At 40.0% G+C, this 106,641-nt stretch overlaps 1 protein-coding gene across 2 annotated transcripts; it reads right to left on the reverse strand.

The window, feature by feature from the left end:
* Positions 1-364: 364 nt before the first annotated feature.
* Positions 365-80,041, reverse strand: MBOAT2 (membrane bound glycerophospholipid O-acyltransferase 2). Of its 2 annotated transcripts, none has more exons than XM_088533524.1 (13): positions 79,915-80,041; positions 63,307-63,452; positions 60,980-61,057; positions 28,004-28,099; positions 24,985-25,040; positions 19,012-19,066; positions 17,865-18,048; positions 12,250-12,442; positions 8,900-9,000; positions 8,508-8,572; positions 3,990-4,122; positions 1,621-1,772; positions 365-979 (listed from the first exon to the last, which is right to left on the reverse strand). In XM_088533524.1, exons 1-13 carry the CDS (start codon positions 79,984-79,986, stop codon positions 757-759), a joined length of 1,554 nt encoding a protein of 517 aa, XP_088389650.1. In that variant the 5' UTR covers positions 79,987-80,041; the 3' UTR covers positions 365-756. The 2 variants fall into 2 exon arrangements, with proteins under 2 accessions (XP_088389650.1, XP_088389649.1); XM_088533523.1 differs by having other exon boundaries at positions 8,900-9,003.
* Between the last annotated feature and the right edge of the window lie 26,600 nt (positions 80,042-106,641).

Consider the following 106,641-nt stretch of genomic DNA (forward strand, 5'->3'; position numbering starts at 1 on the left):
GTGAAACCTACATTGGAGCTATCAAGCTCCGGAAAAGGTGAGCCTTCAGTTTTTTTTTTTTTTTTAATCCATTCAAAAGGACTCTGCAATTAGACTCTTCATCAGAGAAACCTGCATATAATTTGGCATTGGTAATGTTTACAGTTCAGTTCTGTAGTGTACTGCAACAGTTAGAAATACTTTTAAGAAAACCCTCCAAATACTGAGATGCTTATTGCAATTCCCTTTTGAAGATTCCAAAATCTTCTACTGTCTTTCCACATAAAGTTTTTGTCTCCTTTATAACATTTAGCATTATCTATGCATTCCACATTATAATCGAAATGGAAATATACCACTTAGAAACAATATTTCAGTAAATAGAGGGTTTAAGGCAAGTCATTCATCTGGAAAAAAAATATTTTCCGTTTGTTAATCCTAGACTGACACATTTTTTTTTTCCACTCCATCAGTGCCTTGGGATACACAACGTACATTCAGCAAGGGGCACACATATGACCCTATGGACATACGTTGCAAGTCCTGAGTGCCCATTGAAATAATGGTAATATCTTCATATAAGGCGTGACCCACAGGGACATGGCATGGGAGGGGTTAATCTGCTTTGTTTCCAGTCTTGCTATTGTGTGTGATTTTCCTAGGTAATGCATTCTTTTCTTACTAAACATCTTTGCAAACAAATACAAACCCCTTTAAAAGGTGCTAAAAATGGGTTTCTGAAAACATACAAAATATATTCATCATAGTATTTCTCAATCACTGTTTTAGTGCTTGATATCTGCAGGTAATTTCTTGTTTCTGATTGAAACTGTTATTTGTTGTGGAATAACTGTTCTTTTGCAAAACATTTTCTTCTTCTAGTGTTTTGGACCGCACAGGCTGGATGTTTTCATGCTTTTTACTTCCTTTTTGAGTTCTTTTCAATGGAAATACCAACACCACCAAGATGCTGGCAATATGAAGACAGAAATAGCAGGAGCTAAAAAAAAAAAAAAAAAAAAAAAACAAGAATGATAATTCAGTAAAACTTTGACCATTCTTACAGGATGCTTAAGTAAATTGTCAAAACCCACTTGCACTTGACAGATTACACGTAAGAAATTTACATCAATAAAACATTAAATTCTCTTTTAAAATAATAAAAGGGAAATAAAAAAATCTTCCCTCGTGGTATTTAGTGGTGTAACAAAGCAGATAATATATTTCTAGCATCAGTACCAGAAGCAAGTGAAGGGAAACCTGCTTTGAACTATTTAGCTTTTAATGACATCCTAAAAGTAACTCTTATTATCTTGTCTTATAAAACAGGTCAGGGGCACAGAGTAATCTCAAATGTGACACACACCCCCACCCTCCACTCTTTTTTCCTTCAGGCAAATATAAGCCCATTACAGGAGGAAAAAAAGTGCTTTGATTTCTGAAACACAACATGAACTGTGCTCAGGTGTTGCAATAGAAAGACAGTTTAATCAACTAAAACATTGTTATAATCACTAAAATGAAATCTTTTGCAACAAAACATATTTAAAATTTAAACAAATCTGATTATATTTAAAGTAAGATTAAATTAAGCTTTTAAATTAAAGAAGCTATCAAGGAAAATAGGTAAAATGTGCTTACCTGTAAAAGGTGAAAGAGGGTTTTACAGAGAGCAGTACAAATGGCACAACTGTGTAACTTATTGCTAGTTGAGTTGCCATCCACGTTACAATATCATAACATAGTTTAACTGTAGGAGATTCAACAAAGTAGTGTCTGATATTGTTTCTTACCTAAAAAAAAGGCAGGTAAGAAGTTATAGATGCTACAGTTTGGACGAGTACCTTTAACCCACTCCAAAATAAACTGACTTCATTAACAACCAGTTCCAATTTCCTGCCTTCTAGAAGATGATGCTTTGCCCTGCTCAGAAATTGAAGTAAATGACTGTGCCGCAGCCATTCTCACAGTGGACACCTCCGCTATCAACCCTCTGCAGCTCCAGGCCTCTCATCTGAATGTAGCAGACCCCACTTCTATGAAGCAATTATTCTTCAAATATGTATGTCTGTAGTAAATGAAAGCCAAAATGCTCCTGCTAAAAGCTTCTATATGCTAAGTCATTTTCATATACTTGCTAATAAGATACATTTTAAAACAAGTAGGATATAGATCATAATATTGCCCTCACTTAAGTGAAAACTATCTTAATATCCAGTTGTCTGAATTTCCAGTATTTTTCCTGTTGTGTTTTCTCCTTTCTATTTCTAAGCTTGGAAACACATGAAGGTTTTCACAACATCAAGCTCCTTAAGGGATATGTGAAAATGGCCAATCCCCAAGGTCTCTACTCATAGTTCATTTTATTATTTTTAATTTTGTAACTCATTTTACTGATTGGAATTTGTTGACACTGGTACAATTTTTGATAGTCAGAAAGTGTAATTTCTATCAACTTTAGAAGACGGTTACTCATAATACCTATTTTTCTACCATTCCAATCAATCCTCTAATCCCCTGCTCCTTCCTTCCAGTTGAGTCATCCAAGATGTCTCAACTCTTCTGAAGTATGCAAGTATTTTCTTTCTTTTTCCTTCTCTTGGCTCTCACCCTTGTAGACAGAAATCCAATCCAGGCTCTATCCGGTACCTGGGTTTCTGGAACATCCCACTCCTCTTGGGATTGCCTCGACAAAGGAAACCCTCCTCTCTCTATGAATCTTCAAACCAAGCCTTTTCCTTGCAAGAACCCTTCTGAGTACAGCCACAATTACCTATTTCACAGTCTCCCTCTTTTCTACAGAAGAATATGTGGACTTAACCCACACACATACCACCTTTTAGGTCACTCTAGCTCAGCCTAGAGAGACTAACAAAAAAAAAAAAAAAAAAAGTCATTTGGTTCTATCGACACATTAGCTCCTGCCACAAAATACCATAATTTACTCTCAAAACTGTTTTTCCAGTTTTACCAATTTTTCCTAACAAAGAATAATGTCCATGTGATTTTTTTTCCTTCAAAACCCTCCACAAAACTTGTTTCTTAGTTAAGAAAAAAACACTTAACCAGACTGAAAATAAGCTGAAGCTGTCACTTGACACTAAACTAAATCACAGTCTCCCACCTTATTTTTGTCTTCCCTGTTACAGCCACTGATTCTTTGTAGCAAGAACTTTCAATGCAGTTCTGTAAGGCATGTTTACTTATTTTACTTACTTTAATGCATGGAAAGCAAATTCTTTTGAGCTGTTAGAAATTAACCAAATACAACCAAGGAAAAGATATTTAAAATGAAGCTAGAAAAACCGAGAGTAAACCCAAAGTGAAGAATTAGCTCATTGGAACCTGCACTTTCAAATATCCATTATAAAAAAAAAAAAAAAAAAAAAAAAAAACAAAACACAACCACACACATATTTTTTGGTTCTCTTCCTCCTTGAGCTATCCACCTCTGTCTGACTCAGCTTTCTCGTGCAGTATTATAGGAGTTTTGCCAAATTTACTTGGCCAACATACTTCTGAAGGGCAACTGCAATATTTTTTTGATATTAATACATTGGTTCTTGGCCAGAGATGGTTTATCTGCTGGTTGAGGTAGAAAATGTTTTAGCTGACATCTTCTGAACAGTACTGGACAGAAACTAGGGACAGGGGAGGGACTCTATATAGCATGAACCCTCACATTTAAAGTTCCTGGTCATCAGAAAAAGTTCTTTTTTTTTTTTTTTTCCTTCCTCCCCCTCAACAAAATAATCTTAGATGACATCATCCCATAATACCTGATGAGTCAGAAGATAGGAAGAGCTTCCTTAAGAGATAGGTAGTAGAAAGATGCTACAGCCTGTGCAGTGTTGCTCGTTTCTACCTATTAACCCTCTTATCATTAATCATTCCTACCACTCTCATAACTAAAAAACTGAATGACAGTATCAGGGACTGTGTGTCAACTGTAAAACAGCTGTGATCAATTTTTGTTTAAAAAATGCTTAAGACATTCTTTTGATACTTACAGCTCGTGCTGCTAGCGTCATTAGTATTCCTGTTAAAAATGTTATATAATATCCTGGGTATACCCCATGCCAGATGGCAGAAAGAATGAAGGTTTGGATTGTTGGGCTGAAGGTGGCTCGCTCATAGCAGACTCTAGCAAGTCAAAGAAAATTCCATAAAAATTAACATGAAAGACAGATTACCAACACCTTACCCATATATCATTTATATATTTACATTTCTAGCATCCATTATCTATAACATACCAGACCAAGGCAATTATAGTAAACTGCATTAAATACCACCACCAACACAACTTCAAGAAAAAGAGAAACAAAAAACCTTTAAGTTACTTACAATTTCAATTTTGAGTTTCAGTGAAAACCTATGTTCAGTGCCATCATTTATGGTATTTTCTTATAATGAAGTGATACAAAAACATTTAAAGATAGGTGTTGGTGCTAATACAAAATTTCAAACCATCCAATGGTGACTGAAAAGCAACTCTGAAAGGCACAGCCTACGCAGCAAACTCTTGCAATGAGTCAGATATTTATTTCATAAAATGAAAGCAATGTATGGGAGAAGGAAAAAAAAAAAACAGACAACTGTCTTCAAATTCTAATTAATAGAGAGACTATTGTTTAAAATGTTTTCGTGTAGGGCAATTGGGTGAAAATTATCACAATGAAATGATAGTTAATGGCTCTTGGGATGTGAACATAAATCAGGAAAACACTGAAATTGCTCTTTAGAAAATGAGAATCCAAAACAATACGCAAGGTCCTAAAGGAATTCTAGAAGGAAGACAGAGAAAAGGAGTTCAAGAAAGGTGGTAGCTTTCTAAAAGACAAAATTAAATGACACAATGACAAACCATCATGATGTGGAAGAATGATAGGAAGCATGGTAGCGTCCTGACATGGCTTCATCAAGAGCTCTTTAATGATCTGAAAACCAAAAAGCAGTAGAAAATATGGAAACAGGAGCACATGAAAGTAAAAATAAACAGCAAGAACATGCACGAACACGGCTCTAAGGCTAATCCACAAAGAGTTCTAACAGATGCCACAGACATGAATATGCAAAATGTTATGTGTTCATAAAACTAGCAACAGAAAGACAGAGGAGAAAGCAGGTCCACTGTTCAAAGAGGAAGACAAGCTAATGAAACAGAGAACTGAAACATTCAATATACACCTGACTACAACTTCCATATATGCAAAAAATGGTTGAGACCAACTGGCATGGCAAATGTTGAAGAGCAGAAGGTAAAGACAGGATGTGATTAGCAAAAGAACTGGAGTGTATCCTGCTGAAGGGGCTGTATTCCAGTCAGGCAGGCGCTCGGTTTTCTCTCCAGAGCTCCGCTCTGAGGGCGCCTGCAGAGCCTCCTCCCTCCGGCGCGGCCTGGCTGCCGCCTCACGGCGAGCCGGGGCGCGTGCCCAGCACCGCACACTGACCCAGCTCGTGAGGCCCAACGCGGCCACGCGGGGCAGGGAGCCGGGGGGCCCCTCCGGAAAGGCCACAGCCCACGCGGCCTGTCCGTGGACGCGAGGAGCAGGCGAGGGAGCGCAGCCAAGAGCGTGGCTGCGTATTTACCACGCGCACGCGCTGCTAAGGCTCCTCAGGAATCAACACAGAAAGCAGCTTAAAACTTCGGTTATCAAACCTCAATAACTAGGCATTTAAAAATGGTACATGTTGCAGTACTGATATTAAACCAGAATTTATATCTAACTGGAAATCAGTGAACTAAGTCTCATTAATAAATCAGTAAATCAGCTGAGTCCCGATTTGTTCTTTTTTTCCCCCGAAAAGCATTCAGGAACATACAAAAATAACTCAAATTTCAGTTGTATCAACCCAAGTTAGAGAACAAGATATATAGTAGGATAGGAAAACAAAAATGCCAAAAAAATAAAAGCAATTGTTTTTAAACCTTCATGAATTTATCAAGGATAAGTCCTCTTGAAGCATTTCCTTAATACACCTAATAGCAACCCAAGGAAATACAGTCATCACAACAGGCTGAGAAACTCTATCCAAACAGAACTTATCCATGATTTACTCTACAAGTGGGAAGATGCAACTTCCGTTCCAAGCTTGGATGGTAGACATGGAAGCATGTAGCCCTTCTGCTGTCCTCCCTTCCCACCTTCCGTGGGATTGATGGGCTTTTTCCTTGGCAGATACAGGACTAGAAGTCAAAGGAATCTTAAAAGATGGAATGATGTTCCCAAACCCACAAGATGGAACAAAGCCCAAAGTCTAGGACACCTAGGAAGTAACCTCAAATAGAAGATACAAGGCAATGTATGCAATGTTACTGAAAAAGCAAATCCCAGCATGGATGTGAGTCAACCAGATTAAAAACTGAGCATCAGCTGAACCACCAATAGACTGCTAGGCAAAAAGACACATGTAATATTGTGAGGTATTAGCAAATATATATCTAAAGAAAAAATGTAATTAATCTGGTCCAGTCATATACCCAGACCTCAACAAGCCAGGAGGAGCTGGAGATCCTGGGAGAAGTACTCTACATCCACAGATAAAAGCTAAGAAAACCGGACAGATGCCAGAGGAGAGCACAAGAACTACGGAGGTTTGGCCAATATAACCACAGATAAATGGAATTAGTTCTCTGATAGACAGTAACGTTTGGAAAAAAAGAATGAGCAGGGAGGGAACAGAAGAGCTTTTCAATCAGGAAATGTTATCACAATTTTTATACACATACATAATAAAATAGAAAATTATATAGAGAGTATATATAAAATTACATATATAGTTGATACATGCAACTATGTAATATCTATTTTAACTATTTACAGTAATACCTTTGAACTGCTATTTCTGTGATCTACATTAAGTTTTTATTAAATTTCTCTATGATCTATAGCTCAGCTGCTTAAGAGCTGTTGTCAGCTCTATTTATCCCCAATCAGGTTTTGCAAGTCCTGTGATTTGGATGGATCCTTTTTCAAGATCAAGAAGTAATGTTTTGTATGCCTCGCATTTCCATATTTCCTATGAGAAATAACTAAGACTGTGGGTAATTCTACAAATGATACACAGGTATTAAAAGTGATAAAGTAAAACATAAGCTTGTACTATTTGAATTACTGTACCACACAAACTAATCACACGATTGATAACATACACTGTGTGTATGGGCCTCTTAATAATAATGAAAAGTGATCATTTACTCACAGTGAAACTTTAAGAACCACCCTTCTCCCTTACACTGTGGAAGAATAAAGATGCATATAGGTTATCCTCACAAGATTGTTCTTCCTACTCTTAAATATACTCATTAAAGATGCTTTTTGCTAATTTATCTTAGCATCTTCTTTTGGTCACCACACAAACAATTGATTGCTATTTTTCTTTCAGTTCAACAGAAAGTTTTCTTTCAGTTAAGCATTTCGGTAACAGAAATGTTACTTCACTCTCCATTAAACGTTTGCTTTTAAAATCATTTTGTTTAAGAAATTTGAAAATTCATCGAAATTTGACCTTTCTCTACTGTTTCAATACTGATAATCCTCTTTTCTTGTTCTGAACAAAAAAATAATTTTAAATAGCTGCTTTACTAAGTGATGAGCATTTAATTCTTTCTTGCTTACTATCCTAGCAATGGAGTTTGTCTACTGAGCCCAACTAATCACAAAATTCAATTTACTAATCACAAAAATTATGTTTTCCACAGCTAAAAAAAAATAATTAAAAAACAGAAGCTTTCAGAAGCAAAGAGGACAAACTCCGTAAACACATTTGATGGGAGAAAAACCCTGTTCCCAGCCATCCTAAGTCCTCTGAACTGTTCCCAGGTGGGTTTAAGTCCAACTCGCAGCTTTTGGTAGAAGAGCACCTATACAGAGACTGGGAAAAGGGAAATAACACCGGTGGCTCTACTACACTCAAGAAAACTTGGAGTTTTTTTGCCACAGTGAAGTGGTGAAAGCAGAATGAGCCACTTCACAGGGCACTAGGTCTGTTCTCCAGGCTAGGGGGGAAAAACGCATCCGAAGACCATGTTGAGCAGTCTGAATTATTTTGATAGGGCATCCTGGGGCTTCATGTTGGCAGCACAGTCGTTACGGAAGGAGCTAACGAGTTCCCTCTCAGGGCACAAGGAAGTTCCTGAAGCACCATGTGGCTGAAGAAAATCAGGGCATCCCCGGAGGGCACCCAAAGAGGTGGTTTTGCACAATGCTCTCAGCAACATGGGCTGTGTGGGGAGCGAGACCGGGGCCAAGGAGGGAGGCAACAGACCCCTCTATGAATCAGTACTTTTAGGCTCCTTCTGATCAGTGGTAGAGAGTTTCTATCATTACCTGATAGTTTACACTGAAAGGTAAGTGCTAAATTCAGAGGACTTCAAGTATCACACAAGAATAAGGACGTCCCATGCAATTGGCTGCACAGCCACACCGTTCTGAGGATTTTAGTTATAAACGTTACATTATCTTCATAGACATATTTATTTAAAACTTCAGCACAGAAAAAGCTTTCCTTGAAGGAATAAATACCTTTTAAGCCAAAGAGCTGTTTGAATATTCCAGTTATCAAGAAACATCTTGAAACTTGTGGAGAACTGTAAAATGAAAAAAAATATATTTCCATGATTGTAGCATGTCATTAAATATTTCAGAACTCTGTAATATAAATTTTAAGAGGCTTTGTGATAAGGAAACCAAGAATTTACTTAACCATTTATACATATAAAAGATACTAAAAGTTGATCAACAAGTAAAACATAGCCAAAACAGACTGCATTTTCCATCCTTCGCAAGCATAGGAAAACTTCTGCTTAATAACATATTCAATATCTTGAGAAACAAACTGTATAGGAGCAGCTAACCAAATTCCGAGCAAATACCTTGATGAGCATGTATTTTATCTGAAAGAGCCTTGAACAAACCTCTATTTGCTGGATTCTCAGGTTTGATACTAGATCCCAACGTGTAGCTCCATTTTTATCATAACCTCTAAAGCCAAACCCTGCGGCATTATTAATTGCATCTGCTGCAATGAAATAAAAAACACAAATTAATTACAAAACAGCCTATATCACAACTATGCATACCGCATAATACATAGTTTGTTCACAATATTTATCACATCTTGGAAGCTGCATTTTTTTTTAAATAGAGAATCACTGTATTAGACACTTGAACAAACAGGAAACAACCCAAGCAACATGCTGTCTTTCAACTAAACAAATCTTACACTAGAGAAACTAAAAATAACACCATCTCACAGAGGTATCTGCTTTCTCCCATACAGCCCACTTAGTTTTACTTCATGCTCTGCTTCAGATGGGCCTCCTTGAGCAATTGGACAGAAGAACAAAAACCCAAGGAAACGCACAAAGGCTAGGAAGTGCTTCACTATATATTGGTTACAATTACTTGAGGTAGCAGCTCAATATTCAGGTATTCATTAAATAATTATGGTGATATTTAAAGCATAAAAATTACTATCACATGACGCACTTCAGACAGGTGCACATTTATAGCACCACATATAGATCAGTAAAACTGTAACAGGAAAACAATAATTTGGTCAGTACTAAATTAGCCAAACTTCAAAAACAAGCTGCCAGGATTTCCACTGGTGGCCCAAGACTCTTGAAAGTGACACCTTCAAGCCTCAAGTTTTCACAGTGACCATCAGAGATCAGATTCTTTCTTTAGGACTGTCTCGCTCCCTTCAACAAAAGGTCAGCTACTGTCATTTAGACTGCATGGGAAATAAATTTTGCCCTGAGTACCACCTATGAATCTCAGTGATTGCCTTTTCTTCAGCTTTGTTAGCTCAGATGCTGAAGCCTCCTCAAAGTTCTCAAATTTTGATTGCCCAGAAGGGGGAGTTTCTCCCCAAAACACTGCCTCTGCTGAGCCTGGTTGTGGGTGCATGCACCCAAAGACCAAAAGCACAAGGCAGACAGGTTAGTCAAATGACTGTGTGCAAAAGGACACCCGCTCCTCTTCTAACTAAGAAATTCTTCCAATTTCCTAAAGGACTGGAAAGTGAGGTAGACAGAAAGCTCTGAGGTAGCAACGCAGACCAAGTCATGGAATCATTATTGTTGGAAAAGACCTTCAGGATCGAGTCCAACCATCAGCCCTTCAAGACCATCCCTGTTCAGCCATGTCCCTAAGCACCTCATCTGCACATATAGAATCACAGAATTGCTATGGCAATGAGTTACAGAACAGTAACTCTCAGTGTTAGCTCAGAACTCACCTAGAATTAGTGTTACATAGTTATATAGCGTTACTATAATTATATATTTCCATACTTTATAAATACTATTAAATTACAGCTACCCCTATCCTAACATTTGCTCATAAATTTACTTTACACAACAACGACCTGCAATGAAATTCTTCTCTCTTCTCAACAACTTGACACAAGGCACTAGTCCAGTGTATTCGGAATGCAAGAGAAACAAACATCTTCCCTTCTTTTCCAAATACTGTATTTTGAAACTTAAGTTACGTCCACTCTAACAGGCAATTACCTCCTGTTCAGATTCTCTTAATAGAGATGGGGAGAATTTCTATTGGGAGAACTTCTACTGGTCTGCAGGCAAGTTTTCTGACATGTGATTTAAAACAGGATAGTTTATAACATTTTTATTTCCTCTCAAAAACTTAAGTAATTTTAAAAGCAACAAAATTTGTTATTACGCATTTGAGATCATGTATGTCAACTTCAAACATTACTTGATTTTCTGCTCAATCAGAAACAGCTGAAGACATCAAACACTACTTTCTAAGGAATACAGCACAGCTAGAATAAGTACTCATTTTATTATCACTGTAGTAAGTGTTCCGTTAGTAATTCATTCTATTAACAGAATTACTTTAAAGTGCAAAGAATAACAAAGTACAACTCAGAAGTCTAATATTTGGCAAGAACTTAAGGACACTGCACATTCTATTCACACCCTTGAGGTTACTACGAGGTAGACTGGAAGGAGGAAGGCCAAAACAAGGTACTTGGCAAACTCAAGCACAGAGCTGATGCAGTTCATGTTCTTCAGTATTTGCCAAATAAACACTATAAGCACGTATAATCAGACTGCCCAGAGAGCAACTGTGGAGTCTCCTTCTCTGGAGATCTTCAAAACCCGCTTGGATGCAGTCCTGTGCCACGTGCTCTAGGTGACCCTGCGTGTGCAGGGGGGTTGGACTAGAAGACCTCCAGAGGTCCCTTCCAACCTTAAGCATTCTATGATTTTATGATAAACAGAAAACCATCTGAAGAATTACAGGAAAAAAAATGAACATTATTTTTAGCTAACTCCTCCTCTTGACAGGAGATGACAGTGGTGCTCAAGAGGACAATATTCAAAATTATTTCTTTCTGTAATATGCCCGAGAATTACTACGCTCAGAGAAGCTGAAAGCACTTCATTCACTGACCAGGAATGAAACCAGCAGCTGTTATGAGTCATGCTGCTCTGATACACTAAGGCTCTTTATTGCATTGTTTCCCACAGAGTCTCTCAATCCAAAGAATTATGAAACAGATACACAAAACTGGAGGGGAAGAAAACCGATGAAGTCTGTTTGGAGAGGCATTCCCAAGATCCTAACTTGGATAAATAGAACATTTTGGAGTTTTGTTTTTTTTCTCCCTTCTCCTAACAGCATAATGTGGAAGGTAAAACATAATTACAACTAAAACTGTTAAAAGAGTATCAATGCAGTGTCACTCATTAAGATCTGGGAATACTTTTCCAAATGCCAACCACTATTAACAAGCACGATATCTTGTTACAGCAATATATTCACTTTCCCTTTATGCTTGGATGTCATCAAGCAAATTATTGATAAGTAACCACAGAGAAAAGCCTAGCATAGCTTTCACACAGACTTAAACTGAGTCACCAAAACCAGTAGCATATCAGCTTCATTAGCTTTAGTACAATTCTTAAACAGGAGAAAAAAGTCATTGCTCATTAAAAGATGACCTTCCCTCCAAGAGCCCCCAAATTTCATTGAGATTTGATCAGTAGACCCTGACCACATTTGCAGCACTACTGCAACACCGGGCTTAGCTGCGTAAATGTTATTGTTTTGAAAAAATAAACAACGAAACAACCTCCCCCCACACCCAAAACAAGTGTGCTGGGACAGCACCTCATGCTACTTAAAAATAATATTGCAGTCTTCGGGCCTCAAGAGGGCACTGTCACTTCAGCACATGCTTGGTGCCCATCTCAAATATAAAAACAACACATCCACTTTTGTTGCTTACCTAACGTCCATGCAAAATAATACTTGGGTCTGGCAGCCATAAGAGACATATATAGGTAGAAAACCCTTACAGGCCATGATGCTGTAGCTCTGAAGTTATCATCAATGTTGTATTCCACAGGTAAAGTTTTTGTAATAGTCATGTGAAATAATAAGGACAGTCCACAGATTAAGAGTTTCTGTGCCACAGCTATCTGAAAAGTTTAAGACAGGAGATTCGTAAGCATCATTTTTATTGATCTTTTAGAAACAAAGTCAAGTTATAGCCTTCCTTTTCTAAACAGATGTATGTATATACATGTGTGTATATATATTTTATATATGTGTGTGTGTCAATTTTTCAGAAATATATACCATCAACTTAAAAAAAATAGTTGGTAACAGTTTACAGATGCTCAAGAAATAGTCTTGATTAGGCAACAAGCAGCACTTCCCTTGTGGGGAATGCCACAAATCAAACCCAGCTACAGTCTCAGCCCCCGTAGAAAAACCTTTCCATACTGCACACCTCTCTCACAGCTCCACTTTTACAGTTCATTGTAAAATTATCTAAGCCAGCAAATAGTTAAGACACCAAGCACACAAGCCAGAACAGGACAACTGAGCTGAGTGCTGTTACTGCAGGGATTCCAAAGTCACAGCAAAGGTTTAGTTCATGATCAGTAATCTTTGGCACGATTCACGTATTCACTTGCTGCCTGAACACAGCCGTCTCTGCTGGAGTCTTAAAATACATAAATTCCAAAACACTTAAAATACTGAAACAATTAATGTATTTGCAACAACAACAAAAAATTAAGGAGCTCTGTTTTCCAGCTAAAAGGATTCAAACTGTAAGAGATCAAAGAACATGCCCACATATATGTAAAAACATGTTGTTCAGATAGGATTAGGACTCAAGACTTCCTAAAAATTCAGTGTTGCTATGATGGCCACTGAGGAGTGTGTTAAATTCAGACAGATAACATTTCCAAGGTCCCATTACAAAGAGCATCAAGCAATAACGCGAGGAACTTGCTGTTTTAAGTAGCTAGTCTGACCCATGTTCCACAGGCAGGTTATCATGTGCTGTTTCAGCTACACACCAGGTTTGAGCCAGTCACTTAAACCTGCAAGTTCTGATTGTAAATGATCTCAAAAATGACATTCCAGGAAAGCAATAACATGACAGAAATGGTGAGGGTAACTGGCAGCTCTGGGTACTGCAAACATTTCACTGTGATCACTCGCCAGTTATTCAAGAGATTAGGAAAAAAACAGCTAATTAAACTGGCTGGCTAATTCAGGGGGCAACTACCTACCCACAGCTAAAGCCAGTTCCTATTAGTTTCTACTTGCTTTCTAATGACTCCCAGTTTCACGTTTTGCTCTATCACAGGACTTCAAAGAGAAGGTCATTGACTTTCTGAAAGTGTTTTTTGTTTTTCCGGTAACTACTAATCCATTTCTGCCTCTACCAGAGCAGAGGAACAGTTGAGCTGGCATTAACTTGCTGTTTTGGGAAGTTTCATTAGCACGTGTTCAGAAATTCAGCTACTAATGCTAATGAAGCTTTAAGTCTGGTATGCAAATACCCAACACATGCAAAACTTGCACATTTGTAAATACCAAAAGACATCACTAAGTTCCAAGGAGAGCAGTAAGCGTTTAACTTCAAAATCTCAAGCACAATTAAAAGTCACAATCTGTCATGAAAAACAGTATTTACCAGCTCGTAACTATGAACATGCTCATTTTAAATGTTTATGCTGATACTTTAAGTGCTTTTGATCTGAAGTGCTCTACAAAGTCTGAAAATACTATGTAATGTTATCACTGTTTAAAGGGGCCTGTTCCACAGGCCACTGTTTTCCAGTTCTTTTATATATTACCATTAATCAGCCACTTCTACTCAAGCTAAGTTTATTCTCTCTTTGACAAGTTTTAACTAAGTTGTAGAGGTGAAAGCTCTTTAAAAAATTACAGTTTCAATAACATGAAATTCAGTAATTAATTCATACAGGGCTCCCCCTTAAGTTGAATTTTTTTAAAAAGACAAAGAAAACTGCCTGAAGTTTTCAGCTCCAAGTTGTAGAAAAGATACTGTAGCTGGATATTTCTTTATATATATAAAATATTTAAATGAAGTATTCCTACATTTTTAGCAGTAACACTTAAGCATAGCACAAGCCTAATAACATACAGAAAGAGCATGTCTGTCTCTATGTTACCTTTTGGGGTTTTGTTTTTTCTTTTTAATACTACAATTTCATTGCATGATGGTAAATCCCAGACCACTTAGAAGGAGTAGTATTAGGTAAATTAACGTCCTTAGCAAACAAGAGACCACCTTGAGACCATCCTCAAGGCCCCTAGGAGGCTCTGCAGCTGCAGTTCCACAACTGGTTTGTGCACCAGTTTCTGAAAGATGATCTAAACTGCAACGTAAGGAAGCCACGCTGCCTTCTCTCCTCACTGTGGCTGCAAGAATTTGCCCCTTTTTCTTCTAGTGAGCCAGACTAAACAGCTAGTTTTTCACCTCATTTGCTTCCCTAATTTAGGGAGTTTCTGTGTTTCGGGTGTTTTCTTTCTTGTTCTGTTCTGCTTTGTTTTGAATGAGCTTCTTTTTAAGATCAAGCAATCTGAATCAAATCACCATGCAATTAAATGTTAATGCTTAAACATTAACCGTTAATGACATTGTTAGTACAATGTTAACACTGCTATGCCAAACAAAGAACCCAGATCCCGTACTTGCAACTGGTATATTGGACATGAGCTTACGCTTAGCTTCACCTTAAATAGGTTTTTAAGCTACAGTCTGAGGTTTGTTAATTGCACTTAAGGATTATTCTTTCTATGAAGAAATAATAAATCAGTAAATCTGTTCAGACCTTATCTGACACCATAAAAATCTACAGGTAGTTCACTTACATCAATCCATTCATTTAGCATGTCTTAATTGACTAAGTTATTAATGCAGGCTTCTCTGCCAAAGCTTAAATAGGAAGCCACTGGATTTACACTCACAGAATGATTTTTTGTTTGTTTTTAATAAAACTACTAACTTAAAAGTTTTAGATTTGATCTATTCTTTGAAGTTTCATTTAACAGTTTGAAACATTAGCATGTTTATAATAGAATAACTCAAAAACATTTTGCCAAAAGAAACTCCTCTGTGAATGAATTAGAAGAGCATTAGCTGCAGGATATCTTCAACCGCATATGTAGTAATAGGTACATGGAAGACAAAGGAAAAAAGAGAAGAAAACCACAGAGTAAGAAACTTTTGGTGCATCAACTGCTATGCTGATTGAGAAACAGACAGTTAATTTTACAAGGTAAAAAAGTCTGGCTCATTTAGCTCTGAGGAACAAAAGCTGAGTATTCCTGGATAAAAATATCAACATGGTTAACACTGGAGAGTGAAAGAGGTACTAAGCTAAAAGGCAGTGCCAGAGCAAGAACAAATGTGCGTAAATTAGAAGTGCATATAATTAGATGGAAAGCCAGATTCCTAATTGGAGCAAAGGAGTTTGGGAATAGCTCTCTGACAGGCACGACAAACTTAACAACAAAAGTGGAAACCCACAAACCAAACACTCCGCTGAGCTCAGGGATTATGTTAGTCTATTTCTGCATAAACATATTAATGTATATTTATATATTTTGCACAAGTAGATACAGACCCTTTAAACTTATTTGAATGAGTTCTCTTTTTTTCTTGGCTGGTAAGCAATCAATAGAGATCAATTAAGTACTAAACTACTTTAAAACATGATTTTGGGGAGGATGACACCTTCAATTGTGGGTAATTAATCAAGAACTTCACCTTGCAGCAAACATTTGCTAAAGAGACAAAACCCAAGCACCATTCCTGCTGACATGACTCTTGTCATAGGTTTCTCTTTATTCTGGCAACTTTTAAGATAGATATTAATTTTTGAGAGTTGACACCACTTTGAGCACCAATTGTCAGCTTGCAAAAAGACACAATAGGAGGAGTTTTAAAAGTGAGTTTTAATCTTGGCTTGATATATTTAACATGCAATGAAAGCAGCAAAATACTAAATCAAGTTAATATCACGCAGTTAACACACTATAGAGAAGGAAGCTGGCATGAACTTCAGTTATATAAATGATATTTAACAAGAGATAAATATTATTGTAAACTCAGCTTTAGGTTTTTTTTATTATTTAGTATATTACGTTTGCTGATCCGCACTATACTTCTGATCAAGTTGCCTAAAAAATTCTTCTTCTTGAAATGATAATAATCTAGGAACATATTTAATGCATTTTAATGTGAAGTTAATGGCATTTAAATATTATTCTAGAATAGAACACTGAATATTTTAATTGATGGAGCAAACACAGTAAAAAAAGAAAAAAAAGGGAGAAAAACATTCATCATCCATATCTCTCAAAGCACATAATACACTCTGGCATTATAAAACAGTACAAGCACCACCAGCTGGAAAGTATCAATGCCATAGATATGGTATTAACAGCTTTTAATTTTCATGTCAGAAGCTAATATATCATAATATATATCCATATATATCATAAATTGAGGAGGGGGACAGTGTTTACGAACAACTCATTTCAAGGAAAATTGCTTACCTGAAAATCAAGAATCTTTTATGAATTTACATCTATTGACTTTGCTTAGACTGATAGCTACATTATATGGGGTAAAGCTAAGCAGTCTCAGCAGACACCAGCAGATTCAGTTGGTTCCACTTATTCACAGATATTTTATTACACCATGTTTTTTCTCCAGAACAAGATGTTCAATACATAAGATGTGATGCTTCTACCACAGGGAGCCAAAAGGATCTTTAAAAACAGAGTGTCTGCTACTTTGCCACCACAGCGCACGAATATGCGGCCAGGCCACAGGAGCCAGCCAGTCTCACTTGTCTTGCTCGCTTCCCGACTCCTCGCTCAACAGTCTGCTTCTATGTGCCTATCAACTTAGTCAGCACGTGGAGTAGTTCTAAATATCATCACCCTCCAGCTACTAGTTTGCACTCCTGCAGTGCCAGGCGCTACAACCGCAGCAAGAGGCGGTTGTGTGGAGCCTGCAGGCTCCCTCAGCACCCCTCATCCAAGGCGGGAGGGTGGCTGCAGAGGCCGAGCCAAGGGGAAGCGCTCGCACGGCCTGTTCCTCTCGCCAGGCCGTGGGGCTGGTGACCTCCAGCTGGCACCATGGGGCAAGGAGCTATGTGGGGAAATGACAACCTGCTCCAGCAACAGCTGGGGGGCCACGAGATGCAAGGAAAGGCAGGATCTGAAGTGTATCCCTTGGCTCCATGATAGCGGAGGGTGTGGTAAGTTTTTTGGTTTTGATTTTTCCTTTGTGTGTTGTAAAAATCATCTTGGATTGACACAGATTTAAAAGCAGACACTCCTATTTAAGAGAATAGGAATGACAATGTATTATTCAGTTGCCTTAGAAAAAGCAAGCAGTTAACCTCGTGTACAGAGTGTTGGCAGGACTGTTGTTGAATGAACCCCAGATACAGCTCAGAAGTTATGCCTGTAAGTGAAGAGCGCAAGCTAAGGTCGTCATACGACGATTATGCAAGCATTAGTACTGAAAAAAAGGAAAAGAAAAAATGTCATAGATCTTACATTTGGAGAGGGATCTGTTTGTTCGTATTTTGTATCTTCCTTCCCATTTGCTTCAGACTGTTGCAGTTGGTATGATCTTCCTTCAATGAAGGTAATATAGTCTTTGTAAGAGCATAATGGGCCTGCCAGGATACCCATGAAGTTACAGTTGTAACTTAAATACTCCAGTAGGCTTGGCATGCGTCTGTAATTCAAAGATGAGCAGCTTATGAGAATGTAGAACATAATTTTATACATTTCTCTTTGAACTAGAGACCTTCTCCTTGCCCAGAACCAAACAAGTATCTGTTCTTACACATCTTCATTATAAATCATTTAAATACCCTAAAACAAAATAATAGCATGACTGGATGGGGTTTTCCTCATCCATTTGAATAGTTGCAATACATTTCTCATGCAAATCATGAAATTGCCATGTTTGCTAAAGACTTATTGCCATTATAACCTATTGATGCAGGCAAAATTCTTAAATACATCTATAAGCTCTATGAGCAAAAGTAACAGAAAAAACACCACAGAATCCCAACGCTCTGAGCCACCCATCACCTCAAGAGGATTGGGAGGGACCAAGTGTAACTCTGAATGCAAGAGAAGTTGAGACTATGAAAGGGGATGTTTTACAGAAGCTAAGCCAGAGAAGGAAGGAAGGAAGTTATTTCACTAAGCATTTGGTTAACTGTTTGTTTTCTTTCATCCTCTGTCCCCAAAATACCCAAATCAGTTATTGAAAGCTTGATGAAGGTTTCCCAAGCCAAGACTGTGTTGCCCATTATAGCATAGCCTCCTGAATAAAGGAAGACAAGTGTAAGTTAAGTCTTGGAAACAGGAATTACACAAACTCCCTTGCTGATTATTTTACATGTATATTACATATAGTCATTAATATGCCTATAATGCATACAACTTCGGCTTTATACTCAAGAAAAATATTCCATTTCAACAGACATTTCCTGGAAGAATAGATACACATCATTAAATTACAAATACGAAGCACACAGATCTGTTTTAGATCAGTTTGCGAACTCTCCATCTTTAATATGAACTGTAGCAATTTCTCAAAGTATGAATAATAAAAAAGAAAAAACAGCATCTTTTCCTTATCCTCCCCAAAATTAGACCACAGCTATATAGCTCTGTGAAAGCCCACCTTACAGCCAAGCACCTCTGTGATGGAGTCAAATCTTCATTTTTTCGAAACATTCCTAGAGAAGAGGGAAGATTAATCAGAAAAAGAGTTAATACCCCCAACCACTAAGTAGCAATTTCTTTGTTTGGAGTAACTCTCATGCTGCAATGTCATTTCTTATTTGCTCAAATAGTTTCATGTTGCTCACATGATGCAACATTTTATGCTGGAGTTGGGTCAAATAATTCTTACCACTGATAAAGTGAGAACACTTTCATATGGTTCTCAGGTTGTACAATCTTATTCCCAATCCACGATATCAGACAAGCTCCAAACCCTATTCAACACTATACTAACCCAAGGACATCACGCTGCTCAGCACACACTTGCTGTAAGGTATGGGCACAATTCGAGACAGATTTTGGCAATTCAAAGCCCAAGGCAGACCTCACAAAAACCACTTTTGTGCTGCAGCCCTAGAGGAGCTACACAAGGTCCTATGAAACAGCCAGGACAGCAGAGGAGGCTCCAGACTTTTTTTCTGAAGCGCTAACGAGGTGCTCTAAGCCCCGCGAGCAGAAGGGGGCAGGCCAAGACTAAGCTGAGCAGCAGGACTGGCATGACCCTCTCTTCACATAGTTATAACATACTAAAATTCGAGAGCTCCTCTTGAACAGGGTCGGTTTCTCCCTGCCAGCAGGGCTGGCCAAGCGCCAGCTTCAGTCACCTGCACGGGCAGGCAGCAGAGCTCGGCGCTCATGGCCCATCAGGCACATGGGCAAATTCTCCTTGCGAGTGCAAGTGCTAGAAAAATTATTTTCATTAGCCTAGTTTCCTAATGAAAATTAAGCTTATGCAATCCCATTTTAATTAATCCTTCCTTCCTCGCAGTTTCTAAATCCACCAGCCAATTCCCAGCCAGGCTTGATGAAAGAGGCATGAAATTCTAATATGTTTTATGATCATAGGTGAATGTGCAGAAGGAAGAGATCCCACTGGTCACTGCACTCAGGAAAAGGCTGTTTTCAAAGCTCAGAAGGGAACGCTCGTATTTGCTCCAAACATAGGAGTTTGGATGGAAGCCTATTCTTCTAGAATTAAAATAATAAACATAAATAAATAAAAAGTATCAAAACAAATCAAGTTTGAGATAGAAGTCCACAGGGGCCCAGGGCATGGGGAGAAGCTTTATTTGATTCTATGACTCATGGAAATAATAGCTGTCTAAAGCAAAGTTAATCCGTTGTCTTCATGTGACTCCAGGAACTCTGACCTATAGACACTTATGACTTAAAAATTGCACATTTAGTCTTGAAAGCTGAGGCAATAAAGAGGGGCTAAGCAGCAGGATGTCTCTCTTCTGATAGGACCTGCAAAAACACCCTTTGACTTTCCTGAGCCTCCACATGGAAAGTCACCCCCATCCACACACACTCAAGGGCCGGACAAAGTCACTTTCTCTTCTCCATCACAACATTTTCTCATGTGCTCCCTAGTGCTACAGGGAAGACTTTCATGCTGACAACTGGACTGAAAGATGTGCGAGGAGCTTTGTAAAGGTGGCTTTAAACCATAATGCTATAAGATTACAGATCCCTTTTTCTGAAATTAACATAAGCTAAATCAGAAAATAAACACTGAAAAATTCCTACGTACACAGCTTCTATAACACAAATAGCTTAGGGAAGTAGCCTATACAGAACCTGCGAAGTCTTACACCACAAACCAGAGCAGGATCCTGCTAGCTGTGATATTCCACATGAATATTTCCCTTCAGTCAAAGGAAGCAGTGACTTGCCAAGGGGGTCCAAATGAGCCAGCATAAAGCTCAACTAACCACTAAATAGAGCTTAGTTAGTCAAATGAAAGAATCAACTGATACACAGATCTACAATCTACACAAATCAAAGCAGAAATGGAGGAGCCAGTGTACTGAAATGTGGTCTATACTTTTGGAGATTATAGAGAAAATAGGCATATTTCAAATTAATTCAAGCCAAGTGTCTTGCAGCCTAGGTCCCCCTTCCCTCTCCTTTTCTTTTTCATGTCAGCTCAGTGACTTGAATGCCTATTTGTCACCTTGGCATCACAAGGAAGATCTAGGAAACCCTTAACCTCCGCTTGTCTCATTCTTCAAAACATTCAGCCAAAAGCCAACTCCTTTCCAATATCCTTCCCTACAGCCTTCACAAGAGCCCCTTTTCAGCACTGAGCTGCTCTTTCACCACACTTACCGCTGTATCACACTATTACCTCAGCTACGTGGTGGTTCTGCTGGATTATCACCTTTACATTTGCATGAAGATTTGCTCACTAACTCCCTAATAATGTTTAAACATGAGATCATATCATGTGAGTAAAACCTAAACATGGAGACGATAGACTGTTTTATCTGCAGGACATTTTTATTTGAGGTTGTGGAATGGATCGCTGCCTGAACTCAAAATATTTCACTCACAGCTTGCCGCTAAGACCTAAAGACGACGGACAGACGACAACAGTCTCAGCTGTTACTGGCACTGGCAGCAACCAAAGCAAACAGGCACAAATGCCAGCTAAGCATAACTACAAAAAACACTAGAAAAGTGAGAAAAATAAAATAAAGGCTAAAGTTCTGATATTCAGGCAGCAGGGAAAACAAATGCAAGTCCAAGGCAACACTTGAAGATTTAACAGGGGAAAAACGCAATGCAAATCCTTCAACATTAGTGACATGTCCTGTAATCAGAGTAATTCAGTAAGTCATAGTGAGGCAATAATGAACATGCTGTCATTAACACAACAGGGAGTACTTTGAAAAAATATACAAAAATATACAAGTATTAAAAGGAATTCCTAGACTTTAGGAAAAATGATCTAGTTACTCAAAAATAAAAGGAAAATGCAGATTCACTGACTTATTTCAAGCCAAACACAAAGCAACTGAACAGATGAACGAGAAAAGCACATTCTCAGCTGAACAGCTGCAGGTTTTTGCTGCAATACCAGAATTTATAAACTGAGCTGGGTCATGATGACCCACTAAAAATTTTACAAGTACGTAGCTCAACACGCACAAACACACATCCCAGCTCAGGAACTGATCAATTTTCTGTTGCTCAAAGTTTCATAAGAGCAAACATGCAAGCTCACTTAAAAAAAAAAAAAAAAAAGTTAATAAAAGTTATTTAAGCATCAGAAAAGCACATGATTTGTGAAACCTCTACTTTCATAGATATAATTATGCTCTTAAATAAATGATCATCTCTCCTTGAAGCAACAAAAACATCCAAACATTTAATCACAAAAATAAGTCAGCCAAAACACTGCATGCTGTACAACAATCAGTAATCCAGCCTGATGATCCTGTTTTGGATTTGTAGGTATTCAAAATAAATTTGCAATATCACATCTAAAGTACAGAAGCGCATAAGCTGTTCAAAACTTGACTATATTTGTATTTTCACACTTTAAGCAAGAATAGACTGAAGTTGCCTGCAAGCCTTCAGAAAGATTCGGTGCCTTTTGGCTGAGCATGAGAAGCATTTATCCGTGAGAAACTTAGGACTAGTCAAGCTAACCGAAAACAAGGAGGAAATGTTTATAGTGAAAACAAGAAACATTCTTCGAGACTTTTGACAGAGCTGCATTTCTTGGGGACAGCCAATGAAGCCGTCTGTGCCAACACAACAGCACATAGTAGAGCTGGGACAGAACAGTGGATCTGCTGCAAAGCAGTGATAAATTATAATCCTTATAGCCTTCCCCCCGCCAAAAAAAAGAAAAGAAAAAGAAAAAAGAAAAAAGGTATTCTGAGTGTATGGTTTATTACCATGATTCAGTGAGGCAGGTGGCAATACACAGCTTAGATCAGTGCAAATAAAAAGGTGTTTCTGCAAAATTTCTCTAACATAAGGAAGAAGAAGAAGAAAAGAAAAAAAAAGTCATCTCCTTCCTTCCTATTTTTCCATGTTTTTTCTATGCATTAAAATATCCTCCCTCAAGAGCTGTGTGGACTACACTGTCATGACAGGGTGCAGTCATAGGGTCTACTAGCCCCCTTGCAGATCTTAAGCACTTAAGCACAATAACAACATGAGGAAAACCAGAATAAGGCAATTTGGTCACAACCCTAATAGCCTGATACTGTAACAAAGTAAATAAAGAGATTTAACACACTGGTGTAACCTTCTTATATTTGTCAATATATCATCCAAAGGAAAAGGCAGGGGCATACACTCTTCAGAGTACCTGTTCACTACATCATTTCTTTGTTGCAACCTTGTTCTCCCCATAAATTCAATGCCTGAACAGATCAGCATCAATGTCTCATCTGCTGCTTTCCAAAATGCAAAGTGCCATGTACATCAGGAGGAAGGAATTAATACAGAAAAGGAACAGAGTTCCAGGGAAGATCATTTAAAAGTCATGAAGCTAGAGCTGAAACCCAAGGCATGCAGGACAGGAGATAGGGAACACACGGGAACAGCTGAGTACATCTTCTCTGTCAGAAATCATGCAAAATAAGGCTGTGGAAAGCAAGAACCTGCAGCTGGCAGGAGTAAAGAACACAGGGGCTCTGGTTGCTCACTCGTATCTAAACATGCTTTTCTCTGGACCAATCTAACAGGAGAAATACCTTGGAAGAATTACCTTTCTTGGCTAGTAGATGAATATTACACTTAAAATATCTTTTAAAAAACACATGCTTTTAGGTGATATTTAAATTGGAGAAAAAAAATAAAGTGAACTTTGAAGAAAATGGGAAATACCTTCCTCCCCTGTCCGCTTACACATCAAGTCCCATATCAAGTCCCAGTTTTGTTGAATAACTTTCAAAAATATGTCCTAAGCTGCAGAATTTTCACGAGGTATGAATGTAAAAATTTGAAGAGAGTTTATGTTTAGGATTTGGTAAGTATTAGAGCTAAAAAGAAGTTACCAAAGAGCATACAGGTTAGTAAAATTAGAGTTTCATACAGAATAGATGCCCAGAATTGCAGTAAAACAAGCAAGGCTGCATAGATAAGCGGGTTGGCAGCTAAAGAACCACCCAATATCCACCTCATTGCAAGATACAGGAGGAGTTAAGCACTAACAACACAGCTCTTCCCCTCCCCTGCCTGAATGCTTTGGCAACTGTAGTTATTAATTGCCACCATCTTCCAGCCAGGACCACGTTTCTTTCACAAGTCTGGGGGAAAGGTATTTTAGAAGAGAGGAGAAAGAAACAAGAAACTTTCTTCCTCAACTCTGTTATTAGCCTAATGTGCTACATATGTCCAAATCTGGCCATACAGAATGAATATGGTCACAAGCTGCCTCCAATCCAAATAAAAACATCTCTGCCTTTAAGACATACGCATGTGACGCCAAAGATAACCAACAAGAAACACAAAGCAAGTCTTAATAGAGCAGCTATTTGTTTCTAGCAGTGTTAAAATAACAAAAAGGCAAGAAGTAGCAAGGACCTAACAAGCATAATTTCAAAAATCAATCAAAAACCACCAAAGGCAGAGTTAAATTTGTGATCCATGCAGTATCTTGAAGAAAGGTTAGGGATATATACAAGGTTTAAATGATTTCTATACAACCTGCATAGAACAGTTCTGCTTCTAAAGCAGACACACAATGGGTGCAGAAGGTCATAAGAATTATAAGGATAGCCATTCCTTATTTAAGGGATTCTGTACTAGTGCTCAGCTGGGAGTCAAAACATATCTACACTAGGAGCAGACTGACTCATTAATATGGAACATGAGTTGCCTTCATGGTTATATCCAGTTCTGTCCAAGACTTGAAACTTTAACAGTGAAACCAGGCTGAACACAATGAATAAGCTGCCAGAGGAAGGTACAGAGGATTTGCCTTTACCACTAATTCAAAAGCAAATAAATAAATACAAAAAGGACTGAAGTTCCTTAGAGCACCCTGGTGTATTGACTCAAGGCTAGCTTACTTGATTTTGTTTAGAAAATTTAATGGAAAATTAAAGACTGCTGAAAGAAGACTTACCATCATGAATCTCAAACGCCAAACTAGTGATCTTCTGTGTAATGATCATCATTGGACTGTTACAAGAGAGGGGAAAGAAAAAAAAAAAAAAGAGAACAGTTTATAAAGAAGTCTAGGATTTTATTTCATAGACAAGTATTAGGGAAAGTTTACACTAATAAGTTTAAGTGAACAGAACTCTCAATTGACAGTTCCTCAATACAAGTGATGAGTTTTTAGAATTCAAATCATTATTTTTGACACAATTAAAGTAGTTTATTACTTACAGTGCTTGATAAACCATACCCTTTACTGCTGCACTGGGTCCCACAAGCATAGTCAGTGTTCTGCATTTTATTATGTTAAAGTATTTTTTATGTTAGTGGAAAAAATATAGTATGACACGTACTATACAAGGAACTACATGCATTATAAACCATCAACAACAGCAGTAAGTTCAATAGCGACATAATTTATCTAATTACATTGACCATTTCCACTTAAAGACAAAAATACACCTACTCTAACACCTGGTTCTGTATTTAGTTTTTCACTTTGAATTATTATAATGGATTTCATTTTGTACTGAACTTGAGCAGACCTTCAACTGTCACAGAAATACTCCTTAGTGGAGCAGACTTGGCCTTTACCACTGCAGAGGTCAAAATCTTTACCAGAAGACCATTACCATCTTTATGGTGTCTAAGAGTTTTCAACTGAAGTAAATCTGAACATTGGCAACCACTAACAGCAAGGGAGAGGAAATAAAACGCTTCAAGCAGCCTACAAGAATTTAAACTTAACTCTGAAATCATTTTTTAGAAGTATATTGGGAGTGCTTAATTTGCCTAGTAATAATTGATTTAGGGACAAAAACTGACTGTATTATAGGATGGACACTATCTTGCCCAAGTCTTCTCACAGCACTTAGTATTATTAATCATGTTTAAGGTGATTAAGCACCGTCTAGGGAGGTATGAGCCAGTATCTTGAGTACCAAAGAATCTGTTTATGCTTGCTTAAATCCGACAGCTCAAACGTAAAATCAGAACCTGATGGAGGATTCAGAGCATCCACGCAGAGCACAGTGATCTTGTGGCATATGTAGAGCTAGCAGAGATCTGCAAGCCAACACCATAGCAAGAACCACAGGGAGAGCCTGAACCCAGTACATGAGAGCAACAATGCACTTGGAGAGAGTCCAGCGCAGGGCTACAAGGATGATCAGGGGCCTGGAACATCTGCCCTATGAGGAGAGGCTGAGGGAGCTGGGCCTGTTCAGCCTGGAGAAGAGAAGGCTGAGAGGGAACCTGATCAGTGTCTATAAGTACCTCAAGGGAGGCAGTGAGGAGGATGGTGCTGGTCTCTTTTCAGTGGTGGCCACTGACAGAACTAGAGGAAACAGCTGGAAACTGAAGCACCAAAAGTTCCACATGAACTTAAGGAAAAATTTCTTAACAGTGAGGGTGACAGAGCACTGGAACAGGCTGCCCAGAGAGGTTGTGGAGTCTCCTTCTCTGGAGATTTTCAAAAGCCTCTTGGACGCAGTCCTGTGCCACATGCTCTAGGTGACCCTGCATGTGCAGGGGGGTTGGACTAGATGATCTCTAGAGGTCCCTTCGAACCTTAAGCATTCTATGATTCTATGACTAGCACTCAGCTGCAGCACCACCAGTGCAATTCTATTGCTACTAGAAGTAGCTCAGGTTTGGGTCATCCGAAGGTTGTGCACTTTGTCCCTAAAGTGAGCTCTAAGGGCAGCATTTGGATTTCTCACTCGCACAACCATGAGATTCAATTCAGTTCTGCATTCTTGCAGCCAGTGTTAAGCATCTTTATGCACCACATGTACACTATATAGTAAGCTATGTGCTCTTGCGATCAGAGATCTAGTTAGTACAGTGAGTACAAAACACAGAAGTGATCCAGCTCATGCTAACCGAGCAGCTTAGCAGTTGGCCAACTAAAATGCTGTCGAGTTCATCTGCATTGATTGCACCTCCACTGACTATACCCAAAACTTGGGTGTCTGGCTTTTATGTAGAGACCTAGGTGCAGATTCAGATTTGGCTGAGTCCTTCTGAGGCATCTTCCTACCAGGAAGCACATACTTAACTCCTAGGCTTCAATACTTAACCACTAGGCTTCACTTTCTAAATTAATCTGGGTTAGATGCCACAAAGACTGCGACCAAGCTAACTAGAACACACTACTGTACAATACAGGCAACACTAAATTACGAAGACTAATGCCATTCACAGTGTTTTTGAAAAATACTTAATGCATTTTTAAAAACAGACTTGCAACTATCCCCTGCCCCCCTTTCCAAAATACACAATTCCCTTTCAAATCACCAAACTCACCATCAGCAGGCAACTCATTTAAACCAAGTGTTGTGTTTTGCTTCTTACCTTGCGCAGCACAGAGGGAAACGACCATGATGGCTCATTTTTACTTTGCCTATTTTATTATATTTTACTGGCGTACAACTCCCAGTATTAATTTAAGCTAATTACCTGCAGTGACAGTACAGACATAACTTGGTATTTCCAAGGGGTGTTATTCCACTGTATAAGTGGCTGTCTCCTTAGCTTTCCCTTTCTGAAAAATCTAAAAAGATTGAAAAAAGAAAATGCTAAATCCTAAACTCCATAAAACATTCAGATTTTCTTCCAAGAGTGGTATCAGACTGTGGCAGACATACGTCAGATGCAGTTCAGAGTCTGTCACGTTGTCATGGGTGGTAACTGAAATTTCAAGGGAAAAAAAGTCAAAGCTGAAAATCCCAAGGGCCACTGAATCCTTAACACAGGAGAGTAAGGAAGGAGACACTGCGTTGTGCATTTTGACAGACAACTGTTTACAAAATTCTCCATTTACACGTTTTAAGTATGTGAGCATCTATGCGTGCCTAAACCAATAACATACGAAGTCTAGCTTGACCCAAGTTTATAACAGGTTGACACATTTAATTCAGAACAATAATAGACAATATCACTCAGAAAAACAAGGTAAAGAGTGTAAGTTTTTTTATTCTTACCCAGAAAAATCAGCAGAATACTGTCCATAATCAAAGATATAGACTCTAGTGATTTGGCACACAGTGAGGTATCCTAAAGCAAAAACAAAGCAATACCTGAAAGAGAAAAGATTGCTTTTCAATTAAAAACCATTAACTTCTCTCCACTGAGTAAACTGCTTTTTTTTTTTTTTTTTTTTTTCTTATTTCTATTAACTGTTTTATTGTTTGAGTTTGTAAACATACCTTTACCCTGAACCTTGCATTTTAAATGCAGACCTTAGAAATTCTATTATTGATAATATTCACACAAAAATGACAATATTGATAACTTCAAGTGCTACTACAAAAAAAAGTCCTATGAAAAGAAAATTAATCTATTGAACATTTAATACAAAGGTTTTTTTTTTTTTCTTAGTGCACAAATTGGACAAGTTATACATGGAGCGTCTCCTTTACTGAATGTATGGATTCCATACCCTCCAATTTCAGCACTGCAAACCCCACTGCAGCCATTTGTAGGAGAACTGGAAAAGGCAATTAGTTTTCAAATACACACATTAGAACACACATTTCTGAATGAGAAACAAACAGCAGGCCTTTATGCTTCTTAAAGCTCAGCTTCAGCAGACATACAAAAAAAACACAAATAAAAATAATCTCATAGGAATTAGTGTGATTTCATAGATTTTTTTTCCAGTGCTTTTTTTTCCTTCTTAAAGGATAGAATACCAGTGAGAATTAATTTGTCAAAATACCCCCAAAACACAGCTAAATTGTTTGCCGTCAAGAAGATGGTAAATGCCAGAAGGAACTTACATGTTGGTTAAATCTTTAAAACATTCAGAAGCCACAGGAGGAGGGAGGATGAGATGAGAATTGGAGGAGGGAGGATAAGATGAGAATCAGAACTAGAACTTAGTTGAAATAGTGAGCAACACTAAGGGAAGACCTTAGAACACCCTTTGTTTTGCAAAAAGTTAAAAGTATTTGCATAATGAATTTTAAAATGTTAGAAATTATTTTCAAATATGAAAGTGGTAACTGTTCTTGTCACATAGAACACTTGAAGATTAACCTTAAATAATTGAAAACTGTGCTGGATATAAACCACAATGTTTTAAAATGTTTAATCTCGGAACTACAGACCTTGTCATTTTTCATTCTATATAACATATTGATAGCTGTGTTAAACCATTCATTTAAAATGGAATGCTTTAGGCCACCTAATTTAGCAATAAATTGCTTATTTTCTGTTTTCATAAATATAAATAATCCAGAAGCAATACTATATTAGAAGGCTAATTAGTACGTGAATGCTAATAAGACTCCAACAGTGCTAAAAATAATTGTGTCATTGCTGAATTATTTCAGCAGGAAAAGCAAATATTTTAAGACAAATAAGTTACATAGAGTGGGCTACAGATACCAGGAGTATGCTACTACTGGAACGGTGTTCAAGTCTGTAATTACTTCTTTCCTGAGATATTATAAGAAAAACTTGCAAAGAAGCATACATAGGTTTTACACATATCTTCATGTACATATGTAGGTATACGTATCTATACATTCATACACACACGAGACCACAACCATGTATCAGAACTATATTTGAAGAGGGGTTTTTTTCAGATTTTATTGCTTCAGCTCTGCAAGTCTGAACATACCATCCAATTAAATGGTAAAAACTTCAGCAATAGCTTAAAGATCAACATACATGCTCACAAATAAAGAGGCAACGTTTGATGTTGCATTAAGTTAAAGCTACCCTTTCAAAATCATTATTGCTTTAAGCAAGTGAGAAATACGCTTTGCTAAGACAACAACGCTGACACTATCAAGTCAGAGCTTAGTGTTCAAATATAAATCCGATTTTTTTACATTGCCAATCAATGAGTCCATGTCAAGTGGCAGGACAGTATCATGCACTTGGCCAAGAAGTGCTAAACACTAAGGTCTACCTGAAATGGCTTGCAAGAAGTTTCTGGACTAACTCAAAGAGATAGACATAGATGCCTTTTTCTTTTTTTCTTTTCTTCCTTCTCCCTTCTCTCTCCCCTTTTTAAATGACCACACTTGAAAAAACCTGCAGAACTGTTTTCGATTCTCTTTTGCATTTTGAAGATCTCCCTAATCCTACTATATGCAAGTTAGCATCATTTTATAACAGAATTTTACCTGACAATTAACTTCTGATTATTTCTAAAACTATATGTATCGGGCATCTTATCCCACCAGTGAAAAAAACTTTCAGTTTCCAGGTAGCAAAACTATGAGGTTGCCATTTTCCAAAATACTGACAACTTTGTTCATTACTGAGAAATACCAAACTAGGCATTTTTTGATTATAAAGAGCTAAATATATAGATAAAGAAAATTCCTTCATCCCCCCCCAAAATGGGCAAGAGGGTGACAGCAATATTCTCCTCTTCCTACCCCCAAGAAAGAGGGAAAAAAAAAGGGCTATTTGCTACATTTGAATGTAAGCACAGATTTACTTTGGGCTTTCTAAGGGGTCCTATAGGTTACCAGGATGTAAACAGGTTGCTGGAACCATTTACAATGAACTACCTTGTCCTTATGGAAGAAATGGAGCAGACCAGGACCACAAGTTCTCTGAGAACTGGTGCACAGTTATAGAGACATGTAAGGTGGGGCTTCTCCATATAACAGGCCTCATTAACGCATATGTTATTTATATACATGCATAAGGCCTTCAATAGTCAAGGAAGCCACAGGTCTCTGTTCTAGACCTCACAGGCCCAAAACACCCCTGTTTTCCCTCCCCTTCTTTTGCCCGGGCTCAATCTTCATCACACTTATTTCCAAGTTTTTTCGAAGTAAGAGAGGCAATGAAAACAAAGCATGACCTCTCATGAGCAAAACTAAACATAATGTTGAAATTTTGGCAGCAATCCATTCCCCACCTAATGAGAGCAACTGAGAAACAGCGCAGGCCACCAGGGCTTGGCTTTGCAAGCAGGTCAGCACCACCTAGTTAGAGAGAAATAACCCCAGCTGCAGATGAGGCATTTAGGGACATGGTTTAGCAGGTATGGGGCTTAGGGGGTTACGGTTGGGCTTGATGATTCTGAGGGTCTTTTCCACCCATAATGATTCTGTGTGGGTGCAGAGGAGCAGCGGGTACACAGAGGCAGCCCAAAGATGTGTGACACCTAAGGGAGGAGAGGGGTCAGGATTATCCCATCCTTTAGCACCACGCTAGAGGAAATCTCACAGTGAAGAGGCAGAGCTTTCCCAAACAGATTTGGAAGAGAAACAGCATCATGTGCAAGGACCCTGGAGCAGAAGCCAGGCCAGCACCTGTCAGCTTCCACGTGTGCTTCCAGAAGCCCTTTGAATCACACAGAATCACAGGATGGTTAAGCTTGGAAGGGGTCTCTAGAGATCATCTAGTCCAACCCCCCTGCTCCAGCAGGGACACCCAGGAGTTTGGCCCCATCTTCTTTATATTCTCTTGTGTAAGTGGTTAAGATCCCCCCTCTTAATCTTCTCTTCTCCAGACTAAACAGACTCAGCTTGCTTGGTCTTTCCTCTCAAAACAGATGTTTGAATCCCAAATAGATGGTGTTCCTCAAGACCTGCACAGTGACACTTCTTGCAACGTCCACAAGCCGATATGGAAGAGAAAATCCCTCCCAAGAGGCTCTCTGGCAAGGTCCCAGGTTCCACACAACAATTGCTCCAAGAGCACGTGCCCATCACCAGCCCAAGTGTGAGGGCCTGCAGGAAGATGCTTCCATTCACCACTCAGAGGTCCGTCCCCAAGTCTAACTTGCACACATTTTTTTTTTTTTTTTTTTTTTTCTCCTCCCAAAAAGTTCAAGGGCATTTCAACTAGTGAGGGAAATGCAGCAACTCGCACATAGCCCATATCATGCCTTTTATCTCCCAAGTGCATCTATGCACTGCAGCCAGGAGCCTCATATCCCTCGTTAAAGAGAGTTTTCATTTAACCAGAGAGCACAGCAACACTTCCCCACCACCCCCGCCAAGAGAGATGTAAAAGGTTCAGAACAGGCTGTGTCCCTCATGAACCCGCAGGTCCGTGGTGCAACTTGCTGATCATTTTTGATCCTGTGCAACTCCAGTTTTACCTGAAAAGATTAATGACGGATCTAAAAAAGCTTTGCAAACTTCCTAAACCAAGTCATTTCTGTTTGTCTGATGGTAAGAAATCAGAACACTCCTTCACCCACTCTCTTCAGAAACCCATTCTTAAACAACACCTGAGATCAGGACAAGGAGTAGAGTTTTGCAGAGCTAAGCTATAAGAAGTTTTACCCCAACTACAACAAAAACAAATTACAGGTTGTAAAGCCAGACAGCATTTTTACTCAGTTTTCTGCCTCCGTACAAAAGCGATCAGTTTTAAAAATCAGTGTTTTCCTTCCACCTATACCTGTTAAGTTAATTATGTTCTTGTCACCAGATCCAGAGATTTAATTGAGATTAGGTCAGATTAGACCAGAAGCAAATCAGAATACTGTGATTATTACAAATAACTAAGGCAAATCAGCATGCAATGAATACACAATTAACACTATGAGTACTTCTGGGACTAATTCCTAAGATCTCTGTCAAAGTGACCTTAATTTATTTACCAGCAGAGGCAGATAAAGTCAGTCATATCTGGGTGGCATTGCAATAACAAGGAGGTATCAGAAAGCAAAACACAGATTATCTGATAAGTATGTCTGGCTTCTGCTTTAAATAACTTGCAAAAAAGGCAAAAAAAACCAAAAGAGATCAGTTGATTATAAGAAAACAAGACAGAATATCCCATTATACAAGCAAAGGCCTCCTGTCCAAACCTGCCATGTTATATTTTAATTCTTTTTTTAAATTCCCAGAGCACCAAAAATGATGACATTTAATAGGTTCTGGTTATGTCATTCTTTTAAGAAAAAGCCTGTCAAATAAATCACAATATTTTCTACTATATGCATATTGAATTATAACATACAATACTCATACTAAATTAGCCCTCTCTCCAAGCAGGACTTTACAAAAGGTGCTATTCGAAAAAATCTCTGCTTAATTCCATTAGAAGCAGAAATGCAAAATAATGTCTCTTGAGTAAAGCTATACATTGCCCTACAATATTTTTCATCTAATCATTCTATTTGTTGAGTAACACTCAAATGCTTATTTTGGATTTTTGATACTCTACATATATTCTTTACCAAAAAAGCTCCAAGCCTTTCACACTGCATCCATCTTCTTTTAGATTCTAAAGAGGCGAGAATTCAACAGTCACTATTTCACATTCATTTAGTATTATTAAACCTCAGTAGCTCTGTTGGATAGACTTCTAAAGCATCATTTCTGCCATTGCAGAAGGCTTCACAAATCTCATTCCCACAACATCCCTCTTTTGAAGGCCGGCACTACTGCGACAGAGCCAACAAAACAGATGCCCAGCATCACTCACCTGTTTCACTGCAAAGGGATCCAACTGTTTGAACGGTTGAGAAGAACAACACACATTTAAGGGTCATGAATATCTGAAACTGCAACTACTGTTTATCCACCTGTTTACCCTTTTTATCCATCATTGCCTTATAAAATCACTCCATGGAGGCGACTCTTCTGCAGTATCCAGGACCATGCCCTTCCCCAGAGGAGGTGCCTGGATGCAGATGCAAAGGCAACAAGCAAGTACGGATAGCACCTCCCGTGCTCTCCTAGCCACGACGTCCACACGCTCAACGACTCTCAGCACGTTACTCCTCTACCAACTTTTTGCTCCAAAACACACCCGCCGTTTTACCTCTCTGCTGCTCCAAATACAGGTCAGAAATACATGTCCATTATTTCTAAGCTTTCAGCTAAATTATGCACAATTTCCTTACAGAGGACAAGGCAGCAGGCTGCTCTCCCAAAGCCTGTGGCTTAACACTCAGCTCTTCTCCATATCTCTGTCTGCTTTGGGTTGTTGGCTGAGAAAGAGCTCTAATGCCCATATGTTATTCCAGTGCTTTTTGTGCATATATATTTTTTACATATACATATGTATTTATAAAATGCATGCAGACTGTCCAGCCAGGTGAGTCACCACACACTCCGGGCACGCTGAGCAGCAGACAAGCAGGCCACAAGCAGTCACACCAATTACATTTGCGTAACCACAGGGCACACAGGATGCTGTTTGGTTTGGTTTTCACTTTTGGGGGACCCTGTGGCCTTGAAAATACCTTTGGTGTGGGGAACATAATGTATTTGCCACATATATCAGCCCCTTCCTACGCAGTGGAGGGGCTGTTCTGTTGTTGGAAAGTTCAGTAAAGTGATGCTCACAAAACTCTTCTCCCACGTGTCCGTGGGTACAGATTTGGCACCACCACAAAGGTTTCACATCCAGCTAAGATCCCTTCCTTCCACTACATCAGAAGCCGTGCAAACCTTTCTTTTTAACATGCAGAGCTATTAGGTTTCAAAAGGCTGATCTGACCAGCAAGTAACACTAAAATGCCTTGATTTTTTTCAGAACGTGGTAAATAGCCTCAGCTATTCCCACGCTGTTCTTCCAGCCCTGTGCTAAAAGCTACCGCGTGCTTTTTTCTGTTGCTTGTGCCAATGTAAAAAAATCACTCAAACACAAGTTCTTATCTCCAGGACCAGGGCTGAATTCATATTAAAAATGCAGTTACATGCAACAACAATATTGCTTTAATTCTAATGGGCATACTGAGTTTTTCATAGCTCAGGCAGTAATTCAAGCTTCAAATCTGTGCATTTACTACATACAGCATTTGTTTACAAAGCCTTATAGGGAAAAGCATACGCAAAACAGAATCCATCTAAGCATTTAACTGGGCAATCAGGTACAAACCAATAAAAGCACTGGTTAGGATTAGTTCAGTCTCCACTCTTCAAGATCTCACAAGGTAAACAAGCCTGCGCCAACTTGCTGCACCAGGAAAGATTCCTCATCTGTACAGTTCATGTTCAGACTACAGGTACTGCAGTCTATTGACATGACAACCACATTACTCACCGCACAGAGCAACCTCAGGGTGTAGACAATCAGTAACAGACCTGGGTGGCCCCAAGCAGGTCACCACCCCACCTATATTTCAAGAAACCAGGCTCTAACACAAGTGCAATATTAACCCTTGCAAGCCACCTGGTACTCTTGTGCTCCCTCTGCTATCATGTCATTTCATGTCGACGCAGGGGACTCGGACACCACAGATAGATCAATGTGATCAAGCAGTGCCAATTTATTCAGGGTTCCAGGCACGCTTATATGCAGTGCTTCCGTGACCATGCAAGCGCTTCTTTACAATGATCGGTTAAGACCCCGCGTCCACGCGTCTAGCTAGACAATGCAATAAGCTAACCAGCAGCGTCCACACGTCCTGGCGTTTTAACGACCCTCCTCCTCCTAGTTGCTTGTCTCAGCTCTTTTCGGACCTTCACCCACTTCCTTATCCATTAGTCAGCAGCCCTTCTGTCCCGTCTGTGCTCTGGCCTGCTCACAACGCTGCCAACATGCTCCAGCTTGCTCAATAACATGGCCACTGGCCTTCAGGAATCCCGCACTGACCATTTCTTCAATTAATTTTGAATCTTTACACACAGGAAGTCAGACTGCTTATGCCAAAGTCCCTAAATCTCCCGTATACACCCAGACACTTTAAAACCATGGAGCATGAAGCTTCCTTAGCTCTGCCATTCACAAAACCACTTGTGATTCCTGGAATAGCTGTACTGTTCAGTACAGCCTCCCTGTATTCGCTATCACTTGCTTAAAGTACTTTGACATTATGCAGCAAAATATCCATGTAGTAAAATATTTTACTGGCTGGGTAAAACTCCAACAAGTTAAATTAAATAAAGTTAAAAGGCAAGAGAAAGAAGTTGCTTCTGTTTCTACCTCAAGAACATTTTTTTTTTTTTTTATCTCATCCTTCCTGCAGGTCCACAGGAACATGGAAGCAAGGATGGGAATAGCTTTTTTTTTCAATTTACTTTTATCATTATTATTATTATTAAGACTCCAAGTTGAGGGTTGAGGTTGATTCCATCTAAAGATCAAGACAGACAAATACCTTGAATGTTGCACTATGATGAATTACAGTATTGGAATAAAAAGGCTGACTACAAAAACATCCTTAACCAAATTATGATACTTTTGCCTTTGGAAAGAAATATTGTTAGCAAACAGATTTTAATATTAAACTGAGATCTTGGGTGACCTGTCATGTAACTTCTATCATCTAAAAAAAATGCAGTATGCAATATCAACCCTGATTTCTGCAATCACTTTAAAGTATAATAGCAAACAACACAGATAAGAATGCCAAACATGATCGTTGTTTTTCACAAGGCTACTGTCTGTTAGTATATGAACAGTTAAAAAATCATACACAAAGAAAAAAAAGTTTTGCAACTTGAAATACTTAAGGCAGAGTTTTCTAATTTGGAGTCTCTTACAAACCCCATCTGAAGGGATTTTTTTTTTTTTTCTTCAACGGTCCCACAAAGACTATACGGTCATAATTCAGATACCCGCTAAATTCCACAAGCCTCCTATGTTGGCACTGTGAATTTTTTAGTTGTTCATCCGTTTCTCTATGCATAAAATTTCTCTACCTATCTGGTATTTATCACAGCACGCAAATGATTTCATCTTTTGCATTTCTCCCATGTTAGATGGGAGCAGCAGTCTCTCAGACACCAGAAACTTGTGTACAAGCTTTATTTCTAACAGTAACAGAAAGCCACAGGATACAGAGCCAATAAACACTCCTCCTAGGAGTGCAGCGAGTGCATCAGCCAGGCAGAAACACAAGTTTTGTGGAGCAGCCATAACCTCACTGTTATTGTAGAACACTGACAACAGCAGAATAATGTACAGGAAAGCATTATTTTAATCAGAGCTCTACTAGCCGCAGCAGTTGAGCAATTCCAGTTCCGAATGGCTAAAAGTGCTTTGTGCAACCAAATTCCTTTAGCGAACTGCCAAGTCCCACACAAAAGCTCATAGCAAGGCTACCAGAACCAGGGCCAGGCTGGCAAAACTGCAGCCAGGTCAATCATTAAACAGGCCCAGCTCGGGGAGCGCCACCCAGATGAAGATAAGAGGGAGCCCTGTTCATTCACCCACTCACCACTCAGCCCCCTTCGGTGCTCTGCTCCCACCTCACCCAAGCAGTGTCCCAGCTGCTGCTTTTCCTGGCCAGAGACCAGGAGAGATTCCCAGCTGCCTCTGTCACCCGGCCCTGCCGCTTCCCTCGCATCCTCACCCCAGACTCTGCACCTGCGGCGCCGCCAGAGCGGGGGACATTTCGATCCGCCGTGAGGCCATGCCGGCGGGGGGCTGCGCTCCGGTGTCGTGAGGCCATGCCGGCGGGGGGCTGCGCTCCAGCATCGTGAGGCGATGCCAGCTGGGGGCTGCGCTCCGGCGGCCGGGAGACGTTTCCTGTGTGCGGGAAGGACGGCAGCAGCTGGGAAGCGCATGGAGAGGGGATCGGCGGCATGTGGAGAAGCTGGCGGATTAGCGAGCGGCCCAGACTCTGTGAGGAGCCACCCTGGCAGGCGGAATCCAACTCCGTTACAAGGAGGGAGTATTTGAATGATTAGGTGATGTCAAAGAGGAGCTGGGAATTAGTGCTCAACGCATCCGGAACACTCTGAGTTTCCTATAAACTGTTTATCAAGACCAAATGCCTTCCCAGAGCGGATGACGGAGCTGTATTCCCTCCCTACTCCTTGCTTCTTGTCCAGCAAGCAGTCAAACAAGTCTCCCACTCCAGCTAGCTGCCAAGGGACGCTGCCGGCTGCAGCGCCACTACCTGGACGACATGCACCAATCCTGGCATCCGATCTGCTCCCTAGCCAACTGTGTGTCTCTGGTTAGACACATTCCTTCAACTGCAGCACTGAAAATAAAAGCTTTTCTGAAAGATGACCGACTTGAAATACAGCTTAAATAAAGTGCGTGCTTTGCTCCAACGCTTAGTATCATTTCAAGGTGGAAAGGCCTATCCATTCAAAGGATTTATTATTCTGTTCAGCTGTCTCAGCCCCCATACACCCTCCCAGCAGATGAACATCACCACAAGCCCACATCAGTTCTGCATCACCAACATCCTTATTTAACCCACGGCAGCATCCACAGCATCCACACGATGCATCGACTGCCTCAGTCACACTGTCACGTGCAGAAACACACCTAGGAAGTTATCTGCCTCATTCTCCCTGCCAGGAAAAACCCTGTCATTCCTCCCCTTGCCTTGCTGGATGGTGACAGTGACACTGTCACAGGCTACCCCTGGACAGGCAGCTTCCATACTTCCCTTCTCGTGAAGGCATCCTCTCTTCCCCAGGGAATCAAACCTACCACCTGTCTCCAAGGGTGAATTTGAGATGCTCCACAAGGTTGACAGGGAGTAGAAATGGCCTAGCACAACACCAATTCTCAGGAAAAGGAGCTTTGGACACAATGGCTATTTGGAGTACACAGTTGTCCTCTTATTTCCAGAAATAAGGAAACACTTCAGACTGCTTGGTGAGAAGAAGCAGTACGTGGAGACCGTTACATGCAAATACACAAGGAACACTCCCAGAAAAGTCTTTTCCACTAGTGTTAAATTGTCCTTTCTCCTGTACTTCCTAAAACTTACTACGGACTCAACTTCTAATTCATTGCATTTGTGGATAATTTAGTAAGAAAAAAACACTTTAAATTCTCTGAAGGAAAAACAAAACCACCCCAAAAAGCATCTGAATCTGACTTTATCAGTTTCTTACTCCCAAGATTTAATTACTTTTTGTACTCAAGCATCTTGAAAGTTCTCCCTACTACTGGCTTATTCAGCTTTCTATCTCCTTATTCCTGGCTTATGCAGTTTTCTACAAGTACTGGTACGAACAAAGAGTGAATCATTGTGTGAGAGCTACGACTAGTTCTTTCTTGTTGAGCTGATAGTGTCCAAGGAGATCACGTACTCACTCCAGAACCGATTTATCATCAAAAACATCTTTTGCTGCTAGTTAGACTTCCTGGAGGCTACAGGTCACATAGAGGGAAGATATCTGGCAGTCGTTGCAACAGAAAGTCTCCCTTGTGAAAGTTTTCACACTATTTAAAAGCTTTTCTTTATCTATGGGTAACAAAAGTCACATGAAAATTCCAAAAAGACATTTATGGACCTGAAGTAAGGAAACTTAACCACAGAAAAAGGCAGACCGAGAACAGGGTTCACTTTGTTTTGCGTTTTTCATGACCAGCATTGTCATAGAAACGCGCTGACATTTATTTTCTTTAAATCATAAATGCAAACAATATCAAGTGAAACACTTTGCATTTACACTACTACAAGAAAATATTATTTTAAAAAACAAATTTATTAAACTCCAAATAAGAGTCAAAATAGAAGTTAATTCCCATGGATTCCTAGGGAGAAACATATTATATAGGAATATAAACCAACTACTACTATAAATCTACTATTATTTTGGTGGCAGAAGTTGTGCTGAATATTAGCGAGCTTACTCCACAGCCAAAGAGGAAGAAAGCCAAGGCTTAGCTTTAAAAACCTGGAAGCATCACAGACTTACTGTATGATCACAAAACAGGTGACAAGCCAAGATCCACAAGTCAGTGGTCCTATTTATAGAGCCCCGATTTAGGCATTCAGATTCCTGCTGCATAAATCCACAGAACCTTAATGTTTGGGAGCTAAATTTACAGAGCTATTTAAATCCCTCCTGCTTCCCCATCTATGAAACATGAATAGAAACACTTACTCATACAACACTTGTGAGCTCAGTAAGAGCATTAAAGACTACAAGTCAGTCCACTCCTTTAGTGGAGGTCACTACTATGAGGACCTAAACCACAAAAAACACCTAGAAAATGTCTGATAAAATAAATCTTTCACAATTAAAATTGCTAATTTCCAAATAGACTCAAATTAAGTTCTATTCTGCACAAGTCAAACACCACACTGCAACCTTTAGGCCTACAAATAGTGTGACTGAGTGCCCGCCAGAAACCCAGCACGCATCCAGAATCTCCCACGCCACTCTTGCCAGGAATGTCAAGACTTTGAAAAATCACATATACTACAATAGTCAAGACAAGCTAATCTGCAACACAAGCACATTATCCGCGCTCCCCAGTTATTCATTCTCATGGTGCCTGGCAGTGTCACTGCAGTTAAGCTTCCTTCAGTGTTTCCATTGTAAACCAAATGTGGGGAAAGTTTCAGTTAAATGTCTATGTCCTGCCCTACACGCTTGAAGAAAAAAGTGGTTAAACATATTTGTCTTCTTTGATGCTTATTACTGACTCAAAAAGCCATGTGTGCATGGACAGGGGGGAAGTGGACCGTATTTTACAAGTACACAGAATTTCACACTGTTTCAGCCATTGAAATCCATAGGCCCGGTTGCACATCTATATAATCACAGGCTGGATTAATGAGGAATCCCTTAAGAAGGGGCTGAGTCAGCTGTGTTCCACTCAAGTGAAACAAGAATGTTTGTTTCTACTCTGCATTCATACTCAGCACTTGCTGCAGTAGTTTGATTGTCATTTTTAACAATGTAAATAGATTACTCTTAATGTGCATTTAAGATCAATTTAAGTGTCATGTTCACATCCTTCCAGCCAGGGCTACCTTTGAATTACTATTCAATACCCAGATCTCTAGTTCTGCAGTGGTTTACAATGTTCTGCCTGCATCAGTAATATCTCACCTCATTTTTGTTTGTTAGAGTAGTTGAGAAGATATTTTATAAAGGTAGCATGTGATATTTTAAAAAGTCCACAAACATACTTATTATGTTTAGTCCCATATGTTACTTTTAAATTCAAAGGGCATTAGCTTGGAGAAGCGTCAGGCTGGAACATTCCTCAAACTTCGCCTAGGTGCAAAGGGAAAGTCTTGGTTTGCTCTAACACCCATTTCACACATTGGATCTTTCCCCAGCACACAAACCGAAACCTGTGAGAAGAGCACAGGATTCAAACCAAGTGAGCAGACTGCAGCCTTCATGTTCTGCTTTGACAAGTTCAGCCAAACCCTGCAACTTTTCTTAAAGTTAACACTTTGTCTCTGGAGATGTGAAGAAAACAAACAAGAAACGTATGGAGAAAAGGAGGGAGAAAAGTAACAGAAGCCATCATGAAAAAAGCATTTTGCTTGGAGCAACTTCAGAGACCTCCTCGACTGCAAACTGCAGGAGGAAGCTCTGGTCTTACCCCATTCATGGTGGTAGTACCACGAACAGCCTTTGGGTTGAACTCCCTTGTCACAGACACATGTGCTACACCCCTGCAGGAACTTCTCTCCCTCAAATTACTTCCACAATGCAACAGTGAAGCCCGAAAAGCTCACCGAAGCAGGAAAACACCCACGTATAAGCATGTACCTTCTCTAGCAGTCCTTGATTTCCCAAGGGACAGCACAAATGGAGATTTCAGCAGCCGGGTAATTATTCACCACTGCCCAAATCATCCTGAAGCTACTACCAAGGACAAGAAGCAAGACTTGTGAAGACAGGAGAGAAACTTCAGATTAATCAATTAGCTGTTAGAAAGCTCCCTTTTGAGCTTCCCTTTATTAGCTCGATGTACATTTTAATGATGAAATGGTAATAACATGCATTAACTACAGTCAATTTTAATTTGATGTGGACAACAAACTAATTTGCTTCTCGGGGTCCACTTTTATAAATCTACTACTATATTTAGAGCTATACTACTATAGGTTATTAATGGCTCAAAGGAGAACAGGTGGCAGTGATTAAGCAGACCCAGCTGGAGGAAGCCTGAGCAACCCAGCCCTATCTCCTAGCAGGTCCTGCTGGGGGCAGGAGGTTGGACCACAGACCCCCCCTTCCAACCTGAATTATCCTCAGATCCTACGAACATCCACTTATAACTCCTAACTTTAAGATAAAATGGGATAGAAGAGGTAGCAATATTTTTCTTCTAAAAAAGTTTGGCATCTAAAAATAACATAGCTGCAACACGAGCATAAAATAGTTTTATCTAATAACTTTTTGTCCAGCAAATTTTAAGAGAAATTGCATTGTGGCAGTTAAGGCTGAAGCACAATTGGTATTGTCACCTCCTGTAGATGCGAGTGATAGTTTTGTCTGCCTAGTGCCTACGCTTCACCACTGAAACTACAGAATTACAATTCTGTAATTGCACAAATTCGCCAGCACTAAAATCTAAGACTATAGTATTCTAATTTATAGAGAAGTATAAACACATACCTCCTATGCAAATATGTAAGTGCCTGAATGTTTGAATTTAAATAAACATTCTGTTGTGTTACGAGCCATAACTGCTCTAACCACAAGATGATTCTCTCCTAAACAAATGCTTGCAAATTGCAGAAGCCTAAGAAATGAAAGCAAAGGCATCACCTTGATCTTCAGAACTGAGACTGGAAAAAAAAACCCGCTACTTTTAAAAAGATGCCAAAGATTGAGAGAAATGACTGGAGAGTGACAGGAAAGCATTTGAGAGAAGGAATCAAATCATTTACTTTAAGAGCCGCATACCCTACACCAGCCACTATCCTTGGCTATAGGAAAGCATGATTAAAATAAATTTGCAGACACCTATGCCCCAGACCACAGAGCCAAAGGCAGTCAAGAGATACGCAAAGGACCCAGAATTACCCATAGATCCAAAAGAACACGTTTAGGACTCCTTATAGGGTTTAACCAAAGAGGAAAAAAAATCCCAAATGTTATTAAAAAACTAGAAATTTAAGTTTTAAAGAGTCATCTCAGACCAGCGAGGGCAGCCAGAGCCCAGTCTGAGCCCCAGGATCAGGTCTGTCCTCAAGGCCGCTCTGTGAGCTGTGACCGCTCTGCTCCTGCGGCCTCAGGAGGCCCTGGTGCCGTCCCCGGCCGCCCAGGCCCTGCCCTACAGGGACAGGCCTCCTTGTAGGAGACAAGTCCAAAATGCAGATTTTCCCTGCAGCTTATTTTTAGTAGCAGTGCTGAAGCAATTCTTATATTACGTCAGGAATGAAGTCAATGTTTCACTTAATTCAGCGTTCTTGCCAAGAGCGGGCAAGTCAGAGGCAGCTGCTTGAGCGGCACAGTCAGTAGGTGCAGCAGTTGGGAGGAGACCATCATCTGACGAGAGGAGCAGCGCAGCTTCCACAGGGAGAGAGCTGGGGCCAGCACAGGGCCCTTTTGAAGGGAGGCCCTTCAAAAGCCAGGCAGCCAGAACAGGAGGGTAGTTCAAACACACTCGAATTAGAAATGGCGAGAGCAATTGCTGGAATCATCTTACACAGGAAGACATTTTCTAGCTTTCAATACATGCCACAACAGCATCTGAACTCAGTTTCAAAATTCATTTAATAAAACACATCATTGGCTTTAATGGCGTGAAATGCCGTGTCGGGACTGTAACACAAGCCAGGTAAGATCATCTTAAAACTTCCCTTTAAAAGTTTATTCTGTCCTCACAGAGACCTTATCTTGGCTCCTTATAGCTAGAAACCATTTTAGATTTGGATGCTTGGTGCTCCTCCATCTCTAATGAGGATATTTAAGGCTTTCTTGGCGTTTCACCAAGGTCTTGGCCCCAGGAACCACTCTTGAAAACTAAGAGCCAAATTTCCACTATGTATTGAGATAAAATTCAAGCCTTGCACCTTTGGAAAACACAGTTCTAACAACAATTTGTTTTCCATACTCTGCATGAGAGAGAAGCTATCAATCCACCTCTCCTTTACTGCCCATTATCCATCTTTATTTGCCTCCAGAACCAGGCATTCATCAAAAGCAGGTACCTGCCGAGGGCGATGGATTGCCAAGAACAAGAGAACTTATTTTTAGACACTGGTATCCCCACTGCACACAGCAGTCAACTCCATTTCTTTTATTTTCCAAGCAGCACACGAACAGCAAACGTAGCTTTCTTTTCCAGATCACTTCCCAGTCCCCTGCTCTGTCCTACGGCGCTCAGCCCACTTATCCTACAGAAGTAGTTGGTAGGCAGGTTCCATCCTTACATTCCCTTTAATTCCCTTTTCAAGAAAACCAACTCAAGTATCCTCAAATTCTCCTCCACGATGTTTTTATAGTGCTCCGAACCTCTAGTAATTCCACAGCACTCCATGCGAGAGAAAACATTCGAGCACTCGGCTCGATGTGACAGTGTATAGCCTTCCGCATAGAAAAAGCCTGCAACATCTTCCTTGAATGCTGCATTTCATTCCTCGTACAGCATTTAGTTTGTTTTGGGAAGCTTCTCTCAGCTGTCCTCCTTGACATACAGCTCCCACTCCTAATTTCAAGCAAAATAAGTTGCTTGCATAGCCAGTCCACACAAACAAGCACTGACTGCTTTCTCCATGTTGAACTTGACCTTGCGTTTTTCTCCTTTTTTGTCTTCCACTAATTCTATTCTGTAGTCCCTTCTAGTATTTTTTGGTCTGAGCAAAGTGCCACCATCTACAGTTTTTGTTTTCCCACAGCATCAGAGCTTTCTCAAATCACTGATTTATCTGTTTGAGTCACGAGGTTAACAAGCTTTCCTGCGAGTGTGGGGGGAAGAATTGGTAACTGACACTTGAGCCACACCAATTTTTTTGACTAAAAAACAAATGCTTAATGCTTCAGAGCGCTTCATGGGAACTGTCTTTTGACTGATATTTCTTTCTGCCACAAATACCACACTTTCAAGAGATACATAAGTCAGATAACAGTAAACTATTAAAACACTGTCGTTTTCAGAAAGCAAATTCAAAGATTAAGTTAAAAGACAATGTAGAAGGATGAAAGCCAAATTTACAAAAGGCAAGTAAAAGCTAAAGGATTTTCAGTTCAACACAGCTAAAATTAGACATAGATTTAACAACTATTGCTTTAGAAATAACTGATACAGGTTAGGATTTCCACAAAACCAAAACAGGAGAAATGAGGGCTCAGTAGAAAAGTGACCTCAGGAAACCGTAGACCAATAGCAAGCTCTAAAAAGGATTTGTTCCCTTAGTACATACTTGTGAACACCTAGAAAGTAAACACTGTGACAACAGAGCCAAAGGCTTGTCCAGAACAAGTACCAAAATAACCTATTTCTAATAGGCTGGTTGGACAGCTGCAAGTGACAGAGGTCCCTTCCATCTGTCCCACTCAGCCCAGGAAGGGCCTCGGCACGACGTGTGGACAAGGGCTATGACTGAACCCACTCTGCAAACCCAGCCTGTCCGAGATAAGGGAGAGACACTCGCTCGGACTTAATCCTGATGTTTAAGTTAATGCAGATATCTGCCAATACCCAAACAGCACCTGAACTGCACTTGGGAGGGGAAAACATGAAAGCAAAAGGCATCAACGACACCCCATCAAATCTTCAGGATAATTCAGTTCTACTTAATCAAGCACACCAATATAATAGGAAACACTTACAAGTGTTTTGGCAGCAGCAAGTACTCTAATTAAAGCTGCAAGAGGACACTAAGTTACAGAAAACTGTGCCCACTTTCTCAGTGGGATCAGATCACAGTTACCTGGGTGTGGAAAGGGAAGACACAGTCATCAAAGAAAGGCTCAAAAGCATCTGGTGGAGTTGAATACGATCACATGAAAAGCGTGATCTGGGCTGCAAGTACCAACCACACAAATCTAATGGAAATCACGTCTTAGCTAGCACTACTGCAAGTAAAATAAAATAAGGACTGGTAGAAAGGCACAGCATTGCAAAGGAGACAGAACGAGTCTTTTATTCTGCTCAGCATTACAAACACCTCCATCTGCTTTGTAAAGCACATTTCCAAGTGAAATGGCACAACTGAGAAAAGTGTTGAGAAGATGATTTAGATGGCAGGATGTGAAGAAGCTTGTCAGGCTGTCCTAGGCTGAAAGGAGAGACACAAGACCAGGGTTGCTACAGAAAGCAGGGGAACAGATTTCTCTGCAGAGACCAAGGGGTTTATACCATGGAAAATTTAGGGTAATTATTACAACAACCTAACTAGAAGCGTAATTAAGCATTTTATATAGATTGTGGAAGCTCTTTGGACCTTTTTCAAATGAAATTGTAAGTTTTTTTGCTTTCCTCCCCAGCCTCCTCCACCCTGCTTTTTCTACCCTCCTCTGCTCTTTTCACTCTCACACTGCCTTTGCTGAGGGGGACTAGAATTACTCCCAAATCCCTTCCAGACCTCTCTTCCACAACTCTATCATGAAGTTTTGTTTCTTGAAGAAGAAAATAAATAAGAAAATGTTTGTGGGAATAAGAAGTCTGCTTAAAAACTAATCTGATGCATGTAGGAGAAGAGACGTTTGGCTGTGAAGTTTTAGAGTTTAGACTCTTTTTAAGGGCCGACACACAGTAAAGAAAAACAAAAGTGGGAGCCAGTGGGGAGGCTGCCAGTGGGACGAGACAGGCCCAAGAAGAGGCCCGAAGGCGTCACACCCCCGGGAGCTGCTCGAGTCCTCAGTGCTTTACATTCCAACTTGATGTAAACATCCAGACCCAGCCAGGCTGCGGCTGGGGGCTCCGTGGTGTTGTCCCATACTAAACCATAGAGTAGCACGCTGATTTCTGAACACATATTCCACATGCTACACGTCATTTGATAAAGCGGTACAGCTAGGCAGCAAGGGCAGGGAGTCTGTATCTCATCTCAATGCAAATGAGCAACCTATGGAGACAATGAGGTTTTAGCAGCAGCTATTTTAAAAATATTTGTTTGGTTAAGAGGGAGGGGACTCCTCAAGACTTTCTTTTCTCTTCTACTTGGATCTACTTCTCTTCTACCGACCTCCTCCCTCCTCGAGTAAGAATCTTAGGCTCCGTACCAGATTGCACCCACACACTGACTCTCACAAGATACAGCCTGATCAGCACAATTAAAAAAAAAAAAAAAAAAGCAGAGAAAGATGCACGAAGATGGCTTCTTCCTTCAAAAAGACAGAAACCATAATATTGTAACCAAAAAAAAAAAAAAACAACACACACACACCCCACACACTAGACCAAAGTAGTGTGTCTGATGGATACAACCCTAGCAGTGCTAATCACCTGACATCTTGATCTTCCCTGCACCTGGGAGAAGGCAACACAGGAGGCAGCAGGGGATTCCTGGCCCTCTCCTGCCATCTCCTCATAGGCTACGTGTCAGCCTGCCAAGCTGAGTAAGAGTCCAACAACAAAACGGACTTGAATTAGAGAGGCCTTGCTCATTTCTCAGGAGAGAAACTGAGTCAAAAATATTTGTAATATCTTTCACCTCAATGTAAAACATTCAGTTTTCCAATATTAATGGTCAAAAATCATTAAGAAAATTTCTGAGACTGAAGCTAATTTAGAAGGTTTATATTTGCCTCATTTAAAGAGTGATTTCAGTTCATAACTTCTTCTAACTCACCTATGCTCACTCACTTCAAAAATGCAGAAAACAAATCAGCCAACTAGTGTGTGGAGTTTATCTTAGACAGGGGGGATACCCAAGAGTGAAACAGCCAGATGTCAAGAGTTTCAGATCATCAAGGAGTCCAGAAATCCTCTCTTATTTTCCATAAGAAACACAAATGGAATATTTGATAGAAATATTAATTTCAAGTTGAATTTATAGTCTTGGAAACCATAATCCATTGAACTTAACTAGTTCAATCGGCACAGCAAAGCTTCATGAATGATAACTTGCATTACTGCAGCCAAATTATCTCCAAATAGCCTATGACATTTAAAGGGTAAAGCGGTTGGTGTCTCTTTTTAGAAAGTCACCTCCACACCACAGTTCAGTCACAGTGTGATCAAAAAAAATTTTTATCTCTAGAAAATTTAAACAGTTACAAGTCCAGACACAAACTAATCAAGTTTGAGGACTTTCTCCTAACTGTCTCTTTCCTGTTGCACATTGTGCCTCCTTCTTCCTGGCTTTTGCTATGCTGAACTATGCCAGACCAAAGGGACTTGGCTATTGCCAAGGATCTGGGGAAGCTCTTTCTGTGCAAGGGGGTCAGTTGTTTTGCTTTAAACAACCAATACTTCCTAGGAAGAAAAGTCATCTCAGCATGCTCTTCTAGAAAAAGCCTTAAAAAAAAAAAGCTCGAGGTAGTGGTACACACTCTGATACTGAGATATCAGATATTGGGAGAGTAGTCCGTCCCTTGGAAAACAGGAACGAGGCAACTACTATTAGGACAGCCTGAAAAAGACACACACAGCCTCCCTGCCTGAAGCCAGAAGGGTTGCCTTCTGCCAAAACTTAGCTTTGAAGTTGAGCAGCAAAAAAAATATTTATAGAAGACACTAGTATAAGGCAGGGAAAAAAATTTGGAACAATAAGTATATAACAGTCAGATATCCCCAGTCACAATCTGAGGAAATAAAAAAGCCACCAATGAACTGAAGAGCATGAAAACGCAGGTTCACAAGCCAAGAATTAGGGGACTGCACAGCTTTCTGCAGCAAGATCGCAGAGGCAGCAAGGTAGAAGGACAAGACAGCAAGAAACAGTTACACAAAATTCCCAGAGTGGAAGCTGGAGCTTAGGCCTGCTAAATAGAACAGGGGGCAGGAAGCAGCTAGTTGCAGAGAGCCCACACAAGGGGTGGGGAGATCTTGAAATCTTTAGACTTCCAAAGACCAGTAATCTTTACCCAATGTGCAGCTCATGGCATGCACAGGGATTTTCTGAAGAATTTCAGATTTCTGCCAGTTGATTGAATCCATCATCCACTTTTAAATGTACAAACACAGCACTAGCACCCTTTCATTAAGGAACTGGAGCAGGGAAAAAGAAACCCACCCAAGAAAACCTCTCTGTTTTCCCACAAGCCCTCAGAGGTGTGGGAAAGGGAACACAGCTGAGCTGCAAGATTATGAGCAATTAACTCCATGAACATGGAAAGATGGATCTGATCTTCAGCAAAGTGCACAGTCTTAAGGCATTGCACTTGAAAAGTTAAAAGGCAAAACCAAAACGCAAAAACACAGTGTTACCTGAAATACAGCAATAATAGGCAAATAAATATTTTACCCAGAAAAATTTGCACAAAACCAAGGTGGGACTGTTTCAGGGCTGAAAAAAAATTAAATCAGTTTCCTTAACAGAAAACATCCAGATGATCTCTAGAGGTCCCTTCCAACCTTCACCATTCTATGACTCTATGAGATGTTGCCAAAAAAAGTTTTTTCACTCAGAAAGACTTAATTAAGACTTAATTAAGACTTCCCAGCATAATAAAGTGAACTTCAACAAAGCAGCTTCTTTCAGGTGAGTCTTCAAAAACCGGGGCTCGCTACTGTGCAGGTCAACCCTTTGCCCAGAGTTTTGCCCGTAGCAAGAACGATGCTGGCAGAGCCGCCGAGGCAGCCAGGCTCGGCTCCGTGCTGAGCCTTCAAGAGAGCTGCCTTGGCTGACGGTGAGGAGAGCATCTATTTTCTGCCTGTGTCTCCTCAGGGCTCTTGATATCCAAAGCACCCAGCCACCGGTGTCTGTCTGCCATGCTGAAATCCTCTGGGCTTCCTTCAAGATGTAAAACGTTTTGCATTTCTGGGGCAACACTAATCAATATCTCCACTGGTAAAAGACTCCCCATGAGAGTGAACTCTTCATGACCACGACGGCAGTTTCAGGACACATGCTGCCACAGTGTTTCTAGGTTTGCAGATACAACCATGCTGAAACAAAAAGACAAACAACTCGCTCTTCACTCATGTTTTTACTCTCAGTAGAAAAATAAATAAATAAATACTCTACTGTAAAACGCTGAAGATGTACACTGGGTAAAATCAGATATGGGTTTCATTTCCCAATGGGTACACGCACAGAGCACACCAGTATTGTTCTGATAAGAGATGCCTTGAACAACTGGCGCTCAGCCCTTATCTGAAAGATAAGTTTTCCAGTCTGAAAGACTGATGTTCCTGAACCCAGTTTTTAATCTATAGCAGAACTCTCAGGTCTGCATATGAAAGATTTTATTTCTTCATTAATGTTTTTTTATAAGCAAAAGTCATATGGTGCTTGTGAGGTATGACTGCATCAGCCAGCACCTGCATTACTTCAACAGTTGTCCACTTCACTACCTTTAGAAAGTGCTACTTGCTTCGTAAGCTAATGCACAGCCTACAGTAGTTGAAGTACTACTAGATTCACTACTTTCAGCAAAAGGATCATTTCCTACCTGAGGCCTGGACATTATCAGCGTTCAGTTCTTGTGTCTGTTCTCTGCAAACCACACCATCCCTCCTACCTCAGTTCCCCTTCACAGGAGGGCAGTGTTTAGGAGCTGGGATCATTTCTTAAGCTTGAGGTACTGGCACTTCTACACTGCCAAGGGAAGACCTAGAAGACTTGGCAGGATCAGGTGGGGTCAACCCACCGTGTCTCCTAGGCTTTGCTGCCAACCCATCTCTAGGTGCTCCAGGGTCTCGTAGTTGGATGTTTCTACTGCTGATACTGGTTGTATCACACTGAACAACCTGCCCAAACACGAACTGCGGAAAAACATCAGACACTAAACAGCTTCCAAAATCACATACTTTACACCAACGTGAGGATAAAGTTTACTCTATCCTCATTATTAGTAAGCACTTTTGAATCAAGCTTACTTTTTATGCTCTTGCAAGAGTTAAAAATCCTCAGCTATTTCAGTTATGAGAAATCCTGCTCAGATGAGGCTGTTATTACATCTGACATACCTAAGACACAACCAAATGTGTTAATCTGTTGCCCAGTAGTTGTCAAAAATGAAAAAAATTATTGGCTTTTGACAGGAGTTTTGATGACAGCTCAGAACCTTCCAGTTCCCTAAGCGCATGTTACAGAAGGCATGACATTAAGTTCATATTGACCATTTTTAATTCTGTTAATACATATACACACTGGTAATATAATGCTATAGGGACAATAAAACACATAACTGCTTCTTTAGCAGTTAATTACAGTGCTTACATGACTTCCTAAAGCAAAGCCACCAGGTGAAATTATTGCAATCAGCACAAGTGAAAAATAATGCCCTCAAGACTAGTTTCACCTGAATATGATGCATAAAGGAAAAAGGTCTCTAACTCCTCCTCAGATCTCCACAGCAGCATGGTCATGGAGTGCAAGAGAACTAGAAGAGTATTGCTTCCTTATAACTGGAGACAAAAAGTAAACACTGTTCACATGTGAGAAGAGCTACCTGCATTTTCTTCAAAAAGGGATGCTTTTTTTTTTTTGATACATTAAAATATACTCCACCAAACATTTCAGCAGGCAGCTGTGTGCCTTAGTGGTAAAACAGCAAGAATTTTATTAGCTCTTATTATACTCATGCTACTTCATTCATCCCTGCCTCCCAAGGAGCCCTGAAAAATCATTAATACATTGCAAACTGCTTTGAAGATAAAAAGTTCTCTACAGAAGCAATGGTATTGATCACAAAAAAAATTAGCATTCAGTATCAAAGGCAGAAGACAGTGAATCTTTATATACAAGGATGATACCACAGTACATATCAACCACTGTATGACAAATAGATACCACAATGAGGGGGAAGAGGAACACGATGCAGTGAGAAGCCTTAGACTAAAGACTCCCCGAAGTTTGGGACTTAAAACATCACAGACACTCCCAGAAAAAGCGAAATATTGAGAAAAAGCCAGGTTCGCAACCATCGCTCAAAATTATACATTACTTACATGCACTGTGCATCTGCGTCTAAAATGTATTACTCCTTCGTTAAGTAACCACAGGCTGGAATACCCACGGCCTCAGTCAGCAAGCCTACACACAGTGCTGATGGTTCCTCCGTCGTGCCCGTGACTAGCAATGACAGTGCAAGCTGCTGAGCACTTACTGCGCTTTGCGTTACCATTTAGGTCAAGTTTGTTTCCGATGAAAGTCACAGGATCACCAGCAGTATCTTTGTTACTTTTCCATTTATCATGCAACAAAATCAGGAGTAACTTTCAAGCAATAAGGCTGGAAAAGCTTACTATTCTGTGACATCAAATTATCAGCTAAAAAGTATGCCAAAAGGCATCCAAGGAAAAAGGACCTTTTTTGCACATTATCCTATTAAAAGCTCCAGACGGTTCATCCATAAAGACAACATCCATAAAGACAACAGCCTATCCCTTACATACATTTCTTGAGTGAATAATAGGAAAAAAAAAAAAAAAACACACAAAAAAAAAACCCCCACACACACACCACCACCACCACACAGCCACAGAGATCTTAAGTGTAAATGAAAAGTGAAAAGAAAGCAAATACAAACTTCTAAGAGTTATTAATAATCCCTCTGATTATAGAAAAGAGGGGGAAGATTTTCCAGTGAGTCCTAATCAGACCAGAAAATGATATTGAATGAAGTCACCCAAATAAAGTTTAAGCTATAATAGCCACTGAAACAATACACCAAGAGGAAATGACTAGCAGGCTCGTGACAACTGCAACTGTCCCCAGGATCAGGATCATATTCAGGAAGACTTTGGTTGTACTGTGCTTCTCTAGATCAGCGACCTGATACCCAGCACATGTTCCTGCTCACGATGAGTTAACCTATCAAAGCCTCTTCACATATGTGTCCTGCAAGTTCCCCTGCAATCTATGCAACCCATTTTCTCAGTTTCAGTTAGCTTCCAACTGACTACTACTCTAGATCAGTAATTTCGGTTGTCAGCATTTGAAGCTTGAAAAAAAAAAAAAAAAAAAAAAAAAAAAAAACACACCCCCTCTTCTTCAATAGATGCAATAAAAAAAAAAAATTAGTCTGTCCAGGGAAGTTATAATTGTAATAATGACAATGTAAGACTGGAAAGGGGAGGAGGAAAGAAGGTGAAAAATCAGGAACAGTCATTATTCTTAACAGGAAGCAGTCACAGTTCTGCAGGCAAAATTGACTTGCATAATTTAGAGTGAATAGTTCCATCAAGTAAAGCGAAGTGATTATTAACAGAGTTTGTCACAATTACCCAAGTGAAATTTGTCACTATGACAAGATATTTTACCAAAGAATAAAAAGAGTGCAAAAACACACGCTTTTAGAAGAGAACAGGAAGGTCGAGGCTGATCTTGGAGAGTTGACACTAGACACTGATTCAGCAAGTCTTCAATCAGGACAGCAATTAGGCTCTTCGGAGGAGAGGCTGGGAGAGCAGGGCCTGTTTAGCCCGGGAAAGAGAAGAGCAAGGGGGAATTTTATCACTGGATCTCAGGGGAGGGTGTAGAGAGGATGACTTCTCAGTGAGGAGGCCCAGCAACAGCACAAGAGGCAGCAAACTGAAACACAAAAAAATCCCATCTTCTTTAATGTGATGGTGACACAGGCACAAGCTGCCCAGAGAAGCTGCAGAGTCTCCTTCTCTGGCATTACTCAAAAGCCACCTGGACACGGTTCTGTGCAACAGGCTCCAGGCCACTGAGCAGGGGGGCTGCACTAGGTGATCTCCAAAGGTCCCTTCCAACCTCAACCATTCTGCAATTTGCTTCTCCGCGTACTGCTCATGGACAGTAACTGCCTGAAGGACACAGCTGAGGAGCAAAGCCAACAAGAGACAGAGCATGTCCCAACAGCCAGCACTGGGCTCATTCCCACACAACCTGCTCTTGTTTTTGAGCAGGGAGGTTGGCCCTGCTGCACATTCCAACCTTAACTGTTCTATGATGCTACAATCTCATCTTAGGCTTCTAAAAATGGCATTTTATCTGTAAAATTAATTGGTCAGCTGTAATAGTTTGACAGCTTTTTCACTAAAGATATTATCTGAAACTGATTATTTCATCTAACATACTTAGCAGAGACACTGGACTTCAAAATGCAGAAGTAAATTTTCTAAATATCAAGGCTTTTATTTATAGCCACTTCCCTTAAAAAGAAACAAAACACAAGCAAATTTGTGTTGAGCTTCTTTTTCTGTTTTGTTGTTTGTTAAATAGTGAGGACTCTTTTCAATATCCATGCACTTCTTTTGCCTCTCTAAATACCTTTTAGCTCCAACCCAGACACTTTCCATACCACCATTCACAGCTCTGCAGGCAACACCAACTTGCATAATTTACAGTCAACAGTTCCATTAAGGCAAGTGAAATGATTATTAGAGTTTGTCAGAATTACTCAAGTGAAATTTGTCACAGAGAATGAAGAGCTGAAAAGCACATTCTCACCAAAAAAAGGCAACAATACATGAAGTACTTGCACGGAATCCTTCCATCCCAAATACAACTCGTACAACTCAGGCAGTGCTACACAACCAGAATTTTTAATCAGTTCTTATTAGCAGCAGCTGAAGAAGAACACAGCTTTCACCAAACTCTTCAAGGCACAATTCACTCTGCCACTTCATTTTGTAGGGAGCCTGATTTATTTGACATCAATAGTTTGTTGGGGTAATAAACCATGCAGCAGTGATACCATGACTCAGAGCTCATTCACTAGCAGGCAGGTTGTTTGGCAGCATGACAGGCAGAGTAATGTGCCTTGAAGAGGTATCTGTGAGTGCTGCAGCTTTCAAGGATTACCAAATAAATACAGTGCCCAGAAAACATGACTTGACTCTCACTATCAATTTGTCTTTGCTTGATTAATACAGCTTCCTCCTCAACACACAAAAAAAGCTGGCATCTAGGCAAGCTGAAAAGCAATAGCTACTGTGCCCAACACATTTCTAATGCATCCAACCATTCCACATTAATGCTCCTTTCCAAGAACAGCTTGTCCTCCATGCTCTCACATAGCATGAGGAAGCTACGCACCATCAGCCTAAAGTTCAGGGAGCGAAGATGACCTCCTTTTAGTTAAACTCCTCATGATCAGCAATGTATAGGTGCTTCATAAAGCAGAAGGCCAGATATTACCACACAAGTTTCAGCATAATGATAGACTTTAGAACATGCCAGCAACATTTTAGCACACCCAGAGTGGTGCCCGAGAACCCATTTCCTGGGATACCATGAACAGTGAGGGCGGGGGGAAGCAGGGGACGATTTAAAACAGACCTATTTAGATGGTTCTCCTTGGAGATACCAAATGCACAACCACAGCTCATTCCAGCTACATGAGGAGAGTCTATGTCCCACCAGTACGAAGGCAATGGAAGCACCAACAGCCTTTCCTTGCATGAGGCTGTGTGAGGCGCCACACGCGCGGCCGACACCAGGATTCCTGCCCTCCCTTGGTCCTTCTCCACATGCACGCGTGCAAGTGGGGGGACAGGGATCAAGGGAGCAGCAGGGTTACGGGGCACCTGGGCAGGCGCATTCACCAATATCAAAATAAGGCAAAAGAGTGACAAGCACCAAGAATTAGAAATTTCCAGTTCTGCTTTGACTCCATTTCTATATTTTTAATATGATCAAGTCCTTCCCATTCTAAGATTTCAATTCAACCAGGTTCAAAAAAAAAAAGTTGTTATAAACCTAGGCCTCGATTTCAAACTTTTTAAAAGTTTTAAACATTTTCTTAAACATTGGCTTTAAAACAAGTATTTCCAAAAGAAATCCCTGAGGATTCTTAGCAACTTACTCCACAGGGATTTTTGGCAACCCACACTTATTCTTCAAGCCACTGAAGGCAACTGGTGTCCACAGGGCTGGTTTTGCCCTGGCTAAACCTTCAGAATAGGAGGACTGGCTGCTTGCCACCAGCCATTCCCACCCTCCAGGGAACAGCTGAGCCAGGCTTCCCCACATCAAGGCCACAAAAAGCAACCTTAACCAACCATAAAGAAAAAATAAATAATCGGTAAAGCATACTCAAACACTTCATAACATTATTAACAACCGTTTCCAAGCTTCAGAAAAGCAATAAATATTTATTTGCTTTTGAATGTGGTAGGTCAGTCTTAAAGTGAAAGTGGTTTTAATAAATAATTTGATGTAGAAGAGGGCAAGGAGCATGTTGGAGAGTCGTTAAACCACAAACAACGACAGGATCCACTCCAGTCATGCCGGATACATCCCAGCTCCACACCTGACTAACAACAGGACCAGCAGGACACCAGAGCTTCAGTGCTGCAGGCTTCAGGAGCAAGGTTTCCTCAAGACCTCCAAGCAGGTGAGCTGTCTTAGCTATACACATAACGCAGGTAAACCCCACAGCTAAGGACAATATTTTTGACCAATTCTGATTTTTTTTTTTTTTTTTTTTTTGTAAAAGCCTATTCCAGATCGTAAACTCCATAGCCAAGACATTCTACATATTTTCATCTCCTGCATTAATACTTTGTTCTCTAGTAGTTCCAGGGCAAACTGAAGAAGCTGAACACAAAATTCTTTAAAAGGTTTGGGTCTAATCCCCCAAAAACATTCTTTGGCTCTCTCCCTCTCCCTATCTATCTACCTACCTATATATATATGTAAAATTTAGTGTTTTCAAATCACACTTTAATCATGGTTCAGAATGGGACAGAGCTATACAGACCATCTCAGCACTCCTTTGAGACACAAAACCTGCTGAGCTTTTCATATACTCAAGACTCACATCAGCTATTTTAGCTATAACATAGCTCATGCTGAGAGAGTTTCCTATAATGACCACAGAGTCTTTCTTTTTAAAAGAAGGGAAAAAATTGTCAAGTGGCAATCCCGCTTCCCTTGGGGGAAAAAAGGCATACAACTTCAAAAATGGAAAACCAATTCTTATTAGTTGAAAATTATTAAAATATGCTCCTAAATACATCCATTTAGTTTGTGTTTCTGTGAAGAAAACAAGAGTTCCAATTCTCATCTCCCCAAAACTCTCTTAAATTTAAATCAAATGTGTTTTTTAAACAAATTTGTCAAATTGTTTTTTAAACAAATACCACTTTTTTAATTAGAGGCTTAACAGAGTTTATTTTGCATTTAACAGATCTGATAAAACAACAGAATTGCTGGCAGCAATAGAGCAGCGCTGTTTTTTTCCCCAGCCCTGGTAGCACTGGTTACAGATCTGATCTTCTCCCATCTTGCATTTATCCTTATGTACATGACGGGTGACCTGTATTTTTCTGCTCTCAATTACTTCAACTGAACCAATTCATCTTATTTGAAATAATTGCTAAAGCAGAAAGGAAGGAAACATTCTGCTTGCTCATGCAGAACAGGGTGCAGCTATTAATGCATCCAAAAATTCTGACTCCATGTGTATATAACTGCCAAAGAACAGTGGCTATTTAAGCGTTTATATATATTTATTTATTTAACTGAGAAGTTACACCAAATAGCCTATAGCTCCCTGTATGCTCTCCTCCTCTCTAAAGAGATAGAAATTATATTGGCTGGTTTCCAATCCTGGATTTGCTAGGAAGTATTATTAGAAATCAAAAGTAGTATTGGAAATTGATAGCATTCCCAAGACACACCCTTAAAGATTAGATTTTGCTATTTCAGCCTATTAATTTGTTGATGCTTAATTTTAGATGTTGCTTCAGACCCTCTTTTGAGGATCAAAAAATCTTCTTGATCCACATCAGGTACACTAAGACACTTGTGATCAAATCAGAATCAGAACAATAGAAAAAAAAATGTGTTTATCTTAATCGAGGGCCTTTGGAAAAGACAGAAGATTAAAAACAAACCTGAACTCCCATTTTCAAAAGTGATCCAAGTATATGAATATTCTTACATCTGATGATATAAAGAGGCTTATACAAGTCTTATCTAATATACAAAATTGTTTGAGAATAGTTTTGCTTAGGCTGTTTTGTATGTTCCCGAAACCATGCATTTTTCAAAATATAAAATCTAATTTTCACATCAATCCAAGTTGCATGCTACCCAGCAGTTCACCTTGTCTGTCAGTGAGTCACAACACCTGGCATTGCCGTCAGCCAGGTGTTTAATAAAGTGTCCGAGTTAACCTGCTGAAGGAATTAGTTCAATCCAACAAGGCACCTCTTGTGCCCTCTTCCCCTCTTATCCTGACATTTTTAACATAAAATCACCACATCTCCTCTCTAGTGCTAAAGTCAAAACAATAAGGTAGGAAAAGAGAGAGCAAAAAGGAGTTAACAGAGACTAATAAAACCAACTCCAAGGAACAGAATGACCAGGAAGCTCCTGGAAAGGGGCTGCAGTAGCAGCATCCAGGGAATCTGGAGAGAAATGGAGAGGAGGGGTAAAAGAGAAGGGAGGTTGCTTATAACCCCACTTTTTTTTTTAATACATATAATTTTATATACTCATGTGAGTGAAATGTATGTATATATACACATACATATGTATACATATCTATACACCAAGCCTATCAAAGTTAGTCAGTAACCCTGTCTTCACTTCTGTTTAGCTAACAAATAACTCAAATACATCAAATACCTTCCTAGAGCTGGAAAATAGTTGTTTGTTTGGAAAAATATCAAAGTGACATGCAGTCCCAAACAGTGTATTATACATAGCTGTGGAAGGAAGGGGAAAGTACTTGATAAGAGAGATTTTTCAAGCATTACATACTGTAAGCATTACAACTTCTGAAATTCAGAAACTTTATAAAGTTCCAGAAAAGATAAATATCTAAATATCAAATTTACTTCCTCCCTCCCCCCAGCACATGAAATGCTTAGTGCTATTCAGGCGGCCTCATCCTTCATTAGTTTCCTTTTCAGAATCATGCCAGGAAACAGCTTGCTAAGCAGATTTTCTTCCAAAACCAAGAATAACCCACCATAAATTCTCATAGGTCAACTTTAGTCTTCTGGAACAGGAAAACAGTTTATTATCCTACAACTTTAGGGATAAGGGAGAACATAACATATCTCTAGTAGCACATCTACTGCTTAGTTGCCCATTACCAAACTTACTGGATCTTATTTACCAACCAAAAAGTGAACAGAAAGCAGTTGCATAAGAACCTTAAGAAAACCTTGTCAAGTCACCTGTGCAAGAACAACTTACATAGCCTTTAGCTAACACCAACCAAACACTTCACGGCATTCTGGATTTTGCCTTCCAAGAAAAATACCAATTTCAAAACTAAACAATGAAACAAAGACAAAAAATATTATATCCATAAGGCTAACTTACAAATGCATGTTCATTGGAGTTGAGAATTTGGTCAACACTCCTTTCTTTTTCATAAAGTAGTCCACAGGAGGATCATAAATAAATATTAGCATAAATAAATATCTAAGTTAAGAGTTTGGGTCATTCAGAAGAGCTTATGTTACTACTCATCCTTTCACTGGAAGTTCATTTAAATGAAACTTAACTTTTATCCAATGTTACTTCATACCATGAATCAGCACTCATTGCTAGATTCCTTTTTACAATATAAGATTCATATAATTTGTTTCATAAAGACACAAACATATCTTCCCAGCACCAAAAGATTAACAGTATTTTTTTAAAAAAAATATATATATTGATTTTATTTTTAACTTATATTAGACAAATTTCAATGTGAATTTTGCAATGCCCCAGAATCAAGGCTTACCAGGTTGGGAAGAATGTTCCCTGCTAGGCAACCAAGAACACAGTAAATCTTTCAGCCATTCTTCTTTTTTTTTTTGGGAGCACAAAGGGTTACAGGGCAAAACTCTTGAATTTTTGCAAAATATCCCGTATGGTAGGAACTACCAGAACCAAGTTAACAATGAAGCCATCACATACACTCCATTCAAAAAAAAAAAAAAAAAAAAACACACACACACCACCACACACACACAGTTTTTTAAAAAGCAAGTTGCAAATTATCTAAATACATTTGACTCAAATAAAAAGACAAGGGCAAGGAAGACAACCAAATATATTCACAAATATACACAGAAGAGATGCTGTGACAGGGAAGTAATATTCATGGTATTTTCACTCTGAACTACAGCTTTGCTACTTAAGCTATTTTGTAGTTAAGTTTCATAACCTATTCCTCAGTAGACTTTGTAAAATATTCACCTTAAAAAGTTTGGGATTTTTGAGGTTTTTTTTTTTTGGGGGGGGGGGGTTGTTTTTTTTTGCTGTGCATCAACTTTTACCACATTCATAAATTACTTTAGAATATTCAGGTTAAGTTAAGGTACACAGCCTAATTTTCTGAAGAGATAATAGAACAGACAGGTTTTAAAACAAATGCTAATCAAAACAATCATTGGAAAACAGACTGACCAGACCCAACAGCTAAAGTTTTCACATTTGTAGTTGTTCAAGTATTTCGGGATTTTTTGCAAAGCCCAAGAGCCTAATATGGCATATTTCAAGACAGTAAAACTTTATTCAGTAACAGAGGATAAAGCAGCAGTGTTTTAACACACAGGACCATTAATTAGGCCACTCTGGCTTTGCACAGCATTTTTCTATGAAGCTTTTTTTTTTTTTTTTTTTTTTTTTAAACAACATATTTCCTGACTGCACCATGTACTTCAGGAATCTGTTGAAGAGAATTTGCTTTTTTAGTAAACATTTATGTAGGAATTAATACAGTGGGGCCCTAATTTAGTTCTGATCTCTAGACTACTGGAATATTAAAATATGTGCATACAGTAGTAACAGAACTCTTTATTCTTTTTAGAACTGAATGAACAAGCTGTGTTCTAGACAGAGATAGATACTGCTAATCCAATCATGTGTTCTTGCACAGTTAAAAAATGCCCTACATGTGTATTTATATGACAGTTTTCTGGATTCAAGACAGCATTCACATATTCCATTCTTGAAAAAGCAAGGACCATTAGTACTTGAAATTAAATTTGCCATAAAGTCTGTTCCTTCCAAATATCTTCCCTTCTAGAAGTTTTGGAAGGGTACAAAGTTATATTCACATAGTTAACTCATATCTGTGAGAAATTATTTATGATCCAAACACATTAAAAGCAAAACACATTAAAATCAGGATGCATTGTTAAGAACTTAAAACAATCTTAAAGGGGATATTTGCCACATGTAAAAAGCTTTGGTATTCTGTCCTGGAAATAAAAACCATGCTTGGTTACAATCAGATATGGAAAGAGAGTTGAATATCCCAATACAAGCACTAGCACAGCATACACACATAGTTCTTAAAAAGCTAACAAGTTTATATTTTTCTTCCTTTTCAAGAATGCTCAGCTTGATCAGAACTTGAACTTACTTGTGCATATTTTCAACTCCTATTACGATCATGATATAGTAGGAAATTCCACTTTGTATAACAAAATGTAAGGCATACCTAAGGGGGAGGAAGAAAAAAATTACTCAAGACATTTTTCATTTCTTCCATAAGCCACATTCAATTTCCCCAAGATACACACACTTACTACTTTAATGTGAAATTAGAGAAATTCATCAAATTTTTAGCACCATCAATTCTTCCCCCCCAAAAATAGTTTCCCTACACTTAAGTTGTCTCTAGGCTAATTTACTGTGGGCAACTTGTCAATTCCCTGGTATTGAGAGTAATAATGAATAAAACATAGAAACTTATTTACAATTCTCCAGCTGATAATGTTGGTAAACCCTGGAACAAAGAATAGGTCTTATAGCATTTACACATAAATTAATGCAAAGTGAAAACAGCATCCATGTTTCATAGTTCACCTTCCATACTCATCTTTTTTAAAAAAAAAAAAAACAAACAAACAAAAAAACTATTTGCAACACTTGCTGGCCATACCTGAATCAGCTACTTATTTATCCAAATTACCACATGGGGTGATTTCCCAGGCAATATAACTGTCTCACCAGTCTCCTTGCCCAAAGGACTCAGTAATCAGTAAAAGCAAACAACTACCACCACACAAATAACAACCAAAAAAAGCAACACAGACACAGAGTTATTTCACAAAGGTGCGCTAACCTCCAACTTAATGTTTAGCACTACCTTAAATTTTCAGAGAGGAGGGAGAGGGTGGCAGGGGAGAATCTAGGATTTAAATTTCATAAAGCCAGTAGAGCACTGGTGGCAAGCCAGGATCAGTGAAGGGGCCAGAGTTGTGTTTTTTTTTTTTTTTTTTTTTTTTTTTTTTTTTTTTGAGTAAGAAGATTTTTCTTTCACTTTGGTTCACATGTGTTCAAGTGACACACTGATCTATTTTAGGAGTTTCTCCCATACAAACACAGCCTAAAAATCAACTACTGTTCTATTTTAACTCTTCTTTTTCAGTTTATTATCCACAGTTATCTAATTTCTATCCTCATTCATTCATACTGAAACACTGTGAAAACTATTCAGCAACCTTTGAAGTTCCATTCAAGAAGATTCCCAAAAAGCCTACGAACACAGAATTGTGAGAAAAATAATTCCCTGAATTACCTTGAATCTCGACCTTTTATGGAAGACTGGATCCCATCTGCACACTCCTATGAATCACCATTAGCTATGCTATTTGATATGACTTGTTAAAAAGCATACACTTATAAAAAAGTCAGTTTAAAAAAACTTGGAAATATATATATATATATATATATTTTTTTTTTTTTTTTTTTTTTTTTTTTAGAAATTGCGCCCAAATTTCATTGTAAAAAACATTTAATGATGGAACAGGCAAGCCAATCCCTGAAAATACTACTTGGGAGTATAATTTTTGTAAATACAAGCAATATGATTGATCTCAGATTCAAGATTTAATAGGAAAGATGCATCTAAATATAATAAAGTTAGCTACATACAAGTAGTATTCTGGGTCTTTTATACTATTTGCTATTATCCCAAGGAAATTATCCCTTTTTCCCCTCTACTAGATCGCCATCCCAAGCATTACAAAGATGACTGAAGATTAGTGTGCCTAAACTTGGAAAAGACAAAATGACTAATGTGGTCTTAAAACATGGCCCATTTTAAACTATTTCTCATGCTTAAATTCTGCATGGGATTTTCTGCAACCGTTTTCTACAAACTCTGCATAAAAAAACAGTGAGTTTTCCCTCCCTCATACACACGAATGTGAAAACCCAACTGAAGAATTACTGAAACAGGGAGGGAAACTTGTAACTTAAGTTTAATTGTTTTCTACAGGAAGAAAGATTAATTTCCCCCTAGTTCAGTGGTACTTTGTGAAAGTCAGTACAACTTACGTTCACATACACTTAGAGTTGAACAAACACTTTGAATTAAGAGCCAGTTGGGGTTTATTGCAGGGCAAACATCTTAAGCCAACTTGATAAGATGAGAGCCACTTAAGCTAATTTTGTACAGCAGTTGCAAGGATGGGAAGTTGAAAAGGAAGGGTATTAAAAAGCAATCAAGCCACACATTTATTTTATTATCCTTATTATAATTCTGGCTGGTTTGCCCTTGCAAAAGAAAAGTTTCCAAATCCATGCACCATGCTAGAAAGTTGAAAACTTTTTCCATCTTAGTTAAACTTCTGGACATTTGTCTGCAGCAGCCAGAAAACACGGAATTAAACCATAAAGTTCCTCATAAGAAACCTTTGTTTCTCTCCACATTCCTCAAAAGTGATATTAAGCTCAACTTACCATCCAAAACAAAAAAGGGCAAGATAAAGGCCCAAGAGGGTTGCAACAACATGTCTTATAAATGGGCTGGTTTTGCTTGAATGAAGGTACGTTCGAAACCAAATAGCCGCAAGCAAGGCAAACAGTTGGCACACTACAAAGTTGACCTGCATAAAGAGAAAAGAAAAAGTCACCTCATACAATCCCGTATTAAAAATTCACCAGCAGAAATATCCATGTATTTTCAGCATTTTCGGTTATCGCGCATGTCACTTGGGAAGGCCTTCTCCTGAGCACTCCTGAGCCCCAACAGGGCAGGGCCCATTGCTCCCAGAGGGGCAAAAACATGAAAGTCTAGCTTCACCACAGAATCCCACAGACACGGTCTGGGCCTGAATTGAGGAAAAATAGTTAACATTTTTACGTATTTTCCTGGGAATTTTACATCTCCCAAGCCATTTATCAACCATGGAATCATACTCTCCAAGTAATAGGAAGGCCTGCGCTTGGAGAACTCTGTTGTGCTTTGCCTTCAAATGAGCCTCGCTGGGAAAACACTCATCAGCTGTACAAGTTAGTGAGCTGAAGAGCAGACGAAGAGCACGGCTGCACACGGGGCCGGCTCCCTGGGCATCCACAGGGGGCCCTTTCCAAAGTTCTCCCTCCCTCCAGGCCCTTTATTCTAGAATGAAACAAATCTCTTGTTTATTAAATACAGCCATCAGAGTTGAAAAAAGAAGTGGAATTTTAAAGAGTTTTTTTTTAAACTCTGACTGGAGCCTGAAAAAATATAAGGGCCTACATCAAGAAATAGTTTCCTCAAATATAACAGTTGCTCCCAGAATTGTCTTAAGCCACAAAAAGCTGGATGAATTTAGAATTCCTTTACTTCGGAAGGAATATTTCCCTCCATGGAAAACTGCTTACCAGCCTCCCATGTCTAACAACAGTGTCCCAAGCCATCCCAAGCAACAGCTCCAAGACTTCAGATCACGAACACTCTCGATAGAGGAAACTTTCGCGTTGCTTTCCCACACTGCATGCTCAAACAGTCCTTACCACAGTGGAGCTGCAGCCCGTTTTATGCCTCTTCACATAGCTTAATCTTAACATACTTGAGATACACCACATTAGTGTTTTTACACTCATAACAACAGGCCTAATAGTGGTGCTTATAGCACGACAGCAAACACACACAGTACGTGAATTCGCTTAGTCCATGCCATTTCTTCACAATTTTCCAGCCAACCTTCAAGCAATAACAAATACGGCTGGTGAGCAACTGCCAAAATGGATTCATGTAAGGTAGAAATTAAATATCACCAGTTATCTACCTTTTTTTTTTTTTTGGCATTAAGTGCTAGCCAGGAAAGAGCCTCAGAACACAAGGCTGTGTACTTACCACAAGCAGGTTCTCTAAGCTAAATCATCACACACACTTTGCCATCCATTTCCTTACTCCCACATTTACATCATGCTTTCAAACAGTATCTGAGAAATCCTAAATGAATAAGGAAATAGGCTTTCAGGGCATAATTTGACCTGCTTTATCTCCTGAGATGATGCAAATGAAACAAGATGAGATTTAACTCCAGGTGGGTCTGCCAGTTTAGAAACGTGAAAAAGTCTCATACAGAACAGTTTTAAAACTGGTTCAAGTTAACAGTTCAAGCTTAATGAATCACTCAAAGGGAAACAAACTGGCATTTTGAAAAAGAGCAAGGAGGAAGAAGTGAAGTGATTATGAATTAAATGTTCAAAACAAATATAGACACTCATTACATAACTTATGCTGTGTATTGTGCAGAGTCGTCCTCCGTTTCTGACGCAGAGAACCAGCACTATCCTAGACAGGAGAGGAGAGTGGGAAGGGACAAGCACATGCTGAAAATGCATTTTCTAAGCAGACAAGTTACTGCCTGGGAAACAGACATAAAGCTAAAAGAAAATGCACACACACGAGCAGAGATAGGAAGTAAATAGTGACAGATGCACAGCGAGGTGGAGGTGAAGTAACAAGGAGATGCAACAGGCTTGGATACCCATATGTAAGTGCTAGCACTGCAAACACGTCAGCATTGCCAAGTTTACTGGTTATGCAGATATCACTTCTTTGGATGCTTTTAGGTATGAACTACCAGTTAGAGACCCATGATGCCCCCCCCTTTTTTCAGATTATCCCTCAAAGCAAGGCAGCAAGACCTGGCAAACAAGAGATCATCACCTGCCTCTTAGCACTACCACAGCAGAGCAGAGCTCAGCATCTGTGACCTGTCCCACCTCCTCTACAGGAGAGGACACAAATGAAATAAACCTTGAATTTCATAACTCAGAATAGTCTTAGGTTGGGAAAGGTTTCATAAAACCTGCAAAGATCATCTGAGCAAAGATGTCCCCTCTTCATTCCCTACCTGCCTACTGCTTTCACTAGCCCATTTCAGCTATCATCTAAGCAACTGAATCCAAGACCCTAAAAACAGTATCCCATTAAACACCACACCCTACAGAAATATGTTGAGAACAGCAATAAAAATGCAGGATATCGCATCTTGCAGGGATGTCAATCCCTGAAGCCGGTGTTTCAAATGTGCCTAAATGACTCAAACCCCATCTTGCTCTGAAATCCTTCCTTCCAAGTGACTCAGATCACCAGCAGGCATTTTTAACTACTTCTCGGAAATGCTCTTCTCAGAAACACACAAACAGATGTATAGTTAGATAAATAAGACATCAATTCAATGCTGACACACACCTAACGTCCCTTCCGTGTTCCTGCCAATCCAACCATACACCTCCTCAGACAGTAATGTAATTACAAGTCTGTAAAAACACACTGGAGCGTTGAAACCTACATCAAACCTACCCAAAACATAAGTACCAGTAAAACTGAACTATGCAAAAGCTGGGATTTGAACACTATATTATCTTGCCCTTTTACATTTTTGATATTACTTTTTCTCCCACATTACTTTCTTTTCCTTCGGTTGGATTTCTGCTTTATTCAGCAAATGGACATGTGCGGAAAATCTCGCTGTCAAGAACTGAATGTCCAAAAGGAGACAGAGGAGTCCTAAAACTTTATTCGAATAAAGGGAGAGTCCACCGAGCATATCCCTGTGGGGTCTCTCCAATTGCTGGGGGACGCAGCCCCCCTTTTATCCTAATTTCCCGACCGAGGGACGCCCTCTCCTTTTCCCCATTGGCCAAGGTACTCAGAAGTTACAGCCTTCCCGGCCCGCCTACACCGAACTCCGGCCTCCCGCCATCTGTTCTCACCTAAGGCCACCTGACTCCTTTGTCCCCCTTGCTGAAGAATGTGGGGGAATTCCCCTATTTCCCTCCTTTGTAAAGGCCCCCATCTCCTTGCAGATGGCTCTTTCTGTCCCACTCGCTCATGGCTCCGCTCAGTCTCCCCTCCCTTTGTCCTGCTCTTCAGCCAAACTGTGGGGAAATCCCCTTATTGGTGAATACATGAACTTGAGCATTCTGTTCAGACAGGTGCCCAGTTTTTGCCCTCATCCTATGACCCATTAAATACTTACCATCGGCACCATATACTGAACTCACAAACCTTGGACTTCCCTGTAGACACATTTGCACATATTTGACCATAGCATCAGAAGACTACATTAAATACATGCAATCTTTGCAGGACTGATTGATCCTATTCCTCTTCCAGGGGTGGGAAAATGCCGGTCAATGACAGAAGTGCAAAGCATAAAAATAAATTCCTACTGATTGTTTGCTCAGTTTTAGACATCTACTACCTGGCTTTTCATTCTGCAGTTTTTAACAGAAGCTTAATTGATGTGATTTGAGAATACAAGCTTCAGCTGCTGTTCAGAATATTCCAGCCCAAAGCACCTCAAAAAAGGCAGAAACTGAGTCATTATTTTCATTACATTATTCTACAGATTTTTATAATTTTGGTAAAAACAGATGAAAACCAGTTTGCTAGTGATTTGTATACTGAATAAAGGAGGCAGATCTCTTGGAAAAGTCTATGACCACTACTGGGTCATATTACAGTCATATAAGTTAATCTTGATATGACTGTGCTTCTCAATTTTAAGCATTTGCTATTGCAATGTTCATTTAGTATATACTTTGAATATGTGAACTCTTGCATTTAAAAAAAAAAAAAAAAAAAAAAAAAAAAAAAAACCTATCCCATGCACAGTCATGTTTACCATTTGTAACAATCTGTGGTTGCTTCAATCCAAACATTTCTACTATTTGGATATCAAAAGTACGTGCTTATTTCCACAAGGAAATAAGATGAATCCAAAGCCACGTGAGGGAGAAATGAAAACAGCTTCCTAATTACATCTCCCATCTCTACATGGCACTCATTGAAGAGACATGCCTTATTCCTCAGACAAACTTCCAACCTGCCTCCCTGCAGTCATCAGCTGCTCATTAAAGCAGCTTTTGTTTCCTAAATCACTTAAAGCTGAAACTTCCTGGAGGAAAAATTCTGATATGGACACATGGGATGGCAAGCCTAGCCCTGCATAGTTGTAATTTAGAATAATTATGGGTATAGGTTATAGCAACAGCTGAGTTTAGTGAGTGTAACATGTAGAAGCACCACATAATTCCATTACACACCGCTCTTGAGATACCTGGAGGAGGGGGGTGGGGGGGAACACACTTGCAATGATAATATAAGTTATCAACACTGATTATTCAACACTGAACAATGCAGATGTGGGTTAAACTTCATTAAGACATACTAAGCAATCACAAAATTCACTGTATATATTTTAGAAATTGAAAAACTATCCCTCTTATTCCTGGCAGTTGTGTTGCCAGTGCACAGTCAGTGAAAACTAAAAGTTTTAGTGAAACTTTGAAAGTTCTATCATCTTTAGCTTTTTAAATTTTTCAGTATAGCAAATGACATGGAATTTGTATTTAAAAGGCTGTTCCTTAGAAAAAGGTGTTTAAGGGATGAATTCTTGTACAAAGTGAAGGGGAAAGATCATTCACTGCTCAGAAGGACTTTCATCATTTTGGCAAAATATTTGAATTTCATAGCTAAAAATCTCAAACTTTCCTACACAGACAGTGCCTTTACAAAACCATTAGAAAACTATAAAAAATTTATAAAACCAATTTTTAATATTCTACTAACCAATTTTATCCAATTAATATTTTAGGTCAAACTTGCCACGTCAGCTGTATTTTGACATAAAAAGCAAAGTGCTGCATCCAGTACCTCCAGAATTCAGGATTACAGTACTGAATGAGGCAAATACCTTCTGAAGAAGGGGAAACAAAGCAGCAAGGGAATTTTTCTGGGATATGCAACTCTAAACCAGATGGCACAAATTAATCACAGTGGCCTGCAAAGCATACATCGCACTGAGAAGCAGCAATATCTCTGCATAAAAGGTTTGCTTACTAGCTGTAGCAACGCACTGAGGGGAACAACATGCAGGTTAAAGACTTGCAAAAGAAGCACTGGTTTGGTGGTTGGAGAACCAAATTAAGTTTAAGGAAATTTGCATTTTCCTCCCTCTTCTGCTCAAACTCTGAATGCTACCATCTCCTCATGCTTATGTACTTCCTTTTGTACTTATGTACTTCCTTCTTCTCTAATCGTGGAAAATAAACATTTAAACTTGTAAACTGCAGTGAATACCCATGGCATCAAGAACTGTCTTTGGATTAAACGTTTATCTTGCTTTTTATTTCCCCCCTCCTTTTCAACTGTTCTTTTAAAAGAGGAGGCACTTTTGGCTGTCATTGCTAGTGTTGGAAAAAGACCATCCAAACGTAAGCAGATGCACTAACAGCTACGCAGAGGGCCGAAAACTTAAAACTGTTGTTCTAAGACACAAGACACTTCACCAGCAGTTCTGTCTGCACCAGAATTTTTACTCCCATTGCCTAAGCGGAGCATTTTCCCCTACTTTGCCAAACAGGGCAGTGTTCACCAACTACAGGGAGAAAAGACCATCAGAGCATGGGAAACATCAACTACCAATTTTTTTTTTTTTTTTTAAAAAAAAAAAGGTCTTTTGAAAGCAAGCCAGACTAACAAATATTTTCATAAAAAAAGGGTGAAACACTGATCAGTTTGGAGACCAAGAGTTTAAACTCAGAGAATTCCTCAAGCAGAGGCTCTGATTTTTGCAATTCTATAGAGTTACTTCATTGGCAGTAAACTTGTAAACAACACCCTCCAAGTGTCACACTTGGCAGAAATTGCCAAACCTTCTTTGCAATTAATGAAACATGAATTTTCCTTGTTCTCAAGCATCAGTATTAGTTTATTCTCGCTGCCAAGAACACAATTAAGTAAGATTGTATCTATTTCTCTTTCCCTCACAACAGTCAGATGAAGAACTAAAAATATCTACAGATGTTCAGAAAAGTTCCCTATAACACAGGAGACCTGCTGCTTCTTCACGGCAACTAGAGGCGAGCACAGATGGACCCTCCTTCTGCAGATTTTATAATTGCTACCCATTAAAAAAACAAAACAAAAGAGTAATGCATAGAGCATAGATCAAGCTTGTGTAATTAGTCACCAAGAGAAAGGGATTAAGGGCAGGAATAGCTGTTACCTGAAAATTACTTTTTTTCAAATATCCCATGAAAATTTCCACACCGGTCTTAGGGAAAAAATAAATGTATTACATATTACTATTATATTATACACATGCATGGTAAAGCTGAAAAAAAAGCAATCCCACAACCAGAATCAGAGTTTAAATGCTCCCTATTTTTCTTCAATTAGCCAGGAGAGGTCAGGCAGTGGAGGGAGCGCAGAGACACTGGCAGACCTGGTAAGACTCAGGTGAAGTTGAAGGATGCTTGAGAGAGGCTCAGAGGACAGCACTTCCAAATCCAACAGGAAGAAACAGCCATTCCCACAGCAATTATTCTTTCAATTCAAAGTTCAAATATCTTGTAGCAATGCTTTCAGATGCCTGTTTTGGTTTAACTCAAAGCATGTATTTCTCTGTGCTGGGCATTTGACTAATTTGCCCTCCTGCCCCAAAATCTGAACTCCCACTTCATCATGAAATATGATAGGGAAGAAAAGGGGTTGACGTTATTTTGGGTTAGTACCAGGACCAAAGATGCCAATGCTGGAGCAAAAACCATTACTCTGAGTGAGGAGTCCCATTTTGGAAACAAGATTTCCAAGCATAGCTCCTCCAATAGCAGTTACTTCCTTTAAGTTTATGACTAACACAGATGGTTTTAAGCAACTTTAACAATACTGGCAACACCTTTTAGTAACATACTGATACACTTGATCTTCCATCTGAATTTATTGGCAACTGTAAGGGCTTATACATCAGCCTGAAATTCTGAATGCTTTCTTTCCCACTCTGATTTTAGTCCAAAATATCAAAGACAGACATAATGTGTGATAATAATACTGCTTCTATTTCCAGTTTTAACTTCCAACTTCTAGCTCATCAGGCTGTAAGTACACTGGAAAAGCCGTGATGAACATCATAAAGAACATGATATAGACAGTAGTAAGCTGGCTTCTGATAAAAAGTTTATTGGTTTGATGCTTCTGTTAAAACAGTACTTATTAAATCATTGTTCAAAATTACCATAAGGAAATAAAAACTGTATGACTAAGGAATTAAATATAAATTTATACATTTTTTACAGTGAAAATAACACTCAGATTCATCAAAGACAGAAAGATGTTGGCTGAAGGTCATTTATCCAGAGCACTAAGCAGCTGCTTAAGGACTCGGCCCTGGGAATATTCAGCTCTCACATGGCAAGTGGCTCTGTTCACAGGCAGAGCCACACACTGGGAAGCGAGTTTGAATCAAAGGTGAAATCGGAATAAAAACGTTCATGGGTTTTTCAGGTGCTCCCCACCAACCTCCCAAATAATAAAACCAAAAGATAACAACAAGGACTGAAAGCACTTTGCTGCTGTTGAGCAAAAACTAGTTCGGCCACTTAGGGGTTGCAAAACTCAAGCTACCAGGGAAGAAGGGTTTACAGCTTCGAAGACAAAAGGCCTGGATGAGGCTGCCAAAAAGCAGTCCCAGACAAAGAGCAATTCAGTGACTGAGCTAGTTTGCCAAAGTGTGACCCATCGTGGCAGGCCTGAACAAGTTAATGGTCGAAGGAAATCTCAAATCGGAGCGTAATCACATCCTGATGACAGCAGGTGAGAATTAAAGCCATGGAGAATATCCAATTATTTATTTCCTACTAGGAAAACTATAAAGACCATAACTACAGTCTTGAAATAGTGGCTTACAAATTCCTAACATGCTGATACCTATAAACCTTTCAGTATGTGCATAGGGTGGGGTGCGTGTGTGTCTGTATATATATACACACACATTTATATAAAGCCCAAACTCAGTCAAACGTTCATGAAAACTGAAGTATGCTCAAAAATCTAAAAAGACAAAGTTTAAGTGAAATGAAAAAGGCCTTAATTCCCATCAAGTGCTTAATTCCATAAGATCCCCATTATTCTTCTTCTGATCTTTGCTTCAATCTTCTATATTAGATGATTTTAAATAAGTGGGCTACCTCCAGAAAGTGGTGAGGGTGTTTTTTTAAGGAAAATGGCTGTTAACTCACCTCTCGGAAAAATGCTCACATTTCACATACTATTTCTATACCTTTCATCTTCAAAGGATGATTTAAAATTGGTACAAGATGAAGGATTAAGCTTAACTTTTGCTGGGGAAGAAGTGGGCAGAACTGTGAGGTGTGAAAGCACAGAAACTCTAGTTCTTCAGTCCCTATAGTCTTGAGAAGTTAAGAAATATGTATGACACCCAAGATGTAAAGTTATTTTTACTCAAGCTGTTTACATACATTCAATTCTTCGATTAGTAATTACTTGGGATAGGATGAGGTAGAAAGGACACTGTTAGAAATTAAAAAATACTAATAAGCAAGCAGCACATCACAGTCAAGAGGAGGGAGGAGGAAAGCACACAGTACAAGTCAAGTCACACCATGCTGCACATCAGCAGAGACACAACCCCAGAGAAGTCTGTTTGGCTGCACAGGTGCCCCAGGGTTCTTGTTTGGGCCCCCAACAAATGTTCATTTTTATTTGGTGCTTTATTTCGTGCTGGAATTTGGTGCTCAATGGATTTTGAGTTGAGGAAAAGTCAGAAAAAAAGACTTTAGAGAGCACTTTGCACCAGCCCACACTAGATATCAATAATGCAAGAAAAAAAAAACAAAAGGAAAAAACACAACAAAAACTATTTAAAACACTGTAGTCTGTTCAGTATGATGGCAATTCTAGATTAAAAAAAATACAACTGAGACTTCCTCACAGTCTGAGGATGCTAATTCTACTTACTGTGTTTACAGGTATCTAGATTTAAGGAACACAAGCACTTTTCATCATCATAGTTAAAAAGAATGACCCAAGAACACAGCAGAAAAAGCACCCATTAAGTCTGCGCCTTTTTTTTTTTTTTTCTTTCCTTTTTTTTCTCTCCTAAACATGAGCAGGTAACAGTATATAACCATTTGACAATTAAGAAAAACAGTTTTATTTCTTATTCCTTTCAATCCACTCAGTGATTTTTCTTCTATTTTCCTAGTCCATATTTTCCTATGAAGTTATAAGCATAAGGTCAATAAATTGAAAAAAAAAAGGCACAAAAAAAATCCCCTCCCTGACATTTAGCACATTCATACAATCTTAAAATTAAAATCCAATTTCACACAGCAGGTATCTAGAACCTAAATGCCATACAAATATCCATAAACATAGATCAAGAATTTCTGGTAAACACTACATTAAGAAGTTTAGTATTATGCTTATGGGCTATATTCCACAGTATCCTGCTTTATACCTCCTGCAGTATCATAACTCTAACATTAATAAAATAAAATGGTCTTATCCAATTAGCAAGTAACTAGCAAGTTACCTCAAAATCCAGTCCTGTAACTCTTTATCATATAAGGATCAGGAATATAAGATATCCAAATGTACATCTGAATGACTTTTTTGTTCATTTTAATGCTTAAAGACCACTACATAGACCAAAATGTAAAAACTTTCCAAGTTTGCTAGAACTCGTTTTCCTAGCAATTTAAAAATAAAGCAGAATACCTAACACTATAACAGTCTGCTGATGGGTGAGGAACTGAAACTTACCTTGAACAAGCCATAAAAACACAGAGACTGACACTACCTTCTACATGAAACCTATGGAAATCCAGTAACATCAGTAGTCAGTTTAACAAGCAATTAAGATATATTCCCCCATCTTTAAAACATAAGAGCTACCTCCTCTATTTTCCATAAAAAAGTTAAAATATTACAGGAAGGAGAGGAGTGCACCTTCACTGCTCCTTCTATAAATATTTTACCTAACTTCTCGCATTTAATCCCACTACAAATGGGTATTTGTTAACAGATTGTAAAGCCAGGCCCTCTGGATGTCTGGTAGCCTCTAGACTCTCGTGTCCTCATTGGCTTCAAGGAGTTTCCTGCAGGTTCATGGGGGCCTCAACTACTTCTTTCCAGCTGCTCAACCTCTTCTCACTGGACTCTGGATTGTCAGTCTGTGTTTTAAGTGAAAAGGAAACTCCAAAATCCTAACCAAAGCATATAAATGACATCTTTACAGCCATGCCAAAATAGCCTCTCATCTGGAATACTATATTTAAAAAGTAAAGAAGTCAGAGGTTTGCATGTCTTCCTTTGCAAAGAGCTACTTAACTGCTGAAAACATTTCAAATAGGCAGATAAAACTAATATTTACCCAAATTTGCAGATTCCTTGAAACAGCTGAGGAGCTCTGGTCACTTGAATGCTAAAATACTACTATGAAATAACTCTGAAATTTAAACACCTTTCATTCTCCTGCTTTCCTTCAGGATGTGCTTAAATTTTATAGAACATTAAATTGGTGTTCTTGATAAAAGAAACACTATAAAAGATACACAGAGTGAATAGGTTTTCACCTGGATAGTTTTTCCTTGACCTTTTGGGAGGGAGGAGAAGGAAGGGGGAAATCTAGACTCTCCTATTCAAAAGTTTTGAAAACAAGAAAAAAAACTTGGCAACTGTTAGACAGAGAAGTGCACATTAGTCAAAACAAATGTAATGGAGAGATGTGGTAAAGAATAAGGCTGCAGCAAATATGGCACAGAGCCTCATCAGGTCAATACAGAGACAGGTAAACAGGACTTGAGGTCACCAGAAACCCAGGCCGATGGGCTGTAATGGTGACTGCTGTCATTTATTTCAGTTTTACGCATTTTCAAACCTCTTTGTTTCAATTCAGCACTGCACCTAAGAAATCCCCCAATGCTCTATATATCTGCTGTACAGCTCATACCCTCACACACAACACTTCAAAAACAAACAGAAAGAAACATAGTAAAACCATATATTCCATAAATAAGTTACTCTTTAATGCTATCGTGTTTTTATTAAGCTGTTTTGGGGTCACTTATTCTTTTTAATATCCTAGGTCTGGAGTAATTTTGTAGCAATTGTTTGAATGGCATTTTGAAGTGATTTGTGCTGTGCTGAACATAACTCACTATCAGAACAGCTAGCACAAAGACAGGACAAAACAATTACATGAAACAAAGCAGAGAGTTACAGAAGCGTTCAGGTGAAGACCATTTTAGATGCTACCTCTAAAAACTTAAGGCTACAACTATATTTGAGTTTCTCCTACTTGGCATGAGCTAAAGAAAACCTGCCCAGTATCAAAGCGAGCAGGACTATATCAGGACGAATTATTTCCTGTTGTTATCTCCCTAAAAACTAAGAGTAGCTATACATTTTTATGTCGTCACAACAATATTCATATATCTGCATTAAACAGAGGTATTTCTAGCCTACGATATCTTTCTTTAATAGGTAGTTCATATTCTCTAATATTATAATCAGTGTCTACATTCCACATCTTTTCCTTTTTCTGTGATTTCCACTCCTTCCTTAAAAAGAGTTATTTCCTCTTGCTCATTTTATTCCTTCCCCAGCAACTTCATCCTTCTCAACACATTCTCCATTACAGAGCAACTTTAACCAACACTCTGTGGAGAATTAAGTCAACAGTTAAACCCTAACGTTAGAAAGGGGTCATTGTGAATAGACTAGATCTTTCTGATGTCCCTTTTCTCTCCTCTAGTTCAAAACCAAGTTAAGAATTCAGCAATAATACCATCCCTGGACTTTCCTAGTGCGTCCAGTATATTTTTGGACACACTGAAGACCATTATTCCTTTCCGCAGCTCCTTTTCACCAACTACAGTCTCCATCTATCGTGATGGGAGATCCTACTTCACTACTCACCCTTTGCTCTTCTGACTGCCGCTAGCAGCAGATAAGGAAAAGGGAGGGCAAAGCAGAGGCCCAGATCTCCCATCCTACCACTCCCTAATCAGCAGTATTTAGATTTTACACAGCCATATCCATCAATTCTATCACACAAGTTTCCTGGGTCGCAGCAGAAAAAATTCTAAGATGTTGATCCATATTTCATAGCTGCACACAAGAATCAGCAGTGAACAGGAATAAAACTTGAGTGACTTTTAATAGTTTCATAAGTCTTAAGATGAGTATTGGCCCATCTTTTTGGATTGCTAAGCATGACAAACATTTTCGTCTCCCCTTAATGAAGAGTCTTTTGTTTTGTTTAAAGATAAGACTAAAGCATTTTAGCCCCTAAGAGGCTAAATTCTGTTGCCGGTGAGGGGGAGGAAGAGGCTAAGACATGACAAACGTCCAAACTTTTGTGAAATAAGAGATTTAGCTACAAGACATGCTCACATGCAGCCCATACTGCACCTAAGCAGAATGATTCCCTATTCTACCTCTAAGCCTGGTCTTTCTTCTGAACTCCAGCTGTGGTTTACCTCCAAAACTTAAGAAAAAAAATAAGTCCAAAACTTTGCAGATGCTTCTTGCCATGTGTATACTTCTTATATATTTCTTGTATAAATTCTGCCAATTCTCCTCGAAGGCAAGCAGATCCAACCCCAAGATATGCCAGTGAGCACGGCTTTTATGTGGAACGGAGCACATTAAGGGCATAATTAGCTAACTTAGATAACCTTCTGCACAAGGAGAGGTATGATGCACAGGAACACTGAAACACTCCAAAGCTAGTAGGAAACATGAGAGCCAAGGCTAGAATTCCTTCCCACAAAGATAGAGATCATAATTTATCATCTAAAAGATAGTCAGCAAACATAACTGAATTGATTGACGTTTTTTAGCTCATACCTCAGGGCCTCAAGCTTCAGACAACCACAGTTCATGCCCTCAACACCACCACAGTCAACCTCCTTCAGCAAGTAAAGGGCAGCAATCATCCAGCCCATTTTTACCGATTTTCAGATAAAATTTTTGCTCCCTCTGGTGGAAGCAGCAAGAGCAAAGATGACGCTCTGAACATAAGCTTACCGCAGAGACCTAAAACCAAGGAGAAAGCTTTGTTCTCCTAAAAGCCTTCTCAGATCACAGAAACTTAAATATCTCCATACTAATACCAGGCAAGCTAGGATGACATGAAGAACCACAATCTGCCGGTTGACAAGGAGCAAGGCAGCTCCAGAGCTAAAAATCACACCCAAGTCAAGTGCATTAGTCACTAGACTCTACTTCCGAGGAGGACATGGGTGGCACAAGAACATAGGCAGGAAAACAGAACTCAAGGTGAGAGAATATAATAAAATATCGAAAGGCGCAACCTCGATGCATTATGCAACATATATGTCTACAGCAATCATGGTTTTATGATCGTCCCTCCCTTCTCCTTGGCTGTAGGGGTAGGAAGGACATTACTTTTATTCTCACTCTCCCTAAACAAGTCAGAAAAATGATAGTGGTGCATTTATACATAGGCATTCATTCACTAACTTTAAGGGCCCCAAAAGGCACAGTTGTCAACAGGATTCTTCCTTTGCTGAGCAGCAAGCTTATATTCTGCACAAAGTGCAAGGATATAGTCCTCATACTAGGCTTTTAGCCCAAGGCATGCACATTTTTTCATAGGAAAACACAGGAGGAAGGTATGCAAGTCCGTCTTTGCAAAGCTACACAGACAGCCTTAGGTTCTTCCTTACAAAAGGCCAAGATCAACATCACAAACATTGTCTAGTTAAAGTGCAACAACCAACCTGATGAAACACACTTGACTTTTCCTAGGGAATTCACTTTCCCTTTCAGTTAGCTTGGGCTCTTATTTTGAGCTGTGTTGCACCAAGGAAGGGTTAATAACACAATGGCAAGTTACCACAACATACCTTGTTGGGGACATACACACGAGTGGAAAACAAGTTCTTCTCCATTCCAACAGCTAGCTCATACTCTAGTACCAAGGAGAAAGGTTTAGGAAGAGCTCTCCAACAGAGAAACAAGGCATTTCTCTGGTGTTTTTGTTTTGTTGAAAGACAACTGCTCTTACCAACACATCAGGTAGCCATGGTCAAGCTGTCATCCTCCATCTCTCACATCGATCTGTAACTAGCACGTAACCCATGTTATTTTCAACCATACCAATGCCATATATAATGCCATATTTGGTACACGACATACCAAATATGGCAAAACTAATAATAACAATAAACTATAATGCCAGGCAGAGATTTTGATCCAATTCATTATTCTGATCTTAGAGATAGCAGCCTTCCCCTGAGCTGAAATATCTGCTTATATTCATTGTCAAAAAGATGAAGCTCTTTTGCCTGTTCGTTTTAATACCACATGTTTGTTTGAAGACACAAGAGCAGCACTGACACTATCTGCATGTGGTCTCCCAGAGTTGCACACCTCTGCCTTCATTAAACAGGATAACCACAGATGGTAATTACCTAACTGTAAATCACAACCACAGCATTTTGGATGGTGCAGATTGCACCTGCGGTCAAAACAACACGGCAGACAAAACCTCAATCCGCTGCTTCAGAGAGGTGCTGCTAGGGCGCATTGCTCTGGAGATCCACAGCTGAGTATCCACCACATGCGTATGACTGCCACAACAGGGATTTGGATGAAACAGTAGAAATAACTTATTGATCGGAAACCTTTCATCTTCCCTATTTCCTTTTTCAAGCATCCAAATATCAGCATTCCTTTTTGCTCTCTGCCCTAATTTCTCCCTCTACCAAGCCTGATGCAACTGCACCAAACACACTTCACATTCTCTCTCCCACACAAACTTCCTAGCACAGCAGACCCTTGAGCTGGAACACTGCAAACGCACACTCCTCATCTTGGTTCATCTTTTTTTTTTTTTTTTTTTAAACAAAAATGTTTTCTTTAGAGAATGCCATGATTCTGTAGCTCTCCAACTCACACTCCAGTCAATCACTGTTTTTCATATAATTATGGGCCTATATTATATAGGGTCCCCTGATTTTTTTAAGGCATCTACATTTATAATTCCTTGCAAGAGATCTTTTAAGCTACCCTATATTGCTATTATCCCCCCCAAAACTGTCACAAAAAAAATCAAATAAAAATAAAATCCTGCCATTAGAGAAGTATCTGTTGCAAAATATCCCGCCCTGGCAAGTTTTCCAACTTAGATGAAAAACCAACTTTATTATCTTTAAAATGCCATATCAGCAATATTTACAATAAATTTGGTAGAAGAGCGAGCACATCTCAAAGCAGGTAAATTTGCAGTTGCTATTCTAAATGGGTAAGTAACTACATGACACCAGCATCACCGGACAAGGCCACAAGAAGCCAGTCACCTGCTGTCATTTGACTTGTGGCACCTCATAGAAGGGATGGGCTTCAAAGAACTAAACACGGGGCCTCTGCCTGGGAGCGCTCAGAGCCTGCGATAGGAAGCCCGGAGCCACACGTGGCCGTGGATCTGGGATGCAGCGATCCATGGGTGCTGGGCTGGACCTGGGCCATCACGGCAAGCTCCGTGAGTGCTCGGCAGCTTCCAGAAAACTACACGAGGCAAATTCCAGGGTAAGGACACGTATGAAGATGCATCTGTGTATCTCACCCCCATCCCTGCAAGTGGTCAGGGAAAGAAAAACCAAATCACTGTTCAGTCACTTCCAGGAGAGCCTTCCGCCACCCTTCCTTCTGTGGTTACCTGCTAACTACTTCTTTCTGCTTTTCAGGTGCATTTTATTTAGCCAAATCACAAACTCTACACCAGCCCAGAACACTTTCCATGACGGGTGCCATTCATTCCCACGGCGCCCTGGGTGCCTTCTCCAAGGAAGCCCTCACACCAAGCTCCCTAGCATCACATCCCAGGTAGGGTTCCCCGGAAAAGCTGCCTTTCCCAAGCCCCTTCCCCAGCTGCGGACCACGTTAGCCATGTCTCGAACGCATCGCCAAACACCCCCAAACACCCTGGAAATCCAGGCGGGCGACGACGCCTGGGGAGAATCAACGAGTCAACCCCGCGCACCTGGAGCCGCAGCCCCGCGACCAGGCGGCGCCCGCGGACCCGGCCCGGCCCGGGGGCACGAGGCGGCGCCCCCCGCCGCCCCCAAGACCGGGCCCCAGGGCCGGGCTCGGGGCGCCCGCGCGAGCGCCGCGGGCCGGGCCCGGCGCCCCCTCCCCGCTCCGCTCCGCGCGGCGGAAGGGCCGCGGCGGGAGGATGGCGGCGGCGCCGCTGCCGGGCGCGGCGGGGACCCCCGCCCGCCGCCGCTCACCTGGTCGACGGGCAGGCGCACGGCGTTGCTGAGCGGCTGCAGCAGCGTGGAGCCCGTGGTGCTGGTGGCCATGGCGGGGGCGCCCCTTCCCCTCCGCGGCGGGAGAGCGACGAGGCCGGCGGCGCTGCCGGCTCCGCGGCGCGAAGAGCCCCAGCCCCGCGCGGCGCCGTGACAACAAGGGGCCGGCGCGGCCCCGCCGCAGAGTGACGGCGCCGCCCGCCAACCCGGCCGCGGCCCCGCCGCGGAGTGACGGGCGGCCTGGCCCAATCCCCGCCCCACGGCCGCCGGGGCGGGACAAGGCGGCTCCCCGCTGGCAGCCGGGACCGGCCGCGGGGCGGCCGGCACCGGGGATGGCGCCGGGGCTGCCGCGCGAAGCGGCGCGGCCGGCGCCCGGGGAGCAGCGCGGACCGGCCTGGCCCGGCCCGGGATGCGCCGGAAGGGCCCCGGCCTGAGAGGAGAGGGGGCCGCCTGGAGAGGTGGCCCGGACCTGGATCTGAGTCCGGATCCAGACCTGGATCTGAATCCGGATCTGGACCTTGGTCTGAATCTGCATCGGGACCTTGATTTGGACCTGTGTCTGAATTCAGATCTGGACCTGGACATGGTTCTGGATGCGGATCTGGACCTGGATGTGGCTTTGGACCTGCCGTGGGGCAGCCGGGGCTCCCGGTAGCATCCAGCCACACTCCGGCTGACAGGAAGGCCTGAGCAAGTGGCTGGTGGCAGTCGTGGCAGCCGGCCCCATGCTGCCCCTGACCCGCACCCTGTTGCCAGTGGTGCAGAGGCAGTGACGGGAATGCGTCTCCAAAAGGGCTCGGAAAGAGGCTGTGCCCACAACCACACGCTGACCTACAACCCCAGCCCAGCACGTGCACCATGAGCCAGGCAGTTTTGGTTCCTTAGGAACCAAGGTCCTAAACACAGCAACCCGCAATGGTGCCACCACCAGCATTTCCCTTGCTGGGGCTCTGCCCGCAGCGGCGTTGCCCTGAGGAAGGCCAGAGCGACACGGGGATGCGGCAGAGCCCACCTGCCCCGCGAGTGCGGCAGGGTCTGCAGCACGGAGCAAAGTCCTCGGTGGCTGGAGACCCAGGCTTGCAGCGGCGACAAGCATTGGGCTAGTCATTCAATCACCTCGTGGCCCACCTGCTTCTCAAATTAGAGCCTTCTGTGGTGTTAGTGTTGGGTATTTTCTTACGTAGTAACGTTTACCTCAGCCGTTCTTCTAAATGATAGGGTGGAAGAGCCTCCAATACCACTCATATCTCTGAGACTACCCTGGGAACCTGGTCTCTTCAGAGATAATTGCAGGTTATTCTTTGCACTTAATTAAACATTTGTTATAATTATTGTGTATTACACCTCGAAAGCCACGCTACAATCATTAAGTTACGCTCAAAACACAAGAACTTCTCCTTCATCTTACGCAATGTGGAAAGGTGAAGAGCCTTGTCCAGGGCCACGCTAGCAGTGTGAGCCATTGCTGGAATGGCAGCTGGGAGAGGGATTTCCATAGGCGTTTAGCTTTCCAGGTATTGGTTAGTTGCTCAAAAATGAAGGTAATAGTAATTTTTTTGATAGCAAATCCTAGTAAAATGAAGACCAGATTCTGCACTTACATTTCAGCTTGTCATAGAATCTTTTGTCTGTATTTAAAGAGACTAGTTAATAGCTACAAATAAGTGGTTTTAATTATTTTCTTCATCAAACAACAGGCAGCTGCAGAGCTTCAGAAGGAATAGGGCATTTTTGTAGTAAAGCGAGGAAGGCTGCTTTCAGAAAGGAAGTAAACACTGTTCCCAATAAAGCCTGAATCAGTTCCTTGAATGTGGACCTGCAAATGTAGACACACACGAGCAACTTCATAGCAGAGCAAAACCACTAGGCTCAGTAGAGCCTACATCAGGCTACATACATAAAGGGATGCATGCATGTGTGTGTTTGTATATGTATGTATATATAAAGCATACTCTAAGTCATTTTCTTTTAGTCAGTAGACAAATACGTAAGCACAAATCTTTGGAAATCTTAGCCTAAAGGTTCTGGAATGAAGAGCTGCCACAGAAGCACTGCTTTAGAAAAGGCTGGTAGCTCATTCTGAATCATAGTCTAGTCACAAGAAATGATTCTGGTGCATCTATATAAATCCATGGAGGTGGTATTCCTGAGAGTTTCATGAAATATTCACAGCAAAAAATCAATTTACCGAATGAAACCTGTAGTTTCAATGAACAAATTTTCATGAACAAATTCATGACAGCACAGCACAAAATGGCAGTTTTAAAACATGGCCTCTTTCTAAATAATTTTAATTCATTCAACGTTTGTGCTGTAGCAATGCTCAGAAAATGCTAAAATACTCTTCCTCCCATCACTTCTAGGACACTAGAACTGTACTTGTACTTGAAATCTACCTTATTTATACTGTAGAACACATTATCGTTAAATAATTTGTAGCTATGACATGAAGTTTCATAGTTAACATCTTTCACATGTTTCCATTGGGGAAACATGGTGTTTTGGGAAGAAGCTCTTGTGTTCTTATTTGAGAAGGGGCGTGTTGAGGAAGACATCAGACAAATACACTTTGAAAACAGTCACAGAGCAGTAATTCCTCCACAGTGACAGGGCAGATCGGCTACCTGAAGGAATAAAATGCACCCAGCTCCACAGAGCTTGAGTTCCAGATTTGCAATTAAAACTGAAGCACACAAATGTTAGACAAGAAATATGTTAGACAAAGCAAAATAAGCAGCTTCTGCCAGGGAAGCAGTAGTCTGTCTTTGATGTCTGCTATAAAATACATTGTAATACAGGGCTTTCACTGACACTGCTGTAGAACTAGGTCTTACACTCTTTTGCTGAAAGAAGATTGCATTACACATGTTTTCAAAGAATTTCCTGCCCACGTAAAACTACTGCTATCTGTAAATACTATAAAAGCAGTAAGTTATGGAAAGATGAAAACATCTGGCTGGACAAAGGTTACGTTGCAAATCACATTATGACATGACAACAGTGTGACTAGTCCTGAAAGTTAAATACAAAAATCTTCCGTATGATGCAGTGCACGAGGAGGGTGGAGAGCAATATAAAGAAGCTGGTGCACCCAGAGCAGTCAGTCTATAAAACCTGGTGGTCACATAAGTGGAAGACTTTTCCATAAACGTTATTCATTTCAATACTGCTGTGATATTTGCACATAATCAGCGAGAAGTGGCACTTCCACAGGGAAGTGCTTTCTACCAAAGGCTATCACTCAAAATGCAGAAGGATATTGATTTAAATAGCCCCTGGAGGGTGGCTTGGCATAACGTGAACTTATGATGGTCTATGATTAACTTTTTATGGTTCCATAAGTGCGCCTGGTTTTTAGGTATAAAAAATTACTGTCTGTCAGAGAGATGTAACAAACACAGAGAGTTTCCTGTAAACTCCATTTAGTTGAATGAAAATATAAGATACTCAGGTCTTTTCGAGACCAGGCTTTTCATAAAACGCAACATAAAACGAAGATCTGTGGCAGAGGACAGGAAAGGACAATGCGACAAGATTATTAACTGTACCTCTCTTGTTCCTCTTTTTGTTTGACAAGACACTTCTGGGAATGCAGTCACAATCAGGAAATAGGAGCAATTATTGAAGCTCCTTTTAGCAAAACAGACCAAGAGAAAAACTGGCTTCAGTATTAGCTGTATAGGGGCTATCGCTTTTTCACAATAAATCTTATTTTAGCTTCATCTGTCTAGCTTTGTTTAGCATAAAATGTTCGAGACTTCATTCTAAAGATAAAAATATTTCTGCAAAAGCTGAGGCTTGTCCAACTGAATTACTGTTAACGGAAATTCTACTCTTGAGTTTTTGACCTTTTTGAAAACCTTTGTCTCATCCTTCTTCCAAAGCAGTCTTTTCTGTCCCTTCCAATATTCCATATACCAAAATCATCCTCACAAGCATCATTTATTTTCTGAACCAAAATAATCTTTAATTAGCCACTTCTTTGATAGTGGTAATTTTGGGTCCAATGTTAATCGGTAGTTTCCAATCACAAAACTGTTGTGACAGACTGTTATTAATGATTAAACTGTTGATTGCCAAGTACTGTAACGTTTGCTTACCTTTTTACTTATTAGGAAAACATAAATACCTTTTTAGAGACAAGAGGTAAAACCTTCCTGTGGCTCTTATGGCACAAGACTTTGGTTTTGGATTTTTCATTTCTTCGATCATTTCAGTCTAATAGCTCTTTTTGAGAGAGAGACTCTCTCTTCTTTTAAGGCAGCAATCAATTTCTGTTGTCAAATTTTGCTCTAAGATCAGCTTTTTTTTTTCGTCTAAGTACTTAAGTTTTGTAAATTCTAAGATGGCGAAATGATTGGTGACATCTGAGAATGTAAACTCAAGTTCAGCTCAAACTATACTATTACCACTGTAAATGAGTTCTTTTTTCAAAGCAAACTGTGCTCATAAAATATGAGAAAACAACTCAAAAAGACAGGTCCAGTATTTCAAAGTAATAATTATAGAATGGCAGATGCAATCAGGGTATTGTTTTCACTTTGACTGAAAAGTTTTGGGGAATAGATTCTCTTCTTTCAGAACTCAAATAAAGGGAATAAACCTCAAAACTATATTATGACTTCTAGAACATTCATCCTTGGCTTAATTAGTTGTGTATCAGACTACAAGAAAGAAGGTAGATAAGGTGATAACTTTGTAAGGGATGTACTTGTAAATCTGTGGAGCAGCAGTAAAGAATCAAAAAGACTATCTATTTTTAATATCTTAACTATAAAAAAGCATAGTAAGTCTATATAAATAATATGTGGTAAATACATGTTTCAGTTTAAGTTTGCCGATATCTTTGTTCCTGTTACCTTGTAACAGCAGGCCATGCAAATACCTGCTTTTAAGCAGTTTCTCTGCTTCCTGAGTTGTCTCTCTGTTTTGTGCCCTCCCCTGAAAGAGGAGAACTTGCTTTTCTTGATATTTGATGCTACCAGTTCTCAAACTGGTCCTTGCCATTTACAGAGTTCAGTCCCCAAGATTCCTCCAACCTGCCTGGGGAGGCTGCAACAAGGATAGAGCTACACTCTCCTTTATTTGGATTTTATTGCTTAATTTGTCTGTTCTTCCAGAGATGCTTATGTTTGTTTTTTATGCCAAACTAAACTTACAGAGTAAAATAAGTTTATTCTAAAGGCAAAGGTTGAAGGGCAAAAGTATTGACTAATACAGGAGGAAGGAGGCAGGTGCAAAGTAGACAATAAAAATACAATTTTAAATTATGATTACCAGACAAGTTTTTCCATTCTGTTTCTTCAGATTCACAGTTAATTTGAGAGAAAGGGAGGGCTTTGAAATTTTCTTTTTTTCTATTTCCCCAGGACTGTCATGGGCTAAATAGCTTTATAAATCCATATGGTCATTGCTACTTAGTATAGGATGGGCCTCTCTCTTCTTAAAAATTTGTCTCATCATATTTCTGTTCAGTAAGATTTGAAGATTTCAGAGCTGTTTTCTAGTGCATTCACATACGCTTCAACTATCCTCTTATATCGGATCATTTTTAATCATCAATTTTGATCATCATTTTAATCATCAGCTTTTGTCATAAGTCATATTCAGTGTCCATACATCTTATTATCATTATTATCTGCCATTTATTTTAATTCCTTATAAAAATTGCGCATAGCAGCACTTGGAAGGATAGATTTAGCAGCACAACACGTCCTTCTCACACCCTCATCCTTTTCCCTGCCTTCATTTCCACACACTGGTTTTGAGTGTCCCATTCCAAAAATCCCTCCCTTGTACTTCTGACACCATCAGTCAGTGTAGTGTGAGGTACCTTCTCCTCGCCAGCCAGTGGGTCACATCAGACTTTATAGCAGCCAAACCTAATGGCACGAGCAGAGATCAGAGGGTCTGGCTAATGAGGAGCAGCTCCTAAGGATGCAAAACCTGCAAAATGCAGCCCAAAACGGCAGTGAAACCCGTGACTGAGTCAGAACCTGGATGTTTCTGCAGCTGTTCCAGGACTAAGCTGTGGCCTCCGTCTCCTTACATGACAAACAAGAAGCTGTTGCCATCTCACCTAGTGAGCGAGTCTTCAGTTTCCAGAGCAGCAGCAGGATGGGGGAAGCTTTACTCAACTCAGAGATGTGGAGAGCTGAAAAGACGACCATGGAGCCTCTCACCAATAAAATATTTAGTTCAGATTTACCTTTGTTGCCTGCACCTTAGCTTCATTCCTTGATGAAGTGACCGTCTGCGTGCAAAGCGCTGTGTGGGCCTTGTGCAAACGTAAGACATGGTTACAATAATGTAGTCCTGCCTGCGAAGCGCACAGAGCTTTAATGAGCAGCACCCTGGGAAAGGGAGCAGAGGATGCATGGGGGCACTCAGGTTTGCGAGAACCGCTTCAAGCCATATACAAGCTCGGCTATATGTTCCATTCCTGTAAGAGGTGTTATATGCATAAGTAAAGCCAAGGGTTTATCTGACTCCCAAATGCCAGTCTGACCAGGCAATTTGGCTGGCCAGTCACATAGCTATCTCTCTAAAATTGCAGTATATGAACTTGAAATGCTCTAAGATATATGTTTCTTTTTTTTCGTAAAACCTATTTAGGAAACTGAAGAGCACTTAGTAAATTGAGTATATTAATCTATAAATAGAAAATCCGTTTTTTCCTTGTCCAATCAATTAAATTATCACATCAAATATATTTCTTCTTCTATGTTTCGCACTGTCCTTCTTCAATCTTCTGACTCCTAAACTTTATGCAAGAGCAGAGTTTGGCTAATATGTCCTCCATCATATTTCAAATCGATGTTTATGACGATAGTAAATTTAACCTGTTTTCCAAACTGGCGTGTAACTGGGGGAATATTTGAAATAGCAGTCTGATAGAGTACATAGCATGAATTAATGGGCACTGCTCCACCTCTTATTCTAAGTTGGCAGCAGCTGCTCCTGTTCTATGAAGAATTAGATACATGTCTGCTTATAACAAAAACAATTCAAAACATCAGCTGGCTCTACCCTCGTGGCGATCAGATTAGTCCAACTTCGTTGCATAACATTTTGTATACATGGCTTTCTGAGGGAGAGCAAATCTGTTTGACTGTTTGCTGTTTGTTTTGTTTCATTTTGCTCATTTGGATAGTTTTAAAGACACGTTATGACTATGTTTACTTTTAATAAAGAAATGTGAGTATTAAAATTTCACAGATACACTGGCTGTATTTTTTCTTGTTTATATGTGAAGTATAATTATTAATAAAATTGAGAGGAAGAGTGAAGAGATTAGTCATCTTTTTCTTTTAAAAGTACAAAATGTTTAAAAGTACAAAATGAGAGTTAAATTCTGTCAAGATATATAGAATAGACAACAAATATAAAAATATGCAGTTGTTTTATTGAAATTGCTATTAGAAAGTAAGAGGTTTTTTGAAGGGATTTAAGAAATATTATCAATCATTAGTAGACATAGTTTACAGTTACAAGGAATATAAATCTTCAAGTTTGACTTCTTAATTATTAAGCTAAGCAACTGCTGTTCCGTGTAAGAAACTTTTGTTATAGGTTATTATGTAATTAACTAATTTCAGCTTGTTTTGCATGTTCCTTTGAAACATTTAGCTACCATCAGATGCTAGACCAATTGACCATAAAGTTGTATTTTTCCTGAGCTATTTTGCTTCATCTCATTCCCAGTAGAAAATTATTATGAGAGTGCAGCTAACAGAGGCAGCCATGAGATGCAGCAGTTTGTGCAGCAGCTTGCACAAAAGGGTGCAAGAAGGCATCTTCATTTCCAGCCCAAGGAGCGTTATGTGTCCTGAGATACGGTCATGACACGCCGCACATAGTCCCAAGAAGCTGTTAGAGTCTCTGCATGAGCTGTGTCAGAGGTTTTGACCCACGCAAACCTCCTGACTGCAGATGCAGCCCCACAGGTCTCAGGCTGGTGGGCACTTGGGGCCTCCCTGTGAGGCCTGCACTCACCGGCATCTCTCCTGCTGAACGTAGGCTGTTGCTGACCAGTTGATTCATCAGGTAATGAGTAACAGGAGGAAGGCAGTAGGCTACGTAACACTGAGAAGATGAGCAGGAGATATATAAGCTGGAAACTAGTCACTTCTCGTAGGAGTAATGACTCTTACTCATCCTGAGGACTTGCAATTGAGGAACTTCCAGAGAAGCAACAGGATGACAGATTCGGTGCCTTGTGGGAATATCTAGAAGAAGCAGAAGAAGCAGCGAATGGTTCTGGTGAGTGACAGGGGCAGAGGCAATTACCTGCTGACGTGAGCTCTTGTCTAGAGAGGCTTGTGGTCTACCAGGAGCTCGAATACAAGATGCCACGGAAAGACTGCCGAGGCTTGTCCACACATCTGACTATTACCCTCTGTGACCAGGGTAAATCAGAAGCTATCAAACAAGATTTCAGAGCTCTGGGGATAGTGGTTAAGATTCTGGGAGCCCAGAATTATCCTCAATCCCACCAGTTGGGGGAAGGATGGGCGGAGGAGCAGATCATAGAGAGTAGGTGTAACATTTTGGGGAACCCTTGAAGCCAGGTGGAGGACTGTTCCTGTCATGCTCCAGCCCAGCACTATGAATCGTATGATTGATGTTTTAGGGGCTGCAATCCCAGCAGTTTTAAACAGGAAGTTCTTCTATTATCATTCCAGTTCCACAAACAAGGCCACTTCCTTAACAATACAATAGCAGGAATTTGATCAGAAATGTCAAAATGCAGTTCTTGAAGGCATGAAGATGATTGCTTTTGTTCTTGAATTATTTCTAGTACTTGGGTATAAAAGTTGTCCTTCTTTTTTATTTTTTTTTTCCAGGAGGAACCTGTCTTTTCTGTCAATGTTGAAATGTTGTTGCAGTCTTCTGAATGATTTGTCATTCTTCTTTTTCCATCTAAGCTAGTTTTATGTTGCTAGTATCACCATGTGATTCTACCAGAAAATGCCCTCTACTACTAGAGTTACTTCTAAGAGCTCTTCTTTTAACATCCTTATTAAAGCTGTTTCAGTTGCTCTGTAAGTAAGGTAGGTCTGTACTCATCTTGGTAAGTCTGTATGAGGGTAAGTCTGCATTAATTTGGGCAATTAAGACTAGATAGGAGTAGTTTCCAAGAGCTTTCAGGTGAAGCCCATAGCTTCAATAACCATTATTAATTGCCTCTCAGAAGAGGCAACATAATATTGTTTTCAGGTAATGGTATGAGATGTTAAATGTGTTTCTTTTAGGAAACTAATGCTAACTTCTATTACAGAAATAGAAAATACCACAGCTAAATAAAACTGATTTATCCTGCAGAGCTGAATTCCTGGGGTTTTTTTACTTGTAAAATTTGCTTTCAGGAATCACAGGCTCTGGAGATCTGTGGAAAAGTGATGGACATTTGCCTTCAGTAGAAGAAGAACAAGTTACAGAACATTTAAACAGATCAAACATACACAAGTTCATGGGACTTCGTGGGAGTCATCCACACATATAAGGCCACTCTGAGAAGAAAGGCAGATGTCACTCCTGTCTTCTGGAAAGGCAGGAAGGAGAATCCAGGGAACTACAGACCAGTTAGTTTTGCCAGCCCTTGGCAGGTGGAAAAAATAACCCTAGAAGCCCGTTGTTTCTGCTTAATATCACTTTGTAATGCCCTAGGTTTCCAGTATGCTGCTTTCTACATGAACAAATAAAAACATGATTCTTGCTCAAAATTTTACAATACAAGGAAAGAAATGCCATGAAAATCAGTTGAATTATTGAAGCTAGACACAAGTACAGAACTCCAATAGGGATAAAGTTGCATCGTGAGATGAAAAGTATTGATAAATTCAAACTCTGCAATACATAATTATTTATACTGTAGATTCAAAGACTTGACAAAATCTCTTATATTAGCTTTTACAACACTGTAGAAGCATATATATGTTATGTTTTATTGTTCACATGAAAAAAGACTGTCGGCAGATGTGTTTGTATTGAACAGATTAGATGGTCTATGTTGATTACTATTTGCTTATGTGTATTTTGGGGGTTGGACTGTAAGGTGGGAAATATAAAGCTCTTTTTTTTTTTCTCCCACATTACTTTCTGGAACTCATGCAAGGTCTTAATAACCATGTGTGTATTCTGCTTTTTGGAACCTGTAGGCTTTATTATCATCTTGGAAGGAACATTGCGGGTTTCCTAAGGAGCCAGGGATACAGCCTTTTTTTCCTTTTGGGAAATAAGGTCTTTATTAGCCCAAAGGTAGAAACTATTTCAATTCGCCAAAATCTGCACTTTGCTGATGTAGCACACTACTCAGATGTTAACACTTACTACTGCATGAGGAAAAAAAAAAAAAACATGGATCACTTTTATGTCTGCAAGTCATGTATTCACATTCTGGGATGTGCAGAGACAGCCTTGGACAGTGCTAAGCAGAAGAAAAAGCAAGCAGCAAGGAAGGAAGAAGTACAGATATGAAAGATTTGATTTGTGCTACATGTTGGGATTTTCAGAGCACAGCAACTATCTTTGCCTAGACAGTTCATACTTCTCCCTACAGACAGAAGAACTCAGTGATCCCCAGTGATCCCAGATCACTGAGCAGGCCCCCGCCTGAGCAGCCTGTCTCAAATCACCAAATTTTTAGTCCACAAACCTTAGAGACTTAGAGACTTTTAGTCCACAGACCTTAGAGACAGTCCCCAGACTGATGTCTATGTTGTCTCCAACTATAAGGCTCAATAGATCATCCATGTTATCAGGAACACACCTGAAACTTTAGCTGGCTTTTAGAATGGTCCCCTCATGAGACCTGGCCGTCCACTTGCTTGCACCTTTTGGGAGAGCCATGTTCACCTCAGCAAGCATTATCCCCCTTGTCCTGCTGGATTTGGAGGACTGTCAGGAAGGTTCATAAATACCCATTTGGATGCAGGCTGTGTGTCACTGAGTTCTGAAAGAACCGAGCGCTGACCTGCTTGGGCAGCTGGAACCTCCTGGCACACTCCTGGCCTCTGTATCACTACCTGAGGGGAACCGAGCCCACCATTTTCTCATACAGCCCATGAAAGCGCATCCGTACAGTACAGACCATGCACAATATTTTGTTCCTTTGCTCAAAGGTAGCACAGTGCCACAGGCATAAAGCAACCACATAAGCAATGTTGACCTAGGCCAAGAGACTCTAGTGAAATTAAAGTCCAACATGTTTACATTACTGCTCTTACAGCTACTTTAGTCAGCAATTGCCACCAACCATATACTGTGTTAAGCTGCAAAATATCTTGCATCATGTTGTCCTCATTTCTTATGAAACCTTGCTGTCTGTGTTGGCTTAAGCTTCCAGTATGTGAGACTGCACTTCTGCATGGGATGTTTTCTCACAGATTAATATCTGGACATCATTAGGCAAGCATTTAATTACCATGGAAAATGGCGTGACATGCCTAAACGGAGAACTGTAAAAAATTCACAAGAAATATGTAGAAGAAAATACTTAGAGAGACCTGTCAGACTGCTATGGAGAAGGCAATGTACTTTTTAACTCTGGGAGGGTATGCCAGCAAGCCAAAATTGAAAATTCTGAAATACCAGACGTGTGGAATGAATTGTGATTCCTTCTGTATTTGAGGGTTGTCATCTCCCTGACACCTCTTATTGTTTGTTTGGTGTGGGCTGAAAAGGTTGACCGCTGAGCTCAGGCACATGTCTCTCATAAAATACCTGCCTTTGGTATTTCTTTCATATCTCTCATAAAATATCTACCTCTTGCATTCCCTGAAAGTCCTGGTAGCAAACTGGGTGGCAGCAGCCCAAACACTTGTAGGAGCTTCTGATTTCTGACTCTGACCTGGAAGAGAGACGTGAGATAAAGACTATGGGTCCTTGTGCCTGTACGAGCTGTTCCGCAGAGCCCTGGCAAAGGTGCTTTGCCCACACCCTATCCCTGTGAGAATGGGGATGGACTTTCATCGCGCTGGGAACTAATGTTCCAAGTGGTTCTGGGCCAGCTCCACCAAAGGATTTCTCCTTCAAGAACTCTTCCAAGGTTCGCTGTTCCCACATGCCGACAATAGCCTTCCCAGTCCTTTGCCCCTCATTTTGGATAGAGTGGTACATTTTTGGGGGGGCCTGACACTGTGGTGACTATGTGCTCTTGCTCCTTGATAAGATGGCTAGTCCATCTGTTTTTGTAGTGTCTGCAATGGGAAAAAAAACCAAGCCATTTCCTTCCTTCCTTCCTTCCTTCCTTCCTTCCTTCCTTCCTTGCTTCCTTCCTTCCTTGCTTCCTTCCAGCTAGTAAGATGTAAATTTTCAATGTGAGAATTAATTACTTCTATGTCTCAGGATCAGTTTACAGGTTTTATTTCATTTTGTCTCATCTCGTGAGCTTTTGAGCTTAGCTGTACTCAGGAAGTTCCTGGGAAATCTATCAAGGCAACAACAGATCACACGGTGAGAAGATGGATTTTATTTGTTGCGTTGCCTGAATCACTCGTATAAGCTTACTGACTCCCAGTGGAAAGTGACTTGCCTCCTGGCAATAATGTGGTTAAATAAATAGTTAGAACCTCAGTTGTGGGCCTGTTTGTCTTTCTCACAGGCTGGGCAACCCATTGGGGATCTAAATATCTTGGAGATGCCTGAATGGGGAAGAGAGGAAGTATTCCAGGCCAGCATGGCCCGACTGTTCTCTCACACTGTGCAAAGTTTTCTAAAACCTTGTATACCCACCACAGTTAAGGGAGAAATATTCTCAACTGCATAAGCAGTTGAATACAAATTGTGCTGTTAATTGCTGTAACCCCTTGCCTAACATGCTTTCAGCCTTAAATATTACCAAGCCTCACCTCACAGAAATGGGAAGGGTCAGGAAAACGCTCGTGTGCTGCTGTTTGGGGAACTGCTTTTTGAGTGATGCCTGCCAGCCTGCCTTCCCACAAGCACAGCTTATCTGCCACAGCAGAGTGAATGGTTTGCAATTTATCACCAGCAGCTTCCATGACTTCCCTCTAAAAAGTGTGACAGCTCAAGGGAACTGTTGCCAGAAAACACTGGCCGCCACCCTCCCCGGGACAGCTTCCACGTAAAACAGACCAGCAGTCCAGACTTCTGGTGGCTTTTATTATTAACAAGTGTCATCTGCTAAAGCAGCTGTACAACTGAAAAACTAAATTACAACTTAACTTTGTGAAAACTTTTCCTCGGGCTAATTCACAGACACTATGCTTATACATATTATTATTACTGATGTTTTTACTATTGCAAAACACAAACTGTAGCGTTTCCCAAAGACTCCGAACCTTCTTCACTTGGGGGACAATCCCTGTCAAAACAGCTATTGTTATCATAAGTGAACCCAAGAGGAAGAAATTTAGCAGAGGATTGATATAAAAACTTGGAGGAATTTGTGTGATTACCTGGCCTGGATGGGGTCATTGAGATAGAGCTTAGGAGAAGCTGCCTCCTCAGGTGCTTCTGACAGTTATTTTCCATGCGAGTTAACCATGCGACTCTCCAAGTGCTGTGATCATGACAAAAACAGCCTTGTTTTGCTGTTTGCTTATTTATGCATGTAGTCACATATTTACAAATAGTTTAACTTTTGTGTGGCAATTGCCGAGAGCTGTATTATTATGTAATTTTAATAAAAATCACTATGATGGTGATACTGTTTCTAGGTGATACTGTTGCCCAGTTTATACGTATAGAAAGATCTCAGGTTAGCCGTCGCCCTGGCAGGCAGCCAGCATAAATCCATTACTTGGGTCAAAACCAGTCATCTGTGAGGAAGCCCAAATCCTTTCTAATCGCATGAGTCACTAGCTGTCTATCTGGAAATCTCTTCCCCTTTGCATGAAAAAATTCCTCGGTAGTAAAAAGGATGTAAATGATTACTTGCTGTTTTGGGGATCCTATTCAGAATGCAGGAAGGGCCTCAGAAAATTCTTGTAGCATCTGGGGGAAAACTTTGTGAAGGAGGTTGCTCCAAATTGTGTGCTGTGCCACTCAGTCATGTTCATATCTTGGTAATGTTTTATGACCTAAATTTCTGCTTTTCCCACCCTCCTTTTTTTTTTTTTTTTTTGCCTTCTCTGAAAAGTGTCTTGTGAGTTAGGGCATGTCCAGAGGTGGTTCAGCTACTTTGCCTGTCAGGAAGATAGTGTCCAATATAGGATGGGCTACTATGAGCAACCTCCCTCAAAATGGCACTGTTACAGAGTGCTTAATATATCAGGCACAGTCACGAGGCCTGTTGTTTCCCTGTCAGGATCTGACTGGGATTTGCCTGTGCTTTTCTTACCAAACAGCTGTATGTCAGGAACTCATATGACTTGGACTCAGTGCCTGGAGCAGCCCACAGCGATGAGAGGCTGGAGGCCAAACAGGGAGTTAGAAAATACTCTGTAAATACTTAAGTAAAACATCAAGGAAAAGTTTACCGAAAGGCACAAGAATTGGGAATTCTGGGATGGTTAGTGAAGGATGGACCAACTTAAATCCCAGGAGCTTGTGGTTTTGCTGCAGCTATGGTGAAGATGAACAGGATAGAGGGGAGATGGCAGCTGAAGCAGGCACACCAGGGAAATCTGATCTGAGCCCGCAGCGTTGGGCTGCATGTGCACCACAAAACAAATACAGGGATGTTTGGGGGGTGTTGGCAGATAGTCTGGGTAGAAGTATGAGCCTGAACTCAGGCGCAAACCCAAGCAGGCCAGCAGTAATCTGCGTACAGTCATTAAGGTGGAGCCGCATGAGAGTTTTGCAGAGCTGCTACCACGCACTTTGCTGCGAGGCCATGTCAGCTGACATTTCTTTATTTGGATAGTTCCTGCAGAATACCAGGAAAAGAGTCATTACCCTGAGTGTCTGCAGGTCTTGCTGTACCTGTGTAAAAATAAAGAAACCAAAGCCTTGAGCGTGCAACACAGCAAATGCATGGCGGAGAGTGTAGCTAAGTAACTACATATCTTGATTCATCCAGCATATATTTTCACTATTTGAATACACTCTTGTTTCTCTTAGCTTGAGATTTAATCTTGAATTTCTTAATTCAATATATGATCTGATTAAGTGCTTTTGATGCTGCAAAAGAACCCTTTTCTTGTCAGTGTTCTGAAATAATCGTCTAGGTTGAACACAAGTTTATTCAGGAGTTCAGATTTAAATGCTAATTTGTGTTGAAAGCTAAACAATGATAATTACTACTAGTTGCACATGTTCAGTTTTTCCTAACCAGTGAGTAACGTCACTTTACAAACACTGAGTCAGTCTTGCCCTTGCAGTGGCAAGGACGGACGAGTGATAAATTTGGCACTCAGCATGAAACCAGCCTGGTAATACATGTGCATGTAATGAAAGAATTTAATGGTTCATGCTGATTTATTGCACCAGCAGACTCACCTCAACCTGGCTGTAGAAACTGGGGAGTGGCTGCATGGGACAAGGAGCGGAGAAGGTGCAGCCTGGAGTGCTGCGAGGGCGAGACACTGCGAACACAAGGGAGGGAAGTTTGCACTGATCCTTGGGTGTTTGCTTTATTTCTTCATTGCGATTGTCAAATTCCAGAGGGGATGAGTTATACTGAGCGTGTTCATGGAGCAGGTTGGGACTGACGTCCACTCATATTACACTTGCATCTGCTTCAAAATGCAAAGCTAAAGAACAGTGAGTGAGGGGCAAGTTTGGAAACAGAAATACTGCAGTAGCCAGTATCACTTAAACAAAACCACTCATGTCCCTCTGTGACAACAGCACGCATATTTCCTTTTATAAATCAATCAAGTTGATTTATAAGCACCATTATCTTGTTTGCCCTTGTTACTCCCATTGGATTTTTTTTTCAGAATCTCACTACTTTGTCATAACGTCAATAAAAATTGATGCGGATACCTTGATACTCACAGCCTGCTTTAACTCAAAGAGCACACTTTCTTTCCTGTGAATTTAAGACCACATTCACACCAATGGGTCTTTGCTGGGCGCTTCACTGCACCAGACCACCTGGTATTGTGGCAATTCTCAGCATGTTAGACCATTCTTCACTCGCTACCAACACCCTAAAGTAAATCCAGCCTGGTTTAGAAAAAAAAGAAAAAAGACTGAGCCAGCATGGCACAAATGGGATGGAGAAGGCTTCAGCCGCCTGTTCACCCTCTCAGACATTGCCAGTTTTATAATTCAAATCTCTACCACAGAGAATAGAAGAAAGCAATTGCTATATTAGCCAACTTAATGGTTTGAGTCTAATGCTTTTATGAAATAATCAACCAATAGTGATACTCAATTATCACTCCTAGAGGTACAAAGAAATCTCTGTTCTTAAAATGATTTTTTTTTTTTAATACAAGCTTCTTGGTACAAACCTAAAAGAGCAAAGTGAAAATGCAAGCAAAAAAAAATAGAAGGTAACTTTGTCTGCAGAATGAGGCTATATCAATTTGTTCTAAGTGCAACTACAGTGAACTGAAGTACATTTGCTATCACTTTGCTAGGCAGGTTGAAGATATTTTCCTTAATAACTGTGTTCACACACTTCCGCATTACTTTGAATTAGCCGCTCAGCTAATTCATGGGGGATTGAGAGCCGAGCATTCAGCATCCGCATGCTCTGCCCTGCACTCTGTGATCTTTTTCTTTTCTATCAGGTACTCATGGATTTTAGCAGAAATATAGGAGTTCTGGAAATTGGGATGAAATTAACACAGCTGCATGCTTTCTTTGCTGGCATTAAACAAATGCTGCACATTTTACCCGTTTCAGCCATTCAAAACATTTTGAGCCATTTTCAAATCATTGCCAGGCAGCCTGTGGGTATTCACTGTTGAATTCCGTTGCTGCTGAGGAGAAAATGTTGCACTTCCATTTGGATAGCTTCTTTATTTTGATTTGTAAGTACAAGTAATAATCAAATATAACAATAACAAATATATCAACAGTTGCCCTCAGCATTGCAAGATACAAGGTCACCAGTTTGGCCACTGCATTTTCAGCCCATCGTTCCAGAGGATAGAGAGGTATGTATAATAATCTGTTGCGTGAAATATAGGTCAAAATGTACAAAGATGGAGATTTCTTTGCTGTAGGAATCTAGCCAAAAATAAAAGCCAATACCTTCATTAACTCACCATCTCCTGAATCTTTAAACAGCTGAGGCTATGCATCTTTTCTGCTTTAATTTAGTTGAAAACAAGGTTATGTTTGTGGAATAGCTCCAATATAATAGCTTAAAGGACATATGAAGATGGAAGCTTGCAGCATTCACGTCTAATGAAAAGTAGGTCTGTAGATGAATTTGTTTTAAACTTAGATAATGCTGGGATATCATCATCTGTTATGATCAAATGTTTACTGAAAAGTCCTCCTGGGATGGACTTTGAATGACACTGCTGTAGTTCCAGCTGGCAAATACTGCCTGATAATTTTGACAGGTTTTAGCACAGACAGCAGGGTTTCTAGAAGCTGCCAGTGTATTTCTTTCATATCTGCTTTGTGGCCTTCTGCGTTTTAAGTGACATTTGCATCATCCAGGATAAGTATTAGGAGCCATTCCTGTTCCAAGTATCCACTTAGTGTCATAAAAAACATTGTTGACCCTTACTTTGCAGGGCCACATTAGTTTGGTTCTCACTGGTTTCCCATTTTCCAACCGCTGCTCCTTGCTTACCTCTGCCTTCACTGCCATGTAGCTGTGAGAAAAATCAGCCACGGAGCTCGAGGCAGCACCAGTGCCATCAGATGGTGGTTTGGGTGTTTTCTTATTGACATAATTTTTCACTCAGCCCTACTCAATGTAATACGGGGATGGAGCAATTGTAAATGCTGGGTTGATCATCACATCCCCACCAAGCTGCCTCACCAGTAGCACTTTAGGGTATCGACAGGCACCCGCTTGGTTTGTACCTTGGTCTGTAACACCCTAGGCTGATACGGCACCTCGCGTGTCACTACGTGTGTGGAGCCTCTCCAGAACAGGCACCTCCACCTGCCTGTGGCTCCCCAGGAGCTTTAACTCCTTGATCTCTTCTTCAGGCACCACTCAGTACCCCGCTGTAGTCACCTTGCACAACAGAAGCACCGTTTCACTTCCTGCCCAGCCCTCCTGCACCCACATCAGTCATCTCTTCACCATCGTTTTTCCCCAGGGACTGCTGTGCTCAGGTACGGGGAGCACGGCCAGACGGACGACAGCCCCGGCTGCAGGGACTTGGCGTCGCTGGGACGTTCTCCTCAGCAATAGCTCCCCCGGCGTGGGCCAAGCAATATCTCGACAATCAACGTTCTGAGCTTCTGGTGCTGTGAGGTTCTGAAGAAATTATGAGTTCTGAAGAAACGTCTATTTCTGGCTACTTTTATTGCTTTTCTGATGTCTGCTGGAAGTGCTCAGATTTGAGCATTTTATGCCAGTGTTTGACCCAGAATGCTGAGTTCTCTATATCCTGTAAATTAGCACTTTCCCACACTTTAATAACATGAAAGTATCTGACTATTTTTTCCTGGTCAGTTGTAAGTGCCCATGTTAGAGGCTAGGATTAGGTAAAAAGACAAATAAACCATGAAGTAAATGAGGAAGTTGATAGCTGTGATTTAAGACTGCTACTACTGAGTAATCTTGTATTTAAACACATTACTTCTCTTTATTGCTAGTCGTATTGATTGCAATGAAAATTATATTCTTCAGAACTAGTCTGAGCCTCTGTTATTATTTCAAAATGTAATACTGTTTTGGAAATTCAGAAAATAACTATTTTCAGTGAAAAGAGAAATGTTGAACAATTTTATGTCCTAGTACCACACACAGATGCTAGGAAATGTCTACTGTATTAATAGATAGATAAGTACATATTCCTTTTAAAGGTTGTTTGTTTTAGGAGGTTTTAAAGTTATAGCCTTAAGGCTACTGTAAAGTAGCCTTTGTCAACATGATCAGTGACAGATTGAGAGTCCTCGTTTTGACCTATGCTCACAAACAGATTTGTCCCTGCATTTCATACAGGGAAAAGTGCAATGAAGGGGCTGCTTCTGGAAGGAATACACCTGAAGTATCTTTATTTGGTTGATTATCAGTCCTTAATGACATAGAACTAGCTGAGAGAAGGCAATGACATAATGACACAGGCAGGAGGTCTGAATGATAAAAACCATCATCAAGAAATAACTACAGCCCAAACTAACTAACTAACTAACTAATGCCCAGAAAAGACTGTGATTAATGACTACATTGTCAGCAAGGGAAAACGTTTGTATTTGGTATCATCAGGGGTAACTATAAGGAGTGGGTGTTCTGATAAGCACAGTCTCGGCTGTATTTGGAAAATATTTTTGGAGAAGTAGCAGTAACAAATCTAAATAAGAAAATGAGTCTTTAAAGGAAAGAAAATTTGTTGAAGGTTGTGGAAAAAAAGACCAATGAAGAATGGCCAAATAAGATTCTTATTATTGGCCCTGTAATTGAGCAGAGAGCAGTGGTAGTCACATTATGATGGGTTGAACTTTTGTGTGTTTCTAGACCTGGTGCTTTCTTTCCAGGGTGCTCAGAGAGTTTGGCATCACCTCTGTGCTTCAGGTGCTGCTGCTGAGACGAATTAAGAACCTTCACAAAACCTCTCTGGCTTTTAGAAATTTGTCAGGTTCTTTGGAAGAAGTAAAGTTCTTCCTCCTATGATTATAAGTACTACAGAAAATAAGAAACTGAGATTTCAGAAGACAAATGGCCTGGATCAGGTGGAACGTATGAATTCTTGAATATCTCAGTGGTCCAATTAAACCATGTTCTCTGTGAAGACTGAGCTTCATGAAAAACAGAGTATACTAATAAAACTGTGAGTCATCATGCCTTTCTTATTGATTTTTGTTATCTTGCAGTAGCCGAGGCAACAATAAACATGATTTATATGCACTGTGTTTAATTTCCCGTGGTGTTCTAATCTTGCATTGGTGTGGGGGAAATGTCAATGAAAATGGATGGTGAGCAGAAAGTAAACTAGGAGGCAGGCAGCTAATGTGGCCAGAAATGGGAAGATTTCATAATGCAGAGATAACTAATACTTTTACATCTCTAAAGCTGAGGCCATTTAGAGTATATTAAAAGAAGAAGAATTATGTGACTGATAAGACATAAATATGGAGCTGTCTGTGCCCACAAAAAATACCAGTTTAAATGCCCCTGTGCAGGTGAGTTGTAATTTAGTGCCGAACATTTGGAAGTATTGCTCCACAGCACTGCCAAGCAGGAGCAAGTTTCTGCAAGGATGCTCACGTAGCAATCTTGTGTAAAGTCTGGATAAGCTAATCCATGAGCAGGTTCTGCCTGGTAGGATAAATCTCCTCACTGAACCGCATGAATAATACAACATACACCATATCATGGGAAATTACAGCATTTTCCAGAGTGCTTCCTGTGTCATACAGGTATTTTGTGGATAGATACACGTACCTTAAGATCCATGGTGGCATCATTTGCAAAAAAAAAATTAATTTTTTATAAAGTATAGAGAGACCAAAATAAAATTTCTTTGAGTTATTTTCTGGTTCTTTATTTTCAGATACATTGCTGGTACTTTTTTCTTTTGATTCAACATTGAACTGGCCCTTTTCATTTATTGGTTTTGATAATACCCACTATATGACTACATTCCCATTCTTGCCCAAATAGTGCTATTTTACTAAACGCAACTTAGCTCTCCAGAAGATGCAATTGAGTCTGCAGCTTCTGGCAGAGTCACAACCCTCCTGCCTCCATGTGGTCACCACAGCCAGGATGTAGGGATGTGATTCCCGAAGAGGCCTCCTGGCTGCCTGGCAGAATGGGAATGAAGAAGCGATGCCAGAACAGCTGATTCAAATGGAAACAGGGCTAAATCCTGCAAGCAGGAAAGTGCTAGGGACTGAAAGGGCAACACAGGTTGACTTCTGCACCTCATGAGATTACTTATTGTGGCTAAAGAAGTCATAGTGGCTACAAAACACAGAGGAGGTGTTGATTTAAAAACAGATGTGAATGATATTACTTTTTCTTTCAGAGAAATGCAGAGAAATGTAGGTAGTGAGTTCCTTTTGGACTCTATCCCTTGGCTCTGCTCTCTCTCCCTTCTCAAATGAATATGGAGATCCCTAACCTACTTTTAGGCCACTGCGAGGCTGAGCCAGTGCCTGCTCCCATTGAGGACGACTGGAACATTGCCACTCACTTCAAAAAGAGCATGGGCAGGCTTCTAATTAGTTAGCATTCCTAAAGTGCTGGGGGTACTCGGGCAACAGATGTTATATAAACTCGATTAATACTGTGTTGCTATCATGACTGCAATGCTGCACTGCAGCTTGGTCAGCAGGCCCTGCAACTCACACTGTGTGTTTGCAGGTTTGGGGGTTAGTCAAACACAGATCTATAACTGACATAAAACAAACTTTTCACCTACGTAAAATAAAGCTTCCATGTTAGTCTCTTAGAAAAAATGTGTGAAAACTCTTTGAGTATGAGTTAACTGAAGCTCTTTATTATTTATAGTTATAGAACAGAGCTGTTTGTTTAGATGTTGTATGCCTGAATCATCATAAATGTCCAGGGAATAGCAATGGAATAATAGCTACAGATAGACAAATACTGTTGACTCAGCCATTCACATTAGCTTTTCCCAGTTAATTGTCAAAAATTAATTTTACCTTCCAGTGATATAGGGAAGCTCACTAGTAATGATGAATACCATAAGTGACATTATTGCTTCAGAGTAATGTTCTACTTTCATAACTTGCAAAGTTATTTCTTTATCATTTTAGCGAACTCACAAAGATGTTTCAAAATCTCTATGCATTTCTTAGCAATTTCAAACAGGATTCTTCAAATTAAGTTGCTCAATATTGCCGAAATCTATCAGTTTGAGTGCCCTAAAAGACAATCAGATGAACTCAAATCCTTGAAATCCCCTATTAATATGTAACAGCAGCCAGTCCAGACCCCACAAGGCAGATGTAATATGGTTACCAAAGAATGATTGCCACCAGAGAGCTGGTAGGAGGAGGCAGATTTCGTGGCACTCATGCCTTGTTGCACCAGCAGTTGCTATATTCTTCACAGTGAAATCCACTGCATGGAAAGGAGTAACAAGTATAAACTTTCTTGTGGAGGCAAGTCACTAAAATGTCCTATCTGTTACAAGGGCAGAGCCATCATCCTTTATAAAACCTATAATAGGCATTTACAAATTTAATTATGCTCCGTGCATCATTGACTTGCTTCCAAAAGTACAATCCACAATATAAAATCCAGCAGACAACAGTCTTCTGATAGATTTTTAGTGGGATATAAAATTCCCCTTTTGTATCACATCCCTGCAATTTTCAAACCATGCTCTTTATGCAACTGTGTTGCTCAAAGCCCAGGATGAATATTTTATAGTAAGTCCTTTTTGTATCGTAAGCACTTGGTTGTCATGTGATACAAGCATTATGACAGTAAACAATGGGGTTATCCTTAATCAAAAATAATGTCATGTAAACAAACTGAAACCTGATCATGCCTCAAGTCAACATGACTACAGAAGCAACTGTTCTTTGAGATTTCTACAGCTAGCTTTATATGAGATATTGAAAGCTCTGTAAAAAAAATGAGTTCAAGGCGTTTGTTCTACTGTTGCATATAGAAAAATTATAAATGACAACACAAATTAAGACTGCTAGAAGCCATGCTTGTACAAGTCCTAAGTCACCTAATTTCATTAGGTAAGAATTTAATGTTTATCTTGGGAGGAAAGTGGGACTGCCATTTCAGCAGTAGCTTGGATTGTGATGGATTAATGTGCCCATCTATCTACCATTTTAGACACTAGCTTACGTCATTCAAATTATAACCAAAGGAACATGCAGGTCATCTGTGGTAATAAATTTTGAGAATGACGCAATCCCATAGAAATGAACAAGACCTCAAAGACAAAATAAGAATACATATATAGATATAGCAAAGCAAGGGAAACCTGCTTTCCAATGGAAAAAAACAACATAATATACTCTGTCAAACCACACAGTCACCACTTGCATCCTTATGTTTCTTTCCTGCCTATGGAAGCACATGAAGAAAGTAGTTTTTGATATAGAGGGCTGTTCTACTAATCTTTAACTGATGGGGAGACTGAGGTACATGGATAGTTAAGTTGTAAATTTTCAAGAGGCACAACTGATTTTAGGGTTTCAGTTCTTTGACACATAATGTGAGGTACTTGGTGTTTGATGTGAAGAAATATTTAGCACACTGTTCCAGTCATGGCCTAAAAATCATGCATCTATTGATGCATTCAGTGTCTGAACACTCTGAGCCACAGCATCTCTTTAGGAGAGGATGTTCAGCTGCTAATGACTCTAACAGCCTCTTTGCAGGCACTTTCAAGTTGAGGATTCTCAAGGCTACTGTTCCCCTCTGGACATGTAGGACCGTCCATTCTCTTAAATTATTTGGCAATATTAAAATGCAAGATGCTTCTTTGCACTCTGTCTAGAAAGTAATTCTGATTTTTTTTCTATAAAAGTTAGGTTTGCAATCTTAATTTCCATTTCCACAGAGAAACTCCCCCTAGCTCTAGATGAGTTAGCTCAGTGTGTAGCTCTGTGTGCCTGAAAAATCCCCTGCTCCCACCTGCCTCCGTGCTTGATGGGTGCCATTCAGCCATGTCCCAGCTCTGAAGCACATGCCGTTTCTCACCCGGTGCAACAATTAGCGAGGATCTAGACAGAGAATCTAGACAGATAAAGGTGGAATTTGCCAGTCACAACCACTGAGGTGGCCCACAAATACAGCTAACTTGCTTACCTGAGGTTGGGAAGCTTCTGGCACGACATCATTGCACTGTGTGCACATAATCTTTCTTCTCTTTTTAAAGTAACTATTACTATTATTGTATAAGCAACTATATTATCTAGTTTCCAAGGTGACCAATTAAAAATAAAGGTTAGGGTCTAGCTGCCTGAATAATTCAAATTATGTATTAGAGCTAAATTGTCGAGTCCTGTATGAGTAATAAAGATGGTGAATTTCTATACCCTATCCCCATTCAAATTCCTCCAATGTAGTATTTTATGCATGTAAAGGTTTTACACTAAAGTTTGAAGAGAAACATTTCACATATGTACTGGTAATGTACTGATCAAGCAAAATAATTAATGATTGGCTGCGCTAGATATGTGATGCATTGAAAATGAAGCTCCTTCACTTTGGGCCTCCATTTTTCAAGGACAAAGAGAGGAAATGCAGTTTCCCCAGCTCTGGATGTTGAGGAGAAGTTGACTTTATTCACCTGTTGTACCTCTATCATTTGTCATTTGTAGAGATACATTTTCTTTGCTAATCAGGCTGGAGATAAACATTTTTACCACGTAGTATGACCTCCTGCATGAAACTTCACAGAGCTACCAAGCATCGGCTGTTGTCTAAACTGGACCATACCCTTGGAAAAGTATTCTATCTTTATGTTAAAAGTGATGGTAACAGACAACAAACTCCAACCCTTCTCCGTGCTCTCAGTGTTAAGAAGTGTTCCCTATTTCTATTCAGAATATATCTAGCATCAGTGTAATTAGCATGTAGTTCAGAGGGACATTTCTCCCTTGTATTTAGTAGAGTTATTTACTAAGGCAATCCCAGTCCCAGCTAGAGACTTCTGATCACAACCATCTCTCAGGCCACTCCACTGAAACAAATAAAATCTACCCCAGAGACTCTACTAAATGTAAATACTCTGTTAAACACTTCTGCAATCACATTTAGATTATCCACTTGGTACTTTTTACTCTAGTTTTTAAAATAAAATTTATTTCCGATCATGCACTTTCTTTACAGTGCTTAACAAATCTGGGCAATTATTAACTAGGAAGTGCCATGTTCTATAGAACAAGATTGTTGATTTTGTACTTGAAAAATTATAAGGGCTTGTCATTTAAGAAATTGTAATTTTTCTTCAAACTTTTATCTTCATGAACTGAAGCAAGAAACATAGAATAATGCCGAAGAGATGAAGACAGAGGCATATTACACAATACAGAATACTTTGAATCTGTTTTATGCCATTTCAGAACACTCAGAAATTTATTTGTTATGTTTGAAACTCATATCCTGTTAATTGAAAGAGATACTAATCTAATCAAATAAATGTTGTAGAAGTGAGAGTGCTTATATCAAGCAACAAAAACTTTGTGATAAAGCAAAAAACAAACAAACAAAAAGTATCCAGAACATTATATTTAATGCTAACCTGATAATGTGCACTTATTAATAGGAAATTCTACCTATGGAGACTTATATGTTTTAATTTTAATATGGATTTTAAATTTATGCAAAGCGCATCCAGGTGCTGAGTATTCTTTTATACCAAAGCCCCTCTATCCTTGTTAAAGGATCTTCTGTGCTGTAACTGATGTGGGTAAGAAGTCTCATCTGATTGCAGCAGAAGACAGTGAATCTTTTGGGGTGTTGTGAGTTTAGACATCACTTCAGCAGGTTAGGTAAATACTCAGGTTTTGTTTCCTTGGGCTCTCAAAAGCTCTTAATATGCCTCATCCTTATACAAGTAATAATGATCTGGCGAATAATTTGTCTACCAAGATTTTTTAATGAACCTTTCTTGATCTTTCTTTGTTTATTTCAAACTTAGGTTCAATCCAAAATGTAGCCACACAGTCATTGCCAAGCTTGGAACCGATATGTAGCCAGTGCAGTGATTTGTTACAGTCCTAATGAGTTCACTACAATAACTTAATTAAATAATTGAACATGACAAGCATTGTGGGGGAATTGTTGCATGCACTTAGTAAAGCATAAAATAAAAAGAAGAGGATTTCAGATACCAGAAAAACTCCTGTCCACCTTGTTAAAACTAAAGAAAGTAATGGAATTGTAAGAAAACAGAAAAGAAGATAGACCAGACCTGCATTTGGCAGTCTGAGGGTATTTCTCACCATTCAAAAAATCTGTCCAGAATGTTGTATTTGTTTCTCATAACACATTGCATGGTGCTTTTCACCCTTGAATCACAAAAATTTATAAAAGCAAGGATTTTGGCAAAATCATTATGTAACTGACTTCAAGGTGTCTTTTTGAGGAGTGGGAGCTCTCTGGAGACAACTGCAGCAGCCAACTGGTAGTGCAAAGCAATAGTACTATCAGCTACAAGTTAATGAGATGGAGCTCCATTCACCTGAGCCAAGCCCTATATTATTAGCAGAATTTTGCCAAAATAAAGCGATGATATGATTTTCAGCAAATAAATTTTACTGACAAAAGACTTGGGAGCACATCCATTTATAGAATAAAGAAATGGGCAAATAACTTATTTTGTTAAAATTCTAAGAAGAGGTGAAATTCTGCCATGTTAATAAAAACACAGTTTTACCTGCATAACCTAAGTTCATACTAGAAGCACTTCACTGATCACGGCTACCAGTATAGTTATACTAGTAATGCCTTCTAAATTAAGAGTGTACCTTTAGGTTTACTTATTAAGTGGAGTATGTCTGAAAGGAACTAGGAAGGCTGGGCCAGTCACAGCAGAACTAAGAATGTATGAAGCTACTCTCCTTTCTAGCGTCTTTGAGTTTTGTGTGCTGCACACTGCACAGAGACATAACAGAGACTTTGGTTGAATCTGCTTCAGGTTGGAGTTATGGAAGAAAGAATAACATGGAATGCTATTCCATGGGGCTAAGCCTGCATTTGCTGGATGTTTC

This window comes from Tinamus guttatus, unplaced genomic scaffold, assembly GCF_059628265.1.
Source record: "Tinamus guttatus ecotype Peru unplaced genomic scaffold, ASM5962826v1 Tinamus_guttatus_pri_ptg000508l, whole genome shotgun sequence".
Lineage (NCBI taxonomy): Eukaryota > Metazoa > Chordata > Aves > Tinamiformes > Tinamidae > Tinamus > Tinamus guttatus.

Bases quoted from the DNA above. Each gene is read 5' to 3' on its own strand.
- MBOAT2 (XM_088533523.1), bottom strand. From the start codon at position 79,986: ATGGCCACCAGCACCACGGGCTCCACGCTGCTGCAGCCGCTCAGCAAC. The intron at 12,443-17,864 runs GTAAGATCTATG...TAAACTTTTCAG, and splicing joins AAACAGATCCCTCTCCAAAT to ATAGCTGTGGCACAGAAACT. The intron at 8,573-8,899 runs GTTTGTTCAAGG...TTCATTTTACAG, and splicing joins TGAGAATCCAGCAAATAGAG to TTCTCCACAAGTTTCAAGAT.